We start from the raw sequence: 144,179 nt of genomic DNA on the forward strand, positions 1-144,179 counted from the left end.
GGGTAATGTCCCCAATACATTGCCGAATATAGAAGATTTGCTCACAACACTGACAGGTGGTCAGATCTTCTCAAAACTGGATCTTACGAATGCCTACTTACAGCTTGAACTAGATGAGGAGTCCAAGTCATGTTTGACTATAAATACTCATCTCGGCCTATATCAATTTAATAGGCTACTGTTTGGAGTGTCTTCCGCCCCTGCCATATTCCAAGGGGTGATGAACCAGATTTTGCAAGGTATTGAAGGGGTAGTATGTTATTTGGATGACATACTAATTTCAGCACCAAATAGGCAAATTCATAATAACATATTGAATGAAGTCCTCAAATGGCTAGAGAAGCACAGAGTACGAGTGTCTGCTCGTAAGTTTGAGTTATTTTAAAACTCAGTGGAGTACTTAGGGTACAGAGTAGACAAAGATGGTTTACATCAAACCATGGGAAAGCTGGATGCAATCAGAAATGCACCCACTCCCAAGAATGTCACTGAACTTCGATCATTTTTGGGTCTTTTGAACTATTATGGGAAGTTCCTACCAAATTTGGCTACAGTAGTACATCCACTGAATGAACTATTGAAAAAACAGGTCCATTGGAAGTGGTCAGAAGAATGTGATACAGCATTCAAGGAGTGCAAAAGCAAATTGGTAGAGAGCACCATGTTAGTTCACTATGAGATATCTAAGGAGATTAAGCTAGCATGTGATGCCTCTCCATATGGAGTTGGGGCAGTGATCTCTCATGTATTAAGTAGTGGGGAGGAGAGACCAATGAGAGTAATTATGCGCAAAATGAAAGGGAAGTTTTTGCATTAATGTTTGGGATCAAGAAGTTCTACAAATACTTGTATGGTCGTAAGTTTACCATCGTTACGGACCATAAGCCCCTAACAGCAATCCTCCATCCAAAGTCCCCAGTTCCAACATTAGCTGCAGCCCGAATGCAGACATGGGCTTTGATTTTGTCAGCATATACATATGATATTGAATACAGACGATCAGCTGATCACAGTAATGCTGATGCAATGTCTAGATTGCCTTCCCCATCACAAGTTACACCCAATAGGGAAGAAGTGTTTTATTTTTCATACATTGATGAACTGCCAGTCACAGTTAAAGAGATTGGTAGAGCAACTAAACGTGACCCAGTGATGTCAAAGGTGTATGATTATATTGCAAATGGATGGCCAAACAGGTAACAGACACAGGTATTCATCCATTCTTCATTTGTAGGAATAAATTATCAGTCGATAAAGATTGTATCATGTGGGGTGCAAGAGTGGTTATACCAAATAAATTCAGGTCCAAATTATTAGGAGACCTCCATGACCAGTACCTGGGAAAGTGCTTAACCAAGAGTTTTGCACGCAGTTACTTATAGTGGCTAGGTCTTGATAAAGATACAGAGTACATCGTGAGTCAGTGTATGACATGTCAATCGGTAAGCAAGCAACCACCATCAGTACCATTACAGCCATGGAACTGGCCTCCCAGGCTATCGATTTTGCTGAGCTAGAAGGACATTGTAATTGATAGCCATTCGAAGTAGTTTGAGGTGTTTCCAATGTGGAAAATAACAACAAGTAAAACATTGGACATTTTACGAAGATTATTTTCTTCATTTGGCCTCCCAGAAGAAATTGTTTCGGATAATGGACCACAATTTCGTTCAGAAGAATTTGCACAGTTCACGAGCAAAAATGGTGTGAAACATACCAAGGTCCCACCATACCATCCTGCTTCGAATGGTGCAGCAGAGCGCACTGTACAAATTGTAAAATGTGTCCTCATCAAACAAATGTTGGATCCAAATCCAAAGAAACGATAGTTGTCATTGGACCACAAATTGGCTAATTTTTTGATTACATATCGTAATACTCCTCACACAACTACTGGTAGAACACCAGCAGAGTTGTTTCTCAAATGACAGCCATGAACCAGATTCTCGTTGTTAAAGCCAAATTTGGCACAGTCCGTAGAAGAGACACAATTAAGACAGAAAGAGAATCATGATAGAGGTAGAGTAGAAGAGAGAAGTGTGAAATTAAACCAGAAGGTGAGAGTGAAGAACCATCACCATAATGTGGTTACCAGGAAGAGTAGTGAGGATATGTGGTTCTCGCACATATTTGGTCAAGATGTTTGATAATGGACAGGTTAGGTTTGTTCATATTGATCATATTTTACCCACAGAGATGGAAGTGGTTGAAGGTGGGAATGATTCAATTATTTCTGACTCATCAGATAGCTTTGAGACACCAGTAGTATATCCTACACCAATGTACTGGAAACAAATCCAAGAGAAAGTCAGAATTTAAGTCCGAGTCCGAGTCAGGCAGACAAACGTATGAAGTTAGAGAGAGTTCAACTGGAAATCAAGGGAATCCCTTGGAGGAAAACTTTCCTCAGGATCAGCCTCGAATGAGTTTAAATTCAACACCATGTTTGGAAGGTTCTGTTTGAGAGTGAAGGTATCCTCTTCGAAACAGGAAACAAGTGTTTAAGCTTGATTTGTAAATATGGCAAAATAAGGCCATATCCTTTGTTATGTATAACCATGTAAGTTATGCATGATGATTGTTTGTTCTAATTACTTCTTCATTAAGGAGGGAGACGTGTAATGTCTGTAGCTCCACAGTGTGGACTCCTGTGTTACTGCAGCTAGTGCTGTTAATAAAGAGCAGGTCACCTGACCAGCAGGTCAGAAGATTCCGGAACCGGCAGCCATCTTATAGGCCATGTGTTGTGTGCTCTCCAAAGCTATTACAGTTCTATTGAAGGGTCATTGACCTGAAACGTTAACCCTGTTTCTCTCTCCACAGATGCTGCCTGACCTGCTGAGATTTCCAGCATTTTCTGATTTTTTTTTCAGGTTTTCAGCATCAGCAGTATTTTGCAATTTTGTTTCCCAGTAACGTTACTTGTTGGAGCTCTGCTTGTGTGACCAGACGAGCAGGTGTTTAACCCGAGTCCGAGACTCCTCAACCAGTGGGAATAATTTCTCTCTATCTACTGAGTCAGAAGGTTGTGGGTTCAAGTCCCACTCCAGAGAATGGAACATGAAACTCTAGGCTGACACTCCAGTGCAGTGGTGAGGGAACACTGCACTGTGGGAGGGGCAGTACTGAGGGAGCGCCGCACTTTCGGAGGGGCAGTGCTGAGGGAGCGCTGCACTGTCGGAGGGGCAGTGCTGAGGGAGCGCCGCACTGTCGGAGGGGCAGTGCTGAGGGAGTGCTGCACTGTCGGAGGGGCAGTACTGAGGGAGTGCCGCACTGTCGGAGGTGCTGTTTTTCGGATGAGACATTAAACCGAGGCCCTGTCTGCTCTCTCGGGTGGATGTAAAAGATCCCACGGCACTATTTTGAAGAAGAGCAGGGGAGTTATCCCCGGTGTCCTGGGGCCAATATTTATCCTTCAATCAACATCACTAAAACAGATTATCTGATCATTATCACATTGCTGTTTGTGGGAGCTTGCTGTGCGCTAATTGGCTGCTGCGTTTCCCACATTACAACAGTGACTACACTTCAAAAAGTACTTCATTGGCTGTAAAGTGCTTTGGGACATCCGGTGGCTGTGAAAGGCGCTATAGAAATGCAAGTCTTTTTAAATTCTCGCTGTGGAGAGCTGGAAGACTTTTATTTTGGGCTTGTGACGTGAGCTGAAGTGATTGAGGGAGACGGCCTCCCTCAGAAGTCCAGTGTGCAGTGCCCAATGTGCAGTGTCCAGTGACCAATGTGCAGTGTCCAGTGCCCAATGTGCAGTGACCAGTGTCCAGTGACCAATGTGCAGTGTCCAGTGTCCAATGTGCAGTGTCCCGTGACCAATGTGCAGTGTCCAGTGACCAGTGCCCAGTGCCCAATGTGCAGTGACCAGTGTCCCGTGACCAATGTGCAGTGTCCAGTGCCCAGTGTGCAGTGTCCAGTGCCCAGTGTGCAGTGACCAGCCCAGTGTGCAGTGTGCAGTGCCCAATGTGCAGTGTCCAGTGCCCAGTGTGCAGTGACCAGCCCAATGTGCAGTGTGCAGTGCCCAATGTGCAGTGTCCAGTGCCCAATGTGCAGTGTCCAGTGCCCAATGTGCAGTGACCAGTGACCAGTGTGCAGTGTGCAGTGACCAGTGTGCAGTGCCCAGTGCCCAGTGTGCAGTGCCCAGTGCCCAATGTGCAGTGTCCAGTGCCCAATGTGCAGTGACCAGTGCCCAGTGTGCTGTGTACAGACAGACACGCTGCTGCTGGGGGGCGGAACCAAAGTGTGGTGCTGAGCCGCCGGAAGCCGGGCGCGATGGCGGGAGGGGGGGACCGCGAGCGGTGCGGGACCGCCGGAAGTGAGGCGGCGATGGCGGCGGCGGTGAGGCGGGCGGCCGGACTCGGCGTCAGGTGGGACTGTGGGCGGAGGGATGGCCCGGGCCGGGGAGGGGAGAGAGCCCGGGACCCGGGGCCCGTACATGGGCCCCTCCCACAGGGCGGGGTTTGGTGGGTGATTGTGACGGAGGTGCGGTGAGCGAGGGCCCAGGGACCATGGGGCAGCGAGGGCCCAGGGACCATGGGACAGCGAGGGACCAGGGACCATGGGGCAGCGAGGGACCCAGGGACCATGGGGCAGCGAGGGACCAGGGACCATGGGGCAGCGAGGGACCAGGGACAGCGAGGGACCAGGGACCATGGGGCAGCGAGGGACCAGGGACAGCGAGGGACCAGGGACCATGGGGCAGCGAGGGACCAGGGACAGCGAGGGACCAGGGACCATGGGGCAGCGAGGGACCCAGGGACCATGGGGCAGCGAGGGACCAGGGACAGCGAGGGACCAGGGACCATGGGGCAGCGAGGGACCCAGGGACAGCGAGGGACCAGGGACCATGGGGCAGCGAGGGACCAGGGACCATGGGACAGCGAGGGACCAGGGACCATGGGACAGCGAGGGACCAGGGACAGCGAGGGACCAGGGACCATGGGACAGCGAGGGACCAGGGACAGCGAGGGACCCAGGGACCATGGGACAGCGAGGGACCAGGGACCATGGAACAGCGAGGGCCCAGGGACCATGGGGCAGCGAGGGCCCAGGGACCAGGGACAGCGAGGGACCAGGGACAGCGAGGGACCAGGGACAGTGAGGGACCAGGGACCATGGGACAGCGAGGGACCAGGGGCAGCGAGGGCCTAGGGACCATGGGACAGCGAGGGCCCAGGGACCATGGGGCAGCGAGGGCCCAGGGACCAGGGACAGCGAGGGCCCAGGGACCATGGGGCAGCGAGGGCCCAGGGACCATGGGGCAGCGAGGGCCCAGGGACCATGGGGCAGCACGGGCCCAGCCCACACTGCGATATGTGAGCGCACTAGGTCTGTGCAGCAGAGCTGGCCTCCAGTCGTCCTGGTTAACCCTTGCCACTGGACCAAGACCTCGCTCTGTCAAGCCCGTGTGGTGGCTGGTGTGCAACGGTCACCCCACGTTAAAACAATCCACCCACAGGCATCTTTCACCCTTCAGGATGTCGTTCGGGACCCGGAATATTAGATCCTTCATCGAAACACCTGTGAACCCGTGTGGAAGCAAGTCATCCTCCTTCTGAGAACCGCCTCTGATGCCGACGACTCCCTCTGTATTGCCCTTCTTACGGTCGCCTGAGGAAAGCTCTCAAATCTGCCACCAAGCTCACGGTCAACAGGGCTGCAGTGATACCCGCCCACCTGTATGGCTCAGGAGACGTGGACCATGTACAGTGGACACCTCGAGTCGCTGGAGAGATGCCACCAATGATGTCTCCGCAAGATCCGACAAATCCCCTGGGAGGACAGACGCACCAACGTCGGCGTCCTCGACCAGGCCAACATCCCCAGCATCGAAGCACTGACCGCACTCGATCAGCTCCGTTGAGCAGGCTACATCATCCACATGCCCAACACGAAAGTAGGAATGGGGTACTGAAGTTGCATGTTCAGCCATGAACTCATTGAGAAGGTGGTGGTGAGCCGCCTTGAACCACTGCAGTCCGTGTGGTGAAGGCCCTCAAATCTACCACCATGCTCATGGTCTTCAGGGCTTTAGTAATACCCGCCCTCCTGTATGGCTCAGAGACATGGACCATGTACAGTAGACACCTCAAGTCGCTGGAGAGATACCACCAACGATGTCTCCGCAAGATCCGACAAATCCCCTGGGAGGACAGACGCACCAACGTCCGTGTCCTCGACCAGGCCAACATCCCCAGCATTGAAGCACTGACCACACCCGACCAGCTCCGCTGGGCAGGCCACATTGTTCTCATGCCAGACACGAGACTCCCAAAGCAAGCGCTCTACTCGGAACTCCTTCACGGCAATCGATCCCCAGGTGGGCAGAGGAAACGTTACAAGGGACCACCCTCAAAGCCTCCCTGATAAAGTGCAACATCCCCACCGACACCTGGGAGTCCCTGGCCAAAGACCAGTCCGCCCTAAGTGGAGGAAGAGCAGACAGTATATCCTGGATCCAACTGTGGGAGCCCTGCGCTGGTGAATCATCATCATAGGCAGTCCCTCATATCGAGGATGACTTGCTTCCACACCAAAAAGGGATGAGTTCTCAGGTGTTTGAATGAAGGATCTAATATTCTAGGTCCCGAACTACATCCTGAAGGGTGGAAGATGCCTGTGCGTGGATTGTTTTAACGTGTGGTGGCTGATTTGTTAGGATCTCCACCTTGAATTCCGCCCACTGCTCTGACACTGATTTACCATCAAGTAGCCGATTCTGTCCACTTTGGTCAAATCCCATCTCAGCTCAGCAAAATTGGCTTTACCCCAATGGGGAACGTTTTTTCCTGGTCCACTTTTATCCTTTTCCATAACTGCCCTAAATCTTTGAATTATGATCACTGGCACCAAAATGCTCTCCCACTGATGCCCCTTCCACCTGCCCCTCTTCATTCCAGAAAAACAAGTCCAGAGCTGCCTCCTCCCTTGTTGGGCCTGTTGCCTACTGGCTAAAGCAGTTCTCCTGAGTGCATTTTAGGAATTCCGGACCCTCTACCATTCACACTGCTTTTTTCCCAGCTAATATTGGGGTAGTTACAATTCCCCACTATTTTAACTCTTAATGTTTTTGCACTTTGCAGCAATTTGCCCACATATTTGTTCTATCTCCCTCTGACTGGGGGTCTAAAGCACATTGCCAGTGGTGTGATCGCCCCTTTTTTGTTCTTCAACCCATATGGCCTTGTTTGATGACCCCGCTAACATATCATCCCCTCTCGCCTCTGAGTCAGCAAAAATCTAGGCTGACACTCCAGTGCAGTACTGAGGGAGCGCCGCACTGTCGAAGGTGCCGTCTTTTGGATGAGACATTAAACCGAGGCCCCATCTACTCACTCAGGTGGATGTAAAAGATCCCATGGCACTATTTCGAAGAAGAGCAGGGGAGTTATCCCCGGTGTCCTGGGACAATATTTATCCCTCAATCAACATCACTAAAACAGATTATCTGGTCATTCATGAGCAGTCCGTTGGAATAGAGGAAGACTTACTTTCACTCTTTAAAAAAAATGAGTCTTTACGAGGCTGGACAGCCCAATATGAGAGCCACAGTCCCTGCCATAGGTGGGGCAGATAGTCGTTGAGGGAAGGGGTGGGTAGGACTGGTTTGCCGCACGCTCTTTCCGCTGCCTGCGCTTGGTTTCTGCATGCTCTCAGCGATCACATTGCTGATTGTGGGAGCTTGCTGTGCGCAAATTGGCTGCCGCGTTTCCCACATTACAACAGTGACTAGACTTCAAAAATACTTTATTGGCTGTGAAGCGCTTTGAGACGTCCGGTGGTCATGAAAGGAGCTAACGAAATACAAGTCTTTTACAAATATTAAAAATCTTGCATAGGCAGCTACTTTCTGTCAACTTTTTCCATGAGTGTCCTGTTGTTTTTTTTTTGGATCTTTTTAGACGTCCGTTGTTAACGTTTGTCAGGACCAACTCGGAGAGCACCTGGTGGCACGAGCATCTCTCTGACGAAAACATTCACCATTTAAGAAAATTGGTTCCCGAGGAATATAAATTTCTGACCGCGAGTAAATCCTGCCCGCTGAAAGATGAGCCATGGCCCAGGTTACCGTGGGAGCCAGGTTCGTTAAAACTGCATCTGACTGTGTAGGGAACTGGTGTAAATATCTTGGGGTTGTTCGTTTGGGTCTTTAAAATGTGGATTTGCGAATAAACTTCTCGATCTTCGGCCACGAATAAAATAACTCCAGGGGCGAGTATTTGGATTGACGGGGTAGATGTTGAGAGGATGTTTCCCCCGGGCTGGGGAGTCTAGAACCAGGGGTCACAGTCTCAGGATAAGGGGTCGGCCATTTAGGACTGGGATAAGGAGGAATTTCTTCACTCAGAGGGTGGTGAATCTTTGGAATTCTCTGCCCCAGAGGGCTGTGGATGCTGAGTCGTTGAGTATATTCAAGGCTGAGATCGATAGATTTTTGGACTCTCGGGGAATCGAGGGATATGGGGATCGGGCGGGAAAGTGGAGTTGAGGTCGAAGATCAGCCGTGATCTTATTGAATGGTGAAGCGGGATCGAGGGGCCGAATGGCCGACTCCTGCTCCTAATTCTTATGTTCGTCAAATGCCCAATATTATTCCTAGATGTGTTTGATACATATTTTCTTGTTTTTGAATGTTTTTGTAAAATATCTTTACGGATATTGCAGGCAATCTATTTTTGGAAAATAAAATGATTTATCAGATGTGTTCTCAGCTGTGAGTGTGGTGGGTTTGGGTTGTTCATACTCTTAACAACCACAAGGTGTATCGAGAGTGTATCTGGTTCACTCAGTAAATGGTGCAGTCCTCAAAAGGAATTACTTCAGGAATGGTAACAAAATACCATGCTGCATTCCCCAACTACTGCGCGCTGCAGTGTTGCACTGTGTTTCCAAGGTTTTTTTAAATAGCTAGACTGAAAACGGTATCCGAGATACTCATTGTGGCTGTTTGAGTTGCATAAAAGATCAGTGACTTTTTCGTTTGGCATGGGGTGCATCAGATGGCTCACTCTATAGGTTTGCATGAAGGTTTGACTGATTCATCTAACCTGCCAATGTATCATCTCTTGGGATTTTTTTTGTAGAGTATATGTTGCACGTTAGTGAAGTTAAATGCTTCCTAGTTACTGTCAGAAACTGTTACACCCAGTCACTTAAATTGCTGTACCTTATGTGCCATACAACATAGAATTACAGAATCAGAGAAAATTACGTTAGAGAAGGAGGCCATTCGGCCCATCGTGTCCGTGCCGGCTGACAGAGCTACCCAGCCTCATCCCACTTTCCAGCTCTCGGTCCGTAGCCCTGTAGGTTACGGCACTTCAGGTGCACATCCAGGTACTTTTTAAATGTGGTGAGGGCTTCTGCCTCTACCACCCTTTCAGGCAGTGAGTTGGATATATTCAAGAGGGAGTTAGATGTGGCCCTTCCGGCTAAGGGGATCAAGGGGTATGGAGAGAAAGCAGGAAAGGGGTACTGAGGGAATGATCAGCCATGATCATATTGAATGGTGGTGCAGGCTCGAAGGGCCGAATGGCCTACTCCTGCACCTATTTTCTACGTTTCCAAGTTTCTATACCATTTGCCTTCTTCACTGCCTGCTGTACCTGCATGCCAACTTTCAATGACTGATGTACCATGACACCCAGGTCTCGTTGCACCTCCCCTTTTCCTAATCTGCCGCCATTCAGATAATATTCTGCCTTCGTGTTTTTGCCCCCAAAGTGGATAACCTCACATTTATCCACATTATACTGCATCTGCCATGTATTTGCCCATTCGCCTAACCTGTCCAAGTCACCCTGCAGCATCTTAGCGTCCCCCTCACAGCTCACACCATCACCCAGTTTAGTGTCATCTGCAAACTTGGAGATATTACACTCAATTCCTTCATCTAAATCATTAATATATATTGTAAAGAGCTGGGGTCCCAGCACTGAGCCCTGCGGCACTCCACTAGTCACTGCCTGCCATTCTGAAAAGGACCCGTTTATCCCGACTCTCTGCTTCCTGTCTGCCAACCAGTTCTCTATCCATGTCAGTACATTACCCCCAATACCATGTGCTTTGATTTTGCACACCAATATCTTATGTGGGACCTTGTCAAAAGCCTTTTGAAAGTCCAAATATACCACATCCACTGGTTCTCCCTTGTCCACTCTACTAGTTACATCCTCAAAAAATTCCATTTCATAAATCCATGCTGACTTGGACCAATCCTATCACTGCTTTCCAAATGCGCTGCTATTTCATCCTTAATGATTGATTCCAACATTTTCCCCACCACTGATGTCAGGCTAACCAGTCTATAATTACCCGTTTTCTCTCCCTCCCTTTTTAAAAAGTGGTGTTACATTAGCTACCCTCCAGTCCATAGGAACTGATCCAGAGTCGACAGACTTGGAAAATGACTACTAATGCATCCACTATTTCTAGGGCCACTTCCTTAAGTACTCTGGGATGTAGACTATCAGGCCCCGGGGATTTATCGGCCTTCAATCCCGTCAATTTCCTTAACACAATGTCCTGCCTAATAAGGATATCCTCCAGTTCCTCCTTCTCACTAGACCCTCACTGACACAGGATACTGGTGTAGGCTAGGTGCTGTAAACTTTCAAACTGCAAATTAAACAGTTAGAAATGTTGAGATTTGACAATTTTCACACAACCGCAACTGCTTAGTGAAAGTATCTTGGACATTTTAATATAAATTTGAAAAGTTGCATCTGTTCAAAATCATGAGGGTTCTGGACAGAGTAGATAGAGAGAGAAACTGTTCCCATTGGTGGAAGGGTCGGGAACCAGAGGACACAGATTTAAGGCGATCGGCAGAAGAACCAAAGGCGACATGAGGGAAAACGTTTTTACGCAGCGAGTGGTTAGGATCTGGAATGTGCTGCCTGAGAGGGTGGTGGAGGCAGACGCAATCGCGGCTTTCAAAAGGGAGTTGGATAAATACCTTATCCAAGCAGGGCTACAGGGGCGAGGAGTGCTCGACTGGCCTCCTTCTGTGCTGTAACCGTTCTGTGATTCTATGTACACTGTCTTTCTGTGTTCAACCCTTTTTGGAGAACTCGCTGGCCCGTAGAAATCACACAGCTGTAAAATCTTTTCAAAGAAGCGATTGATCTGTGAGAATCACTGACAATAATTTGCATTTATATAGCACCTTAATGTAAAAAAATGTTCCAAAGCACTTCACAAAGGGCCATATGGCCTACTCCCGCTCCTAATTCTTATGTTCTTCTGGAGATGATGGAATTGAAAAGTAGTGAAGTTATGCTAAACTTGTATCGAAACTTGGAGCACTGCGTACAGTTCTGGTCACCATATTATAAAAAGGATATTGAGGCACTGGAGAAGGTGCAAAAAAGATTTATAAAGGTGATAGCAGAAATGTGAGGAAATCAGGAAAGGATGTGGGGAAGAGCAAAACTAGAGGGCATCAAGATGGTCACCAAGAAATCAAACAGAATTCAGGAGAAACTCCTTTACCCAGAGAGCGGTGAGAATGTGGAACTCGCTGCCACAGGGAGGAGTTGAGGCAAATAGTATCGATGTATTTAAGGGGAGGCTGGACAAGCCAATGGGGGAGAAGGGAATAGAGGGTTATGCTGATAGATTTAGATGAGGAAAGACGGGAGGAGGCTCGAGTGGAGCATAAACGCCGGCACGGACTGGTTGGGCCGCATATCTGATGTAATCCTGTGTAATGATGGTCGAGCTCTACGATGAGAAGCAGAGGAAAGAGGGAAAAGAGAAAGCGAGGGAAACGAAAGGAAAATAACGTGAAGGAATGGCAAAAGGTAAGGAGATGTAGAGGAGAGAGTGAAATGAAATGAGAAGAGCAGCGATGTTGTTTGAGCTTGTCAGGGTGTTTTTTGGGGTGTACTTGCTAATCTAGATAGTGGGGTAAAGAAGGCTGAGAATTATTTGATGGGATCCTGCCTGAAAATGTTTGAAATATTCTGAACAAATGTTATTGAGAGAATGTATTATCCAGCCTATTAGTGTAGGAATGTTTAGTGACCAGTGATTGAGCAACGTGTTACCTGATGAAGAACACCCAAGGGGTAATTTTACAAACTTGAGTTCCTTGTGGGGAGCCTTGACTTCTGAAACTACAACAACAGCAACTTGTATTTATATAGCGCCTTTAATGTAGTGGTCGAAAGCTCATCTCAGGGTCAAATATGACACCAAGGTTGCGAACAGTCTGGCTCAGCCTCAGACAGAAGTTGGGGAGAGGGATGGGGTCAGTGGCTGGGGAACAGAGTTTGTGGCGGGGACCAAAGACAATGGCTTCGGTCTTCCCAATATTCAATTGGAGAAAATCTCTGCTCATCCAGAACTGGATGTGGGACAAGCAGTCGGACAATTTAGAGACCGAGGAGGGGTCGAGAGAAGTGGGGGGGAGGTAGAGCTGGGTGTCATCAGCGTACATGTGGAAACTGACGCTGTGTTTTCAGATGATGTCACCGAGGGGCAACATGTAGATGAGAAATAGGAGGGGCCGAGGATAGATCCTTGGGGGACACCAGAGGTAACGATGCGGGGGCGGGAAGAGAAGCCGTTGCAGGAGATTCTCTGACTACGATTAGATAGAGAAGAATGGAACCCAGGCGAGTGCAGTCCCACCCAGCTGGACGATGGTGGAAAGGCGTTGGAGGAGGATGGAGTGGTCAGCCATGTCAAAGGCTGCAGACAGGTCCAGGAGGACGAGGAGGGATAGTTTACCTTTGTCACAGTCACACAGGATATTACAGTATGCATCAGTCATTTGTGACTGATGGATGCTGTAATATAGAAACATAGAAAATAGGTGCAGCAGTAGGCCATTCGGCCCTTTGAGCCTGCACCACCATTCAATAAGATCATGGCTGATCATTCCCTCAGTACCCCTTTCCTGCTTTCTCTCCACACCCCTTGATCCCTTTAGCCGTAAGGGCCATATCTAACTCCCTTTTGAATATATCCAACGAACTGGCATCAACAACTCTCTGCGGTAGGGAATTCCACAGGTTAACAACTCTCTTGAGTGAAGAAGTTTCTCCTCATCTCGGTCCTAAATGGCTTACCCCTTATCCTTAGACTGAGACCCCTGGTTCTGGACTTCCCCAAAATCGGGAACATTCTTCCTGCATCTAACCTGTCCAGTTCCCGTCAAAATTTTATATGTGCATGAGATCCCCTCTCATTCTTCTAAACTCCGGTGAATACAGGCCCGGTCGATCCAGTCTCTCCTCATATGACAGCCCAGCCATCCCAGGAATCAGTCTGGTGAACCTTCGCTGCACTCCCTCAATAGCAAGAACGTTCTTCCTCAGATTAGGAGACCAAAACTGAACACAATATTCCAGATGAGGCCTCACCAAGGCCCTGTACAACTGCATTAAGATCTCCCTGCTCCTATACTCAAATCCTCTCGCGATGAAGGCCAACATGCCATTTGCCGCCTTCACCGCCTGCTGTACCTGCATGCCAACTTTCAATGACTGATGAACCATGACACCCAGGGTCTCGTTGCACCTCCCCTTTTCCTAATCTGTCATTCAGATAATAATCTGCCTATTGGGCATGTTGGTGCACAGTTTCACGATTTTCCATCAGTTAACATTTACAAATAGACAGTTATGGGAAGTTTGCGTCCAGTTATCTTCTATGTGCTCCTGGTGGTCCAGGCTTTCCATCAGGAGCACGGATTTGTAAAATGACTCCACTAATTTATGCTGATCCTGTTGGGGGTCATGGAATAACAGATTGTTACAGTGATTTAGTTTTATCCCTCCAGGGCCCTCGCCTCTCCCTATCTCTGTAATCTGCAGCCCCACAACCCCCCCTGAGATGTCTGCGCTCCTCCAATTCTGCCCCCTTGAGCATCTTTGATTATAATCGCTCCACCATTAGTGGCTGTGCCTTCTGTTGCCTGGGCCCCAAGCTCTGGAACTCCCTCCCTAAACCTCTCCGCCTCTCTACCTCTCTTTCCTCCTTTTTAAGACGCTCCTTAAAACCTACCTCTTTGACCAAGCCTTTTGGTCACCTGCCCTAATTTCTCCTTGTGTGGCTCGGTGTCAAATTTTGTTTGATAATACAAAATGTTATTTCCTACATTACAACAGTGACTACACTCCAAAAGTATTTCATTGGCTGTAAAGCACTTTGGTTGTGAAAGGCGCTATAGAAATGCAAGTCTGTAGTCTATGATACACCTGTGAAGCACCTTGGGACGTTTTACTACCTTACTATAAATACAAATTGTTGCACTTTGGGAGTACAGGGCTTTGGAAACTCCTGATGTGTTGTATAAATGCAAGTCTTTCCCTTTGTTTCTTCACGCAATAAAAGAATTGCCTAATTGGCTGATCCAGTGAAGCAGATAAAGAAATTTATGCATGAGGGATTTCCTTACTTAAAAGTGAACCGTGTCTATCTTTCTCCCTTTGAAGGCACTCATCGAGTCGGCCTAGTTGCAACAAAGCTCGGGATGATGCCTTTGTGGACCAAAGCTGGTGAGAAACATGCAGTCACATTACTTCAGGTAAAAGTGCGGCTTGAAAACACGGTGCATTGCATTATTTATCATCTTCAAGTCAGTGTGGTTTTCGAAGAGGATAGAGTACTGAAAGCAGCAATGAATACAGAGCAATACTCTTCACTCTACAGACCATTTGTCTCTCGAATCATTAGAAGAAAAAAGCTGACGCTTGTATATAAATTTGGTGCTTGGGCAATTGAAATAATTTTTGAAGGAGTGCTGCCTTATTCTATTCTATTGATGGTAATTGTATCCCAGCCCCAGTTCATCATCATTTTTTTTATTGTCATTTTTGGAAAAAGAGCAATCTGAGCATGTATAAAAATGGCACATCGCTGAGCTGTGACACATAGGTCAGCAGTACAGTTAGAGCTTTGGTCCTTCCGTGAATCTGGAAAAAAAGCATTTTGCACTGTACAGCCCTAGTGAAGTTTACAGGGTCACTCACAGGAGATGGTCATTTGAAATGAAGTAAATGTGTCACACGAGGCATAGTGCACAGTATTAATTCACACGGTTGTATTGGCTTACATACAACCTTTTTCACGGTATTGAATTGGTACTGATAAATAAACCCAGTGACTGCCAAGACTTGAGCACAAAAATCTAGGCTGACACCAGTGCAGTGCTGAGGGAGCGCCGCACTGTCGGAGGGGCAGTGCTGAGGGAGCGCCGCACTGTCGGAGGGGCAGTGCTGAGGGAGCGCCGCACTGTCGGAGGGGCAGTGCTGAGGGAGCGCCGCACTGTCGGAGGGGCAGTGCTGAGGGAGCGCCGCACTGTCGGAGGGGCAGTGCTGAGGGAGCGCCGCACTGTCGGAGGGGCAGTGCTGAGGGAGTGTCGGAGGGGCGATATATTTATCATAGAATAGAATCATAGGTATTTACGGCACAGAGGAGGCCATTTCGGCCCATCGTGTCCAACAAAGAGCTACCCAGCCTAATTCTGCTTTCCAGCTCTCGGTCTGTCGCCCTGTAGGTTACGGCACTTCAGGTGCACATCCAAGTATTTTTTAAATGTGGTGAGGGTTTCTGCCTCTACCACCCTTTCAGGCAGTGAGTTCCAGACCCCCACCACCCTCTGGTTGAAAAAAATTCTCCTCAAATCCCCTCTAACCCTCCCCTCAATTACTTTAAATCTATGCCCCCTGGTTATTGACCTCTCCACTGAGGGAAATAGGTCCTTCCTATCCACTCTATCTTATCCCTCAATCAACATCACTAAAACAGATGATCTGGTCATGATCACATTGCTGTGTGTGGGAGCTTGCTGTGCGCAAATTGCCTGCCGCGTTTCCAACATTAAAACAGCGACTGCATTCAAAAAGTACTTCATTAGCTGTAAAGTGATTTGGAATGTCTGGTGGTCGTGAAAGGTGCTAAAGAAATGCAAGTCTGTCCTTTTTCAATAAAAAATAACTTGTTTTTTCAGGTGCAAGATTGCCACGTTGTGTCCTGTACATCTAAAGAGCAATATGATGGCAAGAGGCCTGCGCTGGTAGTGGGTGGAAAGAATACATCTCCATTTAATGTAAGAATGTTTGTATGTATGCTTTATTATTTGGCTTGAATCATTAACAGTTGTTTTGTGTGATGGGAAAGCCTATTATGGGATGTGTAGTTTGTCTCTCCATTCGCTGGGCCTCCTGAGATGCCGCGTGGAGAAATGAGGTGGCACCCGCCACAGATCTCAGTGGGCCGGTCAATGTGAGGTGTTCCATGGTCTGGGACCCACAGATCTCAGTGGGAGGGTCAATGTGAGGTGTTCCAGGGTCTGGGACCCACAGATCTCAGTGGGAGGGTCAATGTGAGGTGTTCCAGGGTCTGGGACTTGGCCACAGATCTCAGTGGGCCGGTCGATGTGAGGTGTTCCAGGGTCTGGGACCCACAGATCTCAGTGGGCGGGTCGATGTGAGGTGTTCCAGGGTCTGGGACCCACAGATCTCAGTGGGCCGGTTGATGTGAGGTGTTCCAGGGTCTGGGACCCACAGATCTCAGTGGGCTGGTCGATGTGAGGTGTTCCAGGGTCTGGGACCCACAGATCTCAGTGGGCCGGTCGATGTGAGGTGTTCCAGGGTCTGGGACCCACAGATCTCAGTGGGCCGGTCGATGTGAGGTGTTCCAGGGTCTGGGACCCACAGATCTCAGTGGGCCGGTCGATGTGAGGTGTTCCAGGGTCTGGGACCCACAGATCTCAGTGGGCCGGTCGATGTGAGGTGTTCCAGGGTCTGGGACCCACAGATCTCAGTGGGCCGGTCGATGTGAGGTGTTCCAGGGTCTGGGACCCACAGATCTCAGTGGGCTGGTCGATGTGAGGTGTTCCAGGGTCTGGGACCCACAGATCTCAGTGGGCGGGTCGATGTGAGGTGTTCCAGGGTCTGGGACCCACAGATCTCAGTGGGCCGGTCGATGTGAGGTGTTCCAGGGTCTGGGACCCACCGATCTCAGTGGGAGGGTCGATGTGAGGTGTTCCAGGGTCTGGGACCCACAGATCTCAGTGGGCTGGTCGATGTGAGGTGTTCCAGGGTCTGGGACCCACAGATCTCAGTGGGCTGGTCGATGTGAGGTGTTCCAGGGTCTGGCACTCAGGGCCACAGTTGCACTTTGGGCCGTACCTCACCTTCACCGTGTGGAGCAGGTAGTGGAAACATGGAAACATAGAAACATAGAAAATAGGTGCAGGAGTAGGCCATTCAACCCCTCGAATCTGCACCACCATTCAATAAGATCATGGCTGATCATTCCCTCAGTACCCCTTTCCCGCTTTCTCTCCAGATCCCTTGATCTCTTTAGCCGTAAGGGCCATATCTAACTCCCTCTTGAATATATCCAATGAACTGACATCAACAACTCTCTGCGGCAGGGAATTCCACAGGTTAACAACTCTCTGAGTGAAGAAGTTTCTCCTCATCTCAGTCCTAAATGACCTACCCTTTATCCTTAGACTATGTCCCCTGGTTCTGGACTTCCCCAACATCAGGAACATTCTTCCCGCATCTAACCTGTCCAGTCCCGTCAGAATCAGATACGTTTCTATAAGATTCTGACGGGACTGGACAGGTTAGATGGGGGAAGAATGTTCCTGATGTTGGGGAAAAGAGTACTGAGGGAATGATCAACCATGATCTTATTGAATGGCGGTGCAGGCTCGAAGGGCCGAATGGCCTACTCCTGCACCTATTTTCTATGTTTCTATGAGAGCCCCTCTCATCCTTCTAAACTCCAGTGTATAAAGGCCCAGTTGATCCAGTCTCTCCTGTTATGTCAGTCCAGCCATCCCTGGAATCGGTGTGGTGAACCTTCGCTGCACTCCCTCAATAGCAAGAACGTCCTTCTTCAGATTAGGAGACCAAAACTGAACACAATATTCCAGGTGAGGCATCACCAAGACCCTGCTCCTATACTCAAATCCCCTAGCTATGAAGGCCAACATACCATTTGCCTTCTTCACCTGCATGCCAACTTTCAATGACTGATGAACCATGACACCAGGTCTCGTTGCACCTTCCCTTTTCCTAATCTGCCGCCATTCAGATAATCTGCCGCCTTTTTTTTGCCCCCAAAGTGGATAACCTAACATTTATCCACATTATACTGCATCTGCCATGCATTTGCCCACTCACCTAACCTGTCCCAGTCAGCCTGCAGCCTCTTGGCATCCTCCTCACAGTTCACACCTCCACCCAATTTAGTGTCATCTGCAAACTTGAAGATATTACACTCAATTCCTTCAACTAAATCATTAATGTATATTGTAAATAGCTGGGGTCCCAGCACTGAGCCCTGCGGCACTCCACTAGTCACTGCCTGCCATTCTGAAAAGGATCCGTTTATCCCGACTCTCTGCCTCCTATCTGCCAACCAATTCTCTATCCACGACAGTACATTACCCCCAATACCATGTGCTTTGATTTTGCACACCAATCTCTTGTGTGAGACCTTGTCAAAAGCCTTTTGAAAGTCCAAATACACCACATTCACTGGTTCTCTCTTGTCCACTCTGCTAGTTACATCCTCATAAAACTCCAGAAGATTCGTCAAGCATGCTGACTTGGGCTGATTCTGTCACTGCTTTCCAAATGGGCTGCTATTTCATCCTTAATGATTGATTCCAACATTTTCCCCGCTACTGATGTCAGGCTAACCGGTCTATAATTACCTGTTTTCTCTCCTTTTTTTAAAAAGTGGTGTTACATTAGCTACCCTCCAGTCCATAGGAACTGATCCCGAGTCGATAGACTGTGGAAAATGATCACCAATGCATCCACTATTTCTAGGGCCACTTCCTTAACTACTCTGGGATGCAGACTATCAGGCCCTGGGGATTTATCGGCCTTCAATCCCATCAATTTCCCTAACACAATTTCCCGCCTAATAAGGATATCCTTCAGTTCCTCCTTCTCACTAGACCTTCGGTCCCCTAGTACCTCCGGAAGGTTATTTGTGTCTTCCTTCGTGAAGACACAACCAAAATATTTATTCAACTGGTCTGCCATTTCTTTGTTCCCCATTATAAATTCACCTGAATCCGACTGCAAGGGACCTAAGTTTGTCTTCACTAATCTTTTTCTCTTCGCATATCTATAGAAGCTTTTGCAGTCAGTTTTTATGTTCCCGGCAAGCTTCTTCTCGTGAACTATTTTCCCCCTCTTAATTAAATCCTTTGTCCTCCTCTGCTGAATTCTAAATTTCTCCCAGTCCTTAGGTTTGCTGCTTTTTCTGGCCAATTTATATGCCTCTTCGTTGGATTTAACACTATCCTTAATTTCCCTTGTTAGCCACGGTTGAGCCACCTTCCCCGTTTTTATTTTTATTCCAGACAGGGATGTGCAATTGTTAAAGTTCATCCATGTGATCTTTAAATGTTTGCCATTGCCTATCCACCGTCAACCCTTTAAGTATCATTTGCCAGTGTATTCTAGCCAATTCACGCCTCATACCATCAAAGTTACCTTTCCTTAAGTTCAGGACCCTAGTTTCTGAATTAACTATGTCACTCTCCATCTTAATAAAGAATTCTACCATATTATGGTCACTCTTCCCCAAGGGGCCTCGCACAACAAGATTGCTAATTAGTCCCTTCTCATTACACATCACCCAGTCTAGGATGGCCAGCCCTCTAGTTGGTTCCTCGACATATTGGTCTAGAAAACCATCCCTAATACACTCCAGGAAATCCTCCTCTACTGCATTGCTACCAGTTTGGTTAGCCCAATCAATATGTAGATTAAAGTCGCCCATGATAACTGCTGTACCTTTATTGCACACATCCCTTATTCCGTGCTCCGTGCGGACTGGGTTCGCTGTTTTGTCTCGTCCGTGTCTTATCAGCCGAGCAGTCTTGACAGCACAGAGAGGTCATAGAGTCAAGAGCAGTGGTGGAGCGAGAGAGCTGGGTGTTGTCAAAGTACATATGGCTGGCAATCCGCTGCCCATGGAGGATGTCACTGAGCATGTAGATAAGGAAGAGGAGGAGGATGTGGGTAGATTCTTGGGACACGCAGGAGACGATGAGATGTGAGCCATTGCTGTTGATGCGCTGACTGCACCTGGACATGTCCAGAACCATTCAAAGTCCGAGCACAGAGCTGGACAACTGTCGAGAGGCAATCGAGAATAATGGCGTGGCTTGGCATGTCAAATGTTGCAGAGAAATCGAGGACATTTGATACTGCAGTACACTTAGATTATTGGAAGTCCTTGCTAACTATTCAGTGACTGAAACATCCCCACTGACACCTGGGAGTCCCTGGTCAAAGACCGCCTTAAGTGGAGGAAGTGCATCCGGGAGGGCGCTGAGCACCTCGAGTCTCGTCGCCGAGAGCATGCAGATACCAAGCACAGGCAGCGGAAGGAGCGTGCGGCAAACCAGTCCCACCCTCCCTTTCCCTCAACCACTATCTGTCCCACCTGTGACAGAGACTGTGGTTCTCGTATTGGACTGTTCAGCCACCTAAGGACTCATATTTTAAAAGTGGAAGCAAGTCTTCCTCAATTCCGAGGGACTGCCTATGATGATGATGAAGCAATATGCATGGAGCCATGTCTTAAAATGAGTTGGTTCAGTACTGCTTGCTCTATATATAGCTGAAATTAAGAAGTGAAATGTTTAGTCCAACATAAACTCTTTGAGATGGAATCAGACGATGTCTTGCAGCATGCTCCGTTACCGTTTGTAAAGACTATAGTGAAGATTTTCCAGAGTCTGCACTCGGGCGCAAAGGATGGGCTAGGCACAGTGAATGTTGGAAAATTGGGCCGATCAGAACATCCGCCTGAAACGGATCCTGGCTTTCCAGGAGGGTTGAACAAATCCCTTTGCAGATTCCCTGATCAGTGCTGCGCCCAGGTGATAGGCAGCTCTCTCGGCCTCCCACACTGCCGGCTCACTGGCTCGTCAGTGGGAAGGGCAGCTCATACGGAATGCTTGCCTTTATTAGCCGAGGCATACAATACAAGAGCAGGGGGGGGTTATGCTTGAACTGTACAAAACACTGGTTTGGCCACAGCTGGAGTACTGCGTGCAGTTCCGGTCACCGCATTACAGGAAGGACGTGATTGCACTGGAGAGGGTACAGAGGAGATTTACGAGGATGTTGCCGGGATTGGGGAATTTAAGCTATGAGGACAGATTAGATAGGCTGGATTTGTTTTCATTAGAACAGAGTTGGCTGTGGGGAGACCTCATTGAGGTCTATAAAATTGAGGATTTTAAAATACACTATAAAATACATAGTGGATTGAAAGGGGCTATTTCCCTTAGCAAAAGGGTCAACCACCAGGGGGCATAGATTTAAAGTAATTGGTCGAAGGGGATTTGAGGGGAAATGTCTTCACCCAGAGGGTGGTGGGGGTCTGGAACTCACGGCCTGAAAGGGTGGTAGAGGCAGAAACCCTCACCACATTTAAAAAGTACTTGGATGTGCGCCTGAAGTGCCGTAACCTACAGGGCTACGGACCGAGAGCGGGAAAGTGGGATTAGGCCGGGTAGCTCTTGGTCGGCCGGCGCGGACACGATGGGCCGAATGGCCTCCTCCTGTGCTGTAAATCTCTATGATTCACACGCGGTATTTTGAATGGGCCGCACACCCAAATAAAAGTTGAAGGAGGATTGCTAATGTTCCCTCAGTTTGGGGGAGGATGGCGGCGAGCAGTCCCTTTAATGGGCTGCACGGCCCATTCAGATTCTTGCGCGCGTGCGGTTTCTTGTACTGGAACGCCGGTGAGCTGTCCGGGTGGGACCTGCAGACCACTGCGTAGCCGTGCAGCATGTCGGGAACCCGGCGCAGGCCCAGGAGTATCTGTCCTTGTACGTTATCGCAACAACATCACGCATTTCCCAATTTACCTGCCCCTCCTTTTTGGAAGGGAGGACCAGGGGGTCACAGATTTAAGCCGAACAAGGCCGGATCTAGGTGAGACGTCAGGAGTTGGGTCTTTCCCCGGAGAGCAGTGGGCCGCTGGAACAGGCTGCTGTGTCTTGCGCTGAATTCCTTCAAGTGAGTTAAATAAAATCCATGCACAGGCATCTTCCACCCTTCAGGATGTCGGGCCCAATTTTGACCATGACTTGCTCCAATTCTTTTTGGAGTAAGTTGGTTTTTCTGGTGTAAGTTCAAAAAACGCCATTTTCCCCAATAAACTTGCTCCAGAGTAACTCAGTTAGGTACGATTTTTTTTTAGTTGAGTTTTTTTTTCAAAAGGGGGCGTTCCCAGACACTTAGGCCAGTTTTGGCCATTTATGCCACTTTGGCCAGCTAAAACTTACTCCAAATCCACTTAGGTCAGCGTATGTGGCCAGCGCACGTTAGTACATTTAAAGCACCACAGTTCTGAGCTTCACACCATTTATTCTGATTTATCTTTCTTGGGTCCAAAGTGATAATCTCAGCCAGGGGAAACATCTTAATCAACTTAGCGCTTAGTTTTTTAACTCATTATTTGATCTAGTTTAAGTTATAGGTAGATTATATGAAATATTTAAATATGTAACATGAACCACTACAGGTATTGAAGCCAAAAAACACAACCTCATTCCCACTTGCCAAATTCCCAACTTTTGCATTCCGTTTCTGACAGCTCTGAGCGACCCTGAATACATACTGCAGGATATTCCCCGCTCACCAGGCGAACATCGGGGTGTCCCTTCGGCCAGGGGTAGGGTGCGGCAAAGATCGGGGTGTCCCTTCGGCCAGGGATAGGGGCTGCGAACATTGGGTCCTGCTCACAGCCTGCAGGACACGCTGGGAGGGCGAGGAGCATGCGCGCAGACTCCACTGCGCATGCGCGCAGCTGCCGGCTGGGCTGTTGCTCCGCCCCCACTGCACTATGTACGCCGCACTAGGACACGGGAGACTGGGCAGAGCGGGGCCGCTATTTTTCGGCGCCGTTTCCAGCGCGCAAAGTCGGCGCATTTAGGGCAAGTGTGCCGAAAAAAGGGGCTGGAGAAAATTGGGCCCGTAGTTCGGGATCTGGGATATTAGGTCCTTCATTGAAACACCTGTGAACTCATCCCTTTTAGGCTTGGAAGCAAGTCATCCTCGCTTCGAGGGACCGCCAATGATGATCAAGCGAAAGCTGGACCTGTTTCTGGCTGCGGCGGAGATCATCTCTTAGAGAAGGGTAGTGACTGCAAGGGATTCAGGCCCAGAGTGATCTCCTGGACCGCTTTCCGTCGCCAAGATGGCTCGGAGAGGAAGTGCCCAGATGTTCCCCCCCCCCCCCCCCCCCCCGCCCTATATTGGCCTGGTTTTTAAAATCTGTTTTTTTCGCCTCTCCCAGGAGATCATATGGTTTCGGGTGGGATGGAGAGCGTATATACTGAGATACACAAGGCATCGCAATTGTGTGGGAAGGGTCAATGGGCCAGAGGGTGTTCACCATCCGTCAATGTTTGTATTAAATGTGCAGAGTGGGGTATGCTTTAGTAATTGATTGAAAGACCAGCTGAGCGCATGTAGACGCCACATGCCAGTTCATGCAAAATTACACTCATTTTTGCCGGCACATTAAGTTATGGGTTGCATGATGTGAAAAATTTACTGTTAAGTATTATTTAAAATTCAATGCAATTTTAGCTTGTGGTGCCTTTTTAGATTGAAGCACCTGTTGGAACCACAAATTTTAAAGCGTAGCTTTACTGAAGTGTAGTTTGGTATAGTCCAGTGATACGCAAATATTTTCTCATACATAATAGCTGCTGTAGATTACTACTTTGAAATGGTTACAGCAACTATTATGACATCTTTTTTTAAATGGTTCATCCAGTCGCCCGAGGAAATCTGTCATTCCCAGTTGAACATGAGCTATTTTTTTTTGAAGACATTCACGGGATGTGCACATTGCCGGCAAGGCCGGCATTTATTGGCCATCCCTAATCACCCCATGATGCTCCTGTGAAACACCTTGGGACGTTTCACTATGTTAAAGGTGCTATATAACTACAAGTTATTGTTGCTGCCACATTTTTATTTGTTCCTGGGATGTGGGCGTCGCTGGCAAGGCCGGCATTTATTGCCCATCCCTAATTGCCCCTTGAGAAGGTGGTGGTGAGCCGCCTTCTTGAACCGTTGCAGTCCGTGTGACATATGAAACAAGACTGCATCGGCTAGGCTTATATTCACTGGAGTTTAGAAGGGTGAGAGGGGATCTCCTAGAAACATATAAGATTCTGACGGGATTGGACAGGTTAGATGCAGGAAGAATGTTCCCGATGTTGGGGAAGTCCAGAACCAGGGACCACAGTCTAAGGATAAGGGGTAAGTTATTTAGGACCGAGATGAGGAGAAACTTCTTCACCCAGAGAGTGGTGAACCTGTGGAATTCTCTACCACTGAAAGTTGTTGAGGCCAGTTCGTTCGATATATTCAAAAGGGAGTTAGATGTGGTCCTTACGGCTAAAGGGATCAAGGGGTACGGAGAGAAAGCAGGAGTAGGGTACTGAAGTTGCATGATCAGCCATGATCATATTGAATGACGGTGCAGGCTCGAAGGGCCGACTGGCCTGCTCCTGCACCTATTTTCTATGTTTCTATGAAGGTGTTCCCACAGTGCTGTTAGGGAGGGAGTTCCAGGATTTTGACCCAGCGACGATGAAGGATTAGCATCCGGATGACCTGAAATGTTTTGGATATGACCTCTGGATTGGGCACATTAATGGGGATAGCTCCACACGGTGAATTGTCACTCCTAGTCAATCTAACATTTTAAATGTCTTTGCAGCTGCTGCACAATGCTCTGTTCACATCCGGCGGGTGCTTATTAATTGGGTTTTGCAGTAAGATCTTTGAGAGGGGTTGGTTGGGGTGGGGGGGGGGCGTTGGAGGAGAGGAGATAGCAGTGACAAACATGTTTTCTCAGGTGTCGTCATTAGAGGCAGTCTCTCGAAACGAGGATGACTTGCTTCCTCGCCGAAAAAGGATGAGTTCACAGATGTATCAATGAAGGACCCGAACTACATCCTGAAGGGTGGAAGATGCCTGTGGGTGGATTTTTTTCACGTGGGGTGACCGTTGCACACCAGCCACCACACGGGCTTGACAGAGCGAGGTCTTGGTCCAGTGTCAAGGGTTAACCAGGACGACTGGAGACCAGCTCTGCTGCACGGACCTAGTGCGTACACATATCGCAGTGTGGGCTGGGCCGTGCTGCCCCTGGGCCCTCGCCTCTCCTGGGCCCCGAACTCTCGCCTCCCCTGGGCCCCGATCACATCCCTCTACAATCTCTCGCCGCTCCTTCGCCCCGACCTCGCCGCTCCTGCTCTACCTGCCCACGCTGCAGTCAGCCGTCGCCCTCCTGCAGCAGCACGCGCTGCTCCCTGCAGTGGTATGCCGCCGTACGCTGCTCCCTCCAATGGCCCCAGACTGCTGATGGTCTTGCCGGCCGGGACTGTGCCGATTTCTGGGCTGGGCCGTCACACGCTGCTCAGGTGTAGGGAAACGAGCACACTACTCAGAGCCCTGTCATGGCAAGCGAGCCCCAGGAGGGCAGAGAAAACGCTTGTAAGAAATTCTCTACCACAGAAAATTGTTGGGGCCAGTTCGTTAGGTATATTCAAAAGGGAGTTAGATGTGGCCCTTACGGCTAAAGGGATCAAGGGGTATGGAGAGAAAGCAGGAATGGGGTACTGAAGTTGCATGATCAGCCATGATCATATTGAATGGCGGTGCAGGCTTGAAGGGCCGAATGGCCTACTCCTGCACCTACTTTCTATGTTTCTATGCTTCAACGCCACCCTCAAAGTCTCCTTGAAAAAATGCAACATCCCCACCGACACCTGGGAGTCCCCGGCCAAAGACCGCCCTAAGTGGAGGAAGTGCATCCGGGAGGGCGCTGAGCACCTCGAGTCTCATCGCTGGGAGCACGCGGAAGCCAAGCGGAAGGAGCGCACGACAACCCAAGCCTCCCACCCACCCGTCCTGCCGCCTGCCTCAGACACCGCCTGTGACAGAGACTGTCAGTCCCGCATTGGTCTCATCAGTCACCTTAGAGCTCATAGTGTAGCAAGTCATCTTCGACTCAGGGGGACTGCCGAAGGAGGAGGAGAAGATTTTGGCTGAACTGTCATAGTACAAACATTGTGGTTTTTGTGAAGTTCTGTCTGCTCAAAGAGCCAGTGTTGTGTTGCAGATGTAAAATATAGTCATTAGAAGCAATCAACCTTTAAGTGCAGCTCAATTCAGGTACCTAGGGTTAGGGATTAATGCAAAAACAAACCATGAGAAGTGATTTTATGGTACAGTACATTAAGCCGTGAGCAGTTGCTGATCGGGAGTTTCAGAAGTTTCAGAATGCCGATTTGCTCCCTAACAGATGTTAAAGGCAAGGTAAAAGCTCATTTTACCGTATGAAAGCTTGAAGACGATGTTTCCAGTGATTGCGTTGTCTCACGGTTGTGGTGCCGAGTGTTCCGACTGCGAACTTTATTCCTTCCCGTAATAACAAATCTTCTGGAATTTTTTGAGGATGTTTCCAGTAGAGTGGACAAGGGAGAACCAGTTGATGTGGTATATTTGGACTTTCAGAAGGCTTTCGACAAGGTCCCACACAAGAGATTAATGTGCAAAGTTAAAGCACATGGGATTGGGGGTAGTGTGCTGACGTGGATTGAGAAACATAGAAATATAGAAAATAGGTGCAGGAGTAGGCCATTCGGCCCTTCTAGCCTGCACCGCCATTCAATGAGTTCATGGCTGAACATTCAACTTCAGTACCCCATTCCTGCTTTCTCGCCATACCCCTTGATCCCCCGAGTAGTAAGGACCTCATCTAACTCCTTTTTGAATATATTTAGTGAATTGGCCTCAACAACTTTCTGTGGTAGAGAATTCCACAGGTTCACCACTCTCTGGGTGAAGAAGTTCCTCCGCATCTCGGTCCTAAATGGCTTACCCCTTATCCTTAGACTGTGACCTCTGGTTCTGGACTTCCCCAACATTAGGAACATTCTTCCTGCATCTAACCTGTCTAACCCCGTCAGAATTTTAAACGTTTCTATGAGGTCCCCTCTCATTCTTCTGAACTCCAGTGAATACAAGCCCAGTTGATCCAGTCTTTCTTGATAGGTCAGTCCCGCCATCCCGGGAATCAGTCTGGTGAACCTTCGCTGCACTCCCTCAATAGCAAGAATGTCCTTCCTCAGGTTAGGAGACCAAAACTGTACACAATACTCCAGGTGTGGCCTCACCAATGCCCTGTACAACTGTAGCAACACCTCCCTGCCCCTCTACTCAAATCCCCTTGCTATGAAGGCCAACATGCCATTTGCTTTCTTAACCGCCTGCTGCACCTGCATGCCAACCTTCAATGACTGATGTACCATGACACCCAGGTCTCTTTGCACCTTCCCTTTTCCTAATCTGTCACCATTCAGATAATAGTCTGTCTCTCTGTTTTTACCACCAAAGTGGATAACCTCACATTTATCCACATTATACTTCACCTGCCATGCATTTGCCCACTCACCTAACCTATCCAAGTCGCTCTGCAGCCTCACAGCATCCTCCTCGCAGCTCACACTGCCACCCAACTTAGTGTCATCCGCAAATTTGGAGATACTACATTTAATCCCCTCATCTAAATCATTAATGTACAGTGTAAACAGCTGGGGCCCCAGCACAGAACCTTGCGGTACCCCACTAGTCACTGCCTGCCATTCTGAAAAGTACCCATTTACTCCTACTCTTTGCTTCCTGTATGACAACCAGTTCTCAATCCATGTCAGTACACCACCCCCAATCCCATGTGCTCTAACTTTGCACATCAATCTCTTGTGTGGGACCTTGTCGAACGCCTTCTGAAAGTCCAAATATACCACATCAACTGGTTCTCCCTTATCCACTCTACTGGAAACATCCTCAAAAAATTCCAGAAGATTTGTCAAGCATGATTTCCCTTTCACAAATCCATGCTGACTTGGACCTATCATGTCACCTCTTTCCAAATGCACTGCTATGACATCCTTAATAATTGATTCCATCATTTTACCCACTACCGATGTCAGGCTGACCGGTCTATAATTCCCTGTTTTCTCTCTCCTTTTTTAAAAAGTGGGGTTACATTGGCTAACCTCCACTCCATAGGAACTGATCCAGAGTCAATGGAATGTTGGAAAATGACTGTCAACGCATCCACTATTTCCAAGGCCACTTCCTTAAGTACTCTGGGATGCAGTCCATCAGGCCCTGGGGATTTATCGGCCTTCAATCCCATCAATTTCCCCAACACAATTTCCCAGCTAATAAGGATTTCCCTCAGTTCCTCCTCCTTACTAGACCCCCCGACCCCTTTTATAACCGGAAGGTTGTTCGTGTCCTCCTTCGTGAATACCGAACCAAAGTACTTGTTCAATTGGTCCGCCATTTCTTTGTTCCCCGTTATGACTTCCCCTGATTCTGACTGTAGGGGACCTACGTTTGTCTTTACTAACCTTTTTCTCTTTACATATCTATAGAAACTTTTGCAATCCGTCTTAATGTTCCCTGCAAGCTTCTTCTCATACTCCATTTTCCCTGCCCTAATCAAACCCTTTGTCCTCCTCTGCTGAGTTCTAAATTTCTCCCAGTCCCCAGGTTCGCTGCTATTTCTGGCCAATTTGTATGCCACTTCCTTGGCTTTAATACTATCCCTGATTTCCCTTGATAGCCACGGTTGAGCCACCTTCCCTTTTTTATTTTTATGCCAGACAGGAATGTACAATTGTTGTAGTTCATCCATGCGGTCTCTAAATGTCTGCCATTGCCCATCCACAGTCAACCCCTTCAGTATCATTTGCCAATCCATCCCAGCCAATTCACGCCTCATACCTTCAAAGTTAGCCTTCTTTAAGTTCTGGACCATGGTCTCTGAATTAACTGTTTCATTCTCCATCCCAATGCAGAATTCCACCATATTATGGTCACTCTTCCCCAAGGGGCCTCGCACAACGAGATTGTTAATTAATCCTCTCTCATTACATAACACCCAGTCTAAGATGGCCTCCCCCCTAGTTGGTTCCTCGACATATTGGTCTAAAAAACCATCCCTTATGCACTCCAGAAAATCCTCCTCCACCGTATTGCTTCCAGTTTGGTTAGCCCAATCTATGTGCATATTAAAGTCACCCATTATAACTGCTGCACCTTTATTGCACGCACCCCTAATTTCATGTTTGATGCCCTCCCCAACATCACTACTACTGTTTGGAGGTCTGTACACAACTCCCACTAACGTTTTTTGCCCTTTGGTGTTCTGCAGCTCTACCCATATAGATTCCACATCATCCAAGCTAATGTCCTTCCTAACTATTGCCTTAATCTCCTCCTTAACCAGCAATGCTACCCTACCTCCTTTTCCTTTTATTCTATCCTTCCTGAATGTTGAATACCCCTGGATGTTGAGTTCCCAGCCCTGATCATCCTGGAGCCACGTCTCCGTAATCCCAATCACATCATATTTGTTAACATCTATTTGCACAGTTAATTCATCCACCTTATTGCGGATACTCCTTGCATTAAGACACAAAGCCTTTAGGCTTGTTTTTTTACCACCCTCTGTCCTTTTAGAATTTTGCTGAACAATGGCCCTTTTTGTTCTTTGCTTTGGGTTTCTCTGCCCTCCACTTTTCCTCATCTCCTTTCTGTCTTTTGTTTTTGCCTCCTTTTTGTTTCCCTCTATCTCCCTGCATTGGTTCCCATCCCCCTGCCATATTAGTTTAACTCCTCCCCAACAGCACTAGCAAACACTCCCCCGAGGACATTGGTTCCGATTCTGCCCAGGTGCAGACCGTCCGGATTGTACTGGTCCCACCTCCCCCAGAACCGGTTCCAATGCCCCAGGAATTTGAATCCCTCCCTGCTGCACCATTGCTCAAGCCACGTATTCATCTGCGCTATCCTGCGATTCCTACTCTGACTAGTACGTGGCACTGGTAGCAATCCCGAGATTACTACTTTTGAGGTCCTACTTTTTAATTTAGCTCCTAGCTCCTTAAATTCATTTCGTAGGAACTCATCCCTTTTTTTACCTATGTCATTGGTACCAACGTGCACCACGACAACTGGCTGTTCTCCCTCCCTTTTTAGAATGTCCTGCACCCGCTCCGAGACATCCTTGACCCTTGCACCAGGGAGGCAACATACCATCCTGGAGTCTCGGTTGCGGCCGCAGAAACGCCTATCTATTCCCCTTACAATTGAATCCCCAACTGGTTGTCAGACAGGAAGCAAAGAGTAGGAGTAAATGGGTACTTTTCAGAATGGCAGGCAGTGACTAGTGGGGTACCGCAAGGTTCTGTGCTGGGGCCCCAGCTGTTTACATTGTACATTGATGATTTAGACAAGGGGATTAAATGTAGTATCTCCAAATTTGCGGATGACACGAAGTTGGGTGGCAGTGTGAGCTGCGAGGAGGATGCTATGAGGCTGCAGAGTGACTTGGATAGGTTAGATGAGTGGGCAAATGCATGGCAGATGAAGTACAATGTGGATAAATGTGAGGTTATCCACTTTGGTGGTAAAAACAGAGAGACAGACTATTATCTGAATGGTGACAGATTAGGAAAAGGGGAGGTGCAACGAGACCTGGGTGTCATGGTACATCAGTCATTGAAGGTTGGCATGCAGGTACATCAGGCAGTTAAGAAAGCAAATGGCATGTTGGCCTTCATAGCGAGAGGATTTGAGTACAGGGGCAGGGAGGTGTTGCTACAGTTGTACAGGGCCTTGTTGAGGCCACACCTGGAGTATTGTGTACAGTTTTGATCTCCTAACTTGAGGAAGGACATTCTTGCTATTGAGAAAGTGCAGCGAAGGTTCACCAGACTGATTCCCGGGATGGAGGGACTGACATATCAAGAAAGACTGGGCTTGTATTCACTGGAGTTCAGAAGAATGAGAGGGGACCTCATAGAAACGTTTAAAATTCTGACGGGTTTAGACAGGTTAGATGCAGGAAGAATGTTCCCAATGTTGGGGAAGTCCACAACCAGGGGACACAGTCTAAGGATAAGGGGTAAGCCATTTAGGACCGAGATGAGGAGAAACTTCTTCACCCAGAGAGTGGTGAACCTGTGGAATTCTCTACCACAGAAAGTTGTTGAGCCCAATTCACTAAATATATTCAAAAAGGAGTTAGATGAAGTCCTTACTAATAAGGGGATCAAGGGTTATGGCGAGAAAGCAGGAATGGGGTACTGAAGTTGCATGTTCAGCCATGAACTCATTGAATGGTGGTGTAGGCTCGAAGGGCCGAATGGCCTACTCCTGCACCTATTTTCTATGTTTCTATGTTTCTATGCCTCGATGCCGTCTCTGAATGTTCTGCTGTATGCCACGATGGACAGGGTCAGTAACAGAGAACATAAGAAATAGGAGCAGGAGTCGGCCATTCGGCCCCTCGAGACTGCTCCGCCATTCAATACGATCACGGCTGATCTGATCATGGACTCAGCTCCACTTCCCTGCCCGCTCCCCATAACCCTTTACTCCCTTATCGTTCAGAAATCTGTCGATCTCCGCCTTAAATACATTCAATGACCCAGCCTCCACAGCTCTCTGGGGCAGAGAATTTCACAGATTTACAAACCCTCAGAGAAGAAATTCCTCCTCATCTCAGTTTTAAATGGGCGACCCTTTATTCTGAGACTGTACCCCCTAGTTCTCGATTACCCCACAAAAGGAAACATCCTCTCAAACCCCCCCCCCCCCTCAGAATCTTAAACTTTTTAGTAAGATCACCTCTCATTCTCCTTATCTCCAATGAGTACAGGCCCAACCTGCTCAACCTTTCCTCATAATACAACCCCTTTATCCCAGGAACCTCTATCTCCAGTACCTCCCAGCAGACCGCTCTCTGGCAGACCAGACCGTGTTTCACAAGCCAGGGTGTCGTGCTTTAGGCTTCACTGTGGTTAAACACACCAGTAAGTAAATTAGTCCAAAGGATGAATTGTTTATTTAGCATCATGTTTCTCCATATTCATAAAACTCACTTGAGGTGAATTAGTTCAGCAAAGACAGGCACATAACAGAACAGTTTACGTACAACAGCAATGTAAAAGAAAGACTTGCATTTATATAGCATCTTTCATGATCACCGGACGTCCCAAAGTGCTTTACAGCCAATGAAGTACTTTTGAAGTGTAGTCACTGTTGTAATGTGGGAAACGCAGCAGCCAATTTGCGCACAGCAAGCTCCCACACACAGCAATGTGATGATGACCAGATAATCTGTTTTAGTGATGTTGATTGAGGGATAAATATTGGCCCCAGGACACCGGGGATAACTCCCCTGCTCTTCTTTGAAATAGTGCCATGGGATCTTTTACATCCACCTGTGAGAGCAGACGGGGCCTCGGTTTAATGTCTCATCTAAAAGATGGCACCTCCGACAGTGCGGCGCTCCCTCAGCCCCGCCCCTCCGACAGTGCAGCCCTCCCTCAGCCCCGCCCCTCCGACAGTGCGGCGCTCCCTCAGCCCCGCCCCTCCGACGGTGCAGCGCTCCCTCAGCACTGCACTGGGAGTCTCGGCCGAGAGTAGATGTGACCCCTAGTTTTCCCCGGGGGAAAACAACCTCTCAGCATCTACCCTGTCAATTCCCCTCAGAATGTTGTATATTTCGATGAGATCAGCTCTCAATCTTCTAAACTCAATTTTTCAAACAAGATGTAGCATAACAAAATATGCTGTAACCATGGAAACATCAGACATTGTTTTGGAGAATTATTGGTTGCATGATGAAAGTACTCTCATTACATTTTACAATGGATTGGATAATTGGGAAAAGTGATGCATTGCATAAATTGTTCAAACTCTAATGCTGCTGGTGATGTTTTCCAAAATGCAGGTCATTATGCAACTATTAGTGTGGAAGTAAGCATGGAGATTCTCTCATTCCCTGCTTCCACTGAAACCCTAGGTGGTTCAATGAGCAACTCAAGAATGCATGGAAGAGCACAGCTATTAATTATTTCTGCTTATTTTCCTGATTTATTTTTCCTTCTCACTTCCCCCTTTCGCTTCCAAAAGTGCAGATTCTTGCTGGTACTTTCTCCCAGCCCTTTTTATCTTGTTCTCAGGGCAGAAGGATAGTTTCCATAAACAAACTGAGCCTTCGATGAATCCTCCTGTGTATCATGGATCCATTAGATTTTACATTCAGGCTAAAACTATCAGTGTGGTATTAACCATCTGTCAGAGTAGACACCAGAGTGTGGGTGGGATAACCTGCCACAAGCCTTGTTCCCGTTAAGCCGCGCGGCTATGCCGCGCTCCGGAGGCCCGACGCAGGCCGCTTGCCGGCTTCATAACAGTGTCAGCCGTGGCTCAGTGGGCAGCACCCTCGCCTCTGAGCCAGAAGGTCGTGGGTTCAAGTCCCACTCCAGAGACTTGAACACAAAAATCTAGGCTGACACTCCCAGTGTAGTACTGAGGGAGCGCCGCACTGTCGGAGGGGCAGTGCTGAGGGAGCGCCTCACTGTCGGAGGGGCAGTGCTGAGGGAGCGCCTCACTGTCGGAGGGGCAGTGCTGAGGGAGACCCGCACTGTCGGAGGGGCAGTGCTGAGGGAGACCCGCACTGTCGGAGAGGCAGTGCTGAGGGAGACCCGCACTGTCGGAGGGGCAGTGCTGAGGGAGACCCGCACTGTCGGAGGGGCAGTGCTGAGGGAGTGCCTCACTGTCGGAGGGGCAGTGCTGAGGGAGCGCCTCACTGTCGGAGGGGCAGTGCTGAGGGAGACCCGCACTGTCGGAGGGGCAGTGCTGAGGGAGACCTGCACTGTCGGAGGGGCAGTGCTGAGGGAGTGCCTCACTGTCGGAGGGGCAGTGCTGAGGGAGCGCCGCACTGTCGGAGGGGCAGTGCTGAGGGAGCGCCGCACTGTCGGAGGGGCAGTGCTGAGGGAGTGCCGCACTGTCGGAGGGGCAGTGCTGAGGGAGTGCCGCACTGTCGGAGGGGCAGTGCTGAGGGAGTGCCGCACTGTCGGAGGGGCAGTGCTGAGGGAGTGCTGCACTGTCGGAAGGTCAGTACTGAGGGAGCGCCGCACTGTCGGAGGGGCAGTACTGAGGGAGCGCCGCACTGTTGGAGGGGCAGTACTGAGGGAGCGCCGCACTGTCGGAAGGTCAGTACTGAGGGAGTGCCGCACTGTCGGAGGGGCAGTACTGAGGGAGCGCCGCACTGTCGGAAGGTCAGTACTGAGGGAGCACCGCACTGTCGGAGGGGCAGTACTGAGGGAGCGCCGCACTGTCGGAAGGTCAGTACTGAGGGAGCACTGCACTGTCGGAGGGGCAGTACTGAGGGAGTGCCGCACTGTTGGAGGGGCAGTACTGAGGGAGTGCCGCACTGTTGGAGGTGCCGAGGCCCCGTCTGCTCTCTCAGGTGGATGTAAAAGATCCCACGGCACTATTTTGAAGAAGAGCAGGGGAGTTATCCCCGGTGTCCTGGGGCCAATATTCATCCCTCAATCAACATCACTAAAACAGATTATCTGGGTCATTATCACATTGCTGTGTGTGGGAACGTGCTGTGCACTAATCGGCTGCCGCATTTCCCACATTACAACAGTGCCTGCACTTCAAAAGTACTTCATTGGCTGTAAAGCGCTTTGGGACGTCCGGTGGCCGTGAAAGGCGCTATAGAAATGCAAGTCTTTTTTAACAATTCTCGCTGTGGAGAGCTGGAAAGCTTTTATTTTGGGCTTCCGACGTGAGCATAAGTGATTGTGTGAGAGATGGCTTCCTTCAGAAGCCACGTGAGTGTAAATAACACATTGTGATCTATATATAAATGCAAGTCCTTTTTTTTTCTCAATGGAAAACTCGCGCATGCACGGCAATTTGAATGGGCTGCGCGGAACGTTTTCAAGGGTCTGCGCAGCCAAAGCAAAGTTAGCAGGAACATTGACCTGAGGTCTAATAATTGCCCTTTAGCTATGGTGTGTTGCAGCAGATATCACGTGCACTGCTCACCACGCTCCGGGTTCTACTCTGAAAGCTGGTCAGTATCACACTGATAGTTTTAGCCTGAACGTAAAATCTAATGCATCTATTTACCGGTAACATTGCAGCGGCAAGGCACAGCAAGTTACTGATTTGAAATAAAATTAATAATAAATGATAACGTCAATTTGCAATCAAATTGCAAGGCAAGGAAAGCATCCTCTTTGGAATATATTTCTTATAGTACATGACAAAATGTTTTTACGCAATGACTGGTGAGGATTTGGAATGCATTGCCTGAGAGGGTGCAGTTTCAATAGTAGCCTTCAATGGGGAATTGGATAAATACATGAAAAATATTGCAGGGATATGGGGAAAGAGCGGGGGCAATGGGACTGACAGGATTGTTCTGTGAAAGAGCCAGCACGGACTCGATGGGCCGAATGGCCCCTTTCTGCATTAGCTTTAGATTTGCGCTGTACTATTAGAATCTTAGGGCCCAAGTTTCGGCCTCAGCTGCTCCTGATTTTTTGGAGCAACTGGTGTAGAACGGAGTATCTTAGAAATTCAAATTCTCGGCATTTAGTTTGCTCCAGTTCTAATCAGTTAGAACAGTTTCACTTTGGAACAGAATTTTTTTTTCAAAAGGGGGCGTGTCCGGCCACTTACGCCTGTTTTCAAAGTTTCGGCAGTGAAAACTTGCTCCAAACTAACTTAGAATGGAGTAAGTGAAGATTTTTGTACGCTCGAAAAAACCTTGTCTTTAGAAAATCAGGCGTATGTTACAAATCAGGCGTAGGGAATGGGGGAGGGGGGGGTTTAAAGGGAAGTTTACAAACATTAAACACTTCAGTTTTACAAATAAAGAGCCATCATCAATAATAATTGATAAATACATCAATAAATCAACCAATAAATCAATCAAAAAAAATTAATAAGAAATAATTTTTTAAAAAAATCAATAAATAAAACATTTTCTACTTACTGACTGCAGCACCGGGAGCCCTCCAACAGCGTGCTGGGATGCCCCCCTCAGTGTGTCTCTGTCAGTGTCTCTATCTCTCTGTCTGTCTGTGTCTCTCACTGTCTGTCAGTGTCTGTGTTTCTGACAGCGAGAGAAGGGGGGGAGGAGGAGATGGGAGGAGGAAGAGGGGGGAGGAGAAGGGGGGGGGGGGAAGGAGGAGGAAGAAGGGGGGAAGCTCCGGTCCGGTGTGGGGGGGAGGAGGAGAAGCGGGAGTCGGATCGGGGTCCGGTCCGGGGGCGGGGGGGAGCAGGAGCTGGGCGTGGGAGGCAGCTTTATTCACGCAGCCCCAGTGAGGCCATTGGGCCAGGGCTAGGGGCTGCGTGCTGGAGGCCCCTCCCACACAGTTTTGGGCGCCTGGAGCTACTGCACATGCGCGCCCACTGTAGCGCGCACGTGCAGAGGTCCCGGCACTGTTTTCAGCGCAGGGACCTGGCTCCGCCCCCTACAGCTCCTGCTGCGCCGCGCCCGGCTCAAGAGGACCAGCAGGGAGCCGGAGAATCTGGAAGTTTTTTTTAGGCGCACTTTGTGGCGCGAAAAACGGGCGTCCAGGTCGGGGCTGCGCCGTTCTAGACGCGACCCGAAACTTGGGCCCTTAGATTGGTTACAGCACGGAAGGAGGCCATTCGACCTGTCTAGCCCGTGCCGTCACTCAGCCAGTCCCACTCCCCTGCCCTTTCCCCGTAGCCCTGCCATTTCTTTTACTTCCGGTACTTATCCAACTCCCTTTTTGAAAGGTAAGATTGAGTCTGTCGCCACCGCCCTCTCAGACAGCACATTGGGGATGTCGACGCAAAGTTTGTATGTGCAAAACACAAAGCTCAGTTGTTACTTCGATTAAACTAAAGATTACAAAAGCTCACTGCTCTGTACAATGTCTGGCTTTCATTCAAAATCAGAGATGCTGCATGAAGACTGCTTGCTGTATAGTATATTAATAAGAAATTTGACACAACATCTGCCAAACTTAATCTACAATTTCAGCTTCTTGAACAAAGCGTCCTTACCCGCTTAATTTGTAGATCAATCAGGTTGACCCACTTTTGGCCGTTTTGAAGTTTAGTGAGGAAAGTTGGCTTCCATTTCAATTCTAGACAACATCCCTATTTAACACCAGATGAGAGGTGCTTTCATCGCAGCCTGGTATAGCTCCATGATTGCTAGCAGTCCTCCAGTCTCTTCCCTAACGCACCCATAATTCGTGAGTATGTTCTTTAAGTGCAGGAGGGAATACTGTAACACAAAAGCCTAATACTGCGGAAGCTGGAAATCTGAAATAAGCGAATACAGGTTGAACCTCCCTTTTCGGGGACCATCCCTCATCCAGCACTGTTCCCGGCCGCTCCGACATGAACAAATTGAAGTCCTGCCTCGCTGGCCTGACCCCACGATCCACTGCCCCCCCCCCCCCCACCCCATGACCTCTCTGCTGCACTCCCAGCCCCGATATCCACTTGCTCAGTACCTGTACCATCCAATTTAACGTGACCTCGTCCGTCAAAATCCTTTATCCGGCACAGGCCAGGTCCCGAGGGTGTCGGATAAGAGAAGGTTCAACCTGTACTGTAATTCTTATTCCTTCTCTCCATTCAATGTAATCCAATCCATGCGAGCTGCATTTCTCTTGTGCCTTTGTTACCTCTAGACTTGACTACTGCAATGCACTCCTGGTTGGCCTCCCACATTCTACCCTACGTAAACTAGAGGCGATCCAAAACTCGGCTGCCCCGTGTCCTAACTCGCACCAAGTTCCGCTCACTCATCACCCCCTGTGCTCGCTGACCCATGTCCCAACTCGCACCAAGTCCCGCTCACGCATCACCCCCTGTGCTCACTGCCCCGTGTCCTAACTCGTACCAAGTCCCGCTCACCCATCACCCCCTGTGCTCGCTGACCTACATTGGCTCCCAGTCAAGTAACCCCTCGATTTCAAAATTCTCACCCTTGTTTACAAATCCCTCCATGGCCCTCGCCCCTCCCGATTTCTGTAATCTCCTCCAGCCCCACAACCCCCAGAGATGTTTGCGCTCCTCTAATTCTGCCCTCTTGAGCATCCCTGATTATAATCGCTCCACCATCGGTGGCCGTGCCTTCTGTTGCCTGAGCCCCAAGCTCTGGAACTCCCTCCCTAAACCTCTCCGCCTCTCTACCTCTCTTTCCTCCTTCAAGACGATCCTTAAAACCTGCCTCTTTGACCAAGTCCGGCCCAATTTCTCCTTATGTGGTTCAGTGTGAAATTTTGTTTTATAATGCTCTTGGGAAGCGCGTTGGGAAGTCTTACTTCGTTAAAGGCGCGATATAAATGCAAGCTGTTGCCGGAGTTGCTTGTTTATCAATTTAGTGCTGCAAAGACTGGTTGAACCTGATACTAAAACTATCCTGGTTAAACAAACCTAAGTTCCTGTTATACCCAACATTTTCCAGTCAAAATGATTATTCACATCTGTGTTACTTAATGTACCCATGATGCAGTCGGATGAGACGTTAAACCGAGGCCCCGTCTGCCCCCTCGGGCGAATGTAAAAGATCCCATGACCATTATTTCGATGAAGAGCAGGGGAGTTCTCCCTGGTGTCCTTATTAGTCAGCAAAGGAAATCCTTATTAGTCAGGAAATTGTGTTCGTAAAATTGATGGGATTGAAGGCCAATAAATCCCCAGGGCCTGGTAGCCTGCATCCCAGAATTCTTAAAGAAGTGGCCCGAGAAATAGTGGTTGCATTGGTGGTCATTTTCCAACATTCTATCGACTCTGGATCAGTTCCTATGGACTGGAGGGTAGCTAATGTAACCCCACTTTTTAAAAAAGGAGGGAGAGAGAAAAAAAGGGAATTATAGACCGGTTAGCCTGACATTGGTGGTGGGGAAAATGTTGGAATCAATTATTAAAGATGTAATAGCAGCGCATTTGGAAAGCAGTGACAGGATCGGTCCAAGTCAGCATGGATTTATGAAAGGGAAATCATGCTTGACAAATTTTCTAGAATTTTTTGAGGATGTAACTAGTAGAGTGGATAAGAGGGAGCCAGTGGATGTGGTGTATTTAGACTTTCAAAAGGCTAGGTTAGATGAGTGGGCAAATACATGGCAGATGCGGTATAATGTAGATAAATGTGAGGTTATCCACTTTGGTGGTAAAAACAGGAAGGCAGATTATTATCTGAATGGTGACAGATTAGTAAAAGGGGAGGTGCAACGAGATCTGGGTGTCATGGTACATCAGTCATTGAAAGTTGGTATACAGATACAGCAGGCGGTGAAGAAGGCAAATTGCATGTTGGCCTTCATAGCGAGAGGATTTGACTATAGGAGCAGGGAGGTCTTACTGCAGTTGTACAGGGCCTTGGTGAGGCCACACCTTGAATATTGTGTATAGTTTTAGTCTCCTAATCTGAGGAAGGACATTCTTGCTATTGAGGGAGTGCAGCGAAGGTTCACCAGACTGATTCCCGGGATGACAGGACTGACTTATGAAGAAAAACTGGATCGGCTAGGCTTCTATTCAGTGGAATTTAGAAGAATGAGAGGGGATCTCATAGAAACACACAAAATTCTGACGGGATTGGACAGGTTAGATGCAGGAAGAATGTTCCCAATGTTGAAGTCCAGAACCAGGGGACACAGTCTAAGGATAAGGGGTAAGCCATTTAGGACCGAGTTGAGGAGAAACTTCTTCACTCAGAGAATTATGAACCTGTGGAATTCTCTACCGCAGAGAGTTGTTGAGGCCAGTTCGTTAGATATATTCAAAAGGGATTTAGATGTGGCCCTTGTGGCTAAAGGGATCAAGGGGTATGGAGGGGGAGGGGTATGGAGCAGGAAAGGGGTACTGGGGTGAATGATCAGCCATGATCATATTGAATGGCAGTGCAGGCTCGAAGGGCCGAATGGCCTACTCCTGCACCTATTTTCTATGTTTCTGTGTGTCCAGGGCCAATATTTATCCCTCAATCAACATCAATAAAAACAGCTTATCTGCTTATTATCATGTCGCTGCTTGTGGGAGCTTGCTGTGCGCAAATTGGCTGCCGCGTTTCCCACATTTTACAACACTTCATTGGCTGTAAAGTGCTTTGGGACGTCCTGCGGTCGGGAAAGGTGCTATATAAATGCAAGTCTTTTTATAAATTATGGAAAAATTATTGATGGGCGGATCCACAGTGAAGAATAATTTCAGAATAGCCAAAACTTCGCGTGGAATTGTCGTCAGTCAGCGAACTGCTGAAGTGCAAAGAAAATATGTCCTCTGTGCAAGCCATATTTGCTTCAAAATCTCTGAATTTGTTATCTTCTCTGCAGAAACCGGAATCTGTGATGGAGAAGTATAGGCTTGCTGGGATTCCCGCCAAACGGAAAATAACAGTGTTCCGGGTATCCGAAAACGCTATTATTAAGCCAGGTAATGCCTCAGACAGAACTTGCCTTGTGCATTTGTTTTAAGAACATAAGAATTAGGAGCAGGAGTCGGCCATTCGGCCCCTCGAGCCTGCTCCGCCATTCAATAAGATCACGGCTGATCTTCGACCTCAACTCCACTTTCCCGCCCGATCCCCATATCCCTCGATTCCCCGAGAGTCCAAAAATCTCTCGATCTCAGCCTTGAATATACTCAACGACCCAGCATCCACAGCCCTCTGGGGCAGAGAATTCCAAAGATTCACCACCCTCTGAGTGAAGAAATTCCTCCTCATCTCAGTCCTAAATGGCCGACCCCTTATCCTGAGACTGTGACCCCTGGTTCTAGACTCTCCAGCCCGGGGGAAACATCCTCTCAGCATCTACCTTGTCAATCCCTGTAAGAACTTTGTATGTTTCAATGAGATCACCTCTCATTCTTCTAAACTCTAGAGAATATAGGCCTACTCTACTCAATCTCTCCTCATAGGACAATCCCCCCATCCCAGGAATCAGTCTGGTGAACCTTCGCTGCACTCCTTCAATGGCAAGTATATCCTTCCTTAGGTAAGGAGACCAGAACTGAGCACAATACTCCAGGTGTGGTCCCGCCAGGGCCCGATATAATTGCAGTAAGACGACTTTACTTTTATACTCAAATCCTCTTGTAATAAAGGCCAACATTCTAGTTGCTTTCTTAATCACTTGCTGTACCTGCAGGTTAACTTTCAGTGATTGGTGTACAAGGTCACCCAGGTCCCTCTGAACACCAACACTTCCCAATCTCTCGCCGTTTTAAAAATACTCTGCTTTTCTATTTTTCCTCCCAAAGTGGACAGGTTCGCATTTCTCCACATTATAATCTATTTGCCAAGGGTTTTGGGATGGGGAAAGACAGAGAAACCATGTACACACGTTGGTATTTATTGGAGGTATTGTGCCTCAATAACACATGCTCATCAATATTCCCGTTAATTTTTGGGGGGTGCGTAGCCCCTTTAATGGGCTGCGCGGTTTTTCCTATTGTAGCAGCCTCCCAGCTTACAGGGATAAAAAAGCAAGAATGCAGTTTCCTCATTTTTCAGTAAAGTTGTGAGTATGTTGGTCAAGTCAGGTCTCCTGATTTTCAAAGAAGTGCTTATTCATTTTCATCAGGTGGCGTTTATATTAAAGCATTTGCTGCTTTTCTGATAAGTGTAACTTGTAAATATTTCAGCAGTGTTGGTAGAATCAACATAAGAATTAGGAGCAGGAGTCGGCCATTCGGCCCCTCGAGCCTGCTCCGCCATTCAATAAGATCACGGCTGATCTTCGACCTCAACTCCACTTTCCCGCCCGATCCCCATATCCCTCGATTTCCCCGAGAGTCCAAAAATCTATCGATCTCAGCCTTTCTCGGATGCTGGGAATTATATTCTCCATCTCTCCCACCAACCTCAGCCGTGGCTCAGTGGGCAGCACCCTCGACGCTAAGTCAGAAGGTTGTGGGTTCAAGTCCCACTCCAGGGACTTGAGCACATAAGTCTAAGCTGACACTCCCAGTGCAATGCTGAGGGAGCACCGCACTGTCGGAGGTGCCGTCTTTCAGGTGAGACGTTAAACTGAGGCCTCGTCTGCTCTCTCTGGACGTGAAAGATCTCATGGCACTATTTTGAAGAAGAGCAGGGGAGTTATCCCCGGTGTCCTGGGACCAATATTTATCCCTCAATCAACATCACTAAAACAGATTATCTGGTCATTATGACATTGCTGTTTGTGGGAGCTTGCTGTGTGCAAATTGGCTGCTGCATTTCCCACATTACAACAGTGACTGCACTTCAAAAAATGCAGGGCTGTAAAGGGCTCTGGGACGTCCAGTGGTCATGGAAGGCGCTATATAAATGCAAGTCTTTTAAAAAAATATACTCAACGACTCAGCATCCACAGCCCTCTGGGACAGAGAATTCCAAAGATTCACCACCCTCTGAGTGAAGAAATTCTTCCTCATCTCGGTCTTAAATTTGACCCCTTATCCTGAGACTGTGACCCCTGGTTCTAGACTCTCCAGCCCGGGGGAAACATCCTCTTAACATCTACCCTGTCAATCCCCCTCGGAATCTTATACATTTCAATGAGATCACCCCTCATTCTTCTAAACTCCAGTATATGTCATGTATCCTACATGGCCACTGTTGGTACTATCACAAGGTGTGCCACTCGAGGGTACTGCAGTGGGAGACTCGTAGGTTACCTGTACAGGTGTGCCTGGCCTAGTATAAAAGGCAGGCCACCAGGTGTGATCCTCACTCTTAACTAATAAAGGACTAAGGTCACTGCAGTTCAAGTACAACACACTGCCTTATGGAGTCATTGTTAGAGCATCTAAAGACACACCAGTATAGGCCCAATCTCTCCTCATAGGACAACCCTCCCATCCCACGATCCATGCAACTCTTGTGCTTTATCCTTAACTAACCCAAACTTTGATGTTTGACTCGCTTACACCGATCGCTGGTTTTAATTTGATTTTAAATTTCTTCAAGGTACTCCGTTGTATGCTGCTCATTTCCGGCCAGGACAGTACGTCGATGTCACGGCAAAAACGTAAGTCCTCTATCCTAGAACACCTGGAGCAAAAGGCAGAGCTAGTAAATCATCCGTTAAACGGTGCACCTCGCAATCCTGCAGCACCTTGTCCTGGGCTCTGAGCTTTCACTTGCAGATTGATCATCCTTCCAGCGTGCGTCTCGTCTGTCAGCTGGCATTGTAACATTGCATTTTAGGCTGGATTCTCGGCTTTGATGTTTTCGGGGCGGTAATGTCGGCGGGGCGGGAAAGTTAGCGCCCGGGAACAGTTTGCGCCTCAGTGGGTAAGTTTGGGCAGTGGAGCTCTGAGTCAGGGGGCGTAGCGATAAGGGAGGCGTTGTACCCCCCCCCCCTCGTGGGGCGTTGGGATGGGAAACTCTCAAGCTATGGAGGGAAAGCAGGAATGGGGTACTGAAGTTGCATGATCAGCCATGATCATATTGAATGGTGGTGCAGGCTCGAAGGGCCGAATGGCCTACTCCTGCACCTATTTTCTATGTTTCTAAAGACCCGAGCCGGGAGCGCTCCCAGAGGCACCTGTCGGTGGGAGGGGGGAAACCCTGGAAAAAAAAAAAACCCCACAAGCATTCCCAAAACATCGCCCACGCCACCCACAAATCCCACACAAATTAAAACAAAAACACTCGCACGCACCTTGGGAGTCCATTCCCTTCCCCCCCCCCCCCCCCGCCGCCGGGATCGTGGGGCCGCCCTGATTTCTCAGGCCGGGAAGCTCAGCGTTGGGTGTGTAACACCTCTGGTCGCGGCACCGGCGTGAGTTTGAGCTCCTGCCCGATCCGGCACAAACTCGCGCCCGGTATCGCAACGCAGCTCTTCCCGGCTGTGCCGCACCGCACCGCCACAAAACCCGACCGGCGGGGCGCTGGAGAGCTGGGTGTTCTTGCTGTGGAGGGAGTGCAGCGAAGGTTCACCAGACTGATTTCCGGGATGGCAGGACTGACATATGAAGAAAGACTGGATCGACTAGGCTTATATTCACTGGAGTTTAGAAGGATGAGAGGGGATCTCATAGAAACATATAAGATTCTGACGGGACTGGACAGGTTAGATGCAGGAAGAATGTTCCCGATGTTGGGGAAGTCCAGAACCAGGGGACACAGTCTTAGGATAAGGGGTAAGCCATTTAGGACCGAGATGAGGAGAAACTTCTTCACTCAGAGAATTGTGAACCTGTGGAATTCCCTGCCGCAGAGAGTTGTTGAGGCCAGTTCATTGGATATATTCAAGAGCGAGTTAGAGATGGCCCTTACGGCTAAAGGGATCAAGGGGTATGGAGAGAAAGCAGGAAAGGGGTACTGAGGGAGTGATCAGCCATGATCTTATTGAATGGCGGTGCAGGCTCGAAGGGCCGAATGGCCTACTCCTGCACCTATTTTCTATGTTCACCGCCACCTTTCACACCGCTCCGGGGCGAAACCCTGGGCGCAACAGATCCAGCCTAAGGTTATGACACAACACGCGTGTTTTAAACATGGCACCACGAAGACAATTTCAACCATAAATAGTCACTGTATCATTATAGAAACGCCTCATTTTCATAAGTAACTCAAAATATTTGCCGTGCGGAGAAAAAGCCTGTGCGTTCCCTGGGGAAAAGGATCCAGAAGTGATCTATCCAATCCTGTGATGAAGTATAATGTGGATAAATGTGAGGTTATCCACTTTGGTGGTAAAAACAGAGAGACAGACTATTATCTGAATGGTGACAGATTAGGAAAAGGGAAGGTGCAACGAGACCTGGGTGTCATGGTACATCAGTCATTGAAGGTTGGCATGCAGGTACAGCAGGCGGTTAAGAAAGCAAATGGCATGTTGGCCTTCATAGCGAGGGGATTTGAATACAGGGGCAGGGAGGTGTTGCTACAGTTGTACAGGGCCTTGGTGAGGCCACACCTGGAGTATTGTGTACAGTTTTGGTCTCCTAACTTGAGGAAGGACATTCTTGCTATTGAGGGAGTGCAGCGAAGGTTCACCAGACTGATTCCCGGGATGGCGGGACTGACCTATCAAGAAAGATTGGATCAATTGGGCTTGTATTCACTGGAGTTCAGAAGAATGAGAGGGGACCTCATAGAAACGTTTAAAATTCTGACGGGTTTAGACAGGTTAGATGCAGAAAGAATGTTCCCAATGTTGGGGAAGTCCAGAACCAGGGGTCACAGTCTGAGGATAAGGGGTAAGCCATTTAGGACCGAGATGAGGAGAAACTTCTTCACCCAGAGAGTGGTGAACCTGTGGAATTCTCTACCACAGAAAGTAGTTGAGGCCAATTCACTAAATATATTCAAAAGGGAGTTAGATGAAGTCCTTACTACTCGGGGGATCAAGGGTTATGGCGAGAAAGCAGGAAGGGGGTACTGAAGTTTCATGTTCAGCCATGAACTCATTGAATGGCGGTGCAGGCTAGAAGGGCTGAATGGCCTGCTCCTGCACCTATTTTCTATGTTTCTATGTTTCTACACAAGCCACCGCAGGCTTGACACATCTTTCTGTTCGGCTTACTAAGGGAAAAAAAGATCCAACTTAACTTAATGATTATTATAGGGAATATTGCGAATGTTAGCTGAAAGGACCTATGTGTCTTAATTTGTTTGACATGTTGATGGTAAAATGATTTAATTTTGGTAGAATCATTTAATATTTTTTTCAACACAAGCTTGAAAGAAAGACTTGCATTTCTGTAGCGCCTTTCACAACCACTGAATGTCCCAGAGCACTTTACAGCCAATTAAGTACTTTTTGAAGTGCAGTCACTGGTATAGTGTAGGAAACCCGGCAGCCAGTTTGTGCACAGCAAGCTCCCACACACAGCAATGTGGTAATGACCAGATCATCTGTTTTAGTGATGTTGGTTGAGGGATAAATATTCGCTCCTGGACACCGGCGATAACTGCTCTTCTTCGATATAGTGGCCATGGGATCTTTTCTGACCACCTGTGAGAGCAGACGAAAGACACCACCTCTGACAGTGCAGTGTTCCGACAGTGCAGCACTCCCTCAGCACTGCCCATCCGACAGTGCGGCGCTCCCTCGGCACTGCCCCTCCGACAGTGCGGTGCTCCCTCGGCACTGCCCCTCCGACAGTGCGGTGCTCCCTCGGCACTTCCCCTCCGACAGTGCGGTGCTCCCTCGGCACTGCCCCTCCGACAGTGCGGCGCCCCCTCGGCACTGCCCCTCCGACAGTGCGGCGCTCCCTCGGCACTGCCCCTCCGACAGTGCGGCGCTCCCTCGGCACTGCCCCTCCGACAGTGCGGCGCTCCCTCGGCACTGCCCCTCCGACAGTGCGGCGCTCCCTCGGCACTGCCCCTCCGACAGTGCGGCGCTCCCTCGGCACTGCCCCTCCGACAGTGCGGCGCTCCCTCGGCACTGCCCCTCCGACAGTGCGGCGCTCCCTCGGCACTGCCCCTCCGACAGTGCGGCGCTCCCTCGGCACTGCCCCTCCGACAGTGCGGCGCTCCCTCGGCACTGCCCCTCCGACAGTGCGGCGCTCCCTCGGCACTGCCCCTCCGACAGTGCGGCGCTCCCTCGGCACTGCCCCTCCGACAGTGCGGCGCTCCCTCGGCACTGCCACACTGGCAATGTCGGCCTAGATTTCTGTGCTCAAGTCCCTGGAATGGGACTTGAACCCACAACCTTCAGCGGGCGAGAGAGCTGCCCACTCAGCCATGGTTGTGGTTGGCTGTATAGATTTTCTGGCCTCAGCAAGTTTATCTTCCACGAAAGCCCAGGGTCAGCTTGTACCGAGCAGAACAATTCGTCTTCGCTTGTCAATTTCGTGCGAAGGATATTAATATATTATACACACTCATCACTGGAAGAGGAGCAAAAAATACTGCATTCGGACAAGAACTTTTGATTTCATTTGCAATTTTAAACTTGATATGCTTTCACTCCCCGACCCCTCTCGAGGTGAGTGTTACCCACTGAGCCACAGCTGACACTTCAAAAAAAAAATGGAAATGGGGGGGGGTTAAAGGAAACTTTATTAATAATTGCATTATTTTGTCATTCTTTTTCGAAACACTTACTGTTCATACTCTCTCTCACAGTATTTGCAAGCTCTATGGCAGCTGAGGCCATTCACTGCGGAAGTCGATGGTTCGTTCTCTTGTTTCTTTGTGTGTTTTTGACGCAGTACGCTTCTGTGTAACACTTCTTAAACCCCCTGTGCTCAGTCCATTAAAACAATCAGATGTGAATAAAAATGCTTGTTCTGTGTCTCAGCAGTGCGGTGAGGGTTGCACTCACTGAGATTAATCAGGACTGCCGCCTTTCTAAGCTTTGCAACAGAGGCCCATGCTCTCGCTCGAACTGGGTGGCCACAGGTGGTCTATTTGCCTACCACTCAAGTTGCGCTCCTCGTTTCGAAAGGTTTAATTATGAGTCGCTATTTTTGGAGACAAATTTGTTAGCTGAATGTCTGTCTTTATGCCCAAGATATGAGCCGTAGCTCTGTAGTAACGCTCTCATAAGAACATAAGAAATAGGAGCAGGAGTCGGCCATTCGGCCCCTCGAGCCTGCTCTGCCATTCAATAAGATCCTGCTCCGTCTCCGGGCCAGGTCCAAGACCACCCCAACCTCTGTCGTCGAGCTACAGTACGCGGACGACGCCTGCGTCTGTGCACACCCACAGGCTGAACTCCAGGATATAGTCAAAGTATTTACCGAGGCGTATGAAAGCATGGGCCTTACGCTAAACATCAGTAAGACAAAGGTCCTCCACCAGTCTGTCCTCGCCGCACAGCACTGCCCCCCAGTCATCAAGATCCACGGCGCGGCCCTGGACACCGTGGACCACTTCCCCGATCTCGGGAGTCTTCTATCAACAAGAGCAGGCATTGACGACGAGATCCAACATCGCCTCCAGTGCAGCCTTCGGCCGCCTGAGGAAAAGAGTGTTTGAAGATCAATCCCTCAAAATTGTTACCAAGCTCATGGTCTACAGGGCTGTAGTGATACCCACCCTCCTGTAAGGCTCAGAGACATGGACCATGTACAGTAGACACCTCAAGTCGCTGGAGAAATACCACCAACGATGTCTCCACAAGATCCTACAAATCCCCTGGGAGGACAGACGCACCAACATCAGCGTCCTCGACCAGGCCAACATCCCCAGCATTGAAGCACTGACCACACTCGATCAGCTCCGCTGGGCAGGCCACATAGTTCGCATGCCAGACACGAGACTCCCAAAGCAAGCGCACTACTCTGAACTCATCCACGGCAAACGAGCCAAAGGCGGGCAGAAGAAACGTTGCAGGGACACCTTCAAAGCCTCCCTGATAAAATGCAACATCCCCACCGACACCTGGGAGTCCCTGGCCCAAGACCGCCCTAGGTGGAGGAAGTGCATCCGGGAGGGCGCTGAGCACCTCGAGTCTCGTCGCCGAGAGCATGCAGAAACCAAGCGCAGGCAGCGGAAGGAGCGTGCGGCAAACCAGTCCCACCCTCCCTTTCCCTCAACCACTGTCTGTCCCGCCTGTGACAGGGACTGTGGTTCTCGTATTGGACTGTCCAGCCACCTAAGGACTCATGCTAAGAGTGGAAGCAAGTCTTCCTCGATCCCGAGGGACTGCCTATGATGATGATGATGGCTGATCTACCTCAACTCCAACTTCCCGCACTATAATTATATCCCTTGCTTCCTTTTAATATCCCAAAAATTTGCAATCTCTGTCTTAAATATACTCAACGACTCAGCATCCACAGCCCTCTGGTGAAAAGAATTCCAAAGATTCACCACCCTCTGAGTGAAGAAATTCCTCCTCATCTCAGTCCGAAATGGCCGACCCCTTATCCTGAGATGATGCCCACTAGCTCTGGCCTCCCCTGTCAGGTCCTTTAAGAATTTTATACATTTCAATGAGATCACCCCTCATTCTTCTAAACTCTTGATAATATAGATCTCGTCTACTCAATCTCTCCTCATAGGACAATCCCAACCAATCCCAGGAATCAATCTAGTGAACCTGTGTTGCACTCCCTCTAAGGCAAGTATATCCTTCCTTGGGTAAGGAGACCAAAACTGTGCACAATACTCCAGCTGTGGTCTCTCCGGGGCCCTGTACAATTGCAGTAAGACTTCTCGACTCTGACTAGATAACTTGCCTCTGAGCCACGTGGCCGTGGGTCCAAGCTCCACTCCAGTGTTTTAGGCTAGGCCGGCACTTCACTGCAGTGCTGAGAGAATGCTTCCAGATGAGACGTTGAACCGAGGCCCCTTCTGCCTGCTCCAAGGTGGACAAAAAAGATCCTGTGGCACTCTTCAGTGAAGTATTTGCCACTGTTCCTGCTAATTTTATTGGGCTGCGCAGCCCATTCAGATTTCCGCACACACGCAGTTTATCTATTGAGCGGCCTGCACTGGACCTCCAGACCTCCAGACGGCCACACAGCTTAATGGGAACGTGGTTCTGACCAACATTTAAGCCCCCACCAAAATCACTCAGAAAAACCCGGATTAGCTGGTCATTTATCTCATCGCCGTTTGTGGGAGCTTGCTGTGCGCTATGTGGCTGCCGCGTTTCCCACATTACAACAGTGACCGCACTCCAAAAGTATTTCCTTGACCGTGAAGCGCTTTGGGACGTCCGCTGGTTGTGAAAGGCGCTATAGAAATGCAAGTCTTTCTGTCTCTTGATGCATTTACTTTTTGTCACGATGAAGGCAGCTATGTCTGCTCATTGAGAACTGGTGTCACATGTATGCCAATGAAATGCTGCTGTGACCGTGTGAAATCGTAAGGACTGTGGATTTAGGTTGTAACTTTTGATTATACAGTGGACGAGATTTCCAATAATGAGAGACTGCTTTATATGATTGACCGTCCAGAAATGCATTAAAATCAGGGATGCTCAAGAGGCACGCGCAGAAATTTAAAGGGATTGCGCATTAAAAGGGACAGGCCCCGGCGAACCACCAATGCAGCTTACAACAAAACTTGCATTTATTTAGCGCCTCTACTGTAGGGAAACATCCCAAGGCGCTTCACAGGAGTATTATGAGATTAAACTTTGATACCGAGCCACACAAGTAGAAAAGCTTGGTCAAAGAGGTCGGTTTTAAGGAGCATCTTTCAGGAGGAAAGAGAGGTAGAAAGGCGGAGAGGTTTAGGGAGGGAGTTCCAGAGCTTGGGGCCCAGGCAACAGAAGGCACGGCCAATGGTGGAGCGATTTATAAATAGGGATGCTGATGACGGCAGAATTAGAGGAGCGCAGATATCTCGGGGGTGGGGGAGGGGGGGGGGGAGAGGGGGTTGTGGAGCTCGAGGCGATTATAGAGACAGGGAGGGGCGAGGGCCATGGAGGGATTTGAAAACCAGGATGAGAATTTCGAAATCAAGGCATTGCTTAACCAGGAGCCAATGTAGGTCAGCGAGCACAGGGGGTGATGGGTGAGCGGGACTCGGTGCGACATAAGAACATAAGAACATAAGAATTAGGAACAGGAGTAGGCCATCTAGCCCCTCGAGCCTGCTCCACCATTCAACAAGCTCCACTTACCCGCCCGCTCCCCGTAACCCTTAATTCCCATATTGGTTAAAAATCTATCTATCTGTGATTTGAATACATTCAATGAGCTAGCCTCAACTGCTTCCTTGGGCAGAGAATTCCACAGATTCACAACCCTCTGGGAGAAGAAATTCCTTCTCAACTCGGTTTTAAATTGGCTCCCCCGTATTTTGAGGCTGTGCCCCCTAGTTCTAGTCTCCCCGACCAGTGGAAACAACCTCTCTGCCTCTATCTTGTCTATCCCTTTCATTATTTTAAATGTTTCTATAAGATCACTCCTCATCCTTCTGAACTCCAACGAGTAAAGACCCAGTCTACCCAATCTATCATCATAAGGTAACCCTCTCATCTCCAGAATCAGCCTCGTGAATCGTCTCTACTCTTTCCAAAGCTAGTATATCCTTCCTTAATTAAGGTGACCAAAACTGCACGCAGTACTCCAGGTGCGACCTCACCAATACCCTGTACAGTTGCAGCAGGACCTCCCTGCTTTTGTACTCCATCCCTCTCGCAATGAAGGCCAACATTCCATTTGCCTTCCTGATTACCTGCTGCACCTGCAAACTAACTTTTTGGGATTCGTGCACAAGGACCCCCAGGTCCCTCTGCACTGCAGCATGTTGTAATTTCTCCCCATTCAAATATTAATCCTTTTTACTGTTTTTTGCCAAGGTGGATGACCTCACATTTTCCGACATTGTATTCCATCTGCCAAACCTTAGCCCATTCGCTTAACCTATCTAAATCTCTTTGCAGCCTCTCTGTGTCCTCTACACAACCCGCTTTCCCACTAATCTTTGTGCCATCTGCAAATTTTGTTACACTATACTCTGTCCCCTATTCAAGGTCATCTATGTATATTGTAAACAGTTGTGGTCCCAGCACCGATCCCTGTGGCACACCACTAACCACCGATTTCCAACCCGAAAAGGACCCATTTATCCCGACTCTCTGCTTTCTGTTAGCCAGCCCATTCTCGATCCATGCTAATACATTTCCTCTGACTCTGCGTACCTTTATCTTCTGCAGTAAACTTTTGTGTGGCACCTTATCGAATGCCTTTTGGAAATCTAAATACACCACATCCATCGGTACACATTTCTCCTTCATGAATCCATGCTGCGTCTGCTTGATTGCACTATTCCTATCTAGATGTCCCGCTATTTCTTCCTTAATGATAGCTTCAAGCATTTTCCCCACTACAGATGTTAAACTAACCGGCCTATAGTTACCTGCCTTTTGTCTGCCTCCTTTTTTAAACAGAGGCGTTACATTAGCTGCTTTCCAATCCGCTGGTACCTCCCCAGAGTCCAAAGAATTTTGGTAAATTATAATGAATGCATCTGCTATAACTGCCGCCATCTCTTTTAATCATTTAATCATTGTGGGGGCAGTGAGCACAGGGGGTAATGGGTGAGCGGGACTTGGTGCGAGTTAGGACACGGGGCAGCGAGCACGCGGGTGATGGGTGAGCGGGATTCGGTGCGAGTTAGGGCACGGGGAACTTTGGCATAGGCAACTCTCGGAGGATTAATTTTAAATTGTACTTTCTTTATTTTGGATGTGAAATGACTGCTTGCGCAAAATGGGGCTCAGGGCTAACACGCAGTGACACAGGAAAAGTACCCTGGTTATTAAATATTTCTGTTCAATAACTATACTCCATATACTGCAGAAAATTAATGGTAATTCTTTTTTAATCAGTATTTTATTATCCATCTGGGGCTAAATGGTGCCAAACACTGAACTATGTGGTTATTGCTGCCGCTTGAAAATGCAGTCTTAAAATTACATTTAATTATAGTTTAATGAGAACAAAGACTAATATTAGGGAACTGGACTGGAGGAAGAAGTGGTTCAGAGCCAAATCTTGAAACGCATTTTAATTATCTGCTGACAGGCTTTCCTGTTCTCGATATTTCATATATCCGTTATGATTGTTTTTAAACTTAGGAGCCATTTATCTGGGATAAAATCACCCAAGATCTTCGTTTGGAATTAATTGCGGCATGACCTGTCGACTGCTTCAAGCAAATTACACTCAATGGGCCCAAGTTTCCACACGATAAAAAACGGGCGCCCCTCCGAGCTGGGCGCCCGTTTTTCGCGCCTAAAACGGCGCCAAAAAAAACCTCGCGATTCTGGAGAGTTCTGCAGCTCCTTCTCTGCCTGGCGCGGCGCCCAGGGGGGCGGAGCCTACACTCGCGCCGATTTTGTAAGTGGGAGGGGGCGGGTACTATTTAAATTAGTTTTTTTCCTGCCGGCAACGCTGCGCGTGCGCGTTGGAGCGTTTGCGCATGCTCAATGTGAAAAAAACATTGGCACTCGGCCATTTTTGTAGTTCTTTGTAGCTGTTTAATTTTTGAACATTTTTAAATAAAAGCACTTTGCCATCAGCACATCAGCACTTGCAGCCTTCTCACTGTCTCCTTCCCCCCTCCCCCGCGGGAACAAAACGGCTGTTTAATTCCCCCCCCTCCCCTCCGCGGGAAAAAAACGGCTGTTTAATTCCCCCCCCTCCCCTCCGCGGGAACGAACGCCTGCAACATTCTCCGTGCCTGAAGCACTTTCACACAGGTAGGAAGATGGTTTATTTAATCTTTTCTTTGCTTATAAATGTTTATTCAGGTTGGATTTATTTGTATAATATTTGTAGAAGTATAAATAAAGATTTATTGTAGAATTTAATGAGTTCCCTTCCCCCCCCACCTCGTTCTGGACGCCTAATGTGTAACCTGCGCCTGATTTTTTTATGTGTAGAACAGGTTTTTTCAGTTCTCCAAAAATCTTCACTTGCTCCATTCTAACTTTAGTTTGGAGTACGTTTTCACTGTGGAAACTTTCAAATCAGGCGTCAGTGGCCGGACACGCCCCCTTTTGAAGAAAAAAATTCTGTTCCAAAGTAGAACTGTTCTACCTGACTAGAACTGCAGAAAAAAAATTGTGGAGAATTGCGATTTCTAAGATAGTCCATTCTCCACCAGTTGCTCCTAAAAAATCAGGCGCAAATCATGTGGAAACTTGGGCCCAATAAAAGCAAATATATTGAAAGCAAAATAAAATTATTTTCATTAATGAAGGTTTAAGGATTATCTACAGGCACCATTTGGAAAGTCATAATTCTACCCATCAACAACAATAATAATTTATATTCATATAGCACATTTAACATAATAAAACGTTCCAAGACGCTTCACAGGAGTGTTATCGGAAGAAATTTGACCCCAAGCCGAATAAGGAGATGTTAGAGCAGACGACCAAGCTGGGTCAAAGAGGTAGGTTTTAAGGAGTGTCTTAAAGGAGGAGAGAGAGGCGGAGAGGTTTAGGGAGGGAGTTCCAGAGCTTGGGGCCCGGGCAACAGAAGGCACGGCCACCGATGATAGACTGTTTAAAATTGGGGATGTTCGAGGGCAGAATTAGAGGAGCGCAGAGGTCTAGGGAGATTACAGGGCTGGAGGAGATTACAGAGATAGGGAGGGGCGAGGCCACGGAGGGATTTGAAGACCAGGATGAGAATTTTAAAATCGAGGCGTTGCTTAACTGGGAGCCAATGTAGGTCAGCGAGCACATCCTTCATTATTGTGGTCGCAGGAGGCTGCAGCATTTTGATATTCGCTCTTCTCACGCAGACTGTGCTCAGACTCTCTTGTGCAGACAGTATATATATATTTTTAAGTTCTCTGCATAGAAATCCAACCACAAAGCGTCTCTGCTAGCCTGCGCCCCTGCCCCTATGTGTCTCTGCCCACGGCCCAAAAACAGAGGGATGAAAGATTTACTGATACAATGGTTGTTTGAAACTGACCGCATCTTCTGGATTCAGCGCATGCGCAGCCTAACGCAGAAATCCTGAAGTTGTGGAAAGTCTTTCACTGCTCTGACACTGCTGTGCACACCACAGATCCGGCAATCGATGTAATCGCCCAAATCGGGGAAACTGACACATTTGGCTCTTCTGCGGTCATATCACTGTTACATTCCCCAATAAAAGTTAGACCCAAAGGGATTAGGTGTATCATCATAGGGCCCTTGAAGCGAGGATGACTTGCTTCCACGCCAAAAAGGGATGAGTTCACAGATATTTCAATGAAGGACCTAATATTCCGGATCCCGAACTACATCCTGAAGGGTGGAAGATACCTGTGCGTGGATTTTTTTAACGTGGGGTGACCGTTGCACACCAGCCACCACACGGGCTTGACAGAGCGAGGTCTTGGTCCAGTGGCAAGGGTTAACCAGGACGACTGGAGACCTGCTCTGCTGCACGGACCTAGTGCGCCCACATATCGCAGTGTGGGCTGGGCCCGTGCTGCCCCTGGGCCCTCGCCCCTCCTGGGCCCCGAACTCTCGCCTCCCCTGGGCCCCGATCACATCCCTCCACAATCTCTCCCTGCTCCTCCGCCCCGACCTCGCTGCTCCTAGGTGTAACTGGGGTTACAACAGACTGCTAGACACAGGTTATGACCCTGAAAAATGAATTGAAATTTTGTGCAGTGTCAAATTTAGCCATTTTAATAAATTAACATTTTTAAGAAACTTCTTGGGTGGGGGTGGGAGTGGAGTAAAAGTTTGTCCATCTTTATTTCAGGTTTGCCTTTTCCCTGTGCGAGAGCTTTCTATCTTTGTCTTGCTCTCTCTCACATTTAAAAAGTTGGAACCAAAGAAGCTCACTCACTTCCTGGTTTGCTGTCGGTGAGAATTCTGCGTCGTGATTGGCTGCTGGACAGCCTGTCGATGTCGCAGCAGCTCATGCTATAGGATCCCCACTATACTCCGTCGATTTGAATTACACGTCGCCGCAGGGATCACAAGAACATTGTGTGAAGCTTACTTCGCAAATTCCCGGCCGTAGTCTATGGGGAAACAGCGGCATAGTCATCTGCTTCTTCACTATCTATTGGCCGCTGGGCAGGCCACATTGTCCACATGCCAGACACGAGACTCCCAAAGCAAGCGCTCTACTCGGAACTCCTTCACGGCAAACAAGCCAAAGGTGGGCAGAGGAAACGTTTCAAGGACACCCTCAAAGCCTCCCTGATAAAATGCAACATCCCCACCGACACCTGGGAGTCCCCGGCCAAAGACCGCCCTAAGTGGAGGAAGTGCATCCGGGAGGGCGCTGAGCACCTCGAGTCTCGTCTCCGAGAGCATGCAGAAACCAAGCGCAGGCAGCGGAAGGAGCGTGCGGCAAACCAGTCCCACCCTCCCTTTCCCTCAGCCACTGTCTGTCCCACCTGTGACAGGGACTGTAATTCCCGTATTGGACTGTTCAGCCACCTGAGAACTCACTTTTAAAGTGGAAGCAAGTCTTATTCGATTTCAAGGGACTGCCTATGATGGTCTTATTGTCCTAACGTGTTGTTCTCCAGCCCCACAACACCCCCCCCCACACCCCCAACCCGAGGTGTCTGCCGCCCTCCAATTCTGCCCTCCTGAACATCCCTGATTATAATCGCTCAATCATTGGTGGCCGTGCCTTCAGCTGCCTGGGCCCCAAGCTCTGGAACTCCCTCCCTAAACCTCTCCGTCTCTCTACATCTCTCTCCTCCTTCAAGACACTCCTTAAAACCTACCTCTTTGACTATCATCATTACCGTAGGCAGTCCCTCGAAATCGAGGAAGACTTGCTTCCACTCTAAAAGTGAGTTCTCAGGTGACTGAACAGTCCAATACGGGAATTACAGTCCCTGTCACAGGTGGGACAGACAGTGGTTGAGGGAAAGGGTGGGGAGTCTGGTTTGCCGCACGCTCCTTCCGCTGCCTGCGCTTGGTTTCTGCATGCTCTCGGCGACGAGACTCAGCGCCCTCCCGGATGCTCTTCCTCCACTTAGGGCGGTCTTTGGCCAGGGACTCCCAGGTGTCGGTGGGGATGTTGCACTTCATCAGGGAGGCTTTGAGGGTGTCCTTGTAACGTTTCCTCTGCCCACCTAGGGGTCGCTTGCCGTGTAGGAGTTCCGAGTCGAGCGCTTGCTTTGGGAGTCTCGTATCGGGCATGGGGACAATGTGGCCCGCCCAGCGGAGCTGGTCAGTGCTTCGAACACTGCTTTGTTTGTGGTCAGTACTTTTGGTCACCTGCGCTAATTTCTACTTGAGTGGCACGGTGTCAAATTTTTATCGCATAATAATCCTACGAAGCGCCTTGGGACATTTCATTACGTTAAAGGCGCTATATAAATACAAGTTGTTATTTAAAAAAAAGCTTGCCCGAGTACACCATGGCGAAGATATTGGTCCGCACTGCACCTGCCTTTCGGCTGCTACTCAGCCTACTATGGACCCAACATGGCGGGCAGGAAGTATGTGCATCTTTGTGGCCGGGAGTACTTTTGGAGTGAAGTCACTGTTGTAATGTGGGAAGATGGAGAGATTTTTGACTCTAGGGGAATCGAGGGATATGGGGATCGGGCGGGAAAGTGGAGTTGAGGTCGTAGGTCAGCCGTGATCTTATTGAATGGCGGAGCAGGCTCGAGGGGCCATGTGGTCGACTCCTGCTCCTAATTATTATGTTCTTATGTAAATAAACACCGATACCTGACGTGAAAATGTCCATTTTTAAAACATTACTCCTTACTGCAGTTGTACAGGACTTGGTGAGACCACACCTGGAGTATTGTGTACAGTTTTGGTCTCCTAATCTGAGGAAGGACATTCTTGCTATTGAGGGAGTGCAGCGAAGGTTCACCAGACTGATTCCTGGGGTGGCAGGACTGACATATGAAGAAAGACTGGATCGACTAGGCTTATATTCACTGGAATTTAGAAGAATGAGAGGGGTCCTCATAGAAACATGTCAAATTCTGACAGGATTGGACAGGTTAGATGCAGGAAAAATGTTCCCGATGTTGGGGAAGTCCAGAACCAGGGGACACAGTCTAAGGATCAGGGGTAAGCCATTTAGGACCGAGATGAGGAGAAACTTCTTCACTCAGAGTTGAGAGCATGTGGAATTCTCTACTACAGAAAGTTGTTGGGGCCAGTTCGTTAGATATATTCAAAAGGGAGTTAGATGTGGTCCTTACGGCTAAAGGGGTCAGGGGGTATGGAGAGAAAGCAGGAATGGGGTACTGAAGTTGCATGATCAGCCATGATCATATTGAATGGTGGTGCAGGCTCGAAGGGCCAAATGGCCCACTCCTGCACCTATTTTCTATGTTTCTAATGTGCCTCGGTGTTGGCCAATTTTCTCTTTAAAGTGAAAGGTATTGTGTGTATTGATGCATATATTCACTGTTACTCATTGAAGGCCTGCTAGCTATAGACCTCTGCATTTTTTGACAAATAGAAAGAAATGGTGAACTCTGGCTCCCAGTTTATATTCTCTTCATGATCCTGGTAACACATCTTTGAAGAGTTTAGTTCTGTAACCCCCGCCCCCACCCCCAAAAAAGTAAATTGAAACTGTTGTGTGAAGTGACGACTTGGTCATTGCGGTAAGATTTATTGCTTGCTATGGTCTTGTAGCTGCAGCGAGATTGTTTGAAAGTGAGACAGGAGGTCGCCAGAAAGCGGCAGGAATATTTGAAACCGTCTTCTGATCAATATTGGCACTGAAACTGCGGCCTCTCCGGGGGCGTACGATGTCCGCTTGCCCCCGAAGAGGCCTCTGCAAGTTCCGGGGTTGAGGCGCGCGATGCACGTGCACCTGAACCCGGCACTTGCAATCTGTCAGAATGTCCTTTGACAGATCGCACGCATCCCCGGGAGAAGGGCCTTCGCGGGCGGAGATCTGGGCTACTGGCCCAGCTCTTGCCCAACAAATGTCCTTCAAACTCTTACGCCTGGTAAAAGCAGGCATAAGGCCTTTAAGAAAGGACATACTTGCTTTGGAGGCTGTTCAGAGAAGGTTCACTCGGTTGATTCCGGGGATGAGGGGGCTGACTTATGAGGAAAGGTTGAGGAGGTTGGGCCTCTACTCATTGGAATTCAGAAGAATGAGAGGTGATCTTATCGAAACGTATCAGATTATGAGGGGGTTTGACAGAGTGGATGCAGAGAGGATGTTTCCACTGATGGGGGAGACTAGAACTAGGGGGCATAATCTTAGAATAAGGGGCCGCCCATTTAAAACTGAGATGAGGAGGAATTTCTTCTCTCGGAGGGTTGTAAATCTGTGGCTCAGAGAGCTGTGGAAGCTGGGACATTGAATAAATTTAAGACAGTGATAGACAGTTTCTTAACCGATAAGGGGATAAGGGGTTATGGGGACTGGGCGGGGAAGTGGAGCTGAGTCCATGATCAGATCAGCCATGACCGTATTAAATAGCGAAGCAGGCTCGAGGGGCCGAATGGCGTGCTCCTATTTCTTATGTCCTTATGTTACCAGTGTGAGTTTTGACAGATAGAAAAAATAAAAATTATTATTTTTATATTAAAAAAACTCTGTGAAGCTAATTTTATTTTTAACCGTTTGAAAACATTTTTTATAAATTTTTCTCAACTATTGAAATTAATGCAATTTCTATTAATTTTTAAAATGTGAAGTGTCTTTTTATTTGTGTGTTTTATTTGATTTTAGGAATATTCTCATTGATCGTACGGGAGCTCGGCGATCAGATCGCCCATTACTATGAATGAGAATACTACATTGTGATTGGTGGCCCAGGCCCACGTGATCCCAGGATGTGCGCACTTTTACTTTCGTTTAAAAAAAGCTGGGTCGGAGGCATCTGCCCAGCAGGAAGCCTCCGACCGCAATTTTGGACCATTAGCCAGTAAACCGTTCTAAAGAGCCACTGAGCACTCATCATCAAAGGCAGTCCCTCGGAATCGAAGAAGACTTGCTTCCACTCTGAACAGTCCAATACGAGAGCCACAGTCCCTGTCACAGGTGGGACAGACAGTGGTTGAGGGAAAGGGAGGGTGGGACTGGTTTGCCGCACGCTCCTTCCGCTGCCTGCGCTTGGTTTCTGCATGCTCTCGGCGACGAGACTCGAGGTGCTCAGCGCCCTCCCGGATGTACTTCCTCCACTTCGGGCGATCTTCGGCCAGGGACTCCCAGGTGTCGGTGGGGATGTTGCATTTTATCAGGGAGGCTTTGAGGGTGGTCCCTTGTAACGTTTCCTCTGCCCATCTTTGGCTCATTTGCCATGAAGGAGTTCCAAGTCGAGCGTGCGCTTTTGGGAGTCTCGTGTCTGGCATGCGAACAATGTGGCCTGCCCAGCAGAGCTGGTCGAGTGTGGTCAGTGCTTCGATGCTGGGGATGTTGGCCTGGTCGAGGACGCTAATGTTGGTGCGCCTGTCCTCCCAGGGGATTTGTAGGATCTTGCGGAGACATCGTTGGTGGTATTTCTCCAGCGACTTGAGGTGCCTACTGTACATGGTCCACGTCTCTGAGCCATACAGGAGGGCGGATATCACTACAGCCCTGTAGACCATGAACACTATTGGTCTGCTAACACCTGCATCTGTGCTCTGACTGTCTCCAGCATTTTGTTTCACTGTTGAAAGAACCTTGGCACCTGAGATTTCACCTTTGTAACCGTTAAATCTGCGAGTTGTCCTGCAAATTAATTAAAGATGAAACCATGTGCCTGTGGTGTTTGTGACAGCATCAGTCGTGCGTGATGGATTACCAAGTGCCGTACCTCAAGTGATTAAAGTAAAATCTGAAGACAAGTTGTATTGGCTGAATAATGACTAGAAGACATGAGAACTCCATTCGTCTTCTGCCTCGTGATTATTCACTGAGGTGATACTGATTTAATTTTTGCAAGCAGAATTCATTTGTTCAAGCCGCTCTTATGGTACGACAATAATTGCATATTGCCAGAACTAATAAGACAGCTTTTCCTAAATTGCTTTTTATTAATAAAAAGGAACAAGTAAAACTATGCCATGAATCCATCAGCTTAAAAAATCAACTGCTAAATTATTAAACACACTGTCCATCTTCAAGTTTCATTTATTTAGCCGTGGCTCAGTGGGCAGCACTCTCGCCTCTGAGTCAGAGTTCAACTCCCACTCCAGAGGCTTGAGCACAAAAATCTAGGCTGACACTCCCAGAGCAGTGCTGAAGGAGTGCTGCACTGTCGCAGGGGCAGTACTGAGGGAGCGCTGCACTGTCAGAGGTGCCGTCTTTCGGATGAGACGTTAAACCGAGGCCCCGTCTGCTCTCTCAGGTGGACATAAAAGATCCCACGGCACTATTTCAAAGAGCAGGAGGGTTATCCTCAGTGTCTTGGGGCCAATATTTATCCCTCATTCAACATCACTGGAGCAGATTAATCTGGTCATTATCGCATTGCTGTTTATGTGAGTTTGCAGTGCGCAAATTGACTGTTGTGTTTCCTATACTTCAAAAGTACTTCATTGGCTGTAAAGCGCTTTGGGACGTCCGGTGGCCGTGAAAGGTCGTGCAAGTCTTTTTAATTCTTGAGTTAATGAAAACCAACTGGGACCAATTTTTTGGCCCAAGCTTATGCTAGAACAGTATTTTAAGAGGAGTGCAATTAATAAGATCGTGGCTGATCCGATCATGGACTCAGCTCCACTTCCCTGCCTGCTCCCCATAATCCTTCACTCCCTTATCGCTCAAAAATCTGTCGATCTCCACCTTAAATATATTCAATGACCCAGTCTCCACAGCTCTCTGGGGCAGAGAATTCCACAGATTTACAACCCTCTGAGAGAAGAAATTCCTCTTCATTTCTGTTTTAAATGGGCGGCCCCTTATTTTGAGACTATGCCCCCTAGTTCTATATTCCCCCACGAGGGGAAACATCCTCTCTGCATCCACCCTGTCCAGCCCCCTCAGAATCTTATACATTTCAATAAGATCACCTCTCATTCTTCTAAACCGCAATGAGTACAGGCCCAACCTGCTCAACCTTTCCTCATAAGACAACCCCTTCACCTCCGGATTCAACCGAGTGCACCTTCTCTGAACTGCCTCCAATGCAAGTACAATCCCTCCTTAAATACAGAGACCAAAACTCTACGCAGTACAGGCGGAGGGCGACGCGAAGCCAAAAAGGAAATTGAGAACGTCTGATCTGGAGGAAGTTGTAGCACCTCAGGTCTTGATGTCAGACAGACAATATGGGAGTGCGGCAGAAGTCGTTGGATCAGGGGCAAAGTGAGAAGACTCGGGGCTCAATTTTTCCCAAAGCATTTTTTTGGCGTACTTGAAGAGTTACGCCCAATTTTTTGGGGGGGCCCAAGTACGGCAAAAAACAAGTGTTGTAAGTTTCCCCGTTGGATCTCTTCATTTTGGCATGGCCTAACTCAAGGTGGGTGGAGCCTTGATCTGCGCCAAAAAGACCGGTTTGCCATGGTAACCAGGGACACAATGCGAGCTGAGGCTGCAAAGTGAAACACACAGCCTCCTCGCAACACGTTACTGTAACTTACCTCCAATCCTGCCCGAAGGCTGTCCGGTCTTCTCGGTTGCTGCTCTCTCTCTCTCGCTCGCTCGCTCTCTCTCTCTCTCTCTCTCTCTCTCTCTCTCTCTCTCTCTCTCTCTCTCTCTCTCTCTCTCTCTCCTTCCCTCCCTCTTTCCTCCTCCCCTCCCCCCTCTCTCTTTTCTCTCCCTCTCTCTTTTTTTCTCTCCCTCTCTCTCTCTCCTCCCTCCCTCTCCTCCCTCCCTCTTTCTCTCTCTCTCTCTCCTCTCTCTCTCTCTCTCTCTCTCTCCTCCCTCCCTCTCCTCCCTCCCTCTTTCTCTCCTCTCTCTCTCTCTCTCTCTCTCTCTCCCCCCCTCTCTCTCTCTCTCTCTCTCTCTCCTCGCTCCCACCCGCGCTCGCTCGCCTCACTCACTCACTCAGGGACTGAGATGAGACCGGACAGCCTTCGGGTGGGGTTGGAGGTAAGTTGCTGCTATGTGTTTTTCAATCCTTTCAGTGTGTCCGGGCATCTGCTGCACCGATTCCCTTATTGCACCGATTCTCTTCACTCTCCGGAAGATTTTTCAGGACACACCACATACGCCTGCCTAATCAGAACTGGAGTAACTCTCAGCTGTCCAAACTTCCCTAAATGGTCAGAATTGGTGTGGGTGGCTGGTCTCTTTGGCTGAAAAAAAAACTGTCTTAAAAAAATTGTAACTAACTGAGTTACACTGGTGCAAATGGATTGGGGAAACTGGGGATTTTTAAGTTAAGCCAGAAAAAGCAGCCTGCTCCAAAAGAAACAGCACAAATACTGTGGAAAATTGAGCCCTCTGTGTCGTCTGCATTCGTCGACAAGCTGACCCCGTGCTAAAGGGTAGCATGAAGATAAGGAATCGGAGGAAGTCATGGTTAGACTCTGGAGATGATCACACTAATGGGAATGATAGCACAGCGGTAATATTACTGGAGTAGTCTATGGGCTAATGATCCGGAAACACAAGTTCAAATCCCACCACGGCAGCTGGGGAATTTAAATTCAATTAAATAAATCTGAAATAAAAAGCCCGTGTTCGTCGTGGTGACCATGACACTACTGGATTGTTGTAAAACCCCAACTGGTTCACTGGTGTTCTTTTAGGAAGGAACTCTGCCAATGAAGTGCCTTTGGAGTGCAGTCACTGTTCTAATGTAGGAAGAGGTACATCGTTGCACAGGATGTCATTTTTGACTTTGACCCACGCCACCTCAGTGCTACAAACAGTGCTGAAAGCAGATTGAATAAGGAGTTGTAAGGGAGCTGTGTAATTTGTACTGCACATTTTCACAGCCTTACGACATCCAAAAGGGCTTCACGGCCAATGCAGTGTTGTCACTTGGATAGCTCTTCCAAATACCCAGCTTGGGCCTGGTGTGTCACATGACCTCCTTCAGTGCTGTATGTTTCGAAGAATATTTTTCCATCTTCTTCATAAACCTGATCTATGCAGCGTTATCAGTAAAAATAAAGTCTTGCATTGATAGAGCGCCTTTCACAATCACTGGATGTCCCAAAGCGCTTTACAACCAATGAAGTTCTGCCCCTCCGACATTGCGGCGCTCTCTCAGTCCTGTCCGTCCGACAGTGCGGCGCTCCCTCAGCACTGCCCGTCCGACAGTGCGCCACTCCCTCAGTCCTGCCCCTACGACAGTGCGGCGCTCCCTCAGTCCTGCCCCTCCGACAGTGCGGCGCTCCCTCAGCACTGCCCCTCCGACAGTGCGGCGCTCCCTCAGCACTGCCCCTCCGACAGTGCGGCGCGCTCTCAGCACTGCCCCTCCGACAGTGCGGCGCGCTCTCAGCACTGCCCCTCCGACAGTGCGGCGCTCCCTCAGCCCTGCCCCTCCGACAGTGCGGCGCTCCCTCAGCCCTGCCCCTCCGACAGTGCGGCGCGCTCTCAGCACTGCCCCTCCGACAGTGCGGCGCTCCCTCAGCCCTGCCCCTCCGACAGTGCGGCGCGCTCTCAGCACTGCCCCTCCGACAGTGCGGCGCGCTCTCAGCACTGCCCCTCCGACAGTGCGGCGCGCTCTCAGCACTGCCCCTCCGACAGTGCGGCGCTCCATCAGCCCTGCCCCTCCGACAGTGCGGCGCGCTCTCAGTCCTGCACTGTATCAGGGATAAAGTGAACGACTCATTCTCTAAAAAATCAGATTGTTGCAAATGAGCTACATTTCTATACAAGTACTTGCAAGTAAAAGCGTGTTGTGCTACAGAACCACTATGTATTTATTTCAGATATAATCTGTCATTGTAGCACTTGTGGAATTCCGGGGCTCGGGGGGCGGGGGGGTTGGTGGTGTGGGGTGGCGAGAGAGAGGCTGGCAACAGGCAGATTTGAAAATAACAGCAGCCACTGCCGACAAACTGAGAGAGCTGCAGCTGTTGAATGCCACTGCATAATCATAATCCGAGGCCTCCCCCTTGGAGGGCAGCTCAGCTGGAGGGTTAGCGAAGGAAGTGACAATTATTTCGCTGTGCAGAAACAGGTGTTGCAGCCTTTGTTTCGTGTGCTACAAAGAGAGAGAGAGAGAGAGAGTGACTAAGAAAGAATGGCGAGGGGAATAAGCGAGCATCTTTCCTCGGGTCATGTTATTTCGACATTCAGCAAAACCCAATTCAATTTTGAAGCGAGTTAATTATTTTGCCGACGTTTTGTTGACAAAGGTTTGAATGGAAACGGTTCATGCCCGTGAGGCAGAGGCGGTGTTGGTCTTCGGAGATGGGACACACCAGGCGACCGCCCGCTTTACACCCCCTTCCCATTTTCTGTTCCGATCTAAAACGTTCCGACTCTGCAATAGATTTTGGCAGAAGGCACAAAGAGGGTAAGTTCTCTAACTGCGGCAATCCCATCACAAATCCCACCTGCTCAGGGTACATGAAATAAAAGTGCACGGGGTAGCCCACGTGTTTCTACCCATCAACGCGAATGGGCAGTGTGCATGATTTCCTGATGTATATCTCTCCCATTCCAGGGAGAGCCACGGTACTCTGAACACACTTGGTCAGCTCCGCTGGGCAGGCCACACTGTCCGCATGCCAGCCGCGAGACTCCCAAAGCAAGTGCTCTACTCGGAACTCCTTCACGACAAGCGAGCCCCAGGTGGGCAGAGGAAACGTTACAAGGACACCTTCAAAGCCTCCCTGATAAAGTGCAACATCCCCACCGACACCTGGGAGTCCCTGGCCAAAGACCGCCCTAAGTGGAGGAAATGCATCTGGGAGGACGCTGAGCACCTCGAGTCTCGTTGCCGAGAGCATGCAGAAACCAAGCGCAGGCAGCGGAAGGAGCGTGCGGCAAACCAGTCCCACCCACCCTTTCCCTCAACCACTGTCTGTCCCACCTGTGACAGGGACTGTAATTCTCGTATTGGACTGTTCAGCCACCTGAGAACTCAGTTTAAAAGTGGAAGCAAGTCTTCCTCGACTCCGAGGGACTGCATATGATGATGATGATGATGACCCATTGACGCGAATGGGCAATGTGCATGATTTCCTGATGTGTATATCTTCCGTTCCAGGGACAGCCAGGGTAAAGTAACCCAGAGAAAATATACACATCTAGAGACTCCATTAAACAAATCTCTTTCAGACAAACGACTGCTCTTTTCTTTTAAACCATCTCGTGTCCTTTGTAAAACTTTACGGTTTAATACCACGGTCACATGTATTTCTTGTAACTAGTTCCTTTTAATACTCAAATTTGATCAGAAAATCCGAACACTGGCTGTTTTAATTCAGTCCAGTGAAGCACCTAGGTTTTAAAAGTGATAGTTACAATTAATGTTCCTCCCAATTTTTTTGGGGGGGTGCCCGATCCCTTTAACGGGCTGCGTGGCCCATTCAAAATCTCCCATTGAAAAGCCAGCCCAGGCTGCGCGAGCGGGAGCAATGGTTACAATGAGATTTTTCTACAATGCATCAGCAAGTTAAACAAGCTGACCGTCCGTCAGTTGTGGCTCGGTGGGCAGCACTCTGAGTCAGAAGGTTGTGGGTTCAAGTCCCACACCAGGGACCTGAGCACAAAGATCTAGGCCGACACTCCCAGTGCTGAAGGAGTGCCGCACTGTCGGAGGGGCAGTACTGAGAGAGCGCCGCACTGTCGGAGGGGCAGTGCTGAAGGAGTGCCGCACTGTCGGAGGGGCAGTACTGAGGGAGTGTCGGAGGGTCAGTACTGAGAGAGTGCCGCACTATCGGAGATGCCGTCTTTTGGATGAGACGTTAAACCGAGTCTGCTCTCAGGTGGACGTAAAAAATCCCATGGCACTATTTAGAAGAAGAGCAGGGGAGTTATCCCCGGTGTCCTGGGGCCAATATTTATCCCTCAATCAACATCACTAAAACAGATTATCTGGGTCATTATCACATTGATGTTTGTGGGAGCTTGCTGTGCGCAATTTGGCTGCCGCGTTTCTCTGCATTTCAAAAAGTACTTCATTGGCTGTAAAGCACTTTGGGACGTTCAGTGGTTGTGAAAGGCGCTATAGAAATGCAAGACTTATTTTTACTCTGTGGGGTGTGGTTTATATTTCTTGAGTAGGTTTGCATGGTAAATTGGGAACAGTATAACCACTGCTGTCTGATGTGAGAGATAATATCTAAGCTCTATGTCTTTGGTTTAATTATTAAATACGTTAACATTTGATTGGGTAATCTCGCATTCTGTGCAATGCAGAATGTCCAGCGTGGTATCATTGGAGGTGATGGTTCTATTCTGTAGAAATTAGGAGTAGAGGAACCTATTCTGTGGGTTTTCAATCCAGTTTAACTTGCAATTAGCTTGATATAGAAATGTGTGTTTTCAGATCCCGACACAGTGAGTCAATATTTGCTCCTGTACCTCAGTGTGGTCCAATACATTGACCACTAGCCACATGTGGCCAACTGGGAATCCAAATGTGGCTTATTTCATTTTAAAATTCTCATCCTTGTTTACAAATCCCTCCATGGCCCTCGCCCCTCCCTATCTCTGTAATCTCCTCCCGCCCCACAACTCTCAGATGTCTGCGCTCCTCTAATTCTGCCCTCCTGAGCATCCCTGATTATAATCGCTCCACCATCGGTGGCCGTGCCTTCTGTTGCCTGGGCCCCAAGCTCTGGAACTCCCTCCCTAAACCTCTCCGCCTCTCTACCTCTCTTTCCTTCTTCAAGACGCTCCTTAAAACTGACCTCTTTAACCAAGTCCGGCCCTAATTTCTCCTTATGTGGCTCGGTGTCAAATTGTTTTATAACACTCCTGTGGAGCACCTTGGTTGGGATCTTTTACTGCATTAAAGGCGCTATATAAATACAAGTAGTTGTTGATTTTATTTGGACATAGTTTATATGTAACCTTCAGGGCTGCTGACCGAGGGCCGTGCGGCTCTTTGTCGGCCGGCGCGGACACGATGGGCCGGAATGGCCTCCTTCTGCGCTGTAAATTTCTATGTTTCTAATCCTCTATGTAATTTCGGCTTTTTAGAACCCACCTCCATTTGTTTCATGCTCCTTGGATTTGGATTAGGTCATAGTTTTAGTTGAGCAACCTTGTTTGATAATCAGTTTGTTCAAACAGTTTTTTTTAATGTTTTGAAAACATAAATTCAGGTACACAGCACTGTTCTTTTCCAAATCAAGTTGCGGCAGAATTCTGTGGACTGTTAAGTTGCATTGCATTCATACCAACACTATTAATTAACACCCAGCCTGCATGGCATTGCAGGATCCCCAGGTATAGTGTATTCAGACTATTTGGCAATGCTGCAAATGTTCTGATTGGTTTCAGAGGAAAAACAATTGATATTTACTATTCCTTTTAGAAAAATAGGATTGAGTTTTCCATTTTACAAGATTTTTGATTTTTGGACTCAAAATTCGTGCCTACTTTCTAATCTTGCCTGAATTGTTGTAAACATAGAAACATAGACAATAGGTGCAGGAGTAGGCCCTTCGAGCCTGCACCACCATTCAATAAGATCATTGCTGATCAGTCCCTCAGTACCCCTTTCCCGCTTGCTCTCCATACCCCGTGATCACTTTCGCCGTAAGGGCCATATCTAACTCCCTCTTGAATATATCCAATGAACTGGCATCAACAACTCTCTGCGGCAGGGAATTCCACAGGTTAACAACTCTCTGAATGAAGAAGTTTCTCCTCATCTCAGTCCTAAATGGCTTACCCCTTATCCTTAGACTGTGACCCCTGGTTTTGGACTTCCCCAACATCGGGAACATTCTTCCTGCATCTAACCTGTCCAATCCCGTCAGAATTTTATATGTTTCTATGAGATCCCCTCTCATTCTTCTAAACTCTAGAATACAGGCCCAGTCGATCCAGTCTCTCCTCATATGTCAGTCCTGCCATCCTGGGAATCAGTCTGGTGAACCTTCGCTGCACTCCCTTAATAGCAAGAATGTCCGTCCTCAGATTAGGAGACCAAAACTGAACATAATATTCCAGGTGAGGCCTCACGAAGGCCCCGTGCAATTGCAGCAAGACCTCCCTGCTCATATACTCAAATCCCATAGCTATAAAGGCCAACATACCATTTGCCGCCTTCACTGCCTGCTGTACCTGCATGCCAACTTTCAATGACTGATGTACCATGACACCCAGGTCTCGTTGCACCTCCCCTTTTCCTAATCTGCCGCCATTCAGATAATATTCTGCCTTCGTGTTTTTGCCACCAAAGTAGATAACCTCACATTTATCCACATTATACTGCATCTGCCATGCATTTGCCCACTCACCTAACCTGTCCAAGTCACTCTGCAGCCTCTTAGCGTCCTCCTCACAACTCACACCGCCACCCAGCTTAGTGTCATCTTCAAATTTGGAGATATTACACTCAATTCCTTCATCCAAATCATTGATGTATATTGTAAAGAGCTGGGGTCCCAGTACTGAGCCCTGCGGCACTCCACTAGTCACTGCCTCCCATTCTGAAACGGACCCATTTATCCCAACTCTCTGCTTCCTGTCTGCCAACCAGTTCTCTATCCACGTCAGTACATTACCCCCAATCCCATATGCTTTAATTTTGCACACCAATCTCTTGTGTGGGACCTTGTCAAAAGCCTTTTGAAAGTCCAAATACACCACATCCACTGGTTCGCCCTTGTTCACTCTGGAAGTCACATCCTCAAAAAATTCTAGAAGATTTGTCAAGCATGATTTCCCCTTCATAAATCCATGCTGACTTGGACCGATCCTGTCACTGCTTTCCAAATGCGCTGCTATTTCATCTTTAATAATTGATTCCAACATTTTCCCCACTACTGATGTCAGGCTAACCGGTCTATAATTCCCTGTTTTTTCTCTCTCTCCTTTTTTAAAAAGTGGTGTTACATTAGCTACCCTCCAGTCTATAGGAACTGATCCAGAGTCGATAGACTGTTGGAAAATGATCTCCAATGCATCCACTATTTCTAGGGCTACTTCCTTAAGTACTCTGGGATGCAGACTATCAGGCCCTGGGGATTTATCGGCCTTCAATCTCATCAATTTCCCAAACACAATTTCCCTAATAAGGATTTCCTTCAGTTCCTCCTCCTCACTAGACCCTCGGTCCTCTAGTATTTCCGGAAGGTTATTTGCATCTTCCTTCGTGAAGACAGAACCAAAGTATTTGTTTAACTGGTCCGCCATTTCTTTGTTCCCCATTTTAAATTCACCTGAATCTGACTGCAAGGGACCTACGCTTGTCTTCGCTAATCATTTTCTTCTCATGTCGCTGCAGAAGTTTTTGCAGTCAGTTTTTATGTTACCAGCAAGCTTCCTCTCATACTCTATTTTCCCCCTCTTAATTAAACCCTTTGTCCTCCTCTGCTGTATTATAAAATTCTCCCAGTCCTCAGGTTTGCTGCTTTTTCTGGCCAATTTATATGCCTCTTTCTTGGATTTAACACTATCCTTTATTTCCCTTCTTAGCCACGGTTGAGCCACCTTCCCCATTTTATTTTTACTCCAGACAGGGATGTACAATTGTTGAAGTTCATCCATGTGATCTTTAAATATTTGCCATTGCCTATCCACCATTAACCCTTTAAGTATCACTCGCGAGTCTATTCTAGCCAATTCACGTCTCATACCATCGAAGTTACCTTTCCTTCAGTTCAGGACCCTAGTCTCTGAATTAACTGTGTCACTCTCGTAAAGAGGTCATCATGTATTTAATTCCACACTGTGTTCCACCTAAAAGATGCACTGCAGCAACTCGCCAAGGCTTCTTCGGCAGCACCTCCCAAACCCGCGACCTCTACCACCTAGAAGGACAAGGGCAGCAGGCGCATGAGAACACCACCACCTCCATGTTCCCCTCCGAGTCACACACCATCCTGACTTGGAAATATATCGGCCGTTCCTTCATCGTCGCTGGGTCACAATCCTGGAACTCCCTCCCTAACAGCACTGTGGGAGCACCTTCACCACACGGACTGCAGCGGTTCAAGAAGGCAGCTCACCACCACCTTCTCGAGGGGCAATTAGGGATGGCCAATAAATGCCAGCGACGCCCCCATCCCAGGAACGAATAAGATAAAAGTAAACAATATGCTCAGTTTAGGATGCTGTTTCCAATGATTTATGAGTTTCCCTCGTTGCAAAACTGCACATCAGGTTGGGCCTGTACCCATTGGAGTTTAGAAGAATGAAGGGGGATCTTATTGGAACATAGAAGATTGTGAGGGGGTTTGACAGAGTAGATGCAGAGAGGATGTTTCCCCTCGTGGGGAATTTTAGAACTAGGGGCATAGATTCAAAATAAGGGATCGCACATTTAAGACGGAGATGAGGAGGAATTTCTTCCCCGAGGGTTGTGAATTTTTGGAATTCTCTGCCCCAGAGAGCTGTGGAGGCTGGGTCATTGACTATATTTAAAATGGTGACAGACAGATTATTGAATGATAAGAGAGTGAAGGGTTATGGGGAGCGGGCAGTGAAGTGGAGCTGAGTCCATGATCAGATCAGCCATGATCTTACTGAATGGCGGAGCAGGCTCGAGGGGCCGAATGGCCGACTCCTGCTCCTATTTCTTATGTTCTTATCTATGGCGCTTGTTCTAATTCTTGATGACTTTTATCTCTCTAGTCTATGATTTAAAAACCTGGAGGAATGCATTTGAATTACGATGTGCAATTTTGAGACTGTCCAGTGTTAAAATATAAACCTAACTTTCTAATTCTATGAATTGCAGAATTGGCAAAGGATTCCAGGGAGTTATGAAGCGTTGGGGATTTAAAGGCCAGCCTGCAACTCACGGACAGACTAAAACCCACAGGAGGCCAGGAGCCTCGGGCCCTGGTGGCGTAAGTATTGTCTGTTTGTGAAAGCAACTTTGCCAGCCCTGCACTGCAACACAGCATATTGGAGTGTCAGTAACGCTGTGCTTCAACAATTCAAGGCTTGAAGCTCTTTCATTCTGCCAGGGCTCTCGCGTATTTGGAATCGTTTGCTCTTGTGCTCGGTTCATTCGGTGGCTGGGTGGTTTGTGTTCCAGACCGTCAGCAATAACTGCAGTGGCTTCACAATCATATTTTCAATGTATTAATTTGCATTTTTTGAAAACGCGCAGTTTCAGAAATTGCAACTCACTGCATGGTAAAACAGATTATCTGCTGTCATCATCATAGGCAGTCCTTCGGAATCTAGGAAGATTTGCTTCCACTCTTAAAATGAGTCCTTAGGTGACTGAACAGTCCAATACGAGAATCACAGTCCCTGTCACAGGTGGGACAGATAGTGGTTGAAGGAAAGGGAGGGTGGGACTGGTTTGCCGCACGCTCCTTCCGCTGCCTGCGCTTGGTTTCTGCATGCTCTCGGCGATGAGACTCGAGGTGCTCAGCGCCCTCCCGGATGCACTTCCTCCACTTAGGGCGGTCTTTGGCCAGGGACTCCCAGGTGTCGGTGGGGATGTTGCACTTTATCAGGGAGGCTTTGAGGGTGTCCTTGTAACGTTTCCTCTGCCCACCTTTGGCTCGTTTGCCATGAAGGAGTTCCGAGTAGAGCGCTTGCTTTGGGAGTCTCGTGTCTGGCATGGGGACAATGTGGCCTGCCCAGCGGAGCTGGTCGAGTGTGGTCAGTGCTTCAATGCTGGGGATGTTGGCCTGGTTGAGGACGCTAATGTTGTTGAGTCTGTCCTCCTGCTGTAAATGACCAGTGTCCGATCTTCTGCTTGATGGCTTTTATATAGAAACATAAAAAATAGGTGCAGGAGTAGGCCATTCGGCCCTTCGAGCCTGCACCACCATTCAATAAGATCATGGCTGATCATTCCCTCGGTACCCCTTTTCTGCTTTCTCTCCATACTCCTTGATCCCTTTAGCCGTAAGGGCCATATCTAACTCCCTCTTGAATATATCCAGTGAACTGGCATCAACAACTCTCTGCGGCAGGGAATTCCACAGGTTAACAACTCTCTGAGTGAAGAAGTTTCTCCTCATCTCAGTCCTAAATGGCCTACCCCTTATCCTAAGACTATGTCCCCTGGTTCTGGACTTCCCCAACATCAGGACATTCTTCCCGCATCTAACCTGTCCAGTCCTGTCAGAATCTTATACGTTTCTATGAGATCCCCTCTCATCCTTCTAAACTCCAATGAATAAAGGCCCAGTTGATCCAGTCTCTCCTCATATGACAGTCCAGCCATCCCGGGAATCAGTCTGGTGAATCTTCGCTGCACTCCCTCAATAGCAAGAACGTCCTTCCTCAGAATAGGAGACCAAGACTGAACACACTATTCCAGGTGAGGCCTCACTAAGGCCCTGTAAACTGCAGTAAGACTTCCCTGCTTCTATACTCAAATCCCCTAGCTATGAAGGCCAACATACCATTTGCCTTCTTCACCGCCTGCTGTACCTGCGTGCCCACTTTGTGACTGATGAACCATGACACCCAGGTCTCGTTGCATTTACCATTTTCCTAATCTGCCGCCATTCAGATAATATTCTGCCTTCGTGTTTTTGCCCCCAAAATGGATAACCTCACATTTATCCACATTATACTGCATCTGCCATGCATTTGCCCACTCACCTAACCTGTCCAAGTCACCCTGCAGCCTCTTAGCGTCCTCCTCACAGCTCACACCGCCACCCAGCTTAGTGTCATCCGCAAACCTGGAGATATTACACTCAATTCCTTCATCTAAATTGTTAATGTATATTGTAAAGAGCTGGGTTCCCAGCACTGAGCCCTGCGGCACTCCACTAGTCACTGCCTGCCATTCTGAAAAGAACCCGTTCATCCCTACTCTCTGCTTCCTGTCTGCCAACCAGTTCTCTATCCACGTCAGTACATTACCCCCAATACCATACGCTTTGATTTTGCACACCAATCTCTTGTCAAAAGCCTTTTGAAAGTTCAAATACACCATATCCATTGGTTCTCCCTTGTCCACTCTGCTAGTTACATCCTCAAAAAATTCCAGAAGATTTGTCAAGCATGATTTCCCTTTCATAAATCCATGCTGACTTGGACCAATCCTATCACTGCTTTCCAAATGCACTGATATTTCATCCTTAATGATTGATTCCAACATTTTCCCCACTACTGATGTCATGCTAACCGGTCTATAATTACCCGTTTTCTCCCTCCTTTTTTAAAAAGTGGGGTTACATTAGCAAACCTCCAGTCCATAGGAACTGATCCGAGTCGATAAACTGTTGGAAAATGATCACCAATGCATCCACTATTTCTAGGGCCACTTAAGTACTCTGGGATGCAGACTATCAGGCTCCAGGGATTTATCGGCCTTCAATCCCATCAATTTCCCGAACACATTTTCTCGCCAAATAAGGATATCCTTCAATTCCTCCTTCTCACTAGACCCACTGTCCCCTAGTACATCGGAAGGTTATTTGTGTTTTCCTTCGTGAAGACAGCACCTAAGTATTTGTTCAATTGGTCTGCCATTTCTTTGTTCCCCATTATAAATTCGCCTGAATCTGACTGCAAGGGACCTACGTTTGTCTTCACTAATCTTTTTTCTCTTCACATATTTATAGAAGCTTTTGCAGTCAGTTTTTATGTTCCCTTCAAGCTTCCCCTCATACTCTATTTTCCCCCTCTTAATTAAACCCTTAGTCCTCCTCTGTTGAATTCTAAATTTCTCCCAGTCCTCAGGTTTGTTGCTTTTTCTAGCCAAATTATATGCCTTTTCCTTGGCTTTAACACTTTCCTTAATTTCCCTTGTTAGCCACAGTTGAGCCACCTTCCCCGTTTTATTTTTACTCCAGACAGAGATGTAGAATTGCTGAAGTTCATCCATGTGATCTTTAAATGTTTGCCATTGCTTATCCACCGTCAATCCTTTAAGTATCCTTTGCCAGTCTATTCTAGCCAACTCACACCTCATACCGTCGAAGTTACCTTTCCTAAAGTTCAGGACCCTAGTTTCTGAATTAACTGTGTCACTCTCCATCTTAATAAAGAATTCGACCATATTATGGTCACTCTTCCCCAAGGAGCCTCGCTCAACAAGATTGATAATTAGTCCCTCCTCATTACACATCACCCATAACATAACATAAGAACATAAGAATTAGGAACAGGAGTAGGCCATCTAGCCCCTCGAGCCTGCTCCGCCATTCAACAAGATCATGGCTGATCTGGCCGTGGACTCAGCTCCACTTACCCGCCCGCTCCCCGTAACCCTTAATTCCCTTATTGGTTAAAAATCTATCTATCTGTGACTTGAATACGTTCAATGAGCTAGCCTCAACTGCTTCCTTGGGCAGAGAATTCCACAGATTCACAACCCTCTGGGAGAAGAAATTCCTTCTCAACTCGGTTTTAAATTGGCTCCCCCGTATTTTGAGGCTGTGCCCCCTAGTTCTAGTCTCCCCGACCAGTGGAAACAAGCTCTCTGCCTCTATCTTGTCTATCCCTTTCATTATTTTAAATGTTTCTATAAGATCACCCCTCATCCTTCTGAACTCCAACGAGTAAAGACCCAGTCTACTCAATCTATCATCATAAGGTAATCCACTCATCTCCAGAATCAGCCTAGTGAATCGTCTCTGTACCCCCTCCAAAGCTAGTATATTCTTCCTTAAGTAAGGTGACCAAAACTGCACGCAGTACTCCAGGTGCGGCCTCACCAATACCCTATACAGTTGCAGCAGGACCTCCCTGCTTTTGTACTCCATCCCTCTCGCAATGAAGGCCAACATTCCATTCGCCTTCCTGATTACCTGCTGCACCTGCAAACTAACTTTTTGGGATTCATGCACAAGGATGCCTGCCTCTCTTCCGCTCTTACATCCGGTCCAGGGTGTCCTTGGAGATGGAGCACGCGGTGTCCACCGGTACGCTCGCGGCCTTCCGCGAGAGGTGGGCACCGGAGGGACTGGAGTGCATCATCACGCCCGGCAACCAAATTTTAATTTGATTTTACGTTTTAAAGTTAATTTGTTTTAATTGCCGGTGCTTTTAGTGTCCCCTTCCCTTTTATAGGGGGCACTGGGGAAAAATTGTGATTTTAGTGCCCAAAAAAAAAACAAAAAAAAAAGAAAAACACAACAAAAAAACAAAAAAAAAGGGGGGAAAAAAAAAAAAAAAGGGCCTTGTAAATGTCTGGAGTGTCACCCAGGTCGGGTGGCACCGTTTAATGTCTTTATGTTTTGCAGGTAAACTCAAAAGAGTTTCATGCACAAGGACAAAAAAGAGTTTCAACAAAAAAAAAAAAAGAGTTTCATGCACAAGGACCCCCAGGTCCCTCTGCACCGCAGCATGTTGTAATTTCTCCCCATTCAAATAATATTCCCTTTTACTGTTTTTTTTCCAAGGTGGATGACCTCACATTTTCCGACATTGTATTCCATCTGCCAAACCTTAGCCCATTCGCTTAACCTATCTAACTCTCTTTGCAGCCTCTCTGTGTCCTCTGCACAACCCGCTTTCCCACTAATCTTTGTGTCATCTGCAAATTTTGTTACACTACACTCTGACCCCTCTTCCAGGTCATCTATGTATATTGTAAACAGTTGTGGTCCCAGCACCGATCCCTGTGGCACACCACTAACCACCGATTTCCAACCCGAAAAGGACCCATTTATCCCGACTCTCTGCTTTCTGTTAGCCAGCCCATTCTCTATCCATGCTAATACATTTCCTCTGACTCCGCGTACCTTTATCTTCTGCAGTAACCTTTTGTGTGGCACCTTATCGAATGCCTTTTGGAAATCTAAATACACCACATCCATCGGTACACCTCTATCCACCATGCTCGTTATATCCTCAAAGAATTCCAGTAAATTAGTTAAACATGATTTCCCCTTCATGAATCCATGTTGCGTCTGCTTGATTGCACTATTCCTATCTAGATGTCCCACTATTTCTTCCTTAATGATAGCTTCAAGCATTTTCCTCACTACAGATGTTAAACTAACCGGCCTATAGTTACCTGCTTTTTGTCTGCCCCCTTTTTTAAACAGAGGCGTTACATTAGCTGCTTTCCAATCCGCTGGTACCTCCCCAGAGTCCAGAGAATTTTGGTAGATTATAACGAATGCATCTGCTATAACTTCCGCCATCTCTTTTAATACCCTGGGATACATTTCATCAGGACCAGGGGACTTGTCTACCTTGAGTCCCATTAGCCTGTCCAGCACTACCCCCCTAGTGATAGTGATTAACTCAAGGTCCCCCCTTCCCACATTCCCGTGACCAGCAATTTTTGGCATGGTTTTTGTGTCTTCCACTGTGAAGACCGAAGCAAAATAATTGTTTAAAGTCTCAGCCATTTCCACATTTCCCATTATTAAATCTCCCTTCTCATCTTCTAAGGGACTAACATTTACTTTAGTCACTCTTTTCCGTTTTATATATCGGTAAAAGCTTTTACTATCTGTTTTTATGTTTTGTGCAAGTTTACTTTCGTAATCTATCTTTCCTTTCTTTATTGCTTTCTTAGTCATTCTTTGCTGTCGTTTAAAATTTTCCCAATCTGCTAGTTTCCCACTAACCTTGGCCACCTTATACGCATTGGTTTTTAATTTGATACTCTCCTTTATTTCCTTGGTTATCCGCGGCTGGTTATCCCTTCTCTTACCACCCTTCTTTTTCACTGGAATATATTTTTGTTGATCACCATGAAAGAGCTCCTTAAAAGTCCTCCACTGTTCCTCAATTGTGACACTGTTTAGTCTGTGTTTCCAGTCTACTTTAGCCAACTCTGCCCTCATCCCACTGTAGTCCCCTTTGTTTAAGCATAGTACGCTCGTTTGAGACACTACTTCCTCACCCTCAATCTGTATTACAAATTCAACCATACTGTGATCACTCATTCCAAGAGGATCATTTACTAGGAGATCGTTTATTATTCCTGTCTCATTACACAGGACCAGATCTAAGATAGCTTGCTCTCTTGTAGGTTCTGTAACATACTGTTCTAAGAAACAATCCCGTATGCATTCTATGAATTCCTCCTCCAGGCTACCCCGTGCGATTTGATTTGACCAATCGATATGTAGGTTAAAATCCCCCATGATTACTGCCGTTCCTTTTTCACATGCCTCCATTATTCCCTTGATTATTGTCTGCCCCACCGTGAAGTTATTATTTGGGGGCCTATAAACTACGCCCACCAGTGACTTTTTCCCCTTACTATCTCTAATCTCCACCCACAATGATTCAACATTTTGTTCATTGGAGCCAATATCATCTCTCACAACTGCCCTGATATCATCCTTTATTAACAGAGCTACCCCACCTCCTTTCCCTTCTTGTCTATCTTTCCGAATTGTCAGATACCCCTGTATGTTTAATTCCCAGTCTTGGCCACCCTGCAACCACGTTTCTGTAATGGCTACCAAATCATACCCATTTGTAATGATTTGTGCTCAGTCTAGGATGGCCAGCTCTCTGGTTGGTTCCTCGACATATTGGTCTGGAAAACCATCCCTAATACACTCCAGGAAATCCTCCTCTTTCGCATTGCTACCAGTTTGGTTAGCCTAATCAATATGTAGATTAAAGTCACCCATGATAACTGCTGTACCTTTATTGCACACATCCCTTATTTCTTGTTTGATGCTGTCCCCAACCTCACTACTACTGTTTGGTGGTCTGTACACAACTCCCACTAGCGTTTTCTGCCTTTGGTATTCCGCAGCTCCACCCATACCGATTCCACATCATCCAAGCTAATGTCCTTCCTTACGATTGCATTAATTTCCTCTTTAACCAGCAACGCCACCCCACCTCCTTTTCCTCTCTGTCTATCCTTCCTGAATATTGAATACCCTTGGATGTTGAGTTCCCAGCCTTGATCACCCTGGAGCCATGTCTCTGTGATGCCAATTACATCATATCCGTTAACTGCTATCTGCGCAGTTAATTCATCCACCTTATTCCGAATATTCCTCGCATTGAGCCTTCAGGCTTGTCTTTTTAACACACTTTGCCCCTTTAGAATTTTGCTGTAATGTGGCCCTTTTTGTTTTTTGCCTTGGGTTTCTCTGCCCTCCACTTTTACTGTATGTTGAATAGATCATTCTGTGGGGCTGCGGTATGTTCGTTGTCTGAGTTCAGGTGGCCCTTTCACATTTCACAGTCTGGGGCAATTGCGCACTTTAACTGTATCTTAAATTTTACAGGAATTTCTGTCTCGTTATGATTAAGACACGGACCTGGAATTTGTGTCGGGTAATGCCGGCGAACTGGCAGCGTTCGCTGTGTCCATGCCCCCCCCCCCCTCCCCCTTGAAACTGACCGCTATATGCTGAAGTTGCAGCCTGTCATTCACTGCTCTGACACTGGCTGCACCCCTCCCCCCACGGCCCCCTACAGAGCCGCAATCAATCGGCTCTCCCGCGGTTAAACTCCCCACTAAAAAGTTAGACCCTTTTGTATTCGATGTAACTGGGGTTTTAACAGTATACTGATTGTTAAACAAAGGTCATGGCCCCCCCGAAAAACTAATTTTAATTTTGTGTGGGGGTGTCGAATTCATTTTCAAAATAATAATTTTTAAGCCAACTTTTTTTAAATTAAATTTTTTTTAATAAATTCAATTTATTTCGGGTTTACCTGTTTCCCATGTGACATTTTAAACATTTGTAAAAAAAAAAGTTAGAATTAAAGGAGCTTTCTCACTTCCTGGTTCGCTGTCTGCGAATCCTGCGTTTTAATCGGCTGCTCAGCGAGCTTAAATAAGACTTTAGCTCTTCATTCTCGAGACTCGAATTCCACGCCAGCACTTGATGAATAACGTTTTGCTTTGTCACGTGTATTCTGTCGTACGTTCCTTGCAAGTTTCACAATCTGTGGAAGCGTATATTACGGGACAGCAGCTCGCGTTAGGGATTCCCCATTAACTTGCGGCGATTTCAGCGGCACGCCGGAAAAGCCGAACTTCTTGCCACAGAGATTGCGAGATCCTCGCGCGGAGCTTACTCCGGGGCCAGCGGCGAACGCCTTTGCTTACCCGCTGACCTCTAATTACGGGCTATCGAGTTCGTTTTCTTCTTAAGGGACTTGTGGGATACTAGAATTCTATGGGTCATGTATTTATACAAATATAGCTAATTATTAGTAACATTTTAGACTAGTAGGCTTAGCAACTAGATTACCGGGCTCAATTTCCCCCAGTGATTTGAGCCGTTTTTTTGGAGCAGGCTGCTCTCTTTGGCCTAAGTTGAAAATCCACAGTTTCCCCAATGAATTTTCACCAGCATAACTCAGTTCGTAATGATTTTTTAGGTACGTTTTTTTTCAGCCAAAGTTGTGCGTAACCAGCCACCGACGCCAATTCTGGCCATTTAGGGCAGTTTGGCCAGCTGAGAGTTACTCCAGTTCTGCTTAGACCAGTGTATGTGGCCTCTGCCGGAGAGTTAAGGAAATCGGCGCAGCAGATGCCCGGACACACACTAAAAACAGATAGCAGCAACTTAGCTCCAGCCCCGCCCGAAAGGCTTGCAGGTCCAGTCTAATTTTTGGTCCCCATTCTCCCAGTCCTCCCGGTCTCATTTTCGGTCCCCAGTTCTCACACACAAGATCAAGGCTCCACCCCCAAAACTAAAGGTCGGGTTAGGCCGCGCCAAAATGAAGAAATCCAACGGAGAAACTTAGAATTTTATTTTGCCGTACTTAGGCCCCAAAAAAATCAGGCTTACCTCTTTCAAGTACGCCAAAAAAAAAAATGCTTTGGGGAAAATTGAGCCCCTAGATTACAATCTTTAATACTGGAAAGATACTACATCAAGCCGCTGCACACAGAGCAGAACAATATGTAGTCTTAAGTTCCAATAATGTGCATTATGTTACATTCCATTTCTTGTCCTCTTGAATGCAGGACCCTGCTAGAGTTTTTCCTGGGAAGAAAATGCCTGGAAAAATGGGTAACATTTACAGAACGGCACTTGGACTAAAGGTTAGATTTACTGAGCAGTTCCACTGATTAAACCTGGGGGGAGGAAAGGATTTGTGGAAGCGTCTTACAGCACGGGTTGTTTACACAACAGCTTGTATTTATATAGCGCCTATATAACGTAGTAAAACGTCCCAAGGCGCTTCACAGGAGCGTTATAAAATAAAATATAACACCGATCCACTTGAGATATTGAGGTAGATGACCAAAGGCTTGGTCAAAGAAGTAGGTTTTAAGGAGTGTCTTAAAGGAGAGGCGGAGAGGTTTAGGGAGGGAGTTCCAGAGCTTGGGGCCCAGGCAACAGAAGGCACGGCCACCGATGGTGGAGCGATTATAATCAGGGATGCTCATGAGGCTAGAATTAGGAGTGCAGACATCTCGGGGGCGGTAGGGGTGGGGGGTTTGTGGGGCTGGAGGAGATTACAGAGATAGGGAGGGGCGAGGGCCATGGAGGGGTTTGTAAACAAGAATTTTGAAAATCGAGGCATTGCTTAACCGGGGGCCAATGTAGGTCAGCGAGAACAGGGGGTGATGGGTAAGTGGGACTTGATGCAAGTTAGGACACGGGTAGCTGAGTTTTTGATGACCTCTAGTTTACATAGGGTAGAATGTGGGAGGCCAGTCAAGAGTGCATTCAGACAATACTTGGCTTACTCAACTATAGTTATAGTTTTGCTGTCCATGTTTTGATATACATACGCAAATTGGCTGCTGTGTTTCCCTATATTCAAAACAACAAATTGGCTGTGAAGCACTTTGGGACGTCATCATCATCATAGGCAGTCCCTCGAAATCGAGGAAGACTTGCTTCCACTCTTTAAAAATGAGGCCATAGGTGGCTGAACAGTCCAATACGAGAGCCACAGTCCCTGTCCCTTTCCAGAAGAAGGTGTAACCTCCACCATGTTCCTTGAGCTGGCCTTCCCCTGCCTGCTGGGTCTCGCTTAGGGCGGCGATGTCGATATCAAAGCGTCTAAGTTCCCGGGCAACTATGGCAATGCAGCATTCCGGCCTGTAGCTGTCGCTGTTGGAGTTGTCCATGAGGGTCCTGACCTTCCGGGTCCAGAACTTCATGTTAACGGAGTGGAAGATGCCTGTGCGTGAGTTCTTTTAACGTGGGGTGGTCGTTGCACACCGGCCACCACACGGGCTTTAGCTGAGCGAGGTCTTGGTCCAGGAGCAAGGGGGGGTCCAAGTCGACTGGAGACATCACAAGGTTGATAAAGGTGCTATATAGATACAAGTTCTTTATACCCAATAGCAGATCCCAATTAACAATTCTGAAATTGCTTGACCAATAAGGAAAACTAAAATGATGTTGAGGCGTTCTATCTGGGTGCTCGTTGAGTAGAGAACAGAGTGCATTGCCAAATTTTTAAAAATCACAATTAGAAGGGGTTTTAAGACGAGCCTTAAAGGAGGAGGGGGTTGCGTAGCAAGAGGGAAACAATGGAAAATCATGCAGAGCGCACCTGCAATTTCTTGATCGATGTAACTGCCGGGTGTGGGTCTCTGTTGGCAGTGCAAACTTGGAAAATTGGTCCTTGCACATCTTGACGGAATATACAAAAGCAAAATACTGCGGATGCTGGAATCTGAAATAAAAGCAGAGAATGCTTGAAATACTCAGCGGGTCGGGCAGCATCTGTGGAGAGAGAAACAGAGTTCACGTTTCGGGTCTGTGACCCTTCGTCAGAACTGGGAAAAGTCCGAGATGTGACCGATTCTTAAGGAAGGGCAGGGAAAGGGGGAGGGGAGGAATGTGTTATTTTTTTGGCAGGTGTACGTACGCTCTCTGTCTTGTCTTTCTGATTCTCCCAGATCTGCTGCAAATACTCGTTCATTAACAGTGTATTTATGCATTTGTAGGTCTGGAGAATTAATACAAAAGAGAACATTCTCTATGTTCATGGGTCGGTCCCGGGGCACAAGAACTGTCTTGTGAAGGTAAGAGGATTATAAACTACAATGTATTCCATTAATGAGTTAACAGTAGTGCTGTAGAAAGTTAATGGGTTGTAATAGAGGAGTCTGATAACTTGGGGGGAGTGCTTTCAGTATAAATATTTCCTCATATTCATCTCTCAAACAAATTAACTAACTATTCACAGCCTTACAGGGTAAATTTCTTTAAATTTTCGAATCCACCTTTTCATCGGCCCTAAACTCTGGAATTCCAACCCCTATAGTTCTCTGCCGTGGCTCAGTGGGCAGCACCCTCACCTCCGAGTCACAACGTTGTGGGTTCAAGTCCCACTCCAGAGACTTGAGCACAAAAATCTAGGCACTCCAGTGCAGTATTGAGGGAGCGCCGCACTGTCGGAGGGGCAGTGCTGAGGGAGTGCCGCACTGTCGGAGGGGCAGTGCTGAGGGAGCGCCGCACTGTCGGAGGGGCAGTACTGAGGGAGCGCCGCACTGTCGGAGGGGCAGTGCTGAGGGAGCGCCGCACTGTCGGAGGGGCAGTACTGAGGGAGTGCCGCACTGTCGGAGGGGCAGTGCTGAGGGAGCGCCGCACTGTCGGAGGGGCAGTACTGAGGGAGCGCCGCACTGTCGGAGGGGCAGTACTGAGGGAGCGCCGCACTGTCGGAGGGGCAGTACTGAGGGAGCGCCGCACTGTCGGAGGGGCAGTACTGAGGGAGCGCCGCACTGTCGGAGGGGCAGTACTGAGGGAGTGCCGCACTGTCGGAAGGGCAGTACTGAGGGAGTGCTGCACTGTCTGAGGCGCCACCTTTTGTATGTAGACGTTAAACCGAGGCCCCGTCTGCTCTCTCAGGTGGATGTAAAAGCATCCCACGGCACTATTACGAAGAAGAGCAGGGGAGTTATCCCCGGAGATCTGGGGCCAACATTTATCCCTTAGTTGACATCACTAAAAAATACGATTATCTGGTCATTATCACATTGCTGTGTGTGGGAGCTTGCTGTGCGCAAATTGGCTGCCGCGTTTCCCACATTACAACAGTGACTACACTCCAAAAGTATTTAATTGGCTGTAAAGCGCTTTGTGTCGTTGTGAAAGGTGCTATATAAATGCAAGCCTTTTAAGTGTTGGAATTCTGGTACATGTTGTTTGATGATTGTAACATTTAAGGTAATAGAATCATACTGAAACCAAAATCGATCTAGATATAACTGGTCGGTAGTACTGGCACAGCTGCTGGCTCAATAAAATAGCGATTGACCATGTCTTGTTTCCAGTTAATATCCCATCTGTGTTGATTAGATGAAGAGAAGAGACGAGCTGCAGGAGACATAGTTCTTGTGTTGCAGTCATTTTTTTTGTCTATACTTAACAGCCATCATCACAGGCAGTCCCTCGGAATCGAGGAAGACTTGCTTCCTCTCCCAAAGTGAGTTCTCAGGTGGCTGAACAGTCCAATACGAGAGCCACAGACCCTGTCACAGGTGGGACAGACAGTGGTTGAGGGAAGGGGTGGGTGGGGCAGGTTTGCCGCACGCTCCTTCCGCTGCCTGCGCTTGACCTCTTCAGGCTCGCGGCGTTGAGATCCCAAGAGCTCAGCACCCTCCCAGATGCTCTTCCTCCACCTCGGGCGGCCTTTGGCCAGGGACTCCCAGGTGTCGGTGGGGATGTTGCACTTTATCAGGGAGGCTTTGAGGGTGTCCGTGTAACGTTTCCTCTGCCCACCTTTGGCTCATTTGCCGTGAAGGAGTTCCGAGTAGAGCGCTTGCTTTGGGAGTCTCGTGTCTGGCAAGCGGACAATGTGGCCCTGCCCAGCGGAGCTGATCGAGTGTGGTCAGTGCTTCAATGCTGGGGATGTTGGCCTGGTCGAGGACGCTAACGTTGGTGCGTCTGTCCTCCCAGGGGATTTGTAGGATCTTGCGGAGATATTGTTGGTGATATATCTCCAGCGACTTGAGGTGTTCTTCTATACTCAATGGCACTTCACTCCTGTTTGGCTGTCTGAATAAATTGCACCAGAAACCAGCTCAGTTATAATATGGAAATTAGCATCAACAGGTAGCACTGAATTGGCTGATGAACGAGTTGCGCTCTCTGCATTCGAGTTTTGTCTAGCAATTCAACAACTTGCATTTATATAGCGCCTTTAACATAGTGAACTTCCCAAGGCGCCTCACAGCACGTGATAACACAAAGTTTAACACCGAGCAACAAAAGGAGAAATTTGGGCAGAAGACCAAAAGCTTGGTCAAAGAGGAGGCCAGCCAGGAGTGCGTTGGGGTAGTCAAGTCAGGAGGTAAGAAAGGCATTGATGAGGGCTTCAGCAGCAGAAGAGCCGAGGCAGGGGCGGAGACGGGCGATGTTACGGAGGTGGAAATAGGTGATTTTAGTTATGCGGCGGATTTGTGGTCGAAAGCTCATTTCAGGGTCAAATATGACACCAAGGTGGTGAACAGTCTGGTTCAGCATCAGACAGGAGTTGGGGAGAGGGATGGAGTCAGTGGCTGGGGAACGGAGTTTGTGGCGGGGACCGAAAACAATGGCTTCGGTCTTCCCAAAATTCAATTGGAGAAAATTTCTGCTCATCCAGAACTGGATGTGGGACAAGCAGTCTGACAATTTAGAGACCGAGGAGAGGTCGAGAGAAGTGGGGGTGAGGTAGAGCTGGGTGTTATCAGCGTACATGTGGGAACTGACGCTGTGTTTCCGGATGATGTCGCCAAGGGGCAACATGTAGATGAGAAATAGTGACATTATTACAACAGTGACTACACTTCAAAAAGTACTTACTTGGCGTAAAACGCTTTGGGTCGTCTGGTGGTCACGATATGAATGCAAGTCTGTCTTTCAACCTCGGTATCTGGAACTATAAACCATGGCCCTTGCCATAATCTCTCACATTAGAAAAAAATTATTTAATGTCTGGTTAATTTGCAGATTAAAAATAATAATTGGGATTAATTCTGGTGGATGTATTTGGTAAACCAGTGCTCCCCTTTGTGGTACCACTTCAGTGAATACTTAAATGAAAAATGCCACAGGCCCTTTCTGCTGGATTCCATCATGCCTTGTTAACTTAATAAAATGTGGAAGTTTGCCTTTTAAGCAATGCCTCCTGAACAAATTGATATAGCCGCAGTGTTTAATTAAAAAATAAATTATAACATCCAGTGTACCGTTGAATAATTAAATGTGATGTTTAAAGTTGCAGTCTCCAAATGCATATCTTCTCGCTGCCCGTTTGAATATAGGAGAGGAGTGTGTTCGGCTTTGTGACGTAGGATGGAAAAATAGTAACTCGGGAGCGTTTTATCACCGGATGCAGTGCTTGTGTTTTGAGTATGAGTAAAGATGTTTTACTGCAATTATATAAGGTCCTGGCTCTGTTACTGAAAAGGGGGAAACTGCATTCTTGCTTTTAAATCCCTGTAAGCTGGGGGGCCGCTACCCACCGTTACATAGGAAAAACCCCGCAGCCCTTTAAAGGGGCTACGCACACCCCAAAAATTAACGGGAACATTGATGAGCATGTGTTATTGGGGCATAATACCTCCGATAAATACATGGTTTCTCCGTCTTTCCCCATCCCAAAACCCTTGGCAAATGGAATGTAATGTGGGGAAATGTGAACCTAGCCACTTTGGTAGGAAAAATAGAAAAACAGAGTATTTTTTTAAATGGTGAGAGATTGGGAAATGCTGGTGCTCAGAGGGAGCTGGGTGTCCTTGTACACGAGTCACTGAAAGTTAACACGCAGCAGTTAGGAAGGCAAATGGTATGTTGGCCTTCAATGCAAGAGGATTTGAATATAAGAGTATAGGGCCCTGGTGAGACCACACCTGGAGTATTGTGCACAGTTCTGGTCTCCTTACCTAAGGAAGGATATATTTGCCATAGAGAGTGTGCAACGCAGGTTCACCAGACTGATTCCTGGGATGGAGGGATTGTCCTATGAGGAGAGATTGAGTAGACTAGACCTATACTCTCTGGAGTTTAGAAGAATGAGAGGTGATCTCATTGAAACATACAAGATTCTGAGGGGGATTGACAGGGTAGATGCTGAGAGGATGTTTCCCCCCGGGCTGGGGAGTCTAGAACCAGGGGTCACAGTCTCAGGATAAGGGGTCGGCCATTTAGGACTGACATGAGGAGGAATTTCTTCACTCAGAGGGTGGTGAATCTTTGGAATTCTCTGCCCCAGAGGGCTGTGGATGCTGAGTCGTTGAGACAGATTGATAGATTTTTGGATATTAAGGGAATCAAGGGATATGGGGATTCAGGAATATGGAGATCGGGCGGGAAACTGGAGGTAGAAGATCAGCCACGATGCAATTGAATGGCTGAGCGGGCTCGAGGGGCCGAATGACCAACTCCTGCTCCGAATTCTCATGTTTACCGTCGACTGCATGTTTAAAGTTTTACTTGGTTTGGGAAATATAAAAAAACACAGCACTTTGCCATTTATTTCCAGTCATAAGTCAAAAGTTTAAGGAGACTGCACCTGAGCTTCTGCCCAGAAGCTCATATAACAAGCCAAGTGCAGTGAGCCTGGCTTTGCTTAATCTAAGGTATCCATCCTGGAATTCTATCAAACGTAACTTTGCTTCAATCCGGAATCTCCAGACCGTTGCTCTGACAGATTTGTTCCTAGTTATTGCTGCAATAGTCAGCTTGTTGTGCACTTTCATATTCCATATTGCAGTTGTGCTAGATACATCTTCAATGACTCTGTGAACATCTTTGTTTTCATACTTCTGCTCCCAAGGCAGTTTGAAGAATTTGGAATCACAAGCAGGAATTGATGTAGAATCTGCTTGATCGTGACAGCTGGTTCTTTTAGGAAATAAAAGCTGGTTGCCAAAGATCGTTGTTTTAAGAGCACGTCCCCGTTCAAAGGGAATAAAAAAAATCATAAAATTCTGCTGATCTGTGCTGTCCATGCAACCGCAAACACCTGTGTTCATCAGTATCATATCCCTCAAATAAGCATGGTTAGTCAGATTATTACATTACTACACATACTGCTTAACTGTATTCAATACTGTGGACTTGACTTACATAGAAAATAGGAGCAGGAGTAGGCCCTTCGAGCCTGCACCACCATTCAAGAAGATCATGGCTGATCATTCCCTCAGTACCCCTTTCCTGCTTTCTCCATACCCCTTGATCCCTTTAGTCATTAGGGCCATATCAAACTCCTTCTTGAATATATCCAATGAACTGGCATCAACAGCTCTCTGCAGTAGAGAATTCCACAGGTTAACAACTCTCTGAGTGAAGAAGTTTCTCCTCATCTCAGTCCAAAATGGCTTACCCCTTATCCTCAGACTATGTCCCCTGGTTCTGGACTTCCCCAAAATCGGGAACATTTTTCCCGCATCTGACCTGTCCAGTCCCGTCAGCATTTTATATGTTTCTATGTGATCCCCTCTCATCCTTCTAAACTCCAGTGAATACAAGCCCAGTTGATCTAGTCTCACCTCATACGTCAGTTCAGCCATCGCGGAAATCAGTCTGGTGAACCTTCGCTGCACTCCTTCAATAGCAAGAACGTCCTTCCTCAGATTAGGAGACCAAAACTGAACACAATATTCCAGATGACTCCTCACCAAGGCCCTGTACAACTGCAGTAAGACCTCCCTGCTCCTATACTCAAATCCCCCAGCTATGAAGGCCAACATACCATTTGCCTTCTTCACCGCCTGCTGTAGCTGCATGCCAACTTTCAGTGACTGATGTACCATGACACCTTCAACACTCACTCCCTCCACCACCGGCGCACCGTGGCTGCAGTGTGCACCATCTACAAGATGCACTGCAGCAACTCGCCAAGGCTTCTTCGGCAGCACTTCCCAAACCCACGACCTCTACCGCCTAGAAGGACAAGGGCAGCAGGTACATGGGAACACCACCACCTCCACGTTCCCCTCCCAGTCACACACCATCCTGACTTAGAAATATATCGGTCGTTCCTTCATCGTCGCTGGGTCACAATCCTGGAACTCCCTCCCGAACAGCACTGTGGGAGCACCTTCACCACACGGACTGCAACTTTTTTGTTAATTCGTTCTTGAGATGTGGGCATCGCTGGCAAGGCCGGCATTTATTGCCCATCCCTAATTGCCCCTTGAGAAGGTGGTGGTGAGCCGCCTTCTTGAACCGCTGCAGTCCGTGTTCTTATGTTCTTATGACCTTCTAGGCATTAGAGGTCATAAGAACATAAGAATTAGGAACAGGAGTAGGCCATCTAGCCCCTCGAGCCTGCTCCGCCACTCAACAAGATCATGGCTGATCTGGCCGTGGACTCAGCTCCACTTACCTGCCCGCTCCCCATAACCCTTAATTCCCTTATTGGTTAAAAATCTATCTATCTGTGATTTGAATACATTCAATGAGCTAGCCTCAACTGCTTCCTTGGGCAGAGAATTCCACAGATTCACAACCCTCTGCGAGAAGAAATTCCTTCTCAACTCGGTTTTAAATTGGCTCCCCTGTATTTTGAGGCTGTGCCTCCTAGTTCTAGTCTCCCGGACCAGTGGAAACAACCTCTCTGCCTTTATCTTGTCTATCCCTTTCATTATTTTAAATGTTTCTATAAGATCACCCCTCATCCTTCTGAACTCCAACGAGTAAAGACCCAGTCTACTCAATCTATCATCATAAGGCAACCCCATCATCTCCGGAATCAGCCTAGTGAATCGTCTCTGTACCCTCTCCAAAGCTAGTATATTCTTCCTTAAGTAAGGTGACCAAAACTGCACGCAGTACTCCAGGTGCAGCCTCACCAATACCCTGTACAGTTGCAGCAGGACCTCCCTGCTTTTGTACTCCATCCCTCTCGCAATGAAGGCCAACATTCCATTCGCCTTCCTGATTACCTGCTGCACCTGCAAACTAACTTTTTGGGATTCATGCACAAGGACCCCCAGGTCCCTCTGCACCGCAGCATGTTGTAATTTCTCCTCATTCAAATAATATTCCCTTTTACTGTTTTTTTTCCCGAGGTGGATGACCTCACATTTTCCGACATTGTATTCCATCTGCCAAACCTCAGCCCATTCGCTTAACCAATCTAAATCTCTTTGCAGCCTCTCTGTATCCTCTACACAACCCGTTTCCCACTAATCTTTGTGTCATCTGCAAATTTTGTTACACTACACTATGTCCCCTCTTCCAGGTCATCTATGTATATTGTAAACAGTTGTGGTCCCAGCACCGATCCCTGTGGCACACCACTAACCACCGATTTCCAACCCGAAAAGGACCCATTTATCCCGACTCTCTGCTTTCTGTTAGCCAACCAATTCACGATCCATGTTAATACATTTCCTCTGACTCCGCGTACCTTTATCTTCTGCAGTAACCTTTTGTGTGGCACCTTATCGAATGCCTTTTGGAAATCTAAATACACCACATCCATCGGGACACCTCTATCCACCATGCTCGTTATATCCTCAAAGAATTCCAGTAAATTAGTTAAACATGATTTCCCCTTCATGAATCCATGTTGCGTCTGCTTGATTGCACTATTCCTATCTAGATGTCCCGCTATTTCTTCCTTAATGTTAGCTCCAAGCATTTTCCTCACTACAGATGTTAAACTAACCAGCCTATAGTTACCTGTCTTTTGTCTGCCCCCTTTTTTAAACAGAGGCGTTATATTAGCTGCTTTCCAATCCGCTGTACCTCCCCAGAGTCCAGAGAATTTTGGTAGATTATAATGAATGCATCTGCTATAACTTCCGCCATTGCTTTTAATACCCTGGGATACATTTCATCAGGACCAGGGGACTTGTCTACCTTCAGTCCCATTAGCCTGTCCAGCACTACCCCCCGAGTGATAGTGATTGTGTCAAGGTCCTCCCTTCCCACATTCCTGTGACCAGCAATTTTTGGCATGGTTTTTGTGTCTTCCACTGTGAAGACCGAAGCAAAATAATTGTTTACACACTCGGCCATTTCCACATTTCCCATTATTAAATCCCCCTTCTCATCTTCTAAGGGACCAACATTTACTTTAGTCACTCTTTTCCGTTTTATATATCGGTAAAAGCTTTTACTATCTGTTTTTATGTTTTGCGCAAGTTTACTTTCGTAATCTATCTTTCCTTTCTTAATTGCTTTCTTATTCATTCTTTGCTGTCGTTTAAAATTTTCCCAATCGTCTAGTTTCTCACTAACCTTGGCCATCTTATATGCATTGGTTTTTAATTTGATACTTTCCTTTATTTCCTTGGTTATCCACGGCTGGTTATCCCTTCTCTTACCACCCTTCTTTTTCACTGGAATATATTTTTGTTGAGCACTATGAAAGAGCTCCTTAAAAGTCCTCTGTTTAGTCTGTGTTCCCAGTCTACTTTAGCCAACTCTGCCCTCATCCCACTGTAGTCCCCTTTGTTTAAGCATAGTACGCTCGTTTGAGACACTACTTCCTCACCCTCAATCTGTATTACAAATTCAACCATCAAGCAATGAGTGATCACTCATTCCGAGAGGATCTTTTACTAGGAGATCGTTTATTATTCCCGTCTCATTACACAGGACCAGATCTAAGATAGCTTGCTCCCTTGTAGGTTCTGTAACATACTGTTCTCAGAAACAATCCCGTATGCATTCTATGAATTCCTCATCAAGGCTACCCCGTGCGATTTGATTTGACCAATCGATATGTAGGTTAAAATCCCCCATGATTACTGCCGTTCTTTTTTCACATGACTCCATTATTCCCTTGATTATTGTCTGCCCTACCATGAAGTTATTATTTGAGGGCCTATAAACTACGCCCACCAGTGACTTTTCCCCCTTACTATCTCTAATCTCCACCCACAATGATTCAACATTTTGTTCATTAGAGCCAATATCATCTCTCACAACTGCCCTGATATCATCCTTTATTAACAGAGCTACCCCACCTCCTTTCCCTTGTCTATCTTTCCAAATTGTCAGATACCCCTGTATGTTTAATTCCCAGTCTTGGCCACCCTGCAACCACGTTTCTGTAATGGCCACCAAATCATACCCATTTGTAATGATTTGTGCCGTCAACTCATTTACTTTGTTTCGAATGTTGCGTGCGTTTAGGTAAAGTGTTTTAATACTAGTTTTTAAACCATGATTTTTAATTTTGACCCCTCCTGCAGCCCCTTTATATTCATACATATTGTCCCTTCCTATCACCTTGTGGTTTACACTTAGCCCAGTGCTACTCTGCTCTGTTGCCTCCTGCCTTTTGCATCCTTTCTTGGGGTTCTGTTCATCTGAGCTCTCACCCACTCTAACTAGCTCAGAGCCCTCTCCTGGGTCCCCATCCCCCTGCCAAGCTAGTTTAAAGCCCTCTCAACTGCACTATCAAAACCACCCGCGAGAACATTGGCCCCGTCTCTGTTGAGGTGTAACCTGTCCGACTTGTACAGATCCCACCTACCCCAGAAGCGGTCCCAATTGTTCAGGAAACTAAAGCCCTCCCTCCTACACCAATGCCCCAGTCACGTATTTATCTGACTAGCCTTCCTATTTCTACCCTCACTAGTACGTGGCACTGGCAGTAATCCCGAGATTACCACCTTTGAGGTCCTGGCTTTCAATCTTACTCCTAGCTCCCTAAACTCAGCTTTCAGGACCTCACCCCTCTTTCTACCGATGTCGTTGGTACCAATGTGGACCACAACCACTGGCTGTTCCCCTTCCCTCCCCAGAATGCCCTGCAGTCGCTCAGTGACATCATTGACCCTTGCACCAGGGAGGCAACACACCATCCTGATGTCACTTTTGCTGCCGCAGAAGCGCCTATCTGCTCCCCTAACTATTGAATCTCCTATCACTATAGCCCTTCCCGTCTTCCTCCCCCCACTGTGCAGCTGAGCCACCCCATGGTGCTGTGGACTTGACCCTGGCTGCACTCCCCAGAGGCATCACCGCCCTCGCCAGTAGTCAGAATAGAGTACCGGTTGGAGAGCGGGATAGCCTCAGGGGACTCCTGCACTACCTGCCTCGCCATACTCTTGTGTGTGACGGTCACCCATTCCCTATCCTCCTGTACCCTTTTAATCTGTGGGGTGACCAACGCCTGAAACGAGCTATCCACGTACCTCTCGTTCTCTCGGATGCTCCTCAGTGCCTCCAGTCCTCGCTCAATCTCCGAGACTCGTCGCTCGAGTTGGAGGAGCTGGAGACACTTCCTGCACATGTGGTCATCCCTGTTGCGGGAAGCATCCAGGAATTCTCACATGGCACAGGTGTTGCATTCCGTTTGAACGAGCTGCCCTGCCATCCCACTAGTTACCCTTAAATTACCCAGCAAAAATACTGACTCCTACTACACGCACTAAACAGCTATTTAGTAATTTATCCTCTTTATCTATTAGAACACAAAATCAAAGAGATATACTCACCAGCCGATCAGCCAACAACTTACCAGCTTGGCTGTGACGTCACTTTTTGATTTCTTGTCCCTCCTCCCCGCACTGCTCACTCACCGACTGCCGCTGGGCCTTTGTAGGCCCCAGACCCCGGACTGCCGCTGGGCCTTTGTAGGCCCCAGACCCCGGACTGCCGCTGGGCCTTTGTAGGCCCCAGACCCCGGACTGCCGCTGGGCCTTTGTAGGCCGCTGACCCTGGACTGCCGCTGGGCCTTTGTAGGCCGCTGAGCCCGGACTGCCGCTGGGCCTTTGTAGGCCGCTGATCCCGGACTGCCGCTGGGCCTTTGTCGGCCGCTGAGCCCGGACTGCTGCTGGGCCTTTGTAGGCCGCTGAGCCCGGACTGCCGCTGCTCTTCCCCGCACTCTGACGTCACCTCGCGATTTCGCACCCCTCTATCTTTGTCTGCAGCTGGTTGGGCTGGTCACGGGTTTGGGAGGTGCTGCTGAAGAAGCCTTGGCGAGTTGCTGCAGTGCATCTTGTAGATGGTGCACACTGCAGCCACGGTGCGCCGGTGGTGGAGGGAGTGAGTGTTGAAGGTGGTGGGTAGTGTGTCAATCAAGTGGGCTGCTTTGTCCTGGATGGTGTCGAGCTTCTCGAGTGTTGTTGGAGCTGCAACTCATCCAGGCAAGTGGAGAGTATTCCATCACACTCCTGCCTTGTGCCTTGTAGATGGTGGAAAGGCTTTGGGGAGTCAGGAGATGAGACACTCACTGCACAATACCCAGCCTCTGACCCGCTCTTGTGGCCACAGTATTTATGTGGCTGGTCCAGTGAAGTTTCTGGTCAATGGTGACCCCCCAGGATGTTGATGTTGGGGGATTCGGTGATGGTAATGCCGTTGAATGTCAAGGGGCGGTGGTTAGACTCTCGCTTGTTGGAGATGGTCATTGCCTGGCACTTGTGTGGTGCGAATGTTACTTGCCACTTATCAGCCCAAGCCTGAATGTTGTCCAGGTCTTGCTGCATGTGGGCACGGACTGCTTCATTATCTGAGGAATTGCGAATGACACTGAACACTGTGCAGTCATCAGTGAACATCCCCACTTCTGACCTTATGATGACGGGAAGGTCATTGATGAAGCAGCTGAAGATGGTTGGACCTAGGACACTGCCCCGAGGAACTCCTGCAGCGATATCCTGGGGCTGTGATGATTGGCCTCCAACCACAACCATCTTCCTTTGTGCTGGGTATGACTCCATCCAGTGGAGAGTTTTTCCCGATTCACATTGACTTCAGTTTTGCTCGGGCTCTTTGATGCCACACTCGATCAAATGCTGCCTTGATGTCAAGGGTAGTCGCACTCCTACATTATAACAGTGACAGCAAGTACTTCATTGGCTGTAAAGCGCTTTGAGACGTCCGGTGGTCATAAAAGGTGCTATATAAGGTCAAGTCTTTTTCTTTCTACCTTTCTTTCTGCCACACCAGACGAACAAGGCTGATGTGGAAGCTAAAATCATCATTGAATATTAGTAATATAATTCACCTGTACCTTACCGGGGAATTGTGGAATATCTGACCAATTTGAGTTGCTCCTTGTATGATCTTGGCCTTCAGATCATTAAACATCAGGATTTTCTCTCTCTTTGCCGCCTTGTGATCTTGCTATCCTTCATCTCCCATCTGTAAAAACTGACGAGCTCGCTCTCAATCCCTGTCAATGCTACTCTGAAGGCATCTGTTGGGAAGTGCTGTGGGATATGGTCCAGGGTGACCAGACCTCTGATTGAACTGTTCTGTTCTGCTCTGCATTTCCCATCAGTGGGCCAGCGAGATCAATAGCTCAGTGTGTGCAGAATTGCAGTGTGAACCTGTGTTCTTCCTTTGTGCAAAGCCCAGGTTAGATCACACCTGCAGTACTGAGACTGCTATTCTCTCTCTCTCTCTCTCTCTCTCTCTCTCTCTTTCTCTCTCTCTCTTTTTCTTTTTCTCTCTCTCTCTCTCTTTCTTTCTCTTTCTCTCTTTCTCTGTCTCTCTCTTTCTCTCTCTCTTTCTCTGTCTCTTGCACTCTCTGGCTCTCTCTCTCTCACTCGCTGGCTCTCTCGCTTTCTTTCTTTGATTTTGCTCTGTCTTTCGAAGATCACTAGTTGTGTGAGACATTATGCTACTGCAACACAATATGGTACATGTCAGCTACTGCCAGACATTGCAAAGGGAAAGAGGATTTGAATTTATACAGCATTTTTTATGTCCACCGGACATCCCAAAACGCCTTACAGCCAATGAAGTACTCTTTGAAGTGTAGCCACTGTAGTAATGCAGGAAAGGCATTTTGCAAGCTGGGTTCTACATTGGCACAGTTCTGATGGATGATGGAGGACACTGGGGCATGAGCCACTCACCTCAGAGCTTGGAGTAAAATGACAACCTGGGCCATATTTTTGGTAGTGTGTCTGGAACTCTGGGGACCAAAGGACCAATTAAATAACTTTTGCATTTTTCTGATGAGGTATCTAGTCGCACCTTGGGAGAAATGACACGATACTTTCTGTACTCAAAGCGTCGTTTATCCAGAAAGTTCCTTTTGCATCATTAATTAGATTTTTGTGAGTCAGTAGTTAATTAGTGCGCCTGTCCTCACCACCAGTGTCTCTCCCAAATTGAACAGATGCTTTTCAAAGATGCCATCTGCATGACCAGAAGTCACTATTTGTGGGTTTCTGAGTGAAAAACGTAATGCAGAGAACATTAACTGTTGATTGATTGAAAGTGTGGTGATAAGAACATAATAGGAGCAGGAGCCGGCCATACGGCCCCTCGAGCCTGCTCCGCCATTTAATAAGATCATGGTTGATCTGATCATGGACTCAGCTCCACTTCCCTGCCCGCTCCCCATAACCCCTTATTCCCTTATCGGTTAAGAAACTGTCTATCACTGTCTTAAATTTATTCAATGATCCAGTTTCCACAGCTCTCTGAGGTAGTGAATTCCACAGATTTACAACCCTCTGAGACAAGAAATTCCTCCTCGTCTCAGTTTTAAATGGGTGGCCCCTTATTCTAAGATCATGCCCCCTAGTTCTAGTCTCCCCCATCAGTGGAAACATCCTCTCTGCATCCACCTTGTCAAGCCCCCTCATAATCTTATACGTTTCAATAAGATCACCTCTCATTCTTCTGAATTCCAATGAGTAGAGGCCCAACCTACTCAACCTTTCCTCATAAGTCAACCCCCTCATCCCCGGAATCAACCGAGTGAACCTTCTGTGAACTGCCTCCAAAGCAAGTATATTGTTCAGTAAATATGGAAACCAAAACTGCATGCAGTATTCCAAATGATGATTAGTCTCACTAAGTCTGATGTGCTCAATTTTACCCGCCCCCCCCCCCAGTTATTGTCTTTACCCCACACTTTGTGTTGGACATACAGTTATGGACTGGTCAGCACCTGCCATGAGTTCCTGGTGTATTTTGTTTCACGAGCAAAGAAATCGAATCAATAGTTTGTGCTGAGAAAGAAAGACTTGCATTTCTATAGCGCCTTTCATGACCACCGGACGTCCCAAAGCGCTTTACAGCCAATGAAGTACTTCTTGCAATGTAGTCACTGTTGCAGTGTGGGACACTCAGCCAATTTGCGCACAGCAAGCTCCCACAAACAGCAATGTGATAATGACCAGATAATCTGTTTTAGTGATGTTGATTGAGGGATAAATATTGGCCCCAGGACACCGGGGATAACTCCCCTGCTCTTCTTCGAAATAGTGCCGCGGGATCTTTTACATCCACCTGAGAGAGCAGACAGGGCCTCGGTTTAACGTCTCATCCGAAAGACGGCACCTCCGACAGTGCAGCGCTCCCTCAGTACTGCCCCTCTGACAGTGTGGGGCTCCCTCAGTACTGCCCCTCCGACAGTGCGGCGCTCCCTCAGTACTGCCCCTCCGACAGTGCGGCGCTCCCTCAGCACTGCCCCTCCGACAGTGCAGCACTCCCTCAGCACTGCCCTTCCGACAGTGCGGCGCTCCCTCAGTACTGCCCCTCCGACAGTGCGGCGCTCCCTCAGCACTGCACTGGAATGTCGGCCTAGATTTTTGTGCTCAAGTCCCTGGAGTGGGACTTGAACAGTGACTACACTCCAAGAATACTTCATTGGCTGTAAAGCGCTTTGAGACGTCCGGTCATCATGAAAGGTGCTATATAAATGCAAGACAGTTCTTTCTTTGTCTGTCTCTCTCTCTCTCTCTCTCTTTCTCTTTCTTTCTCACTCTCTGTCTCTCTCTGTCTCTCGAGGTTCGATTGCTCTGCCTTACTGGATGGATTGGTGCCTAAAGTCTTGGGATGAATTTATTCGTTTTATTGCAGAATGCTGCACACAGTCGCAACTGTTAAATGAAAACTGTGGAATATAAATCATTTGTTTGAATTATTTGTTTGCTGAGCCATGCAGGTATCTTTCACTGCCACAGAATAAATAACTTTTGAGCCATCTGTTTTTTTTTGAAGCAAGCAAGGTGGTTAGTGTATTAATGATTCTGTGTGTAAAATGGGAAGGCAAGCAATTGTTGAAGTTATTAGTGTGCATCGTCTCAATAGTGAACAGATTTGGAAATATGCAACTTTCTGACTACAACAGAATCCAGTTATGTGTACATTCGTTAGCCGGTGCAAAGTCAGAAAGACTTGCGTTTCTATAGCGCCTTTCACGACCACCAGGCATCACAAAGCACTTTACAGCCAATGAAGTACTTTTGGAGTGTAGTCACTGTTGTAATGTGGGAAATGCAGCAGGCAACTTGCGCACAGCAAGCTCCCACACACAGCAACGTGACAATGACCAAATAATCTGTTTTAGTGATGTTGATTGAAGAATAAATATTGGCCCCTGCTCTTCGAAATAGTGCCATGGGATCTTTTACATCCACCTGAAAGAGAAGACAGAGCCTCGGTTTAATGTCTCATCCAAAAGACGGCACCTCCGACAGTGCAGCGCTCCCTCAGCACTGCCCCTCCGACAGTGCGGCGCTCCCTCAGCACTGCCCCTCCGACAGTGCGGCGCTCCCTCAGCACTGCCCCTCCGACAGTGCGGCGCTCACTCAGCACTGCCCCTCCGACAGTGCGGCGCTCCCTCAGCACTGCCCCTCCGACAGTGCGGCGCTCCCTCAGCACTGCCCCTCCGACAGTGCGGCGCTCCCTCAGCACTGCCCCTCCGACAGTGCGGCGCTCCCTCAGCACTGCCCCTCCGACAGTGCGGCGCTCCCTCAGCACTGCCCCTCCGACAGTGCGGCGCTCCCTCAGCACTGCCCCTCCGACAGTGCGGCGCTCCCTCAGCACTGCCCCTCCGACAGTGCGGCGCTCCCTCAGCACTGCCCCTCCGACAGTGCGGCACTCCCTCTAAACTGCCCCTCCAACAGTGCGGCACTCCCTCAGTACTGCCCCTCCGACAGTGCGGCGCTCCCTCAGTACTGCCCCTCCAACAGTGCAGCGCTCCCTCAGTACTGCCCCTCCAACAGTGCAGCACTCCCTCAGTACTGCCCCTCCGACAGTGCGGCGCTCCCTCAGTACTGCCCCTCCAACAGTGCAGCGCTCCCTCAGTACTGCCCCTCCGACAGTGCAGCGCTTCCTCAGTACTGCCCCTCCAACAGTGCAGCGCTCCCTCAGTACTGCCCCTCCGACAGTGCAGCGCTTCCTCAGTACTGCCCCTCCAACAGTGCAGCATTCCCTCAGCACTGCACTGGGAATGTCAGCCTAGATTTTTGTGCTCAAGTCCCTGGAGTAGGACTTGAACCCATAAACTTCTGACTCTGAGGCGAGGGTGCTGCTCACTGAGCCACAGGTGCAGGATTAATTGGACTATAAATTAATTTGCTGCTCATTTTTAAAAAAAAATTTGACCTCTGGCTTTTTTGTAATTTATATTCTTACAAGAAATAAGCAACAAATTGCATTTATATAGTGCTTTTAATGTAGAAAAACGCCCCAAAAACAGTGGTATAACCACTACTTTGACATTCAGTTTTGGACTGCTGAGTCCGTTCGCCAGAGTTGTCATAACATAAGAATCAGGAGCAGGAGTTGGCCATTCGGCCCCTCGAGCCTGCTCCACCATTCAATAAGATCACGGCTGATCTTCGACCTCAACTCCACTTTCCCACCCGATCCCCATATCCCTCGATTCCCCGAGAGTCCAAAAATCTATCGATCTCAGCCTTGAATATACTCAACGACTCAGCATTGTGGTCATTCACCAGATGCTCTGTGCACCTGTTTGCTCGTTTCCACACAATGTTTGTTTTTCGTCATAAAAGTCGAAGCAGGTTGCCATGATATAATGTGAAGTACCTTCGATTCTTGCTGTTCCCAGCAAAAACATTCGTTTTCCTAAGCATGCCCATATGTCTGATGATCTGAAGCGTGCAACTGTGTGCTTGTCATTACCGGGATAATGTACACATACATACATAGGCAGTCCCTTGAAATTGAGGAAGACTTGCTTCCACTCAAAGTGAGTTCTCAGGTGACTGAACAGTCCAATACGAGAACCACAGTCCCTGTCACAGGTGGGACAGACAGTGGTTGAGGGAAGGGGTGGGTGGGACAGGTTTGCCGCATGCTCCTTCCGCTGCCTGCGCTTGGTTTCTGCATGCTCTCGGCGATGAGACTCAAGGTGCTCAGCGCCCTCCCGGATGCACTTCCTCCACTTAGGGCGGTCTTTGGCCAGGGACTCCCAGGTGTCAGTGGGGATGTTGCACTTTATCAGGGAGGCTTTGAGGGTGTCCTTGAAACGTTTCCTCTGTCCACCTGGGGCTCTTTTGCTGTGAAAGAGTTCCGAGTAGAGCACTTGCTTTGGGAATCTCGTGTCGGGCATGTGAACAATGTGGCCCTGCCCAGCGGAGCTGGTCGAGTGTGGTCAGTGCTTCGATGCTGGGGATGTTGGCCTGGTCGAGGACGCTAATGTTGGTGCGTCTGTCCTCCCAGGGGATTTGTAGGATCTTGCGGAGACATCGTTGGTGGTATTTCTCCAGCGATTTGAGGTGTCGACTGTATACTCCCACCTTGCACATTGCAACAACTTACCAGCATTAAATTATTAAAGTGTTTATGCCAAAATTGGAGTAAATGGGAGCTGGCCAAACTTGCTTAAATGGCCAGAATTGGCGCGAGTGGCAGGTCATGCCCCCCAATGAGGTTTTTAAAAAAAACTAACCTAAAAAAATCGCAACTAACTGAGTTACACTGGCACGCAATCTTTGTGGAGACGTGGATATTTTAATTTAGGCCAAAAAAACTGCGCGCACCAAATAACCGGGGAGGGGGGAAATTGAGCCCCATGAAACTACTGGATTGTCGTAAAAGCCCATCTGGTTCACCAGCGTTTTTAGGGAAGGAAATCTGCCACCCTTACCCGGTCTGGCCGATATGTCACTCCAGGCCCACAGCAGTATTGTGGACTCTGAAATGGCTCAGCGAGCCACTCCGATGTTCACACACGGGACTGCAGCGGTTCAAGGCGGCGGCTCACCGCCTAATCGAGGGCAATTAGGGGCGGCCAATAAATGCTGGGCCCTTGCTGGCGAAACCCACATCCCGGGAACGAATAAGAAACATAGAAATTTACAGCGCAGAAGGAGGCCATTTCGGCCCATCGTGTCCGCGCCAATCGATAAAGAGCCGCACGGCCCTTTGTTAGCAGCCCCAAAAGAACATGTTAGAAATTTTCCCCAGGAATTGGTTCTGTTGTCGGTTTGGGAATGGTGCTATAGGTGGCTTAACACGTGAAGTCATGTTGGCTGATTGAGGTTTTTTTCCAATGGTTGTGATTTCTTTCTGTACCAGGTCAGCGACACCTCCTTACCCACTCATCAGGAAGACAATAAAAACCCGCCATTTCCAACGTACTTTGCCGATGGGAATGAGGAGCTGCCTGACGACCTGTTTGACGATGAGATGTTCCAGTTCACTGAGCCCTCGCTCGTGGCCTCCTGACGTGTGACGGCCTCTCGGTATTCTCATGCACAGCCCCTCGCACAACCCCGTCTCACGCTCGTTCCGTCCAGTGTGTCCGAGTATTGTCCCCGGAGCGAGAAGTCAAGTAAAGGTACAACCCATTCACCGGAGGGAAGAGCTACGATGGATTGAAAACACGCAACGGCTGATTTAAAAAAAGAAACTCAACATTATGTCGAGCCTATTTGTAGCACAAGCTTTGAGCGTGGACCGGTCTGATTTCAATGTCCCCCGGTTTTAAGCATCGTGAATCTCTTGCAGAAGGCTACGGGGAGGAACTCGGGAAAAGAAAAAACAAATAATGCTGCCAAAACTATGAATGTTTTATTCATTGTAACCCTGTTGTGTAACTGCAGAATTTGCAACTTTATTCCAAGTTCATTAAATAACATGGTGGAAGGAGAATATTCCTTTTAAAATAGACATAAGAACATAACATAAGAACATAAGAGATAGGAGCAGGAGTCGGCCATTCGGCCCCTCGAGCCTGCTCCGCCATTCAATAAGATCATGGCTGATCTGATCATGGACTCAGCTCCACTTCCCCGCCCGCTCCCCATAACCCTCGACTCCCTTATTGCTCAAAAATCTATCTCCGCCTTAAATATATTCAATGACCCAGCCTCCACAGCTCTCTGGGACAGAGAATTCCACAGATCTGCAACCCTCTGAGAGAAGAAATTCCTCCTCATCTCAGTTTTAAATGGGCGGCCCCTTATTCTGAGACTCTGTCCCCTAGTTTTAGTTTTGCCTATGAGTGAAAATATCCTCTCTGCATCCACCTTGTAGCCACCTCATTATCTTATAGCGGGGGAAGGAGACGTGTGGGATTGGGAACATTGTCAGAAAATATACACACAATAAAATATTTTGAGAAAATAATAACTTTCAATGTATTTTGGTCTTGAGTAGTTGGAAATATTTTTTTAAATTGCAGTATAATGGTGATTTGGTATATACCATTCAGTGCAGAAGTAACTCAGAAGTCAGGGAAATCTCTGGTTCCCTGGTCCTTGCTGAGTTATCTGATTTCACAGTACAGAAACTACAATTGACTTCAGGTGCACTGTAGAATGTGCAAAGCTGCGACAATTCATCGTTGCCATCATCATAAGCGGTCCCTCGAACGAGGATGACTTGCTTCTACAAGAGTTTACAGATGTTTTGGTGGAGGACCTGATGTTCCAGTCCTGAACGCCAATTGAAGGGGGTGGAAGATGCCTTTGCTTGGATTTTTTTTAAACGTGTGGTGACCGTTGCACATCAGCCACCACACGGGCTTGTTCCAGGGCCCCCCGCTCCAGCTCTTTTTATAGCCCCCACCTGCGGAGGTGTTCTCACACAGGTCGGGGTGGCCCATGATGTTCCAGGGCATTGGGAATAAATAATGCAACAATTACACCATGCACAGCAACACACCATCGTAACTACCCAACACACCAATTCTCTGCAAGCATTGCAGTGTCAGCCGTGTCCCTCTCTCGCCTCTGAGTCAGAAGGTTGTGGGTTCAAGTCCCACTCCAGAGACTTGAGCACGACAAATCTAGGCTGACACTCCCAGTGCAGTACTGAGGGAGTGCTGCACTGTCAGAGGGCCAGTACTGAGGGAGCACTGCATTGTCAGAGGTCAAATTTTTTAAATTACATTAATGTAGAAACATAGAAAATAGGTGCAGGAGTAGGCCATTCGGCCCTTCGAGCCTGCACCACCATTCAATCTGATCATGGCTGATCATTCCCTCAGTACCCCTTTCCTGCTTTCTCTCCATACCCCTTGATCCCTTTAGCCGTCGGGGCAATATCTAACTCCTCTTGAATATATCTAACGAACTGGCCTCAACAACTCTCTGCGGTAGAGAATTCCAGAAGTTAAGAACTCTGAGTGAAAAAGTTTCTCCTCATCCCGGTCCTAAATGGCCTACCCCTTATCCTTAGACTGACCCCTGGAACTGGACTTCCCCAACATCGGATTCTTCCTGCATCTAACCTGTCCAGTCCTGTCAAACAAAATGTTATATGTTTCTATGAGATCCCCTCTCATCCTTCTAAACTCCAGTGAATACAGGCCCAGTCGATCCAGTCTCTCCTCATATGTCAGTCCTGCCATCCCGGGAATCAGTCTGGTGAACGTTCGCTCAACAGCAAGAACGTCCTTCCTCAGATTAGGAGACCAAAACTGAACACAATATTCCAGGTGAGGCCTCACCAAGGCCCTGTACAACTGCAGTAAGACCTCCCTGCTCCTATACTCAAATCCCCTAGCTATGAAGGCCAACATACCATTTGCCTTCTTCACCGCCTGCTGTACCTGCATGCCAACTTTCAATGACTGATGTACCATGACACCCAGGTCTCGTTGCACCTTTCCTTTTCCTAATCTGCCGCCATTCAGATAATATTCTGCCTTCATGTTTTTGCCACACATTTATCAACATTATACTGCATCTACCATGCATTTGCCCACTCACCTAACCTGTCCAAGTCACCCTGCAGCCTCTTAGCATCCTCCTCACAGCTCACACCACCACCCAGCTTAGTGTCATCTGCAAACTTGGAGATATTACACTCAATTTCTTCATATAAATCATTGATGTATATTGTAAAGAGCTGGGGTCCCAGCACTGAGCCCTGCGGCACTCCACTAGTCACTGCCTGCCATTCTGAGAAGGACCCGTTTACCCCGACTCTCTGCTTCCTGTCTGCCAACCAGTTCTCTATCCACATCAGTACATTACCCCCAATAACATGTGCTTTAATTTTGTACACCAATCTCTTGTGTGGGACCTTGTCAAAAACCTTTTGAAAGTCCAAATACACCACCTCCACTGGTTCTCTACTAGTTACATCCTCAAAAAATTCCAGAAGATTTGTCCAGCATGATTTCCCTTTCATAAATCCATGCTGACTTGGACCGATCCTATCACCGCTTTCCAAATGCGCTGCTATTTCATCTTTAATAATTGATTCCAACATTTTCCCCACTACTGATGTCAGGCTAACCGGTCTATAATTCCCCGTTTTCTCTCTTCCTCCTTTTTTAAAAAGTGGTGTTACATTAGCTACCCTCCAGTCCATAGAAACTGATCCAGAGTCGATAGAATGTTGGAAAATGATCACCAATGCATCCACTATTTCTAGGGCTACTTCCTTAAGTACTCTGGGATGCAGACTGTCAGGCCCTGGGGATTTATCGGCCTTCAATCCCATCAATTTTCCTAACACAATTTCCCACCTAATAAGGATATCCTTCAGTTCCTCCTTCTCACTAGACCCTCAGTCCCCGAGTATTCCCGGAAGGTTATTTGTGTCTTCCTTCGTGAAGACAGAACCAAAGTATTTTTGTTCAATTGCCATTTCTTTGTTCCCCATTATAAATTCACCTGAATCTGACTGCAAGGGACCTACGTTTGTCTTCACTAATCTTTTTCTCTTCACATATCTGTAGAAGCTTTTGCAGTCAGTTTTTATGTTCCCAGCAAGCTTCCTCTCATTCTCTATTTGCCCCTCCTAGTTAAACCCTTTGTCCTCCTCTGCTGAATTCTAAATTTCTCCCAGTCCTCAGGTTTGCTGCTTTTTCTGGCCAATTTATATGCCTCTTCCATGGATTAGCAATAAATTAATTTATAGCCCAAATAATCCTGCACCTGTGGCTCAGTGGGTAACATTCTCGCCTGAGTCAGAAGATTGTAGATTCAAGTCCCACTCCAGGGACTTGAGCACTTAAATCTAGGCTGAATCAGTGTAGTGCTGAGGGAGCGACGCACTGTCGGAAGTGCAGTGGTGAGGGAGTGCTGCACTGTTGGAGGGGCAGTACTGAGGGAGCACCGCACTGTCGGAGGGGCAGTACTGAGGGAGTGCTGCACTGTTGGAGATGCCGTCTTTCGGATCAGACGTTAAATCGAGGCTCCATCTGCTCTCAGGTGGATGTGAAAGATCCCACGGCACTATTTTGACGAAGAGCAGGGGAGTTCTCCCCGGTGTCCTGGGGCCAATATTTATCCCTCAATCAACATCACTAAAAACAAATTATCTGGGTCATTATCATATTGCTGTTTGTGGAAGCTTGCTGTGCGGTGGTCGTGAAAGGCGCTATAGAAATGCCAATATTCAACCCTCTATGAATTTGAGCTCACCCAAAACTTTGCTGCCAGTCTCCTAACCCGCACCCAGTTCTGCTCACCCATCACCCCTATGCTGTCCTGTAGGGGGTGGTGTTTGGTCAGGTTTCTCTGACTCCTTGGTGTTTTCGAGGCGCCCCACACCCTGGATTCTAGACTGTGGACTGATTTGGGGGTTGAGAAACTGAGACAGAGTCAGTTGGGTAGGATGCAAAACTGGTTTTATTGTGTTCGGAATAAAAAGGCACGTTTTTAATAATCACAGTAATCAGGTACAAATAGGGAGAAATGGCAACTCAGATGCTCTTTCTTTGGGAAGAACACTTAACACATATAACAGATTAAAAGAACACAATCCTCCCACCTCCCAAAATACTTACGCACTAAACCTGGGAGGGGAAAACACACCAGAACATCAACAGGTAGGACCAGTAAGAAAAACCCAACTTCCCAAGACCCACCATCTAGCTCGGTTAAAACTCTGGGGTTTCAGGGACCATGCTCACCAATTCCTTTTTGACAGTTCACCTTAGTTGTCCTGGTGCTGTTCCAAACTCTGGGGTTTGCCTTAGTTGTCCGGGTTCTGTAGTCTGTACCCCGGACCTCGTTGGGGACTTCAACCTGCATCACTTCTTCAGTTGGGCTGAGTCCGTTGATGCGGTAAGGTGGGTATTGGACTTGTGAGGTGAGTATTCACTTTTCCTTGGTCAGGGTAGCCTTAAAAGTTCCGTTAGGTAATGTTTTACCCCTTGGTAGTGTAGGACCAGCTTGTAGATTGGAAAAATCTTCGGTTTTGTCGGGTTGGTTCCGGTTGACTGTTTGGTCGCGATGGTCCGAAACTTTCCGATAGTCGTTTTGAAAGCCTGTTTGCTGTCGTGGTGCTGTCCTTCTGGGTTTTAGAGATTCCTTTCGCTGATGTTTCAGAGTCCCACTTTTCGAGACTGGTGTTAAAACTTATGCAATGAGACTGCTACCTTAATAGTGTCTCTAGAAGCATCCCATAACTGCCAGAACAGGCCTTCAATTAAACTAAAACAGGCTTCCTTATCTTCACACCAAATCAGTTCTTGGGCTTTGTTTAAACCGTTCTGTCCATTGATTTTCAAATGTCTCCTTTGTCAATGTTTTTGGTGGGCTAGTCAGCAGTAATTTGATTAGGGTGTGATAATGTGCTGTCACTGATTTTGCATTGTTTTAGGATTGTCCCGTTTCCTGGCCATCTCGTTGGGCCCATGATTTGGGTAATTGGCTTCTTGCATAATTTGGATGAGTTCTGTAGTTTAGATAATGGCTGGTAATTTGATTATCTCTTAGGGGGTGAATTGGTGCTGCACAGTTCCCCCACAGACAGTCTGGGATCCTTAATACACCAATTTGCTTCACAGAGGTTAGCTCCACCTCCTGTATTTGGTAACTCTTTTTCGCAGCCAAAATGTTGTAGAATCTTAAAATTGATATGCTCCTTCCCCTAGATGTTTAGGGGATCTCCGGCTTCTGTAATTTAGGTCCATTTTGAATTCTCTTTTCAAAAAGGCCAAACACTGGGGGGGTTTCCATGAGATTAGCCCCCTTTTGCCTTTTTCCTTTTAAAACTTAGATCTCCACTTGAAAAATCCAAAGCTCATTTTTAACAGTCCACGAGGAGCTTTTTTTTTATTTTCAGGGAGTTTTTGGGAACCCTTCAGTCCTTACCTGTTCTGTCACGATATTCCAGTCCAGACCTGCACCAATATGCTCTTCTGTTGTAATACCTCTGTATTGCCTGAAGGGGCAGTGGAAGCACATTCAATAGTAACTCTCGAAATGGAAATTGGATAAATACTTGAAGGGGAGCAAATGGCAGGAATATAGTGAAAGAAATCGGGGAGTTGGGACTTATTGGAGCACTCTTTCAAAAAGCTGCCACAGGCATGATGGGCTGAATGACCTCCTTCAGTGCTGTACAATTCTACATGATCGATAAGGACTAAAAACAAGTTTCATTTGAAACCCGTGTTCCAATTTAACGTGGTACAATCGTGTGGGAATGGGGCCAAGGCATTCAATTCAAATATAATCAACTTCTGGGATTGGATCAAATATATCTTTTATTTGGCATTTTTTTTGTATTGAACAGCTATTTAAATCTGCTTGGTCACAGTCATTCTTTAAAAAAAAAAAGCCTCATTTTCAACCTGTTTTGTTCAAATCAGGAAATCTGCCTGATGCCTTCAAAAAGAAAGTTGGGCGAAACTCTTCGGGAAGAATATTGCTTTTATCATAACTTTGCACAGCAGTCCAACAATGGTGGACTGTACGGTATGGTAGCATAGTGGCTATGATGCTGGACCAGTAATCCCGAGGCCTGGACTAATGCTCCAGAGACATGAGTTCAAATCCCACCACGGCAGCTGGGGAATTTAAATATAATTAAATAAATTTTTAAAATCTGTAATGAAAACCTAGTATCAGTAATCATCATAGGCAGTCCTTCGAATCGAGGATGACTTGCTTCCATGTCAAAAAGTTCACAGGTGTTTCAATGAAGGACCTGATATTCCAGATCCCGAACTACATCCTGAAGGGTGGAAGATGCCTGTGCGTGGATTTTTTTAACGTGTGGTGACCGTTGCACACCAGCCACCACACGGGCTTGACAGAGCGAGGTCTTGGTCCAGTGGTAAGGGTTAACCAGGACGACTGGAGACCAGCTCTGCTGCACGGACCGAGTGCGCTCACATATCGCAGTGTGGGCTGGGCCCGTGCTGCCCCTGGGCCCTCGCCTATCCTGGGCCCTGAACTCTCACCTCTCCTGGACCCCGATCTCTCTCCCCTCCTGGGCCCCGATCTCTCGCCTCTCCTGGGCCCCGATCACGTTGCTCTACAATCTCTCGCCGCTCATGCGCCCCGACCTTGCCGCTCCTGCTGTACCTGTCCACGCTCCACTCACCGACCTGGATCTTGATGATGTCACTCTTCGCTGCCGTTGGTCTCCTGCTCCAGCACGCGCTGCTCCCTGGAGTGGTACCCCACCACACTGCTCCTTCCGCTCCCCGGCCTGCTCCGATGGTGACCAAGAAACTATCAGATTGTTGTAAAAACTCATTTGGTTCACTAATGTCCTTCAGGGAAGGAAATCTGCCACCCTTACCCGGTCTGGCCGATATATATTTAAGGCAGACATAGACATTTTTTGAGCGATAAGGGAGTAAAGGGTTATGGGGAGCGGGCGGGGAAGTGGAGCTGAGTCCATGATCAGATCAGCCATGATCTTATTGAATGGCAGAGCAGGCTCGAGGGGCCGAATGGCCAACTCCTGCTCCTATGTCTTATATTCTTATATATGACTCCAGACCCACAGTAATGTGGTTGACTTTTAATTGCCCTCTGAAATAGTCCAGCGGGACTCTCTCGGGCAATTAGGGATGGGCAATAAGTGCTAGCTGTGAACAAATTAATAAAAAAGATCTATTACAAATGGCAAAATACTGCGAAATCTGTACTATAATCTGAATTATAAACAGAAAATGCTGGAAACACTCAGCGGGTCGGGCAGAGTCTGTGGAGAGAGAAACAGAGTTAACGTTTCGGGTCTGACCCTTCGTCAGAACTGGGAAAAGTCGGAGATGTGACCGGTTTTTAAGCGAGTGCGGGGGCAGGGAAAAAGGGGGGGAGGGGAGGGAGGAACAAAAGGGAAGGTCTGTGATTGGGTGGAAGGCAGGAGAGATTAGAGAGACAAAAGGGATGGTGGTGCGAGACAAAAGGAGATGGTAATGGGACAAGTTAAGGAACCAAAGATGTGTCTAGAGGGGGTGTAAATGGGAATGGCAGAATCAGCACTAACATGGGGTCAGAGGTTATGGTCTGAAATTGTTGGACTCGATGTTGAGTTCGGAAGGCTGTAAAGTGCCTAAACGAAAGATGAGATCTCATGGTGTCCAAGGAGGATCAGGAATAAAACCTGTGAACTGAATAAGCTGAAGAGCACTCCTCCTCGAAGGATGAAGACAAAGGTTTGTCACATTACTTTCTCCCCATGCAGTTGCTGCAACAGTTATCGTTGGTGCTGTTAATGAAAATAAATTCACAAAGACTCTAGTAAAGTAAGAGAGACAACTTTATTGCTAACAGAGTTCTGGGAGAAGAGTTGAGATCCTGCGAAGCACCTTCTCCCTGAGTGCCTTGTGCCGCGGGATTATAAGCAGTTTACAGGGGGCGGAATACAATCATTTAAATTCATTTACATACAACCAATCAATCCATATGGCAACGCAATTTATTTACATACAACTTTTTAGTCCTAGTGAAACCTGATAGCATGGCGTGAGTTTGGGGGCCTTTCCTCTGTATCTTCTTTTGTGGTTAGTTATTCTGTTGCAAAGCTTTCTATGAAACAGTGGCCTGCACCTGGTCATGAGTCACTTGTTGCTGCAGAGTTCATATCAGGGACAGCAGATAGGCTTCTTGGTACAAAGTTCATTTAGTGGTGGCTTACCCCATCCTGCTTTGCTATGTCCAAAAATCCACTCCAACAGTGCCTTGTTGATCTGTTTCTCAGTAAACCCGTTGCAAAAAGCTCACGAGTTCTACAAATCACTTATTAAGAATGGGCTCCTGCCACACCCCCAGTGTGCAGCATCAAGGAACTATTTGTACAAAACTGGTCGGCCACCACAATTTCTATTGAAAATGTAACACTCGAATAAATTGTCCTTTATCTCCTGGTTTGCAGGCCTGTAGTCTCCAGAATTTAGAAGAATGAGAGGTGATCTCACTGAAACACAAACGATTCTGAGGGGGATTGACAGGGTAGATGCTGAAAGGATGTTTCCCCCGGGCTGGGGAGTCTAGAACCAGGGGTCACAGTCTCAGGATAAGGGGTCGGCCATTTAGGACTGAGATGAGGAGGAATTTCTTCACTCGGAGAATCTTTGGAATTCTCTGCCCCAGAGGGCTGTGGATGCTGAGTCGTTGAGTATATTTAAGGCCGAGATCGATAGATTTTTGGACTCTCGGGGAATCGAGGGATATGGGGATCGGGCGGGAAAGTGGAGTTGAGGTCGAAGATCAGCCGTGATCTTATTGAATGGCGGAGCAGGCTCGAGGGGCCGAATGGCTTCGCATGCTTATGTTCTTATGTTCCACATGTTGAGGTACTGAAGGGAGAGTCAAAGGCAACCAAGTGATAAACGGTGAGCAGCTTTATACTTTTCCTGAGGAAACCATTTGCCGGAGCTTATTCTGCATTTACACTGATAAAGTTTGACCCGTTCGTTGATCAAACTTTGAGTGCAGGTTTGCAGAAACACGGCCATTGCTCCTCGTGTGATGCACTTATGAATGACTCCACGAGGCAATGCGTTGTACTCAAACTGTAGTGACCTTGGTCCTTTATTCGTAACTCCAGAGTGAGGCACAAGCATGGTGGGCAGCCTTTTATACTGGGCCCTGCACACCTATGCAGGTGGCCCTCAGGTCTCCCACCGCAGTGCCCTCTGGTGGACAGTCTCTGCCACAGGGGCAGGAAACCCCGGTCTCCACCAGTTGCACCCTCTAGTGGTGCCAGCATAGTATATACACAGTGTAAACCTTATTGATAATACATCAGGTAACAAGTCTCCATCTTATGCAACTATACAGTGACTACACAGAGAGTATATCTATAGTCTGCGTATATAACACCCAGGACACTGGGAAGAACTCCCCTGCTCTTCTTCGAAATAGTGCCGTGGGATATTTACATTCACATGAGAGCAGACGGGGCCTCGGTTTAACGTCTCATCCGAAAGATGGCACCTCTGACAGTGCAGCACTCCCTCAGTACTGCCCCTCCGACAGTGCAGCACTCCCTCAGTACTGCCCCTCCGACAGTGCGGCGCTCCCTCAATACTGCCCCTCCAACAGTGCGGCGCTCCCTCAGTATTGCCCCTCCGACAGTGCGGCGCTCCCTCAGTACTGCCCCTCCGACGGTGCGGCACTCCCTCAGCACTGCCCCTCCTACAGTGCAGCACTCCCTCAGTACTGCCCCTCCTACAGTGCGGCGCTCCCTCAGTATTGCCCCTCCTACAGTGCGGCACTCCCTCAGCACTGCCCCTCCTACAGTGCAGCACTCCCTCAGTACTGCCCCTCTGACAGTACAACACTCCCTCAGTACTGCCCCTCCGACAGTGCCGCACTCCCTCAGTACTGCCCCTCTGACAGTGCGCTCAGTACTGCCCCTCTGACAGTGCGGCACTCCCTCAGCACTGCACTGGGAGTGTCAGCCTAGATTTATGTGCTCAAGTCTCTGGAGTGGTGCCCACTGAGACACAGCTGACACTTAAGCCAAACCCAAAAGAAATTATGCATTTTAATTAACGGACTGCAGTAACAATCTGACACATTTTGCATTGTGGAATGGAGCAGAAACGTTCAGTTACTCTGCCACGGACTGCCAAAAATAAATGTATCCACCGTCTAGTCCCTGCAGCCTAAAATGGCCTTTCCAACTGATCTCAGCTTTTCTCGAGAAATAATGCTGAACAATGTCACCATTCTAAACAAAATGCTATTAGCAGGGACCTTCTGGTGTGGGTGTGTTCTTGGCTGCAGCATCAAACCAGTTTGCACATTGACAAGATTGATGATTTCAGTGTTGTTCGCCAACTGAAATCATGAGCCCCATCCCAGGAGGGGAAACGCAGTCCTTCCACTCAATTCTGATTGAACAAGACCTTCAGACTAACGGCTTAAACTGCAAACCTTGCAGTAACTGCTTTAATGAAGTGTTTTTGCCGATCCTTTCCTCATCCAGGGAAGAACCAGGAAAGTTATGTAACATTTCTGTTACAATCAAATCAAATGCAAGTATCCCAGTGATGTATTCCAAAACAAGTGATCTTACCCAGACATTGTTTTTGGAAACAAAGACAAAAATATTTGCCCACTCCAGGGACTTGAGCGCAAAAGTTTAGGCTGACACTCCCAGTGCAGTACTGAGGGAGTGCCGCACTGTCGGAGGGACAGTACTGAGGGAGAGCCGCACTGTCGGAGGGGCAGTGCTGAGGGAGCGCCGCACTGTCGGAGGGGCAGTACTGAGGGAGAGCCGCACTGTCGGAGGGGCAGTAGTGAGGGAGTGCCGCACTGTCGGAGGGGCAGTGCTGAGGGAGCGCCGCACTGTCGGAGGGGCAGTACTGAGGGAGAGCCGCACTGTCGGAGGGGTAGTAGTGAGGAAGTGCCGCACTGTCGGAGGGGCAGTGCTGAGGGAGCGCCGCACTGTCGGAGGGGCAGTACTGAGGGAGAGCCGCACTGTCGGAGGGGCAGTGCTGAGGGAGTGCGGCACTGTTGGAGGGGCAGTACTGAGGGAGTGCCGCACTGTCGCAGGGGCAGTACTGAGGGAGTGGTGCACTGTCAGAGGGGCAGTACTGAGGGAGTGCGGCACTGTTGGAGGGGCAGTACTGAGGGAGTGCCGCACTGTCGCAGGGGCAGTGCTGAGGGAGCGCCGCACTGTCGGAGGGGCAGTACTGAGGGAGTGGTGCACTGTCAGAGGGGCAGTACTGAGGGAGTGCGGCACTGTTGGAGGGGCAGTACTGAGGGAGTGCCGCACTGTCGCAGGGGCAGTACTGAGGGAGTGGTGCACTGTCAGAGGGGCAGTACTGAGGGAGTGCGGCACTGTTGGAGGGGCAGTACTGAGGGAGTGCCGCACTGTCGCAGGGGCAGTACTGAGGGAGTGGTGCACTGTCAGAGGGGCAGTACTGAGGGAGTGCCGCACTGTTGGAGGGGCAGTGCTGAGGAAGCGCTGCACTGTTGGAGATGCTATCTTTCGGATGAAACGTTAAATCGAGGCCCCATCTGCTCTCTCATAAAAGATCCCATGGCACTATTTCAAAGAAGAGCAGGGGAGTTATCCCCAGTGTTGATATTTCTCCTTCAATCAACATCACTAAAACAGATTATCTGGTCATTATCACATTGCTGTGTGTGGGAGCTTGCTGTCTGCAAATTGGCTGCTGCGTTTCCCACATTACAACAGTGACTACACTCCAAAAGTACTTCATTGGCTGTAAAGTGCTTTGGGACATCATGGGATCGTGAAAGGCGCTATAGAAATGCAAGTCTTTAAAAAAAAAATAACCACACAAAAAGGAATGCATAACAACATAAGAACATAAGAAATAGGAGCAGGAGTTGGCCATATGGCCCCTCCGCCATTTTATAAGATCATGGTGATCCGATCATGGACTCAGCTCCATTTCCCTGCCCACTCCCCATAACCCCTTATCCCCTTATCGTTTAAGAAACTGTCTATTTCTGTCTTAAATTTATTCAATGTCCCAGCTTCCACAGCTCTCTGAGGCAGCGAATTCCACAGATTTACAACCCTCTGAGAAAAGAAATTTCTCCTTATCTCAGTTTTAAATGGGCGGCCCCTTATTCTAAGACCATTCCCTCTAGTTCTAGTCTCCCCCATCAGTGGAAACATCCTCTCTGCATCCACCTTGTCAAGCCCCCTCATAATCTTATACGTTTCAATAAGATCACCTCTCATTCTTCTGAGTTCCAATGAGTAGAGGCCCAACCTACTCAACCTTTCCTCATAAGTCAACCCCCTCATCCCCTGAATCAACTGAGTGAACTTTCTCTGAACTGCCTCCAAAGCAAGTATATCCTTTTGTAAATATGGAAACCGAAACTGCACGCAGTATTCCAGGTGTGGCCTCACCAATACCCTGTATAACTGTAGCAAGACTTCCCTGCTTTTATACTCCATCCCCTTTGCAATAAGGCCAAGATCCTATTTGCCTTCCTGATCACTTGCAGTACCTGCATACTATCCTTTTGTGTTACATGCACAAGTACCCCCAGGTCCCACTGTACTGCAGCACTTTGCAATCTTTCTCCATTTAAATAATAACTTGCTCTTTGATTTTTTTTCTGCCAAAGTGCATGACCTCACACTTTCCAACATTATACTCCATCTGCCAAATTTTTGCCCACTCACTTAGCCTGTCTATGTCCTTTTGCAGATTTTTTGTGTCCTCCTCACACATTGCTTTTCCTCCCATCTTTGTAGTATCAGCAAACTTGGCTACGTTACACTCAGTCCCTTCTTCCAAGTCATTAATATAGATTGTAAATAGTTGGGGTTCCAGCACTGATCCCTGCGGCACCCCACTAGTTACTGATTGCCAACCAGAGAATGAACCATTTATCCAGACTCTCTGTTCTCTGATGTTACATTAGTGATTTTCCAATCTGCTGGGACCTCCCCAGAATCCAGGGAATTTTGGTAAATTACAACCAATGCATCCACTATCCCTGCCGCTACTTCTCTTAAGACCCTAGGATGCAAGCCATCAGGTCCAGGGGATTTATCTGCCTTTAGTCCCATTATCTTACTGAGTACCATCTCCTTAGTGATTGTGATTGTGTTAAGTTCCTTCCCCCCCATAGCCCCTTGACTATCCACTGTCGGAATATTGTTAGTGTCCTCTACCGTAAAGACTGATACAAAATATTTGTTCAGAGTTTCTGCCATTTCCATCTTCCCCATTACTAATTCCCCGGTCTCATCCTCTAAGGGACCAACATTTACTTTAGCCACTCTTTTCCTTTTTATATACCTATAGAAACTCTTGCTGTCTGTTTTTTTATATTTCGTGCTCGTTTACTTTCATAGTCTATCTTCCCTTTCTTAATCATTTTGTAGTCATTCTTTGCTGGCTTTTAAAAGTCCAGTCTTCTGTCCTCCCACTAGTTTTGGCCACTTTGTATGCCCTTGTTTTTAATAGGATACCGTCCTTTATTTCTTTAGTTAGCCACGGATGGCCATCTTTTCTCTTACACCCTTTCCTCCTCACTGGAATATATTTTTCTTGAGAGTTGTGAAATATCTCCTTAAACCTACACCACTGTTCATCGACTGTCCTACACTTTAATCTATTTTCCCAGTCCACTTTACCCAACTCTGCCCTCATACCTTCATAGTCTCCTTTATTTAAGCTTAGTATGCTGGTTAGAGATCCAACTTTCTCACCCTCCATCTGAATTAGAAATTCAACCATGCTATGATCACTCATTCCGAAGCGATCCTTTACTAGGAGATTGTTTATTAATCCTATCTCATTACAGAGGACCATAGAAACATAGAAAATAGGTGCAGGAGTAGGCCATTCGGCCCTTCGAGCCTGCACCACCATTCAATAAGATCATGGCTGATCATTCCCTCAGTACCCCTTTCCTGCTTTCTCTCCATACCTCTTGATCCCTTTAGCCGTAAGGGCCACATCTAACTCCCTTTTGAATATATCCAATGAACTGGCATCAACAACTCTCTGCGGCAGGGAATTCCACAGGTTAACAACTCTCTGAGTGAAGAAGTTTCTCCTCATCTCAGTCCTAAATGGCCTACCCCTTATCCTAAGACTGTGTCCCCTGGTTCTGGACTTCCCCAACATTGGGAACATTCTTCCCGCATCTAACCTGTCCAGTCCCGTCAGAATCTTATACATTTCTATGAGATCCCCTCTCATCCTTCTAAACTCCAATGAATAAAGGCCCTGGTATAAGGGGTAGACCAGATCTAGGATAGCCTGCCCCCTGGTTGGTTCCGGTACATACTGCTCAAGGAACCCATCCCTTATGCACTCTATGAACTCCTCCTCAAGGCGACCCTGACCAGTGCATGTAAAATTGAATCAGTAACTGCAGAGGGGAGGGTCTGTATGTCCAGGGAGAGGGAAGGTGGCTTGACATTTGAGTTAAGAGACCCTGGGGCTGAAATTGTTCCCCTCCTTAAGGCCTGTTACCCCCGCAAAAACCGGCAGCTGCGGAATAGAGTGGCCACCGGCTTTGGTGGAATGGCCGCTGATGGTCCAATTGCTCTCCGGCGTTTCCCCGGCGATGCCCCGATCCACCTCCCCCCCACCGCTCCACTGATGCCGATCCGCGCCATCACCGTGCACACCGCCGATCTACCCCTCCCCCGACGGCGACATTACCCTCGGAAAATCTTCGGCCCGCCCGGCGGTGCCAAAACCTGGTTTCCCCGGTGATCCAGTGAGGCTGTGGCCTTCACCAACGGCGGTGCAGCTTCCCTTAAAGGGGCAGGCGCACTGCCGCTGCCACCGTGTTTTTTTTTTTGTCGGCCGACTGACTGGTCAGTCCGACAGTTGTGCCCCCGGGTTCGGCCGGACCGCCAACAGGCAGCCTGGCATCCCCTCCTGGGCCCGGCCGAAAACCTCCCTGCTGGCCCAGTGGCCTGAAGTTTTAAAAGCGCGGAGGCTCCCCGCTTTAAGTGAAGGGAAGAGCCGAGGTGAGGCGGAGCCATGATGGCGTCATCGCAGTGGTGACTCCGCACCGCCCCCAACTCCCGCCCCTCAGTTACAGTCTCCGCCCCTCAGGCGTAGGCTCCGCCCCTCGTGTAGGCTCCTCCCCTCAGGTGCAGTATCCGCCCCTCAGGCGTAGGCTCCGCCCCTCGTGTAGGCTCCTCCCCTCAGGTGCAGTCTCCGCCCCTCAGGTGTAGACTCTGCCCCTCAGGTGCAGTCTCTTCCCCTCAGGTGTAGGCTCCGCCCCTCGCCCCTCAGGTCTAGGCTCCTCCCCTCAGGTGTAGGCTCCGCCCCTCATGTAGGCTCCTCCCCTCAGGTGCAGTCTCTTCCCCTCAGGTGTAGGCTCCGCCCCTCGCCCCTCAGGTCTAGGCTCCTCCCCTCAGGTGTAGGCTCCGCCCCTCATGTAGGCTCCTCCCCTCAGGTGCAGTCTCTTCCCCTCAGGTGTAGGCTCCGCCCCTCGCCCCTCAGGTCTAGGCTCCTCCCCTCAGGTGTAGGCTCCTCCCCTCAGGTGCGGCCTCCGCCCCTCAGGTGCAGGCTCCTCCCCTCAGGTGCAGGCTCCTCCCCTCAGGTGTAGGCTCCGCCCCTCAGGGGTGGTCTCCGCCCCTCAGGTGCAGGCTCCTCCCCTCAGGTGTAGGCTCCGCCCCTCAGGTGCAGGCTCCGCCCCTCTGGTGTAGGCTCCGCCCCTGTTAAGAGCGACTTCCGGATCAAAACAACAAAAAAAACCCAAAGAAATAAATGTCGCTCAAGAGGCGATCCTGACCCGCAGCTACGGTAAAAACCATCGGCGCATTTCGGGGGGGGGGGCAATTTCTACCCCCGCACCGCCCCCCCCACCCCCCTTATCTAAAGCACAGCACTCTGTTTTCATGAAGTGTTTTTGGCAAACCTTTTCTCCAGGGAACACCAACCAGCAAAGTTGTGCAATATTTTTTAGTTACAATCCAATCAAACGGAAGTATCCCAAAGTTGTGTTGTAAAGCGATTTATCTTCCCCTGCCGTACTTTGAGTTTGTTTTCCCTTCTTGCAATGAACACGTCGCCCGAGTTCCGCACGCCTTTCCTGCTTCCATTTCCGAGCCGCTGCCATCTGCAGCTCTTCTCCGCTTTGTGCACAAGTAGCAGAAATAAACAGAGTTTTCCCGTGTCTGCGAACCCTTGGCATTTGCACACTTCTGCCCTTTTTCTACGTGTTTGCAATATCACTCTGCTTACCTGTTACATCACCTCACTTTACAAAGTTGTTTGCAGGTCATTTAACATAAGAACATAAGAAATAGGAGCAGGAGTAGGCCATTCGGCCCCTCGAGCCTGCTCCGCCATTTAATACGATCATGGCTGATCGGATCATGGACTCAGCTCCACTTCCCTGCCCGCTCCCCATAACCCTTTACTCCCTGTCTGTGTCCGCCTTAAATATATCCACAGCTCTCTGGGGCAGAGAATTGCAAAGATTCACGACCCTCAGAGAGAAGAAATTCCTAATTCTTTCTGCGATTGGTCTGTATATTGTTCGCTCTCCCACTCTTCCTCTCGCTCTGTTTTTCTGGCCTTGCTGAAGTGTTTTGTTTAATCCCTTGCTATTCACTTCTGAAAGGGTAACACACACAAGACACCATAACGTGTCTTTTTTTCTACACGGGTGCAGATAGCCCTGCTGAAGCCCTCATCTATGCCTTTGTTACCTCTAGACTTGACCATTCCAACGCACTCCTGGCTGGCCTCCCACATTCTACCCAACGTAAACTAGAGGTGATCCAAAACTCGGCTGCCCGTGTCCTAACTCGCACCAAGTCCCGCTCACCCATCACCCACTGTGCCCTGTGTCCTAACTCGCACCGAGTCCCGCTCACCCATCACCCTCTGTGCTCGCTGCCCCGTGTCCTAACTCGCACCAAGTCCTGCTCACCCATCACCCCTGTGCTCACTGCCCCGTGTCCTAACTCGCACCGAGTCCCGCTCACCCATCACCCCCTGTGCTCTCTGCCCCGTGTCCTAACTCGCACCCAGTCCCACTCACCCATCACCCCCTGTGCTCACTACCCCGTGTCCTAACTCGCACCAAGTCCTGCTCACCCATCACCCCCTGTGCTCACTGCCCCGTGTCCTAACTCGCACCCAGTCCCACTCACCCATCACCCCCTGTGCTCACTACCCCGTGTCCTAACTCGCACCGAGTCCCGCTCACCCATCACCCCCTGTGCTCGCTGCCCCGTGTCCTAACTCGCACCAAGTCCCGCTCACCCATCACCCACTGTGCTCACTGCCCCGTGTACTAACCCATCACCCCCTGTGCTCACTGCCCCGTGTACTAACCCACACTGAGTCCCGCTCACCCATCACCCCCTGTGTTCGCTGCCCCATGTCCTAACTTGCACCAAGTCCCACTCACCCATCACCCCCTGTGCTGCCCCGTGTCCTAACTCACACCAAGTCCCGCTCACCCATCACCCCCTGTGCCCGCTGGGCTCCCTGTTAAGCAATGCCTCGATTTCAAAATTCTCATCATTGTTTACAAATCCCTCCATGGCCCTCGCCCCTCCCTATCTCTGTAATCTCCTCCAGCCCCACAACCCCCCGAGATGTCTGCGCTCCTCTAATTCTGCCCTCCTGAGCATCCCTGATTATAATCGCTCCACCATCGGTGGCCGTGCCTTCTGTTGCCTGGGCCCCAAGCTCTGGAACTCCCTCCCTAAACCTCTCCACCTTTCAACCTCTCTCTCCTCCTTCAAGACTCTCCTTAAAACCGACCTCTTTGACCAAACTTTTGGTCACCTGCGCTAATTTCTCCTTATGTGGCTTGGTGTCAAATTTTTTATCTCCTGATACTCCTGTGAAGCGCCTTGGGACATTTCACTACGTTAAAAGGCGCTATATAAATACAAGTTGTTGTTGTTGCTGCCACATTTAAAAAAAATTCCTTCCTGGGATGTGGGCGTCGCTGGCAAGGCCGGCATTTATTGCCCATCCCTAATTGCCCCTCGAGAAGGTGGTGGTGAGCCGCCTTCTTGAACCGCTGCAGTCCGTGTGGTGAAGGTGCTCCCACAGTGCTGTTAGGGAGGGAGTTCCAGGATTGTGACCCAGCGACGATGAAGGAATGGCCGATATATTTCCAAGTCAGGATGGTGTGTGACTGGGAGGGGAACGTGGAGGTGGTGGTGTTCCCATGCGCCTGCTGCCCTTGTCCTTCTAGGCGGTAGAGGTCGCGGGTTTGGGAGGTGCTCGACCAGGCCAACATCCCCAGCATCGAAGCACTGACCACATTTGACCAGCTCCGCTGGGCAGGCCACATGCTGGACACAAGACTCCCAAAGCAAGCGCTCTACTCGGAACTCCTACACGGCAAGCGAGCCCCAGGTGGGCAGAGGAAACGTTACAGGGACACCCTCAGAGCCTCCCTGATAAAGTGCAACATCCCCACCAACACCTGGGAGTCCCTGGCCAAAGACCACCCTAAGTGGAGGAAGTGCATCCGGGAGGGTGCTGAGCACCTCGAGTCTCGTCGCCGAGAGCATGCAGAAATCAAGCGCAGGCAGCGGAAGGAGCGTGCGGCAAACCAGTCCCACCCTCCCCTTCCCTCAACCACTGTCTGTCCCACCTGTGACAGGGACTGTGGTTCTCGTATTGGGCTGTTCAGCCACCTGAGAACTCACTTTTGGAGTGGAAGCAAGTCTTCCTCGATTCCGAGGGACTGCCTGTGATGATGATATAGAAATGTAAGTCTGTTGAATCTTCCAGGAGGAGGTTGAGACGGAAGGTCGCAGACCTGAAACATTAACTCTGTTTCTCTCTCCACAGATACTGCCTGACCCGCTGAGTACTTTCAGCATTTTCTGTTTTAATTTGTGTTAAAAATAGGGAGAGAAACACACTCTGACAGATTGTTAAACAGAAAGCTGCTGGGGCTGGCTCTCGCCAGAATTTGCAGGTTAGGATGCGGGAGAGATGTGAGAAATTAATTTGTTTAAGTCAAGCAATATAACGTGCCACTGTGAGGAAGCACAACACGGTGATTATATTGTATTATCCTGGGAACACAAATTGTACAGATCGAATTAAGTGAATTAAGACACTTCCTGTCTGTGATATAAAGTACCTTACCTGGTACCAGCTTCCCTGGTGTGCACTCACTCTGTCTTCAAAAATGATTAAGCATGCAGCTCATTTTTCAGTGGGCCCTTATTGTTACATTTCTGAGTTATACCGTCGTGTCGTTAAATATTGGGCACCCCTGCACTCGCTGACCTACATTGGCTCCCGGTTAAGCAACAACTCACTTTTAGAATTCTCATCCTTGTTTACAAATCCCTCCATGGCCCTCGCCCCTCCCTATCTCTGTAATTTCCTCCAGCTCCACAATCCCCCGAGATGTCTGCGCTCCTCTAATTCTGCCCTCCTGAGCATCCCCGGTTATAATCGCTCCACCATCGGTGGCCGTGCCTTCTGTTGCCTGGGCCCCAAGCTCTGGAACTCCCTCCATAAACCTCTCCGCCTCTCTACCTCTCTTTCTTTTGCAAGTGCTGCAGTACAGCTGGACCTGGGGGTACTTGTGCATGAAACACAAAAGGTTAGTATGCAGGTACTGCAAGTAAACAGGAAGACCAGTGGTATCTTGGCCTTTGTTGCAAAGGGGATTGAGTATAAAAGCAGGGAAGTCTTTCTACAGTTAATACAGAGTATTGGTGAGGCCACACCTGGAGTATTGCGTGCAGTTTTGGTTTCCATATTTACGAAAGGATATACTTGCTTTGGAGGCAGTTCAGAGAAGGTTCACTCGGTTGATTCCGGGGATGAGGGGGTTGACTTATGAGGAAAGGTTGAGTAGATTGGGCCTCTACTCATTGGAATTCAGAAGAATGAGAGGTGATCTTATCGAAACGTATAAGATTATGAGGGGGCTTCACAAGGTGGATGCAGAGAGGATGTTTCCACTGATGGGGGAGACTAGAACTAGAGGGCATGGTCTTAGAATAAGGGGCCGCCCATTTAAAACTGAGATGAGGAGGAATTTATTTTCTCAGAGGGTTGTAAATCTGTGGAATTCGCTGCCTCAGAGAGCTGTGGAAGTTGGGACATTGAATACATTTAATTCAGAGATAGATCAGTTTAACGTCTCATCCGAAAGACGGTACCTCCGGCAGTGCTGCACTCCCTCACCACTGCCACTCCGACAGTGTGGCGCTCCCTCAGTACTGCCCCTCTCAGTGCTGCACTCCCTCAGCACTGCCCCTCCGACAGTGCAGCGCTCCCTCAGTACTGCCCCTCCGACAGTGTGGCACTCCCTCAGTACTGCCCCTCCGACAGTGCAGCATTCCCTCAGTACTGCCCCTCCGACAGTGCAGCCCTCCCTCAGTACTGCCCCTCCGACAGTGCAGCGCTCCCTCAGTACTGCCCCTCCGACGGTGCGGCGCTCCCTCAGTACTGCCCCTTTGACAGTGCAGCCCTCCCTCAGTACTGCCCCTCCGACAGTGCAGCCCTCCCTCAGTACTGCCCCTCCGACAGTGCGGCGCTCCCTCAGTACTGCCCCTCCGACAGTGCGGCGCTCCCTCAGTACTGCCACTCCGACAGGGTGGTGGTCCCTCAGTACTGCCCCTCCGACAGTGCGGTGCTCCCTCAGCACTGCCCCTCCGACAGTGCGGCACTCCCTCAGCACTGCCCCTCCGACAGTGCAGCGCTCCCTCAGTACTGCCCCTCCGATAGTGCAGCACTCCCTCAGCACTGCCCCTCCGACAGTACAGCACTCCCTCAGTACTGCCCCTCCGACAGTGCGGCGCTCCCTCAGTACTGCCCCTCCGACAGTGTGGCGCTCCCTCAGTACTGCCCCTCCGACAGTGTGGCACTCCCTCAGTACTGCCCCTCCGACAGTGCGGTGCTCCCTCAGCACTGCCCCTCCGACAGTGCAGCACTCCCTCAGCACTGCACTGGAGTATCGGCCTAGATTTTTGTGCTCAAGTTCCTGGAGTGGGACTTGAACCCACAACCTTCTGACTCTGAGGCGAGGGTTCTGCAAACTGAGCCTTCATAAGAGTGATAGTACCAGAGCTCAAACACCAATTTGCTGGGAATTCAAGGCAGGTCCTCCAGTTTCAGCAAAGAGTGGGGGGCCTTTATATTTGATCGTGTTGAAGTGTCAGATACTGAGGGGGCTGTATAGGGTAGATGCAGAGAGAATGTTTCCCCTCATGGGGGAATCTAGAACTAGGGGACACAGTCTCAAAATAAGGGGCCGCCCATTTAAAACTGAGATGAGGAGGAATTTCTTCTCTCTGAGGGTTGTAAATCTGTGGAATTCTCTGCCTCAGAGAGCTGTGGAGGCTGGGTCATTGAATAAATTTAAGGCGGAGATAGACAGATTTTTGAGTGATAAGGGAGTGAAGGGTTATGGGAAGTGGAGCTGAGTCCATGATCGGATCAGCCATGATCTTATTGAATGGCGGAGCAGGCTCGAGGGGCCGAATGGCCGACTCCTGCTCCTATTTCTTATGTTCTTATGTAACTGGGATCTTTCTATAGTATGATTCCCAGCCTCAGTGAATGAAATAGCGTGAGGGCTGTGATGCTACAGGATGGGGGAGCTATTGGAAGAGGTGAGAGACGGAGGGTCACAGCACGGCGGTGTTTCAGTCAGAGAGTGGGTGACGGTTAGCTGTGTCTGAGAGATTTACATTGTTACCTGCAGGAAAAAAGGCTCACTCTCATTTTTAAATGTTAGATGTAGCTGCAAATTAAAACGTCCGTTGTGCGCAAAGCCCTTTTGCCCCTGGGAGCGAAAGGCAGAGCCACCATAAAAGAGCAGCCCAGCCAGATGATTATTTGGTCGTCATGTATCCTACATGGCCGCTGTTGGTACTATTACAAGGTGTGCCACTAGAGGGCGCAGCAGTGGGAGACTCGCAGCTTACCTGTACAGGTGTGCCTGGCTGAGTATAAAGGCAGGCCACCAGGTGTGATCCTCACTCGGGAGTTATCAATAAAGGACTGAGGTCACGACAGTTCAAGTCCAACACACTGCCTCGTGGAGTCATTATCAGAGCATCCAAGGACACAACCTGGTACAAGGGGATTCCTTTTGGCATGTTGTCGACTGGTTTGCCAACTAGGTGCATGTTCCTTTTCCAAACCAATTTGCCAACAGGTTTAAAGATTGGGGTTCACCATCAGGAGCATTACCGCCATCACATTCATTCCTCTGTTCCTGCAGGTTTTGGTGCAAAAGAGAGAGTACTCTGTGAATATGTGTCTACATGGGCAACAGATCCAGCGGAAAAAAATAAGCACCGGTAAACAAAGATAGAGTAACATTCGCGCCAGGCAATGACCATCTCCAACCAGCGAGAGTCTAACCACCGCCCCTTGGACATTCAACAGCATTACCATCACCGAATCCCCCGCCATCATCATCTCGGGGCTCACCATTGACCAGAAACTTCACTGGACCAGCCACATAAATACTGTGACTACAAGAGCAGGTCAGAGGCTGGGTATTCTGCGACGAGTGTCTCACCTCCTGACTCCCCAAAGCCTCCCCACCATCTACAAGGCACAAGTCAGGAGTGTGATGGAACACTCTCCACTTGCCTGGATGAGTTGCAGCTCCAACAACACTCGAGAAGCTCGACACCATCCAGGACAAAGCAGCCGCTTGATCGGCTCCCCATCCACCACCTTCAACATTCACTCCCTCCACCACCGGCGCACCGTGGCTGCAGTGTGCACCATCTACAAGATGCACTGCAGCAACTCGCCAAGGCTTCTTCGGCAGCACCTCCCAAACCCACGACCTCTACCCGCCTAGAAGGACAAGGGCAGCAGGCGCATGGGAACACCACCACCTCCACGTTCCCCTCCCAGTCACACACCATCCCGACTTGGAAATATATCGGCCATTCCTTCATCGTCGCTGGGTCACAATCCTGGAACTCCCTCCCTAACAGCACTGTGGGAGCACCTTCACCACACGGACTGCAGCGGTTCAAGAAGGCGGTTCACCACCACCTTCTCAAGGGGCAGTTAGGGATGGGCAATAAATGCCGGCCTTGCCAGCGACACCCACATCCCAGGAACAAATAAATAAAAAGCATAAGGCCTTCAAAAGTGGTCATGGGAAAGAAACTACAGGCAGGGGCAGGATCAAGGCTGGAAAACTTGCCTGTAGACAGGTATTTGACGGACAACTAAGCTCGGATTTGGGACCAAAGCTGGGGTTGATCCTAATCCACTTAGCCAGTTAGGGATAAATGGAAGAGACGGCACTTGAAAATAGATTTCTTTTTAGTGTGACAGCCAGGCCTGACAGAAAAGAATCGTGATGGAAAGAGATGCGGTTATTATGAAGAAAATGCACGATTTTTCATCCAGGGATTTCTGCTTTTCTGTTTCATCAGCCCAAGATTTTTCATCTATTAAAGTGAATGGCAAGAAAATTGCAGGCAGCGTATGACAGAAATGGACACGCCAGTCATTGTACATTGAGTCAATCTCCCGTGCAATTTCACAGGAAGAGTTGGGACCAGTGTAGTGTTGAGAAATGTTATTTTTATGGTCACAAGTAGCGTGATGCATTATACGCTAAAATAGCGGATAGCAGAACCCACTCCGACAATAACATGAGGATTAAAATTTAATAGAAATTAACTGGAGAACTTAAAATATAACAGTACAATTACACCAGGGCAGCTCAACTCATAGATAGAAACATAGAAAATAGGTGCAGGAGTAGGCCATTCTGCCCTTCGAGCCTGCACCACCATTCAATAAGATCATGGCTGATCATTCACCTCAGTACCCCTTTCCTGCTTTCTCTCCATACCCCTTGATCCCTTTAGCCGTAAGGGCCATATCTAACTCCCTTTTGAATATATCCAATGAACTGGCATCAACAACTCTCTGCGGCAGGGAATTCCACAGGTTAACAACTCTCTGAGTGAAGAAGTTTCTCCTCATCTCAGTCCTAAATACATAAGAACATAAGAATTAGGAACAGGAGTAGGCCATCCAGCCCCTCGAGCCTGCTCCGCCATTCAACAAGATCATGGCTGATCTGGCCGTGGACTCAGCTCCACTTACCCGCCCGCTCCCCATAACCCTTAATTCCCTTATTAGTTAAAAATCTATCTATCTGTCAAAATGGTCTACTCCTTATTCGAAGACTGTGTCCCCTGGTTCTGGACTTCCCCAACATTGGGAACATTCTTCTCGCATCTAACCTGTCCAATCCCGTCAGAGTCTTATATGTTTCTATGAGATCCCCTCTCATCCTTCTAAACTCCAGTGTATAAAGGCCCAGTTGATCCAGTCTCTCCTCATATGTCAGTCCAGCCAACCCGGGAATCAGTCTGGTGAACCTTCGCTGCACTCCCTCAATAGCAAGAATGTCATTCCTCAGATTAGGAAACCAAAACTGAACACAATATTCCAGGTGAGACCTCACTAAGTCCCTGTACAACTGCAGTAAGATACCAACACACATCACTTAAATCACAATTCACAACAAGAACTTATATTTAATGTAGTGAAACGTCCCAGGGTGCTTCACAGGAGCGTTATCAAGCAAAATTTGACACTGAGCCACATAAGGAGATATTAGGACAGATGACCAAAAAGAGATAGGTTTTAAGCAGCTTCTTGAAGGAGGAAAGAGAGGTAGAGAGGGCGGAGAGGTTTAGGGAGGGAGTTCCAGAGCTTGGGGCCCAGGCAGCTGAAGGCATGGCCACCGATGGTGGAGCGATTATAATCAGGGATGCTCAGGAGGGCAGAATTAGAGGAGCGCAGACATCTCGGGCGGTTTGAGGCTGGAGGAGATTACAGAGATAGGGAGGGGTGAGGGCCATGGAGGGATTTGTAAACAAGGATGAGAATTTTGAAATCAAGGCATTGCTTAACCGGGAGCCAATGTAGGTCAGCGAGTACAGGGGGAGATGGGTGAACGGGACTCGGTGCGAGTTAGGACACGGGGTAGCGAGCACAGGGGGTGATGGGTGAGCGGGAATGGGCGCGAGTTAGGACGCGGGGCAGCGAGCACATGGGGTGATGGGTGAGCGGGAATGGTCACGAGTTAGGACACGGGGCAGCGAGCACAGGGAGCGATGGGTGAACGGGACTCGGTGCGAGTTAGGACACGGGGCAGCGAACACAGGGGCTGATGGGTGAACGGGACTCGGTGCGAGTTAGGACACGGGGCAGCGAACACAGGGGGTGATGGGTGAACGGGACTCGGTGCGAGTTAGGACACGGGGGCAGCCGAGTTTTGGATCACCTCAAGTTTATGTGGGGTAGAATGTGTTGGAATGGTCAAGTCTGGAGGTAACAAAGGCATGGATGAGGGCTTCAGCAGCGGATGAGCACAACATGTTACTGACGGGAAATAAAAACGGAAAATGCTGGAAACACTCAGCATCTGTGGAGAGAGGAACAGAGATAATGTTACAAGGTGGATGGCCTTTCTGCAGCACAGCTAAACAAAGCACCATTGAGTTAATCGGCCACCCAATGAATCAATAAACTCAGAGAGTGACAGGAAGCAGATAACTAAAATGCCGATACAGTGATGGGTACTGTAGTGAATTTAAACAGTGGGACAAAGGCAGGGCCATAAACTAATCCATAAAGAATGTAACGGTAACCATCACGGATGTAATATTTCACTCTATCTATTTACCGCTGTCTCCAGCCACTAACCCACCTTTGTCCCTTTCACTAACACTTTATATTTCAAAGCACAATAGCTAATTTCACACTGTAGAAGCTTTTTATACTTATCTAAGGAAGGATATACTTGCCTTGGAGGCGGTGTAACGAAGGTTCACCAGACTGATCCCTGGGGTGAGAGGGTTATCCTCTGAGGAGAGATTGAGCAGATTGAGTCGATACTCTCTGGAGTTTAGAAGAATGAGAGGTGATCTCACTGAAACATACCAGATTCTGAGGGGGATTGACAGGGTAGATGCTGAGAGGATGTTTCCCCCGGGCTGGGATGTCTAGAACCAGGGGTCACAGTCTCAGGATAAGGGGTCGGCCATTTAGGACTGAGATGAGGAGGAATTTCTTCACTCAGAGGGTGGTGAATCTTTGGAATTCTCTGCCCCAGAGGGCTGTGGATGCTGAGTCGTTGAGTATATTCAAGGCTGAGATCGATAGATTTTTGGACTCTCGGGGAATCGAGGGATATGGGGATCGGGCGGGAAAGTGGAGTTGAGGTCGAAGATCAGCCGTGATCTTATTGAATGGCGGAGCAGGCTCGAGGGGCCGAATGGCCGACTCCTGCTCCTAATTCTTATGTTCTTATGTTAACTGAAAGCCTCCAATGTGAGAGTTCATTAAAAAAAATGGCTTTTAATTGTTTAATGATAAATGCTATTTGTGTGCTTTCCTGATTACCATTCTTTAAAAACCATCTGTGGTGGTTTAGGTGTTGGCGGTGTGTGGAATCGCAGAGGTGCACAGGTCATAATGCAGGCCATTCAGCTCCTCGAGCCTGTTCTGCCAATTAGATCATCATTTATCTGCATTTTAACTCCACTTACCCACCTTCACACCATATCCCTTAATACACTTGCTGAACAAAAATCTATTAATTTGTGTTTTGACATTTTTAATTCACCCCCCTGCAACAGCCCTTTTTTTGGGGGGTGGGGGAGTTCCATATTTCCACTACCCTTGGTGCCAGGGATTGAGAAAGATATCTCCATGTGAGGGTGGTTAGCACCTTCGCCTCCGAGTCAGAAGGTTGTGGGTTCAAGTCCCACTCCAGGGACTTGAACACAAAAATCTAGGCTGACACTCCAGTGCAGTGCTGAGGGAGTGCCGCACTGTCAGAGGGGCAGTACTGAGAGAGTGCTGCACTGTCGGAGGGGCAGTACTGAGGGAGCGCTGCACTGTCAGAGGGGCAGTGCTGAGGGAGTGCTGCACTGTCGGAGGGGCAGTACTGAGGGAGCGCTGCACTGTCGGGCAGTACTGAGGGAATGCTGTACTGTCGGAGGGGCAGTACTGAGGGAGCGTCGCACTGTCGGAGGGGCAGTACTGAGGGAGCGTCGCACTGTCGGAGGGGCAGTACTGAGGGAGTGCCGCACTGTCGGAGGGGCAGTACTGATGGAGCGCCGAACTGTCGGAGGGGCAGTACTGAGGGAGCACTGCACTGTCGGAGGGGCAGTACTGAGGGAGCGCTGCACTGTCGGGCAGTGCTGAGGGAGTGCTGCACTGTTGGAGGGGCAGTACTGAGGGAGCGCTGCACTGTCAGAGGGGCAGTGCTGAGGGAGTGCTGCACTGTCGGAGGGGCAGTACTGAGGGAGCGCTGCACTGTCGGGCAGTACTGAGGGAATGCTGTACTGTCGGAGGGGCAGTACTGAGGGAGCGTCGCACTGTCGGAGGGGCAGTACTGAGGGAGCGTCGCACTGTCGGCGGGGCAGTACTGAGGGAGTGCCGCACTGTCGGAGGGGCAGTACTGATGGAGCGCCGAACTGTCGGAGGGGCAGTACTGAGGGAGCACTGCACTGTCGGAGGGGCAGTACTGAGGGAGCGCTGCACTATCGGAGGGGCACTACTGAGGGAGCGTCGCACTGTCGGAGGGGCAGTACTGAGGGAGCACCGCACTGTCGGAGGGGCAGTACTGAGGGAGCACTGCACTGTCGGAGGTGCTGTCTTTCAGATGAGACGTTAAACCGAGGCCCCGTCTGCTCTCTCAGGTGGATGTAAAAGATCCCACGGCACTATTTTGAAGAAGAGCAGGGGAGTTCTCCCCGGTGTCCTGGGGCCAATATTTATCCCTCAATGAACATCACTAAAACAGATTATCTGGTCATTATCACATTGCTGTTTGTGGGAGCTTGCTGTGCGCAAATTGGCTGCCGCGTTTCCCACATTACAACAGTGACTGCACTTCAAAAAGTATTTCATTGGCTGTAAAGCACTTTGAGAAATTCAGTGGTCGTGAAGGGCGCTATAGAAATGCAAGTGTTTTATTTCTAACTCTTATAGCTGATAGAAATAAAGAATCTAAAAAAATTTGAACCTGAGAACATAAGAAATAGGAGCAGGAGTCGGCCATTCGGCCCCTCGAGCCTGCTCTGCCATTCAATAAGATCATGGCTGATCTGATCATGGACTCAGCTCCACTTCCCTGCCCGCGCCCCATAACCCTTGACTCCCTTATCTTTCAAAAATCTGTCCATCTCCACCTTAAATATATTTAATGTCCCAGCCTCCACAGCTCTCTGGGGCAGAGAATTCCACAGATTTACAACCCTCTGAGAGAAGAAATTACTCCTCATCTCAGTTTTAAATGGGTGACCCCTTATTCTGAAACTATGCCCCCTAGTTCTAGTCTCCCCCACAAGGGGAAACATCCTCTCTGCATCCACCCTGTCAAACACCCTCAGAACCTTATACATTTCAATAAGATCACCTCCCATTCTTCTAAACTCCAATGAGTATAGGCCCAACCTGCTCAACCTTTCTTCATAAGACAACCCCTTCACCTCAGGAATCATGGGTGGGGAAAAGAAATACCTTTGAACAAAGGAATTTGTGCGTTTTGCAGCAGTTTCTGGTTTTAGATTACTGGGTGTGATAAATAAGTGAGTTATTTGATTAGATAGTTTGGTGGTTGTTAGCTATCTGTCTCATCAGCGGAGGTTGGGGTTTTGATTGAATCACCTTATGTCACTGGGATAGTTAATGGGTATTATTAACCACAGGTCTCAGCTAATCACTCTTCTCTTTCACAGACACACTTTGTGATGTGACAGACTGTGAAGTGTCACAACATAGAGAAGCACACACACCATTATCATCGGCAGTCCCTCGAAATGAGGATGACTTGCTTCCAGGCCAAAAAAGGGATGAGTTCCCAGATATTTCAATGAAGGACCTAATATTCCAGACCCTGAACTACATCCTGAAGGGTGGAAGATGCCTGTGGGTGGATTTTTTTAACGTGGGGTGGCCGTTGCACACCAGCCACCACACGGGCTTGACAGAGCGAGGTCTTGGTCCAGTGGCAAGGGTTAACCAGGACGACTGGAGACCAGCTCTGCTGCACGGACCTAGTGCGCACACATATCGCACAGTGTGGGCTGGGCCCGTGCTGCCCCGGGGCCCCGAACTCACGCCTCTCCTGGGCCCCGATCACGTCCCTCTACAGTCTCTCGCTGCTCCTTCGCCCTGATCTCTGTATGTATCTGCCCACGCTCCAATCCCCGACCTGGACCTTGATGACGTCATTCTTCGCTGGAGGCCCGGGGAGCAACGTGGAGGCATATTGTTATATAGGCAGATTATAGATATACTCTCTGTGTAGTCACTGTATAGTTGCATGAGATGGAGACTTGTTTACCTGATGCACTATCAATAAGGTTTACACTGTGTATATACTATGCTGGCACCACTAGAGGGTGCAACTGGTGGAGACCGGGGTTTCCTGCCCTGGTGGCAGGGGCTGTATAAAAGGGGAGCCACCATGCCTGTGCCTCACTCTGGAGTTACGAATAAAGGACCAAGGTCACTACAGTTTGAGTACAACACATTGCCTCGTGGAGTCATTCATAAGTACATCACAGACATAATAACTGGCGACGAGAATACGGACTTTCACGCGATTATGGCCACCTTTGGCACACTAAAAGACTTTGCAGAGGGTGATGACTTGAATGCTTTCACGGAAAGGCTCGAGCTATATTTCGTGGCAAATGACCTGGCAGGGGAGACGGACACATTGGCGGAGAAGCACAAGGCTATATTGCTGACCAGTTGTGGGTCCGAGGTCTATCGCCTCATCAGGGACTTGCTGCACCCACGAAGGCCAAGGATAAGACATACAATGAGCTGACTGAACTAATTCATGACCAACTTAAACCAAAAGAGAGCATTCTCACGGACAGGCACAGATTCTACACTCACCGCAGACCTGAGGGCCAGGAGATTGCAAAATATGCTGCCGACCTCAGGAGACTTGCGGCACCGTGTGATTTTGGCACGCACCTCAATGAAGCATTGTCAGACATCTTCATTATGGGAATTGGACACGAGAGCCTCCTTCACAAGCTATTATCTGCCGACACCACAGTCAACCTGCAGAAGGCCATCAGCATCAGTCAGGCGTTCATGACCTCGACCTGCAGCACCAAGCAAATTATTCATCCTGTGGACTCAAACCCGGCAAGTACTGTACACAGAATGGTGCCTTTCACAGGCAAGACTGTAGAACATGGCTCTGCCCAGGGCAGAGAGCACAGACCTCAGGGTTCCAGAACTCAGAGTCCGCCGAGGGGTGCTAATCGAGTAGCACCAGGCTGGCGTAGCAGAGGAAACCATAAGGCTCACCGGTGTCGGTTTGCAGAGTACGTATGCAAAGCCTGTAACATGAAGGGCCACCTCCAGCGTATGTGTAAAAGAACCACGACTCACCGTCTAGCAGAGGAGTCGGTAGATGACTTTGAATCCAGCGGGGAGTATGATGATTTGGCCAGAGAGGCAGCTCAGCCCCAAGAAGTGTATGGAGTGTATACCTGCACCACCGATTGTCCTCCAGTGAAGATGGAAGTCGAGATAAACGGCGTTCCAGTCTTAATGGAAGTGGACACGGGAGCGAGCCAGTCAGTGATGAGCCAGGATGCCTTTGAGAGGCTATGGAATGAAAAACGACCTGAGCTGGTTCCAGTACAGGAAAAGTTGCGCACCTACACCAAGGAGCTGACCCCAGTCCTCAGTAGTGTGGATGTAAGTGTAATCCATAATGGCGCGGTGCACAAGTTACCTCTGTGGATTGTTGCAGGTGATGGTCCAACGCTACTCGGAAGAAGGTGGATGGGGAAGATCCAGTGGAAATGGGAAGACCTCTTCACTCCAGCAATCGATGTCCCCCGTGCTCAGAGGCAGAGCAAAACCTCACCTTCGCTTGGGCCAGGCACCAGAGAATTGACCAGTGCAGCACCTGAGGTGCAGACCGTCCATCACGACTGCGTGGCAATGATCCGACCGGAACGACCTAAAGGTATCTTCCCGGCTCCAGTGGCAGGGCTCCTGGGGGAGGAAGATCGAATTCACAGGCACTCTTCCAGCTTTTGTGGCAGAATCGCGGGAGAGAAGGATCAAGGCAGTCGAACTCGGACAGAGGCAAGACGGCGTCCCTGCTGCAGCGAGGGGCAGAGTGGTGTGGCAGGGTTCTCTTAAAGGAGACCGGCAACAAACTGAACTTAAAGAGACATTGTATGCATGGCAATCAATGTAATGAATCGATTAAGAATGTAAAGAACAAAATGTTGTTGCGAGATGTCGGGAAGAGAGTGTCCCCAAAAGTAGCAAGCGAGCAAATTCAGGAGGGTAAAGGCACTGATCCTGATATCCTGCCCCAGGTCTATCCCACGCTGCAGGCACCCGATGGCACTATTCCCCCCGGACCTGGAAATGGAAACGGTGCCAATACGCGCAGTCGGTCACCGTTACCCACCCCTCGGTGGAGACGGCACAGCCCCAAGACCCGGTCACTACCTCGGCCATGTCCGGGAGCAAAAGGTCAGAACCAGCGAGTTCCCCAAACGGGACCTGGAACAGCCAGGTCCCCAACACCGTGAGAGAGCAGGCAGATGATTCTGCAGCCCTCAAAGGAGGACAGGGAGGCCACACACATCTGTGGCTCTGCCCACCACTAGGCAACGGCAAAGGCCCTGAGTCCTGGCGAAGTGAGCAAACCAAGCCCACCCCGCTAGCAGGGGGTGTAGCGCCGCCATCAGACGGCTAGGACCCCGTCCGGTTGCTCTGGAACTAGCGTCCTCGCATACCTGTACTGCTACTTCAGTACTGACCATGACTGAACCACGAATGCAATCTACCCAATCCTGGCGCACGACCGCAAAACGTAACGAATGTAAGTCACTGAACCTAGGTGTCACGATACAAACTGCTTTTTGTCTTCCTTTCTTTGTACTTGCACTGTGTCTGATCCTGTATGTGAATGTAATGGGCCAGCTGCATGATCTCGCTGTGGGGGGGAATGGCTGTATGTAGCCATGGACACACACATGGATCACACCCAGAGCCCACTGGAACCTCCACTGCATCATCGAACCATCCAAACTGGTAACCACTACCCAACGTTGTGGCAAAAGGACTTGGGGGGGTAACAGGGAGAGAGCCAAGCCAAAGCACAGCCAAGGTGCAAGGGCTATTGGCACTTAAGTCTGGGGAGAGCTAAGCCAGAGCACATAGTGCAAAGGTAATTGGCACAAAGGACTTGGGGGAGAGTGATGTTATATATGCAAACTATAGATATACTCTCTATATTTGCATAAAGAGTTATGCAAATATAGAGAGTATATCTATAGTTTCATAAGATGGAGACTTGTTATCTGATGTACTATCAATAAGGTTTACACTGTGTATATACTATGCTGGCACCACTAGAGGGTGCAACTGGTGGAGACCAGGGTTTCCTGCCCTGGTGGCAGGAGCTGTATAAAAGGGGAGCTGCCATGCTTGTGCCTCACTCTGGAGTTACGAGTAAAGGACTAAGGTCACTCCAGTCCCTCGTGGAATATTCGTAAGTACATTACAGACATAACACATTCTACTTCAGGGAACAGCGCGAGCTGTGCAGGAGGGCGAACGGCAGTGAAGCACACACAATGCGCAAGACGTTTAAAGGTAGATAACGCTATTTGAATTATGTTTGTAGTTTGAGAAACAATTATTGCATTAGTCCAGGGTTTAATTATTTGTGTTTTTGGAAACATATCTGCCAGGCAGGATGAGTCTAACCTTTCCGCAACTGCTGCTTATTATTCTTGTCCGATGTTTTGCTACAGTTTTTCTTATTCGTTCACGGGATGTAGGCGTCGCTGACCAGGCCAGTGTCAGCTGTGGCTCAATGGGTAACACAATCGCCTCGGAGTCAGAAGGTTGTGGGTTCAAGTCCCGCTCCAGGTACTTGAGCACAAAAATCTAGGCTGACACTCCCAGTGAGGGAGTGCCGCACTGTCGGAGGGGCAGTACTGAGGGAGTGCTGCACTGTCGGAGGGGCAGTACTAAGGGAGTGCTGCACTGTGGGAGTGGCAGTACTGAGGGAGTGCCGCACTGTCGGAGGGGCAGTACTGAGGGAGTGCTGCACTGTCGGAGGGGCAGTACTAAGGGAGTGCTGCACTGTCAGGGGGTGGTACTGAGGGAGTGCCGCACTGTCGGAGGGGCAGTACTGAGGGAGTGCTGCACTGTCGGAGGGGCAGTACTAAGGGAGTGCTGCACTGTCAGGGGGCGGTACTGAGGGAGTGCCGCACTGTCGGAGGGGCAGTACTGAGGGAGCGCCGCACTGTCGGAGCGGCAGTACTGAGGGAGTGCCGCACTGTCGGAGCGGCAGTACTGAGGGAGTGCTGCACTGTCGGAGGGGCAGTACTGAGGGAGCGCCGCACTGTCAGAGGGGCAGTACTGAGGGAGCGCCGCACTGTCGGAGCGGCAGTACTGAGGGAGCGCCGCACTGTCGGAGCGGCAGTACTGAGGGAGCGCCGCACTGTCGGAGCGGCAGTACTGAGGGAGCGCCGCACTGTCAGAGGGGCAGTACTGAGGGAGCGCCACAATGTCGGAGGGGCAGTACTGAGGGAGTGCTACACTGTCGGAGGGGCAGTACTGAGAGAGCGCTGCACTGTCGGAGGGGCAGTACTGAGGGAGTGCTGCACTGTCGGAGATGCCGTCTTTCAGATGAGACATTAAACCGAGGCTCCGTCTGCCCTCTCAGGTGGGCATAAAAGATCCCACAGCATTATTATAATGAAGAGCAGGGGAGTTCTCCCCGGTGTCCTGGGGCCGATATTTATCCCTCAATCAACATCACTAAAACAGATTATCTGGTCATTATCACATCGCTGTTTGTGGGATCTTGCTGTGCGCAAATTGGCTGCCACCTTCCCGCTTTTCTTTCCTTCCTTCCTTCCATTCTTTCTCCAGCATTTATTGCCCATCCCTAATTGCCCCTTGAGAAGGTGGTGGTGAGCCGCCTTCTTGAACCGCTACAGTCCGTGTGGTGAAGGTACTCCCACACAGTGCTGTTAGGGAGGGAGTTCCAGGATTGTGACCCAGCGACGATGAAGGAACGGCCGATATATTTCCAAGTCAGGATGGTGTGTGACTGGGAGGGGAACGTGGAGGTGGTGGTGTTCTCATGCGCCTGCTGCCCTTGTCCTTCTAGGTGGTAGAGGTCGCGGGTTTGGGAGGTGCTGCCGAAGAAGCCTTGGCGAGTTGCTGCAGTGCATCTTGTAGATGGGGCACACCACCAGTTGTTCTGACAACAGCAATAATATGAGCTGTTTAATTTGATGTGAGGTAACACTGTTGATTAAGGAACGCATTAGTTAGGTTAAGTGTTTTAAAATGTATTTATTTTTTAAAGTTATTTATAACTTAACTGGTGTGTGTTATTAATGGACACTGCTGTGCAACGTATTACCACTCTCTTCAGCCATTTATCAAAATGACATTCTTACAAATCACACAGCTATTACAGATACTGTAGTAAGCTGGCTTATTAATTCAACTGAGCATCCTCAGGTCTACCTTGTCTAATAGAAATTGGTTTCTCAGTAAATTTGATTCCCATGATACACAGGGCTTGTTTGGCGTGCTCAGTGTGACTGGGTGCTCAAACTCAGTACACACTCCAAACGAAAATATCTCATTTATTTTATTTTCTTGTTTGTGATTAGGTAGTGGCCTGTTTTGGATTTTTTTTGGTCTGTGGACTAGAATCACAGAACGGTTACAGCACAGAAGGAGGCCGTTCGGCCTGTCGAGCCCGTGCCGGCTCTCTGCAAGAGCATCTCAGCCAGTCCCACTCCCCCGCCCTTTCCCCAGAGCCCTGCAATTCTTTTCCCTTCAGCTACTTATCCAACTCCCTTTTGAAAGCCGCGATTGAGTCTGCCTCCACCACCCTCTCAGGCAGCGCATTCCAGATCCTAACCACTCGCTGCGTAAAAACGTTTTCCCTCGTGTCGCCTTTGGTTCTTCTGCCAATCGCCTTAAATCTGTGTCCTCTGGTTCTCCACCCTTCCACCAATGGGAACAGTTTCTCTCTCTCTACTCTGTCCAGACCCCTCATGATTTTGAACACCTCGATCAAATCTCCTCTCAATCTACTCTGCTCCAAGGTGAACAACCCCAGCTTCTCCAGTCTATCCCCGTCACTGAAGTCCCTCATCCCTGGAACCATTCCCGTAAATCTTTTCTGCCCCCTCTCTGAATGCATGTATGGATTTATTTTTATTCATTCACGGGATGCAGTCATCGCTGCCAAGGCCAGTATTTCTTGCTCTCGAGAAGGTGGTGGTGAGCCCTACAGCCGAGTGTCTCGCTGGGCCATTTCAGAGGGCAGTTAAGGGTCTGGAGTCACATACCGGCCAGACCGGGTAAGGGCGGCAGATTTCCTTCCCTAAAGGACATCAGTGAACCAGACAGGTTTTTACGACAATCCGGTAGTTTCATGGTCACCATTACTGACACGGGCTTTTTATTCCAAGAGGCAAAAGTATTAAGGGTTATGGAACCAAGGCAGGCGGATGTAGTTGATACAGATCAGCCACGATCTCATTGAGTGACGGAGCAGGCTCGAGGGGCTGAATGGCCACCTCCTGCTCCTATACTCCTGTGTGACAGCGAATCGGCAGCCTGTTTTGCATCTAGGAACATAGAGGCAGGAAGAGGTCATTCAGCCCCTCGAGCCTTTCTACCATTCAATGAGATCAGGGCTGATCTGTGACCTAACTCCATAGACACGCCTTTGGCCCATATCTCTGAATACCTTTGGATAACAAAAATCTATCAATCTCAGATTTACAATTAACAATTGACCCAGCATCAATTGTTGTTTACGGGAGAGAGTTCCAAACCTCTCCCACCCTGTGTGTGTACAAGTGTTTCCTAATTTCACTCCCGAAAGGTCTGGCTCTAATGTTGAGACTCTGCCCCTAGTCCCAGACTCCCCAACCAGCGGGAACAGTGTCTCTCTGGCTACCCTCTCTGTTCCCCTCAATATCCGGAAAACTTCCATCAGATCGCCCCTTAACCTTCTAAATTCTAGGGAATACAAATTCAGTATTCTTATTTCTTCTTTCCCAATTCTTATTTCCGTTGACCAAATGGAAGTTAAAATGAGGAGAGGTTTGAAACGGGCTCCCGATTTGCAGTCACCCATTTCACACTGTGCCAGAAAGCCAGGCTCACCCCCAGTGACTATGTGAAAAGCAGCTGATGTGAATTGCAAAGTGCTGCAGTACAGCGGGACCTGGGGGTACTTGTGCATGAAACACAAAAGGATAGTATGCAGGTACAGCAAGTGATCAGGGAGGCCAATGGTATTCTGGCCTTTATTGCAAAGGGGATGGAGTATAAAACCAGAGAAGTCTTGCTACAGTTGTACAGGGTATTGGTGAGGCCACACCTGGAATACTGCGTGCAGTTTTGGTCTCCATATTTACGAAAGGATATAACTTACTTTGGAGGCAGTTCAGAGAAGGTTCACTCGGTTGATTCCGGAGATGAGGGGGTTGACTTATGAGGAAAGGTTGAGTATGTTGGGCCTCTACTCATTGGAATTCAGAAGAATGAGGGGCGATCGTATCGAAACGTATAAGATTATGAGGGGGCTCGACAAGGTGGATGCAGAGAAGATGTTTCTACTGAAGGGGGAGACTAGAACCATGATCTTAGAATAAGGGGCCGCCCATTTAAAACTGAGACGAGGAGAAATTTCTTCTCTCAGAGGGTTGTAAATCTGTGGAATTCGCTGCCTCAGAGAGCTGTGGAAGCTGGGACATTGAATACATTTAAGACAGAAATAGACAGTTTCTTAAATAATAAGGGGATAAGGGGTTAAGGAGAGCAGGCAGGGAAGTGGACCTAAGTCCATGATCGGGTCAGCCATGATCGTATTGAATGGCGGAGCAGGCTCGAGGGGCCGTATGGCCTACTCCTGCTCCTATTTCTTATGTTTTTATGTAATAGATTGCATTGGTTAGCACATAACTGAGAGTCTTTTAGAGATGGTCATATACACTAGTGATATCTCGCTAAGAGCAGTAAGTCTTGATTGTATTAAATACATAATTCAGCTTCTTGAATTGCAACAAGGAAGCATCAAGGCAATAACTCAATATATTTTCATTAGTTTAATTATCCCAGGTTCACAGCAAGATTTTGGTTTTATGTTTTTTTCCTCATTGGTGTAAAAGATTGCTCCCAATCATCAATAAGATGGATTAGGTACATTTGTGTGTGCATTTAAAGGGGAGGGTAGAAAAGCATATGGGGGAGAAGGGAACAGAGGGTTATGCTGATAGATTTAGATGAGGAAAGACGGGAGGAGGCTCGAGTGGAGAATAAACACTGGCATGGACTGGTTGGGCCCAGTGCCTGTTTCTGGGCCGTATATCTGATGTAATCCTGTGTAATTTTTCTCCAACTTTGTCAGATTGCAACACAAAAGGACAGTTTACATTGTTAACATTGTGCTTTATTGTCAGAATCACTCAGTATTGTTGTCCTCAATTTGTACATGCACCAATGAACGTTTACATACTCGAAAAATGTTGTCACTAAAAGGTTCCACTAAAGATTGTGGAAAGTGAAGTAAGGGTGATTGATAAGACAAACTCGATAAAATTGAATGGATTCTCTGTACGTCTTACTAAACCAAACATCAAGAATGATACCCGGACTCCAAGGGTTAAGTTACGAGGAGAGATTACACAAACTGGGGTTGTATTCCCTGGGATTTAGAAGGCTAAGGGGCGATCTGATGAAAGTTTTTAAGATATTAAGGGAAACAGAGAGGGTAGATGTAGAGAAACTATTTCTGCTGGTTGTCTAAAATTAGAACCAGACCTTTCAGGAGTGAAATTAGGAAACACTTCTACACACAAAGGGTGGGAGAGGTTTGGAACTCTCTTCCGCAAACGGCAATCGATGTTAGATCAATTATTAATTTGAAATCTGAGACTGATCGCTTTCTGTTAACCAAAGGTATAAGAGGATATGGGCCACAGGCGGGTCTATGGAGTTAGGTCACAGATCAGCCCTGATCTCATTGAATGGCGGGACAGGCTCGAGGGGCTGAATGACCTCCATCTGTTCCTATGTGAAGATTCTGTGCAGATGGTAAATTCAAAGTGTTGTGGGGCAATTGATTTTTTTCTTGATGAATTAGTGTTGAATTTGAATTCCCTTCCGAGTGCAGTCTACTTGGCAGGTTTTGCACATAGCGTTAGAAAGAAATTGATGTGCTGCAGACTTGCCCTGAATTTTGTTCATGAATGAACTAACACTACGAAGTTGTGCTTTGCTTGTTATTGAATACTGAGGGTCCTTGCACATAATGTTATTCACAACATTATTGGTCTAAAACAATTTCACCTATGTTTCATATATGTCAACAACGGCATCAATGTTGAATACAAATTATACGCGAGCAATTGATGTGAGGGGCATCACATCTCAGGGGGACAAAAAGACATTTTTAAACCCAACTATAATTCATTTCAAGACTGCATTCAGGTGATTAATATCAATAAGTTCTCTCTTTATATTATCCCTCTCCCTGTCACATTATACTTTCCACACTCGCTCTTTTACCTTCTTGTAGGTTACTGTCTTGAATGTGTGCATGGACCAATCATATTTTTTCATTCGTTCCTGGGATGTGGGCGTCGCTGGCAAGGCCGGCATTTATTGCCCATCCCTAACTGCCCCTTGAGAAGGTGGTGGTGAGCTGCCTTCTTGAACCGCTGCAGTCCGTGTGGTGAAGGTGCTCCCACAGTGCTGTTAGGGAGGGAGTGCCAGGATTGTGACCCAGCGACGATGAAGGAACGGCCGATATATTTCCAAGTCAGGATGGTGTGTGACTCGGAGGGGAACGTGGAGGTGGTGGTGTTCCCATGTACCTGCTGCCCTTGTCCTTCTAGGTGGTAGAGGTCGCGGGTTTGGGAGGTGCTGCCGAAGAAGCCTTGGCGAGTTGCTGCAGTGCATCTTGTAGATGGTACACACTGCAGCCACGGTGCGCCGGTGGTGGAGGGAGTGAATGTTGAAGGTGGTGGGTAGCGTGTCGATCAAGTGGGCTGCTTTGTCCTGGATGGTGTCGAGCTTCTCGAGTGTTGTTGGAGCTGCAACTCATCCAGGCAAGTGGAGAGTGTTCCATCACACTCCTGACTTGTGCCTTGTAGATGGTGGAAAGGCTTTGGGGAGTCAGGAGGTGAGACACTCATAATGTGGTATATGGAGGGGTCCAACATAAAGAGGAATCTGGTGTAAGGAGGGATATGGTATTTATGGAATTTAGAAGAATGAGAGGTGATCTTATTGAAACATATAAGATTCTGAAGGGGGCTGGACAGGGTAGATGCAGAGAGGATGTTTCCCCTTGTGGGGGAGACTAGAACTAGGGAACATAGTTTCAGAATAAGGGGTCGCCCATTTAAAACTGAGATGAGGAGGAATTTCTTCTCTCAGAGGGTTGTAAATCTGTGGAATTCGCTGCCCCAGAGAGCTGTGGGGGCTGGGTCATTGAATATATTTAAGGCGGAGATAGACAGATTTTTGAGCGATAAGGAAGTAAAGGGTTATGGGGAGCGGGCAGGGAAGTGGAGCTGAGTCCATGATCAGATCAGCCATGATCTTGTTAAATGGCGGAGCAGGCTCGAGGGGCCAAATGGCCGACTCCTGCTCCTAATTCTTATGTTCTTTTGTATGAAAAGGGGTTGGGAGACTACATTTATTTCTGCGGAACACAGGCTAATAACCCTGTATGATCAGTGTGGCTGTTGCTTTAGCCTGAACTGCCTCAAGGCGAAGTGTGATTTAAAAAAAGTATATAGAATAATTAATCGCCTCTTTAAAAAAAAAACGATTTGTATGAAAAAAAATCAAGAATAATAAACGTCACATTCGCGAAATACTGGTGCCTGTGACTTTGAATAAACCTGGTTTGAATTATTAACGGGATTACAGCCCGTCTCCCCCGAACCTTCTCGGAAGGGTGTAATTTTTAATGAGGAGCTGGCGGTCAGATGGTGGATGTTTTTTTTAAACGGGAGCGAGCAGCAGGAAGGGAGGGAGCTGCGTGGGAGGCTCCAGCGGTGGCCTGCTGCACCCTCTCGGGCAGCGCAGCGGGCGGTGAGATGTCAGCCTTCCAGCAGCTCAAAGTGTGTGGTGTACCTGGCGTGACATTGGGACGCTCTCGGCGTGTCTGCATCGTTTATTGCACCGGTCGGCAACGTGTTCGGGCCCCTCCCGGTTAATTTGAGAAGTGCTGCAGGCTCATTTGTACTCAGATCGGGGGGCGGGGGGAACGGAATAGGTGCAAATCATGAATCTTGAGCACATAAAGCGTGACCTTTATCTCGGCATACTGAATAAATGATGGGATCAATATTGTATGAGGGTGCTCTGTATGATTACAGTGTATTATAACAAATACAAGAGCTGGCAACTTTCTAAAGCCCTTGCTTAGATTTAATGGTAAACGATTGATTAAACTGATTGTGCGCAGTGTGTTTTATTCAGCAGCGTTTACCGTGTACCAGGGTTTATCTACAACAAATAAATATGTACTTTAAAAAAAATTATCTCTGTACTAGTTAGGGGGAGGAACACTGCTCTGACATCGCAGAGCTGCTGTTGTTATTTCTGGTGTCACAGCACGCTTCAATTGTAAGCGGCTGCAATTCAATCTTTTGTATTGCCCAAAGTGCCAGCCCTTACCTCCAGCAGGTATTGCCCGTGAAGGACTTTTTCAGCGCTGGACACTGGATTTAAATCCAGTTTAACATCACGCCGGCCATTCCGGGAAACATTAGCCAATATTCAGGCAGCCGGTATCGCCCCATTATCCAGATGGACGAAACCGCGGGACCCATGAGGAAAGAAAGACTTGCATTTATATAGCGCCTTTCACAGTCGTCTCAAAGCGCCTTACAGCCAATGAAGTACTTTTTTGGAGTGTGGTCACTGTTGTAATGTGGGAAATGCAGCAGCCAATTTGTGCACAGCAAGCTCCCACACAATGTGATAATGGCCCAGATAATCTGTTTTAGTGATGTTGGTTGAGGGATAAATATTGGCCCCAGGACACCAGGGAGAACTCCCCTGCTCTTCTTCGAAATAGGATCTTTAACGTCCATCCGAGAGAGCAGACGGGGCCTCAGTTTAATATCTCAACTGAAACACGGCCGCTCTGACAGTGCAGCGCTCCCTCAGTACTGCCCCTCCGACAGTGCGGCGCTCCCTCAGCACTGCCCCTCCGACAGTGCAGCACTCCCTCAGTACAGCCCCTCCGACAGTGCGGCGCTCCCTCAGCACTGCACCTCCGACAGTGCGGCACTCCCTCAGTACTGCCCCTCCGACAGTGCGGCACTCCCTTAGCACTGCACCTCCGACAGTGCGGCACTCCCTCAGTACTGCCCCTCCGACAGTGCGGCACTCCCTCAGCACTGCACCTCCGACAGTGCGGCACTCCCTCAGCACTGCACCTCCGACAGTGCGGCACTCCCTCAGCACTGCACCTCCGACAGTGCGGCACTCCCTCAGCACTGCACTGGGAGTGTTGCCTAGATTTTTTTATGCGGTCAAGTTCCCGGCGTGGGACTTGAACCCACAACCTTCGACCTCAGAGGTGAGGGTGCTGCCCACTGAGCCACAGCAGCCACAGCGTGTAACATAAAGACCCAACACTCCGTCTCTGCCCCACCAGCAGAGGTCCCCGGCCTCGCCCGCCCTCGGAGACAGTGGGCAGCGAGCGCTCGGCCCAATCCGCACGGGACACGGACGCTGCAACGGCTGTTCCACATTTCTCCATGCGGCATCTCAGGAGGGATGGAGAGACAAACTACACATCCCATAATAGGCTTTCCCAGTCACACCAAACAACAACACTCCAAGCTATTCTCGGATGAACTTTGCCTGCCATTCTCTCTCTGTCTGGGTGTATCAGTGCTGCTTCTAAGAGGTTACCATTAACCTTGGCGTTCGATGAAACTCGAAAAAGGCTGATTGTCCTGTGCAACGCACCCAGAGGCAAAAGAGAAAACGGGGCAAGTGGCTGTGCCCCGTGATACCCGCTCTTCCCTCCCCTTTATATTATACTTAAGATCATCAGAAATAGGAGCAGGAGTCGGCCATTTGATCCCTCGAGCCTGCTCCGCCATTCAATAAGATCATGGCTGATCTGATCATGGACTCAGCTCCACTTCCCTGCCCGCTCCCCATAATCCTTTATTCAATTATCGCTCAAAAATCTGTCTATCTTCACCTTAAATATATTCAATGTCCCAGCTTCCACAGCTCTCTGGGTTAGAGAATTCCACAGATTTACAACCCTCTGAGAGAAGAAATTTCTCCTCATCTCAGTTTTAAATGGGCGGCCCCTTATTCTAAGATTATGCCCCCTAGTTCTAGTCTCCCCCGTCAGTGGAAACATCCTCTCTGCATCCACCTTGTCAAGCCCCCTCATAATCTTATACATTTCAATCAGATGCCCTCTCATTCTTCTAAACTCCAATGAGTACAGGCCCAACCTGCTCAACCTTTCTTCATAAGCCAACCCCCTCATCTCAGGAATCAACCTGGTGAACCTTCTCTGAACAGCCTCCAATGCAAGTATATCCCGCCGTAAATACAGAGACCAAAACTGCACGCAGTACTCCAGGTGTGGCCTCACCAATACCCTGTACAGTTGTAGCAGGACTTCTCTGCTTTTATACTCTATCCCCTTGTCCGTCCTGAGACACAAAGGAGCTTTGCCAGGTTTGCCCGAAGGGGCACACAGTTCTGGCACTTGCAAAAACGAATGCGGTGGGAGGAATTCTCAACATATCTCCAGTCTTTCTGTTATGTGGAGAAGCTGAAGTTGTTCTCCTTGGAGCAGAGAAGGATTAAGAGGAGATTTGGTAGAGGTGTTCAAAGTCATGAGGGGTTTTGATCAAGTAAAGAAGGAGAAACTGTTCCCAGTGGTTGAAGGGTCGTTAACCAGAGAACACAGACTGAAGTTAATCGGCAAAAGAACCAGAGGGGGATATGGGGAAACATTTGGGAACACGCTGCCTAAAAGGGCGGTGGAAGCAGATTCAATAGTAACTTTCAAAAATGGGAATTGGATAAATACTTGAAGGGTGATAATTTATCGGGCAAGAGCAGGGGGAAATGGGACTGATTGGAGAGCTCTTTGAAAGAGCCGGCACAGGCAGGATGGGCCCAATGGACTCCTTCTGTGCCGTATCATCCCATGATTGTACGGTGAAACCAGCCCTCCTGACGCATCTGCTCCCTCAGCACTAGATGTTCACCCACTTTGAAAGGTGCCCCGAGCCTGACCCCCGAGCC

General features: G+C 48.5%; 1 protein-coding gene across 4 annotated transcripts; it reads left to right on the forward strand.

Moving 5' to 3' along the window:
- Positions 1–4,297: 4,297 nt before the first annotated feature.
- On the forward strand, positions 4,298–101,346 carry mrpl3 (mitochondrial ribosomal protein L3). Of its 4 annotated transcripts, XR_011593195.1 has the most exons (11): positions 4,298–4,376; positions 7,911–8,089; positions 14,454–14,545; positions 15,971–16,069; positions 40,262–40,361; positions 42,880–42,940; positions 70,987–71,098; positions 80,083–80,160; positions 82,027–82,104; positions 100,271–100,476; positions 100,559–101,344. XR_011593195.1 is itself a non-coding variant. In XM_070879777.1 (10 exons), exons 1-10 carry the CDS (start codon positions 4,336–4,338, stop codon positions 100,418–100,420), a joined length of 990 nt encoding a protein of 329 aa, XP_070735878.1. In that variant the 5' UTR covers positions 4,298–4,335; the 3' UTR covers positions 100,421–101,344. The 4 variants fall into 4 exon arrangements, 3 of the variants coding, with proteins under 3 accessions (XP_070735878.1, XP_070735880.1, XP_070735879.1); XM_070879777.1 differs by having other exon boundaries at positions 100,271–101,344; XM_070879779.1 differs by lacking the exons at positions 100,271–100,476; positions 100,559–101,344 and adding an exon at positions 96,728–96,828.
- Positions 101,347–144,179: the final 42,833 nt, after the last annotated feature.

Source organism: Pristiophorus japonicus, chromosome 5 (assembly GCF_044704955.1).
Source record: "Pristiophorus japonicus isolate sPriJap1 chromosome 5, sPriJap1.hap1, whole genome shotgun sequence".
Classification (NCBI taxonomy): domain Eukaryota; kingdom Metazoa; phylum Chordata; class Chondrichthyes; family Pristiophoridae; genus Pristiophorus; species Pristiophorus japonicus.

Bases quoted from the DNA above. Each gene is read 5' to 3' on its own strand.
- mrpl3 (XM_070879777.1), top strand. From the start codon at position 4,336: ATGGCGGCGGCGGTGAGGCGGGCGGCCGGACTCGGCGTCAG. The intron at 14,546-15,970 runs GTAAAAGTGCGG...TTGTTTTTTCAG, and splicing joins ATGCAGTCACATTACTTCAG to GTGCAAGATTGCCACGTTGT. The intron at 71,099-80,082 runs GTAAGTATTGTC...TCTTGAATGCAG, and splicing joins GAGCCTCGGGCCCTGGTGGC to GACCCTGCTAGAGTTTTTCC.